The sequence below is a fragment of the Calonectris borealis genome, chromosome 28 (assembly GCF_964195595.1).
Source record: "Calonectris borealis chromosome 28, bCalBor7.hap1.2, whole genome shotgun sequence".
Taxonomy (NCBI): Eukaryota; Metazoa; Chordata; class Aves; order Procellariiformes; family Procellariidae; genus Calonectris; species Calonectris borealis.
This window is the reverse complement of record NC_134339.1, coordinates 1143042-1259368: the sequence shown is the minus strand read 5'-3', so window position 1 is coordinate 1259368 and position 116327 is coordinate 1143042. Positions and strand designations below refer to the sequence as shown.

The 116327-nt window shown below is 63.6% G+C and overlaps 7 protein-coding genes across 18 annotated transcripts; 4 read left to right on the top strand and 3 right to left on the bottom strand.

Annotated features, from left to right (window-relative positions):
* The first annotated feature begins 3820 nt into the window (after positions 1-3820).
* LOC142093709 (GRAM domain-containing protein 2A-like) lies at positions 3821-7162 on the top strand. 2 transcript variants are annotated; one of them, XM_075175110.1, is made up of 11 exons: positions 3824-4116; positions 4259-4343; positions 4561-4734; positions 4817-4915; positions 5054-5125; positions 5242-5301; positions 5602-5665; positions 5975-6046; positions 6226-6307; positions 6560-6667; positions 6744-7162. In XM_075175110.1, exons 1-11 carry the CDS (start codon positions 4007-4009, stop codon positions 6757-6759), a joined length of 942 nt encoding a protein of 313 aa, XP_075031211.1. In that variant the 5' UTR covers positions 3824-4006; the 3' UTR covers positions 6760-7162. The 2 variants fall into 2 exon arrangements, with proteins under 2 accessions (XP_075031210.1, XP_075031211.1); XM_075175109.1 differs by lacking the exon at positions 6226-6307 and having other exon boundaries at positions 3821-4116.
* A 165-nt stretch (positions 7163-7327) lies between these two features.
* On the bottom strand, positions 7328-8680 carry TEKTIP1 (tektin bundle interacting protein 1). Its single transcript, XM_075175113.1, has 4 exons — positions 8607-8680; positions 8021-8253; positions 7652-7777; positions 7328-7566 (listed from the first exon to the last, which is right to left on the bottom strand). The coding sequence occupies exons 1-4, from the start codon at positions 8678-8680 to the stop codon at positions 7424-7426; spliced, it is 576 nt and encodes a 191-aa protein (XP_075031214.1). The 3' UTR covers positions 7328-7423.
* A 416-nt stretch (positions 8681-9096) lies between these two features.
* FZR1 (fizzy and cell division cycle 20 related 1) lies at positions 9097-22568 on the bottom strand. The gene is made up of 13 exons (XM_075175107.1): positions 20494-22568; positions 19264-19389; positions 18958-19021; positions 18412-18539; positions 17865-17947; positions 17265-17448; positions 16990-17055; positions 16414-16516; positions 15568-15752; positions 14457-14690; positions 14272-14376; positions 13334-13426; positions 9097-12438 (listed from the first exon to the last, which is right to left on the bottom strand). Exons 1-13 carry the CDS (start codon positions 20560-20562, stop codon positions 12397-12399), a joined length of 1482 nt encoding a protein of 493 aa, XP_075031208.1. The 5' UTR covers positions 20563-22568; the 3' UTR covers positions 9097-12396.
* Positions 22569-30508: 7940 nt separating this feature from the next.
* Positions 30509-34580, top strand: LOC142093682 (uncharacterized). Its single transcript, XM_075175076.1, has 3 exons — positions 30509-30834; positions 31806-32019; positions 33191-34580. Exons 1-3 carry the CDS (start codon positions 30509-30511, stop codon positions 34307-34309), a joined length of 1659 nt encoding a protein of 552 aa, XP_075031177.1. The 3' UTR covers positions 34310-34580.
* Positions 34581-35732: 1152 nt separating this feature from the next.
* Positions 35733-38891, top strand: DOHH (deoxyhypusine hydroxylase). The gene is made up of 5 exons (XM_075175847.1): positions 35733-35822; positions 36154-36501; positions 36851-36927; positions 37146-37383; positions 38409-38891. Exons 2-5 carry the CDS (start codon positions 36228-36230, stop codon positions 38723-38725), a joined length of 906 nt encoding a protein of 301 aa, XP_075031948.1. The 5' UTR covers positions 35733-35822; positions 36154-36227; the 3' UTR covers positions 38726-38891.
* A 2762-nt stretch (positions 38892-41653) lies between these two features.
* SMIM44 (small integral membrane protein 44) lies at positions 41654-42945 on the top strand. Its single transcript, XM_075175074.1, has 2 exons — positions 41654-41879; positions 42018-42945. The coding sequence occupies exons 1-2, from the start codon at positions 41654-41656 to the stop codon at positions 42239-42241; spliced, it is 450 nt and encodes a 149-aa protein (XP_075031175.1). The 3' UTR covers positions 42242-42945.
* A 5377-nt stretch (positions 42946-48322) lies between these two features.
* On the bottom strand, positions 48323-95192 carry NFIC (nuclear factor I C). Of its 11 annotated transcripts, none has more exons than XM_075175251.1 (11): positions 94904-95192; positions 74020-74551; positions 62221-62292; positions 61615-61713; positions 61337-61460; positions 61046-61170; positions 58840-58968; positions 58540-58724; positions 56484-56643; positions 54749-54834; positions 48323-52553 (listed from the first exon to the last, which is right to left on the bottom strand). In XM_075175251.1, exons 1-11 carry the CDS (start codon positions 94904-94906, stop codon positions 52536-52538), a joined length of 1533 nt encoding a protein of 510 aa, XP_075031352.1. In that variant the 5' UTR covers positions 94907-95192; the 3' UTR covers positions 48323-52535. The 11 variants fall into 11 exon arrangements, with proteins under 11 accessions (XP_075031352.1, XP_075031354.1, XP_075031350.1 ...); XM_075175253.1 differs by having other exon boundaries at positions 61615-61689; positions 94904-95189; XM_075175249.1 differs by lacking the exon at positions 94904-95192 and adding an exon at positions 92304-93108.
* Positions 95193-116327: the final 21135 nt, after the last annotated feature.

Genomic DNA, 116327 nt, shown 5'->3' with positions numbered 1-116327 from the left:
GGCTTCGGCCGGGCCCTCCCCGCCCCAGCTGAAGTGAAACGGGGAGCCCGGGGTAAAGGCCAGGCTGCGGGTGGGTCAACAGCCGGCGGTCACGCAACGATGCATCGCCTGCCTCGGGCTCCCCGCGCACCCTCGCTGCCGTCCCAGGGCAGCGCGGGCTTTGCCGGTGCCTGCTCCCGAGGGGCCCGGCCCCACGGCGGCCTGCAGGCGGGAGGGGGCCGGGGCTGATGCCGCAGCTGCCTGGGCTGCGGGTTATCGCCCGCCTGCCGTAAAACCTTTGCTGGAGGGGAATGAGGAGCGAGGCGCCTTCTCCCTGCCCCGCCGGGAGCAGGAGGGGTCCGCACCCGGGTGACTGCTGCGTGGCCGTGAGTCACCCCCTGTCACCCGGGGATGAGGGGGCCGTGGGGCCGGGACACCGCAGCCAGGCGCGTGCTGCTGTCTGGCGGGGCCTTCCTTGGCCCCTTGGGTGGACCAGAGCTGAGAGACAAGGCCACCCCACCTCAGCAGGGTGGGGGGGGCAATGGCGGCTGCAGGGGGGCTGGGTGCAGCCCTGGGAGAGCTCTGCTTGCCCCGGGGGCCCTGGCCGGGGGACAGCGGCGGCACCCCGGGGCACAGCCAGCCCCGTGGAGTGGCTCCGCCTTGGCTCTGCCTCATGGGGGGGGGGTCCCGGTGCCACCCCGCAGCCCCCTCGCCCTGCTGGGCCCCCGCCCTGCGTGACCGCCTGGCTCCCTGCTGGGGTCAGGCCGCGGGGACCGAGGGCGCGGGTGAGCCCACGCGTGCGCACACGTGTGGCGTGGCTGCACACGCAGCGCCGGGCAGGCGTGCGCTGCAGCTGTGCGAGCGCTGCGGCAGGCGTGCGGGCACCGCACGTGTGTGGGGTGCGTGCACGTGGGCGGGGTGTGCGCTTGCACACGCGTGTGCGTGATGTGTGCGCGTCGGCTGGGCCTCCGCGTGCCGGGCACGTGGGCGTGGGGTGCGCAGGCGCGGGGCTGTGAGGGGCGGGGCCGGTGGGGCGGGGGCGGGGCCTGCGGGAGCGCGGGGCGGGGCCAGGGCTGCCACGGAGCCCCCGCGGTGAGTGGGGGGGGGGGCGTGGGTGTCTGCGTGTGAGTGGGCAACGGGGGTGTAAGTGTGTGTGAGGTGTGTGTGCAAGACTGCGTCCATGCGTGTGCACACCAGGGTGCGTGTGTGTGTCTGGGGGGGGGGGGTGAGTGGTTTGTGTGTTGCGTGTGCATGTGCTGAGTGGGTGTGACGGGTGCGTGGGCAACTGCAGTTGGTGACACAGCGTGTGCGCCCAGAGTGCAGGGGAGCTGGGTCCTGGGGGGTCGCAGCTGGGTCCTGGGGGGGTCGGAGCTGGGTCCTGGGGGGATGGAGATGGGTCCTGGGGGGTCGGAGCTGGGTCCTGGGGGGGTCGGAGCTGGGTCCTGGGGGACTGAGCTGGGTCCTGGGGAGACAGAGCTGGGTCCTGGGGGGATGGAGATGGGTCCTGGGGGGACTGAGCTGGGTCCTGGGGGGTCGGAGCTGGGTCCTGGGGGGGGCGGAGCTGGGTCCTGGGGGGATGGAGATGGGTCCTGGGGGGACTGAGCTGGGTCCTGGGGGGGTCGGAGCTGGGTCCTGGGGGGGTCAGAGCTGGGTCCTGGGGGGATGGAGATGGGTCCTGGGGGACTGAGCTGGGTCCTGGGGAGACAGAGCTGGGTCCTGGGGGGATGGAGATGGGTCCTGGGGGGACTGAGCTGGGTCCTGGGGAGACAGAGCTGGGTCCTGGGGGGACGGAGCTGGGTCCTGGGGGGCTGCAGCACCCCACGCTGCGCTGTCGGCCCGGGCTGCACACGGGGTTTATGGCTGTTCCCTGCAGCCAGCTGGGGCTGTGGGAAAGGCTTTATCAGCCCTGGACCAGAGAGCAAGGTCTGAGCCGGGGCGGGGGCCGGGGCTGAGACTGGGTGGCCTTGGCACATGCCCCAGCGCCCTGCGGAGAGGGCGAGGGCCTCTCCCCAACCGGCTGCTCGGACCCTCGGCTCTGCTCAGCCCGGTCTCGCCCCCTCCCCACTTTTCCCAGCGCTCTGCCCGTGCCCGGGGCTTGGCCTCTGGGGGCCACTTTCTGCCCTGCAGCAGAGACCCCCGGGGGGGCCGGTGGCCAAACCTGCCCCACAGGACTGCCTGGGGAGGGGACGGGGCACAAGGGAGCCTCTGCTCGTGGGGCTGGAGGTGGGGAGTGGGCACCGGGTGGGCGGTGCTGCAGGGTGCCCGTAGGATTGCGGGGTGTGCTGCTCCGGCTGCCGGCTCTGCCTGGGAGGGAGATGCATTTGCAGATTGTTTTGGGGGCAGCGGAACCCCCACCCCCTCACCTCCCCGAGGGCTGTGGTCAGAGAGGGGCTTGCACAGCAGCCGCTTTCACCCACTGGGTGCTCGTTTGGGTGCTGCACGGCCCCAGCTCGGCAGCGCAGGCAGGAGACACTGGACAGGCAGCTCTGCCCTCGGCAGCCACACCTCGGGGTGTTTTTAACCCCCTCCCTGGCCGGGGCCCTGCACCGCACCGCCCCAGAGGATGCAAAGGGCCGTGGCCAGGGAACCCCGGGGTGGGCAGGTCTGCAGCTGCGGGATGAGGATGCTTAGTGCCCCCTTCCACCCCTCAGGCTGCCCCGTGGGGCTCCCGCTGCCGGGGGACACGTGGGCTGGAGCCAGCGTCACCCCACGGACACTCAGCACACCTGAGGGGCTCCCCGTGCAGAAGCCCCCCGGCCCGCGGGCCCGGCAAGGTGGGCAGGCGGGCGTGGTGGCGGGACGGCTTCCCGCATCCCGCCGGGAGCCGGGGCGTGCGGCGCTCCCCCGGCCCTGCCGCGGCGGCGGCGGTGATGCCCCTTCGCCCCCTTGCAAGCCCCCCAGGTGCCCTGCGCTCGGCGGCGCGGGCTCCCACCCAGCCAGCCCTGGGCTGGTATTTGCCCCGACGCCTCCCTGCAAACCTGCTGCTGCCGGTCCCGGCCCCGCCTGCCGGCCCTTCCTCGCCAGTGGGAGGAGGAGGAGGAGGCAATGCGGGCTGGGGACGGCTGTGGAAGGACGTGAGTGGGAGCAGGACACGAGCGGGGCGGCAGGCTGGACGGGACGGGACGGGACGGGACGGGACAGGACGGGACAGGACGGGAGGGCTCGGCTGTGCCCACCACCAGGTACCGCGTGGGCTGGTCAGGAGCTGCCCCGGCGAGGGGGCTCTGCTGCCCGCCTGTGGATCCGGCAGCGGAGCCGTCTTCCCGTCCCCTCCAGAGCCAGCCCGGCCGCCCACCCTCGCTCCGAGCACCGGGAGGGACCCAGGGGCCGTCGCCCCCCGGCCCCCGCCCGCGAGCAGGGAGCGGAGCTGCCCGGCCGCTCCGGGGGGACCAGGCCGGGCACAGGCCGTCCCTCCGGCCGGGGCAGGGTGCAGCTGGCGGGACGGGGCCCGGGTGGCTCCTGGCGCTGGGTTTGGGGCCCGTGCGCTGGGCAGGGCGCGGGGACTGGGGTGCGGCTTTTCCCGGGGCCGGCTGGCGTGATGGTAATTGCGCCGCTCCCTCCGGGGCCGTGGGGCAGCAGGCAGGGACTAACCCCTGCCCACGGGCTGCCGGGCTCTCCCCGCGGCCGGGCAGGGCTGTGCTGCTGGGGAAACTGAGTCACGGGGGCAGGCAGGGGTCTGGCAGGGCCGCGGTGCCTCCAGCCCTCAGCCTCTCCCTGGGGATGGGGGGTTGTGCACCCCACGTGAGCCCCGAGAGCCCATGGGGGGAATGGGGGGGCTGCTGAGCAGCCAGACGAGGGGAGCCCCGTGCACCGGCAGCCAGCGGCGTGCCACCACGGGGCAGGAGAAGCGCTCGTGTGACCAAGTGGGCTTTGCTCTCCTGGTACCGTCAGGGACTGAGCCCTGTCCCCATGTCCCCCCCGGGGGAGGGACTGGCTGGTGACACCCCTGGGCTGCAGGAACAGGCAGCGTGGGGACCGTCCCCCCTAACCTGCCCCCTCTCCCCCAGCTGCGTGTTCGACACCCTTCATGCCGGGGAAGCTGAGGAGGAGCGGAAGGGGGGTGCTGGAGAAGCGGTGGCAGAGCCTGGAGGAGAGGGGCAGCGAGGGCGCCCGACTGGGGCACCCCGTGCTCGCCAGGTGAGCCTCACCTCCCACCAGTCCCGCGCGGCCGTGCCCCCCGGGTGCTCTTGCCGGTGTGAGAGGGCACGATGCCCACGCATGTGCACAGCCGGGTCTGCGGCAGCCCCGCGGCTCACCCCTGCCTGCTGCTTCCCGCCAGATCCCAAACCTGTGACCCTTCCTTCGGCAATGAGACAGAGCAGGCTGTGGCGGCCGCGGGCGGGCAGGGACACCCGTCCCCGTCGGTGAGTCTCGGAGCACCGGGGCCCAGGAGGGGGGACCCCAGCCCCAGCGCCGCGGTCCCAGCGGGATGCTCTCTGCGGGGCGGGTGCTGAGGGAGGGCCCGTCCTGGTTTCGTGGCAGAAGTGACAACGGAGCGGGGGGCTGCGGGGTGCCCGTGGTGCCAGGGCTCTGCCCGGAGCACCACGCTGTGCCGGCCCCATGCCCCGGCCTCCCCCGCAGCTGAGCAAGCGTGCCACCAGCTACCGTAAAGCCTTCGGGGAGCTTGCCGAGCGGGAAGAGCTGCTGGCCTGTTTCTCCTGCGCCTGGCAGAGAGAGGTGCCCTACCACGGCCGCCTCTACATCTCCTCCCGCCACCTCTGCTTCCACTCCAGCCTCCTGCTCAAGGACATCAAGGTGGGCTGGGGGCGGGGGCGGGGCCAGTGGGCACGGGCAGCAGACAGGGACACGGTGACACTGCCTGTCCCCCCCGGCGCAGGTGGTGGTCCCTGTCGCCTCCATCTCAGCCCTCAAGAAGACCAACACGGCGCTCCTGGTGCCCAACGCGCTCAGCATCCGCACGGCCGAGGGGGAGAAGGTGAGAGTGCGGAGGGGGAAGGTGCTGGGGGGCAGCTCAGCCCAGGGCTATTTGGGGTGTCCTGGACGCCGCGGCCGGGGGGCTCTGGGCTGTGGCCCAGGGATCAGCTCTGGTGCAAATCCTCCCGCTCCCCGGCAGTTCCTCTTCGTGTCACTGCACCAGCGGGAGGCCACGTACCAGCTCCTGAAGTCGGTCTGCAAACACCTGCAGGTATGCGCGGTGCCGGACCGGGCGCCGGGCACGGGGGGGGCTCTGTCCCCCCTGTTGCAGGGCCGTGGGCGTGGCCGGCACCTCCCCAGCATCCCCCTTCATCTCTCCTTGTCCAGGACAATGGCTGGAGCCCTCTGGCCTCTCTGAGCAACGAAGAAATCCTTAGGAAGCCTCTGGTAAGGCTTGGAAATGGTTGGCAGGAGGATTTCGGCAGAGGGACCCCGGCCCCCTGGACCGGGATGGGGACAGATGCAGTGGCCGCAGCCTACACTGCGTGGGTGCCTGCCCCCCGGGAAGGCTTTCGGGGGGAAACTTGGAGTTGAAAAGCCCCAGCCCGGGGCAGCTCAGACCCCAGGACCCTCTGGGCTCCCTCCTCGGGGCTGGCATGAGTCCCATCGGGTCCCACCCGTGTCCCCATGGCCGTGGGGCAGGTGCCTTGGGGACATGCACCACGACCGGGGCTTGTCCTCTTTCAGACCTCGAGCCAGTCTGACCTGGAGCAGAGCACCCCGGAGCCCGAGAGCCTCCAGGAGCCGCTGGGTGAGTGACTGCCCTGCAGCCCGCGCCCCCCTCGCACGCTCGGAGCCCTGCTTGTGCAAGCGTGCGTGTCCTCACCCGCGTTTCTGCCCCACTGATGGCTCCTGGGCTCTGCTCCCCCTCCCCAGCCACGCATGGTCCGGGAGGGACCACGCAGCCCTTGGCCACCTAAACAGCATCTCCCGCAGCACTGGGGAGGGCATGATCAGCTCCTTGTGGCCCAGTGTGCCCCGCTGGGTCCCCAGGAACCCCCCAGTCCCCTCCTGGGGGAGGTCCTGGGGCACTCATCCAATGTCTCCCGGTTGCACGCAGATGGGCCAAGCCCGACACCAAGGCAAGTGGAGGAGGAGGATGAAGAGGCAGCGGTGCTGGCTCTGAGCAGCGGTGAGTGGGTGCCCTTGGCAAAGCCACGCGGCCTCTGGGGTGGGTCAGGGGGCCCTGGGGAGGCGGATGCTGCTGGGGCTTGACCCCAGGGCTGGCCCCCGGCACTGAGCAGAGCCGACCATGGGGGCCGGGCTGGGGTTCTCAGCAGCCCCAGCACTGACACTGCCTCATCCTGGCAGGGGGACCCCACACTGCGCTACGGGCCCGGACCACTGTGCAGCTGAGCCCCCTCAACACCATCATCCTCATCTACCTGCTGCTGTGAGTTCCCAGGACCCGCTCATGCACCTCTGGGCTTCGGAACATCCCCCGGGTCCCCGCTGCACCCCAGCACACGCAGGCTCTCCAGCATGGCACTGGCAGCCCGGGGTTCCCCCACTCCCCCTTGGGCACCCACACTGGCCCGGCCACCGCGTCCCCAGGGCGAGCGCAGAGGAGCCTGGCCACAGTGCTGTTCCTGCCCCGTCCCCCCCGGGCTGTGACCCCCGTGCCTGACGCTGGCCTGTCCCCCAGGATGGTGGCCCTGCTGCTGTCCTCGGGGTACATTGGTCTGCGCATCGTGGAGCTGGAGCAGCAGCTGGCGTCCGTGGGGGCTTGGCCCGACCTCAACCTGTTGCACCAGTGAGTGATGGGGGCTGGGGGCCCCTCTGTCCCCAGCGCAGCAGGGACCCCCCCCACCCTGCCTCCCCCTCCCCAGGTACAAGAAGACATGAGGCCAGCAAGGACCCAGCTGTCACGGGGGCACCAGCCTCAGCCCCAGCCGGGGCCACAGGCTCCGGGGCTGCTCCGAGCCCTTCCTCTGCCGCTCGGGGAGCAGCTGGGGGCTCCATCACCAAGTGCCTTCCAGACCCCCCAATATACTGGGGAGCACACCCAGGCTGTGGGGCTCCATCTCGCTCCCCCCACGTCTCCCCACCCTGAGCAGCAGCAGGAGGAACCCGGGCAGCTCCCAGGGGGCAAAGAGAAGCGCACAAGGGCTGGCTGGGGTCAGGCACCCACCCCCCACCCGTCCCCAGCCCTCCCTGCCAAGGGGGGTGGCAGGCAGAGAGGGGCCCGGTGCCGGGCAAGGCAGGGACAAAGGGATGGACTATTTTATGAATAAAGACGTGACACCTCTCTGGGGGTGCTCTGGGGGGGGCCCACGTTGCCCCTTCCCCAAGGACATGCAGTGGCCTTATTCCTTGGGACAAGTGAAGGGAGGCTGTGAGCTCCCTGACCCCAGGCAGGATTTGGGGGGCTGTGGTGGACAGCACATAGCAGCACCCTGCCAGGCCAGATGCCACAGGACAAGCACCAACCCGTTCCCCCACTCTGCCACCCCCCATCCCCTCTCTGCTCCCCAGGAACGGGCCAGGACGGCAGCAGGACCAGTGGCTTTTACTGGCGGGTGGAGGGCTGGTGGTGGAGGAGGCTCCAGGTGCTGATGTCCCGGGTGGTGAGGGGGGGGCGGCAGAAGGAGAGCGCAGGGACATACCCTGAGCCACCCCCCAGCGCCCTGGGGCTCTGGCTGCGGGTGACAACTGGGAAGCAAAGGGGAAGGGGGTGAGAGGGGGCGCAGCCGGGGGCCCCAGGGCCCTGCAGCCAGCCAGGCCCCCCAGCTCTTACCATACTCCTTCCCCAGGATGGGTCTCTCCTGCCAGAGGAAGGGTCCCCAGCGGGTGCAGGATCCCAGGTATGCGGCAGGGACGATGGGGTCCCACCAGGCCACCTCCCGCAGGCGCTGGGCGTAAGCTGGGGGTGGGGAGCAGAGCTGGGGAGGGGCACAGCAGGACCTGCACCCTGCAGCAGGGTCCTCCCAGCCCAAAGCCCTTAAGCTCAACCCCATCCTGGTCTGGCTGAGGGGCCCTGGGGCTTCCCAAGGTGGGGAACCGAGGCACTGACAGCTCCTTGCCCCACTATTTTCTCCTCCCAGTTCCCTGTGCCATCCCTCCCCCAACCTCCCCCACCCCAGCCCCCCCCAGCCCAGCTCTGTACCTGGGGGCAGGGGATCCTGCCCGCCCTGGACAGTGTGGGCCCGCTGCCAGCGGCGGTGGGCGATGCCAGAAGCAAGGGTGTGCCAGGGGTCCTCCGCCTCCTCGTCCACGCCGCTCAGCCCCGTGGACCAGCTCTGCCCCACAGCATCCCAGCCCATGGGGGTGGTCTTCCAGCGCACGGCCTGCTTCAGCAGGGGGGCCTGGCGCGGCCCCCACAGCGTTACATACTGGTCGCTGGGGGTGGAGGGAGATGTCAGGGCTTCGTGCCCCCACCGGCAGAGCCCCAGGGCTCAAGCAGGGCAGGAGACACGGTTGTGGGGGGTGCAGGGCCACGCACCACTTGCGGGATGTCCTTAAAGGCAGCGGGGGGCTGGAGGGGGGGCTGGGGACCCTCCCAGCTGGTGGGACTGAGCCAGCGAGGTCAGCAGAAGAGCTGCCACATCCCCCCACAGCCAGATCCCCGCTGGCAGCCCTCCCTCCTCCACCCCAGGGAAACTGAGGCACAGCCAGGCTGGAGAGGCCGTGGCACAGGGCCCCGGCTCACGGGGAAGGGGCAGGGGTTTTTCCTCCCCAGGGGAGGGTCCCACCTGTACAGGGGCAGCGGGACCTCGGTCTCAAGGGTGCTCTGCAGGACCCAGGGTCTGTGCTCCCCCAGCTCCATGCCCGGCGCTGCCCACGGCCTCGCCGCAGCTGCCCCGGAACGAACAAGTGCCGGAATCGGCACCCGGCAACGGCTCCACACCAAGTTGGGGGGAGGCCGTGGGGGGCTGCACCAGGGCAGGGGCACCTTTGATCCCTCCCTGCCCTGCAGAGGGGAACAGGGGCAGGGCAGGGAGGGCTGGGGCTGCGCCTCCCTGCTTCTCCAGCAGCAGGAAGCAAACACGAGCGGGCAGGCGGGAGCAATAAACCGCAGGCAAGACCTGCGCTGAGAAACTGCTGCCTCCAGAGCCAGGGGCAGCTGCTGCGGGGACCCCGGGGCCTTTGAACCCGGGGGGGCAGCTCCAGAGTGCCCGGGGACTTGCTGCACCCCTCACCTCACCGTAGAAAAGCGAAGCGGAGCCACCAAGCCCAAGAGACTTAAATTCACAACTTGTTTAATGCCAGTTAGATTGCTTTACATGGAAAAGTTACAACACTCTCTCTTTTTTTTTTCCCCCCACCATACGATGCCTTATATATAACAATGCCACAAGGTCGCCGACTCTATCACACAAACTCTGGGAGGACCCTTTGCTCAACGCGCCTGCACAGTTCAGTGCTCACAGGTCACAGACCGAAAACACAAGCTTGCGTTAGCTTTGCTCTTCCCCCCGTTTAACGCGCCGCAGCACGCTCCAGCCAGCCGACAGCGTCGCACCGCTCGCCTACAGGAGCCGAGGCACACGCGCACACCCAACACACACTCTCGCAGTGGAAGACCTGCGGAGAGCACTTCTGGGAACTCCACTCCTGCCTCGGCAGCTGCAAGCAGGGTGGGGGAAGGAGTTTGTGCCATGCTTTAACAGCTAAGTCAATCTGAACAGCTCGTTCTCGCCGTGCTCGTTAGCCAACGCGCTCAGCTGCAGACCAGCCATGGCTTGGAAATCACTAGCCCTCCTTGCCAAGCACGATGAGAGAAGTCATGATGAGCCAACCTGCTCCCAAGGCAGCCCCAAAGGAAGAAAAGTGAGAGATGTGGTTTGTGAAAGTCCCCAGCAAGAGAGGAGCACGATGCGGGGACAGAGCGACGCGGGGCTGTCCCCCCCGCAGCATCCCAGAGAGCACCGAGCTGGGACGCAGCACGAGCTGCGCGTGCCCAGACGGCGCTGCCCACCGCCCCAGCAGCTCCTGGGACTCCTCTGGGGAAAGCACCCATGTCGCAGGGCGAGAGGCAAACCCGCCCTTCCATCCGCCATCCCTGCAGGAGCCCGGGGCAGCGGGGACCCCAGCAGCGCCACGCTCGCCCCATGCACCCCGTGCTCCGGCTGGGCTGCCCGGCTCCCTCCTCCTGCTCCAGAATGGGCACAAACCAGTGTGAAACCACTCCACGGCCGAGACCTCGTGTGTGCCCCCACCCCACCCATCTGTTTTTTCCTGGAGGAGAAAGCAGCGTCTCCTGGGGGTCTCCATGTCGGCATTTACGCAGGAGACAATCCACAACAGACAGGAAAATCCGCAGCAGCAGCTACCAACCACCTCCACCCCTGGTGTGAACACCCCCCGCCCCGGGCTCTGCTGCCCGACACGGTGGTATCACGCAGGACAGACCCCCGTGACAGACCACGTCTTGCTGCCAGTGGCCTTTCACTTCAAACCTGCTTGCCAACTTAATGATCTGACTTAATTTTAACAACTCCTCGGTGCTTTGTGGTGGTCCTTCCACATGATGAAATTTAACAGTGAATGTAAAAGCAACAAGAAAGGGGCTGGGAGGCCATCGGATGATTTTTAAACCAAGTCCTGTGCTCCTGCAGCAAGAGCTACAATAAAGTAGTTGTGTTGAAACCACGTTTCAGAAATTACGTGGAAATTCCATTTCAGAGGCAAGTGAGGCCGTAAGACAACAATGCGGCTGCCAGTTCGGGCTTTGGAGACTCCGTGCTGCCAGCCTGCTGAGGAGCAGCGAGCTCCCGGCACACGCGCTCCTCACGAGTGCCTCGACGTACCTGCGACACGCAGAGGTAGCGCCAAGAGCCTGATCCAGGCTCTGGTGTAACAGCACACGTGGTCACGGCTGCAGTGAACAGAACGGCACCTCGCTGCCCTTGGCCGTCCCAGCCCTCCTACACCTCAGAAGCTCACCCTAAGGATACCGGTGGCACTGGGGAGAGACAATCATATTCCTACTGCCAGCCCTACAGCCTGGTTTCAGGGAAAGGGGGCGGGAGGAGGAGAAAAAAGAGAGAAAAGTATTGCCTATGCAGTCTACAGAGAACAGGTCAAGGTCTATATACACAGCCAGGAAAATCCAAACGAGAACAGGAAACAGCACTCGCATCCCAGTGCGCTGGAGAGGGCACGAGGCAGGCAGGAGCCGGGTGCAGGGCAGGGAGAGCATTGGCACATGTACAAAGTAAGACAGGAACAGGCTGCTGCAAGCATAACAGCTTCTCTTTAAATTAAAAGCAACACATACACACACGTGCTTTGCATCACATCCCACGGCACTCATCACACAGGCTCCGAACACACAAGCAGGCACTCTCTTCCCATACAACTTAAAAAAAAAAACCAACAAAAAAATCAACAACAGGTCCCTGGCTTTGACTTGGAGATAAAAAAAGCAACGCTTCTTCCTTGCTTTAGAAAGAGAACCCCCCCTTGCCCAGACATGGTGTTTCCCCCCTTCCAGCCAGAAGAGGCCATGCTCTCTCCAAAAAAACAGATCCACATGAGTTGTTTTGTTTCTCAGACACATCTCAACTGCTTTTGTCCTCAGGAAGACTCCAGAGCAACCAGCCTGCCACAAATGGCACTGTGGGAAGCGCCACATGCGTGGTGGTTGTTGGTTGGGTTTTCTTTGCTTTCTTTCTTTTTTTTTTTTTTTTTTTTTTAAAGCCATTGTTTTTCCTTTCTGTTAACTAAAAGGATCAGCCCAGAACATGCAATAGCAATTTCAGAACTTTCTGAATGTGCTCCCTCTGAGGTGGAGCCTCTTCAAGTCTCCTCCAAAGTTTAGAGCCCAAAAATGTATTTGTTTGAAGGCAGCTGTCAAGCTTGCCAAAAATCAAGCTATCTTACAGGAGAGATTGTATCAAGTACTACAGTACCTATTTGGAAAAAAAAAAGAAAAAAAAGGAAAATAAGCAGTTCTCCAGTTTCTTCATGTAATGGGGATGCCAGGCTATAAACAATGCCCTTAGGTAATCAGAGAGGCTAACGCCCAGCCTGGAGTTTAGCCCCCTTGCACCCGTTGTACTGAACAAGTCTGGCTGGCTCCTACCTCCAGAGACGTCCGTCCGAGGACAGGGGACCCAGAGCAGCATGTTAAACCCGTTCCCGCAGAGGCAAGGACACTCTCATCTCTCCCAAGAGGGGACAACACAGCAGCTGGGATGGCCTTGGTCCGGTCTCAGTGGTCCATGTCAAACGTGTTTTCTCCAGTATACAACACGGGGGTTGGAGGATGCTGGTTTAACATTTCTCTTGTACCCGTTTCCCTTTATGAAGGATGAATCCGTAAACCTTTGGCAGTTCCCTCCCCTCCCCAACCCCCGCCCAAATACTGCCCAGCGTGGTTCACAAGCACGTATTTAATTAGCATCTCTTGGGTCCGTCCTCCAGTCCCACTGGCACTCCCTCCCCTTCTGGCTGATCGTTTGGGGTTCCATGCACACCAAGGTAGTGGTTTTATCCTGGTATGTCAGGCTGTAGTCTCCTGGGTCCAGTATATGGGGTTTATCGTATCCTGGTGAAGAGGTTGAGAACAGATACAGACTCCTGACAAGAAAAGACAAAGCAGGTGCTAAGTACTCCCCAGTTGTGCTGCAGCGTTACTCCATGCGCTTTTGTTGGGTTTTTTCTTGTTGCTGTTGGTTTTTTTGGTTTTGGGTTTGTTTTTTTTTTTGTTTTTTTTTTTTAAACAAAGCAACTGCTAATCTGGTGAGGTATCTCCAGCTCAGGGCATGATCTGAGCTCACCGTTCAAAGTCCAATACCATAAATATTCCCATGGTTTTTTTCCAACTGATAACAAGGAGCATGGCAGGCAAGCGTGCCATTCCCACAGCTTGCAGGAAGCTGTACCCCGAGCCGTCAGAAACCAGGGGGACACCCCGCAGCGAGCAACGCTAGCTCCCCGCAGCTCATTCCTCAAGATCTCTCTGCCGTTCCCCACCGCCTCTGCCAGACATCCAGAGAAGCTCCCGGAGCATCTGGCACAACCCGCTTCCAGCGATGGCGCGCTGCCAGCGGCAGCGCCCACAGCCCCATTTCCATCCAAGCCACCATTTCAAGCAGTTTCGTAAGGGGCTGGGGGATAACCCCCTCTGAGGACCGGGTCAGTTCACAGCAGCACGCCAGCAGGGAAGATGTGGGCTCAGGGTGAGCTCCCTGAAACGCTGCTGTGTTCAGAGCCCTGTAACAGCCAGGAGAAGGATGTTCTGTCACACTGCCTTGGGCTCGCAGAGGCAACCTTTTATTTCATCCAATGACTACAAATCCCTTTATATCTCAGCAAAGTTTAGCCCTTCACCGCATCCAGCCCTCGATCTGCAGGATATGGTGAAGAGATCAGAGGCAAGGCAGCAGAACAGAGCAAACTTGGACTGAATTCACCCCAAAGGCTGAGCCTCCTGCAGGACACAGCTGCAGCCATCCACACAATGCACCCTTACCTTTGTCGAGCGAGTTTTACTGAAGACGTTCCAGAAGCGCAAGGTTTCATCTCCAGCTCCTGTAACTATGGCCTCCCCATCAGGGGACATTGCCTAAGGCCAAGAGAGCGCAACCTTTAGCATCTGTTACATTTTTGAGGTTGAAAACAAATCTTCATTGGAATGCACGAGAGAGATTTAACTCTCCTTCCTACTTGGCTGGCAGTGAGAAACCAAACAACTACCTCTGCTTTCATGCGCCTTATTCAGTCTCAGCAGGTGCCAACTGGAGCACTTGCATCTTACTTTTGCAGCTATGGAAGACATGGGTGGAATTATCATAAAAAGGATTCCTGTGTTAAGAAATCCAAGCCATTTGTAATTGAGGCTATTCCTCCCCGGATTATAAATATGTGTTAAGGCAGGAAGTGTGATATGACTGGCATTTGCCAACTCTATTAGTCACTTACATTGGAATCTACCTCACAAAACAGTACAGCATATTTATCATCTCTGTTATGAATCTGCCGAAAGCCCTACGTAACCGTAACAAAGCAGGTACGAGATCAATGGGGATTAACTGCACCGAGTATTTTAATGACAAATTAGGAGGTCTGAAAGCATCAAATTCTTCCCCTGCTGGCAGTCACCAGTGAAAAAGTGTACAAGTCTTAAGGGAACAAGAAGAGATGCTTGTGCTTCCTCAGAAGAGTTTTGGCAGGCTTTGCTATTCATTAATAAAGCCTCACATTTCCATAGCAGCAAATCAAAGTATCCCTTGCAGGCAAGGAAACCAGATACAGAGCGTTTTTCATTGCTTGTAGGGCAGCATTCATATCTCCACCTAGACTACAGGCAGCTTACAGTGCCACTGGCACTGCGGCTTTGGGTCTCATCTCAGCACATGCGCAGCCAGAGAAGCAGCTACAGAAGTTTTCAGAGACATGGCCATCGCTTACCAGATATAAGACTCGGTACGAGTGCCCTGTTAGCTTTGCTACTTGAGTTAACGAGGGGTACTTCCAGACGAGGATCTGGTTCTGCGAGTATCCGTGGGTACTCACCTGAAAGGGGAGAGAGAAATAGGCATCGCGCTTCCTAACACAAGCCAGCTCAGCAGCCAGAGTGCCAGGGAGGAACTTACCAGCTCATTGGCATGTTTTGACCAGGCCAGGTTGCACACTTGCGACCCAGTGTCAATGCACTGCAAAGGCTGCCCGGTGAGCGTGTTCCAGAAGCGTATGCAGCGGTCAGCTGTCCCACCGCCGGAGGCGAGGAGTCCGTGCTGGTGGGGAGACCAGGCGATAGCTTTTACTGCTGCAAGATGCTCTGTGTATTGTTGGACAGGACTCAGGCTGGAGTGATTCCAGACAAGAAGCTGGCAGAAAGGAGAGACGTGATCAAACTTGCGCTGCAGTCATGTGTCCCCAACACCCACAAGCCACAGTGTTGCGCTGGGACTGATGAGGGTAGTTAGGCAACCAGATGATTTCACACAGCTCTGCCCAAGCGCATGCAGCTCCACTCTGCACTCGCAGCTCTGAAGGCAGTCCCACCCTGCCACCACACTCAACTGAGGCCGAAGGAAGCTAAGAGTCCTTAAGTTAAGCTTATGAAGCCAAAGACAGCGTCACTGAACGTGACCTCAAACCCTTCTTTTGTTTTTATGGCTGTATTATTCCAGAACGCATTTAGAAACATGTTCAAGTTCATTAGAAGTTATTCTGAGCAGGAGGAACTCGGTACAACCATGCTGTCACACAGACACTGGGCAAATTCACTACCTAGCAACCCGCTCCAAAGGGCTCTGAACACTGCTTCTCCATAACAGATGCTTCTTCCATATGGCGCTCAGTGAACTACAAGCCTGCGTTATAGGTATTAGAACTTATATAGTTCTAAACTCAGTTTCCTTCTGCATACATAAACATTATTGCAACAAACTTGACTATACGCTACCTAAACAAAGTCAGGAAGTACAGCTTAGCAGTAGCTTTGTTGAACTCAAACCCCTGAGTCAAGCTATAGATTTAATTAGCCAAATACAGAAGCAAAATTAAATTTGCCTTTTTGATTTTATTAGAGAGGGGAGACTGAGTAGAAGCTTAGCATGATTTATGTTTGGACACCGTCCAACAACCGAAACAAAAGCCCTTTTCAGAGAGGCTGAATATCCTTGAAGAAAGGGGGTCTGACATTTCTTGGTGCAGGTCTGGAGACATTGAGCTTCACATGACTCCTTGGAAGTACTATACCTTATTATCATTCCCTCCAGAGGCCAGGAGCTGGTGGTCCGTAGACCATTTGAGCCCACAGACCTCCTGCCTGTGGCCCTGGAGCCGCCGCTCGGACTGTAGGGGTGGGGTGCGGATGTCCCGCTGAAGGATCATCCTGTCTCGACTCCCAGAAGACAGCTGGTCTGCATTCCATGCCAAGGCACCTGTAACGCAGGCAGAGCATACGAGTATGTTGTGGGAGTCCTGCAGGAACAGGTAGGGAGAACACAGCCACCACAGTTGCCAAGGTTTAAAAAAAAATAAAAAATCAGTGCTTAAGGACCTCCCTTACATCCACTGTCTGGAGTCCTAGAATAGTGTACAAAGAAAGACTGACCGGCACAAACTTACTGAAGGTATCACTAATCCCATTTCACAGTGCAGTAAACAACAGAAATAGAACTCAGAAGGTGCCTTGACTTCCCAAATCTCACTCCAGCATTCAGATTCAAAACGCCTCTGAGCAAAAAAAATAAAAAAACCCTCCCCACAGAATAAGGGAACTGGAAATCTCAGTGTAAAGCAGCCTGCCTGCAGGGCTGAAACCGGAAGCCAGTGGCAGTGAAAAAAGATGTTGTAACCAAACCTAAAATGCCTCAGACACAGAGGAAACACCTGCTGCAATATTCAAACCCCACCACACCCAAGATCAGAACACCACAATTACTAGATGATAATATTTTGAAGACTGCTCAAGACATAGCAGGGGATAAATATCAATTCTGGTACTTCTTGAGTTCTGCTATTTCAAGCAGATCCTTCGCTTACAAGGAAAAGGTTCAATCATGAAGAAACATGTGAAACCTCTGCCTCCCACCTCCTTACCGACTCTGGCTGTGTGCCCCTCTAGCATGGAGAGCTTTTTTCCTGCAGCTGCATCCCAGATCTGTACAAAGCCCTTGTGAGTGCCAACGGCTACCAAGTTCCCCTAGACAAACATACAACCATGATCAGTAAAGCCAGTAAGTAAAGACAGACATAAAACAAAAGCTAGATGCTGAGGAAAAGATTTGAGATAAATCCCACAAGATGGAGGGCATCCAGAGTTCTTCCATCTTACATCTTTTCCCTATTGAGAGGGCCAAGCAGCCTGGCTGGAATATATTTTTTGTAACATTTTATTGTCCAGAGCTGGAGAAGCGAACTCTTTCTCCCTCCCACACCTCTTAGCAAATGCCTCGAGAACCTCAAGATACAAGAGGTTGCTCTCTATCCCCTCTTATTTAGCAGAGAAAAATAGTGCAGACAGGAAAACACATTTGATTTGTGATGCCTACAGGGAGTTTGGGGAAATACAGGTTTTAACAAGAAGTTAAACCTGTGAGGAAGAGCTGTATGGCTATAATGATAGTGTCTAATTACAAGCATTTCAGCTGTCATTGTTGACAATGTTACACTGACCCGTTCTGACCAGCCCACAGATGTTACGGAATCTCCTTCCACAGAGAGATCACACAGTCGGGTTACCTTCAAAGTAGGACAGAATGGAATAAGAAACACTTGTTATTGTCATGCTACACTACTAGCTGTCTCACAAACCAGTACCTAGTTTGGGACAGCGCATTACAAGTGCTGAATCCCTCACACAGCACGTTCCATAGCTCTGAAAGATGCTATGGCTGGAAAAGACCTACAGCAACAGGCACTTCATTCTCCAGACACTGATGATCATGTACCTGGCTAGTGCAAGCACTCCATAGGTAAACACAAGTCCCAAGGCCAACGCTGAGGACGTTAAGAGAGGACCAGTCCACCAGGTTCAGGTAGAAGTCATCCTGCAGCTCTGGGGCATCCAGCACTTTGAAAGGAATCTTTGAGATTTTCCGAGTTGGTTTTCGAGGTGATCTTAGCAGCTTCTGACTGTTTACAAAAACAGATATAAAAACAGCTACAGGATCCTACACATCACAGCAGATGGTAGACACAGATGTAGCCGCTCTTTAAAGCATACCTGCATTTCTATAGAAATGCACAAAGAGGCCGCAAAATTCTTTCCAGCAGGTAAGACTGGAAGGCATTAGGTTCCACTTCTATAAAGGAGCTAGGGAGCAAAAGGGTAAACTGACTACTGAAAGTTGGCCAAGACATATTAAGTATCCAGGCAGGTTGGGCACCTGCAGAAATTCTTAGAACTTGACTGTCCCTACTTATCTCCCCAGATTTCCAAAACCAATTCACACAGCAATTTTGGGTGCCTTAGAAAGAAGCCCTAGAGAACCTCACTGAATCCCCTGTCCCAACCCTTCCCTTCTCAGTCTGTGGAGAATCACTATTACCTCTTGTTGCTGACAGGAGACAGGGAATACGGTGAGACCTCGTTGCCATCATCTGGACTGGAGCGTTTTGTGCTGAGCGAATACTGCATAAAGAAAACACATCTAGTAAGAACCCCAGCATGCCCAAGACCTAGGGGATCACTCGCAACACGCACTGATGCCTGACGCCTAGCTAACTCCAACACCCACAGCCAGATTTTCCAGACTTTTCAGTTCCTCCCTCTCCCAGGTGCTCCAGAACCATACAAAAAACCTCAAGTCCAAAAGCTTGATTTGGTCATTTACCACACTGTCCAAAAAAGCTTGGTTCCAACTCAGCTTCCCTGCCAGTACAGAAATAGGAAGTACGGAGCCTGCTGCACATACTTATGTTCTCTTTACAGGCTACCAAATTTTGTTATCAACTTATAGTTGGCTTGACTAAGATAAGCCTATCTTAGTCAAGCCACAACACTAACTTGCACTAGCAGCTCGGCAGACTGCGTGCTTTGTTCCGTGTTGCACGTGTGCAACCTCCATTGGTTTTAATGCAAAGTAACCAACTTACAGTGAAGAGAGACTTCTTCTCCGGGGTGGACGGCTGCAGCCTCCTGTCTTCCGTCTGTGGGTCTTGCACCTTCTCAATCCCTGCTCCTAAGAGTTCGTTCTTCAGCAAGGCAGAGTAAGCAAGGCCATCTGTGAACCCAAACGAGCGCTTAGGCAGAGAACTCGGAAGCAGCAAACAGCTCTGCAGGGAGTGGCAGGATCACGTCTGCCTGACCTGTACGTTCATGGGGCCTCTTAACAAGCCTGGGGCCCCAGTTTGGAATCAAGATTAGCAGCAAGCTCCCCCTCCTTCCACTCCACGCCATGGAAAGTGCTTCCATGGCACAATAAATCAAGGGATACAAATAGCCTCTCGCTTCCCAGACACTCGTCAGAAGCCTATTGAGGTGACCTGGTATTCACTCTCGTGATGTGGGCATTCCCTAAAACACCAGCATGAGTTTTTGCATAAGCACGAAAGTGCCAGTGTTTCCTTGATTTCCAAACTCGCCAACAGTTTGAAATAAAAGCTATAGGCATGGCACAAGTGCTAGAAAGGTGGTCTCACCTTTGCCATTGTCTGACGTAGCATCCTTTGCTTTTCTGTTTTGACTTGGTGATTTTTCATTTTCCTGAAAGGGAGAAACATGCTATCACCATACAGAAACCTCATGACGTATGGTAAAGTAACAGACGAAGAAGTCTGCTGGACCACAGGGGCAGCCTGTTTGAAGACATGCATTCAAAGGAACTCTTTGGGGGCAGCAGAAGACCATGGTGCAGAAGATAAGCAGAGCAATCATGCCAGCCAGAACAAAATGCAGCATTTCCACAGTTCCAAGACTAAGCCGTAGGAGAGAGGAGCGAAACTTACATTTATTCTGTGGAAGTTGATGCTCCAGTTGGCTCCAGCTCTTGAGGGAATGAATCTGTCACCATGCTTACTAGGAGAAGACATCGGAGAATTGGAAGGCGTCAGGGTTCTTCTCATCTCTGCTACCTAAATTAAAGAATAAGAGACACACACAAGAACAAGTGTTGATCACAGCAGGGGTCTGAAAAACATCAATGAGGTCTTGTCAAAGCTGAATATGCCTAAGTAGAAGAGCCAAGCATTAGTTTATCCCCTTAACAGAACTAGTAAGCATGTCAGAGTCCAACTGTCAAAAGAAGCAATTAAACAGCCTCTTTCTCACTGCTCCTTCTCAAGCTGACATTGTCAAAGCAAACACGTGGAAAGCTGGAGTGGGGCAGACTGCTTGCAGGGTGAGCAGCAGATTCCTCAACTATAGTCACATTCTTTTTCACAGAATAATTTATGTTGGAAAGGACCCCAGCTCAGAACAGGGGTAATTTCAAAGTTACATTGAAGGTCACAGCCTCATCCGGTTGAGTTTTTAGCATCTCCAAGGACAATGAGCCCACAAGCTCCCTGTTGCAGTGTTTGGACACCCTCGCCGTGAACGTTTTTTCCTAATATGTAACTGGAATTCCACCTGTTGCAGCTTGCGTTCGTTGCCTTTAACCCTTCCACTGTGTACCTCTGAAGAGAGTCTGACTCCATTTTCTCCATAACCACCCACCAGGTAGTTGAAAGCAACAATTTCATCCCTCCTAAGCCTCATCTTCTCCAGGGTGAGCAACACAGGTCTCAGCATCTTCCTGCTCCAGCCCCGTGGCCATGTTGGTGGCCTCCGCTGGGCTTGCTCTATCTCGTCAAGCCCTACAGTTGGTTTGTTTGTTTGTTAGCCCCCAACTTTTTACTTTCCACATGTACTTATTGAGATTTTTTTACGTTCCACATGTACTTACTCAGATTATTTAGTAAAAAGGCATTACTGAGCTACGTAAAAATATCACAACTTCTTTTTGCAACCTAAACTGATTTCATATATTCACAAGCTTTGTTGAAGTCAAGTTATTTGGTTATTCCTAGAACAGCTCAGGAACTCACACTTCCTCACAGCCCAACAAAAGACTGAGGTTTGCTTCAAAGAAGTCCCATATCTTTCAAAAGCTCAAGTGAAAACAATCAAGACAAGCAAGACAGACAACAACTTAATAGTCAGACTAAGACCATTTAGCATAGCCCATTTGTACTTACACAAGGCATTGTGTTTTCATTCTGTATGTTGATTTGGCGTAGGAGACGTCTCTCATAATCCTGGTCCATAGTGGAAAGCAGAGGGGCTGGGGAGTTCAGCAGGCTCAGGAATTTATGTTCATGAAGTCCAATTAGTAATTAGTCTGCTGCAACAGACAGGGGAAGAAAAACACCAAAATATTACACCCCTTCATATAGAAGCAGCCTCTTCAGAATCTCCTAAGCCTGTTCTTTAAACTTGAGACCGCTTTTCCTTCCCAGAGCATTGGTATTAAACTTGTGTGATACAGCACAGGGCTGCTAAGGAAAGCGTTTTTCTGTGTTATTACCCTTGGATGCTGATTCACATGAGCAGGCAACCAGCATTCTGCGTCTGACAGAACCTCAGCAGGCAACCACCACAACTGGAGAAGAGACTGGGATACCTGAATCCAGCCGGTTCACGTGAACTGCAGCAGCACAGTTTAGCAAGCCTTCAGCACTCAGGCATGGAAAGACCAGGCACCTGCGGCCCATCCCACCACAGCCAGATCCATACCTCAGGCCAGAGGCACGACAGCAGCACACACCACTACGCTAAAGCTAGCTGGGATACTTTTAGCCATGTTGGAAGTATTGCGGACTTTTAGTACCACACACTGCAGGAACACAGGCAGCTATGGACTAGGTAGCCCCCCTGGGTTAACATTAAATGTCTATATGTCCCACATATTCCTCTTGGCTAGCATAAAGCTAGCTCACTTATGGCTATACAGTCTATAAGCAATGTTAAGCATCTTTCAAGCATATGTTTTAGGATAGGGCTGCTTCATAGCCTAGATTTGGCTGGCTAAATTACAACATGCATCAATAAAAAAAAAATTAGCTAACACATCTGCGAGGATATGTAGTCACAGCCCTTCTCCGAGCTCCGAAGGGCACAGACCAGCATCGTTAGTGCCCAACCTCCCCAACTCACACCTCATGCTTTGTCCACAGCTCATGTTGACACAAAAATGCCAACACCAGAAGAGACATGCCACGTTGGTCTTTCAACCCAAGATAAACATCTCCAAAGGGAAAGGTGGAATCTAACACACACGCCACACAAAAAAAATCCCCACAATACACAGACATCTGGAAGTTGTGTAGAAATGTAAAGGGGTTTTCATTTGCTGTTATTGTATAAACATTTACAGCATCTGGCCAGAGTCACGGCTACACAAATGGAGTTGCCTCAAGATACAAACTTGTGGCAAAGTCCGGGAGGCAACTGCACACAAATGGCTGTGCTGGGAGAAAGCTGTCCAGGGACAAGCTACACACTGCCACGCTCAGGGCCTGCCACGAACTGCCTTCAGCTTCCTCCGCCAGCGGGTAAGGTTTGCTGTGAAAAGGTTTACCTCCAAGAACAGAAAACCTACTCAGGGTTTACCATTAAAAATTGGAGGCAAGCTACCGAGCTAAGACATGCTGTAATCCAGCGAGATGTGATTAAGTATTGCAATGTTCTATGAAATTAGCTTGAAAGCGAGATAAAGCACACAAACGCTGGACTACAGTCATCTATTAGCTAGCAGAGCTACTTTCCTTTTATCTAAGCCGTTCGTTAGTACTGAAACTTGGACTTCTTACAAATGCTGACATGCAGAGGCCTTTTCTTCCTTGCCATTAAGCATGCCAACACTTTTACAGGAGCATCCCAAATAGATAGTGCCAAGCTGTTTCTGAGTACACCTGCTTACCTCTGCCACCTCCTCCCCCAAGATTTTTTCTTTTTTAATTTAATACATTTCTCCCATATGTTCTTTCAGAGGCAAAACTGGAGAAAGCTACCAAATTTAACAGTAATCAGCTTCCACCAAATGAAGCGAAGAGTCAGAGATGGCATTATTGTGAGTGAGAAGTTAGAAAAGTCTGTGGGGTTATTAACGAAGGAGGTTAAAAAAGTTAGTGCATCCCATGTCAAACATTCTCCCTCATTTTGTAGTTTGCTTACCACTATCCTTACCTACCCATGATCTTCCAAATCTACCTTAGAGGTTAACAGGACCTCTCAAACCAAGCATTTCAACGAAGTGCTCCCCCCGCCCTTTTTTTTTTAAAAAACACCATGAATAAGAGACATCAGCTTGCAGAACCCACACGAGGAGCGTGATCAGCTGGGGAACACCACACATTTGAAGCATCCTCCCAAAATGGCTCAGCACAGTATTCATGAGAGATCTAGATCCAGTTACATAGCAATGTGACATTTTTAATTCTGGATATGAAACACATTTGCTTTTAGAGCTTTTCATTTGAGTTCCTGTCTGTACAAATTTCGACAACAACTTCTAATCAGAAATACAGCATACACAGGGTGAACAACAGAAGAGGCTGCATAGGCAGAACGTGGCAATAATACTAATAAGCCCCAAACAACCTTTTTCAAGCTTCAGATGCTACAAAATAAAGCATCAACATAACATTAATTGTATTTGAATTACCAAGACATCTTCTACCCCCCCTTGGCCCTGTCTAAATTTGGAAATATATTCAGTTTTTACATTTAAAAGTTCTCCTGCCTTTAGTATTCTCAGAGTCTCTCACTTTCATCAGCACCTCTCATGTTTAACAATTACCCATCCAACTACCTTCCAGTTTTAAGAAGGGCACAAACGATTTCTGGAACAAAAAAGGATCAGGGATTGTTCAGCTCTTGCTCTGCTCAGGTAGGCCATGTCTTGAATTGACAAAGCCAACACAGCCTATGTTTGTTACTCCAACTTCAATACTTGCTGAAAAATCCACATAGGTACAGGCTGCCTCTCAAACGACAGAGAAACAATTTTACAAAATAACTGCATTCATTTCCCTGCCAACCCTGGCATTCTGCATGCTGGCTTATTAAAAACAGATCCATACTGAGAAAAAAAACCATTTAACTATTTGAATACGTTAAGGTTGGGTCAATAAAAAGAACAAAACGCACTTGTTCAGCACCATTACTTTGCCTAGAAGTATTGTTCTGAAAGTAACGTGAACTGTGACAAAATCCATCCAATTCAAAGACAGGACATAAGGTGCATGAAGAAAATAAAGTCAGTCAGAATACAAATTCTTCCTGAGGAATCAAAAAACTCCACCAAACCCCACCTTTCTCCTCCAAGCATAAACTACATAATTAATAACAAAATAGTATCCAAAAAGAATATGTAGCACACGTAGCTCCTCCAGATCTTTTATTTCTTCAACTAAAAGAGAACTTACAGTCCACATACTCCCAGTCCTTATGGCAAAGCCTTTCTTACTTGCTTCAGAGGAAATGGAAAACCCACCCACTTCCCACAGAGTTAGCAAGAGCCTACCCCAAACCAGAGATGCTACCTTCTCTTCAGGCCTGTATTTAATGGTACAGGTTTTGAGGTAAAAACCTGTTATTATTCAGGTGCTGAATATTTACAAGCTCTCAGGAAGAACCCCATAATTCACCAAAGGGAAAAGGATGGAGTAAACAAGTACTTAGTCCTCTAAGTCATGAGCAGCAGGATTTGAAATCAAACCCAGATGTCCTGCTTCCCCAAAGCCAAAGTTTTCATCTTCCAATGATTTATCTAAAACCCATTACTAGGCAACACTTGCAAATCAACAAGTTAAAGATCTCAGCTGGCAGAAATGGAAGTCCATCTATCCCTGCACTTCCTTTGTGCCAACTCCGGCCCTTGCCCGACCACGCCAAACGCCAGTTTGGCTCAACGAGATGACAAAAAACTAACTGGGCCCCAAAGGGCAGATGTTTTCTGCTGGTTTAGTAAGCAGCACCTCCACCTCAGCCTGGAGTATTGTAAGAGTATTTCCAGTTACGGACTCTTCTATTTCCCAGACTTTTGATCAAGCTGTAAGAAAAAAAAAAAAGCTAAACCATAGTATTTTTGCTATGTAACAGTCAAGCCTATCACAAATGCATCCAGAATGCTAAAGCCAGCTTCACAGCACTAAAGCAGACATCGACAGGGTGCTTGGCCAGCCTGAAGCAGAGCTCGTCCACATTTAACCCAGAGGAACACGGTTTACATGTTATGCCAAACAACCAATCCTTTTAAGTAACTAGTTTCCTTTGAAAAACAGCAGTAGTGCAAAAACCTAGAGCCTTGTGTAAGTTTTACCAATATTTACCTTTTTAAAGCTGTAAGTACGCAACTTCCTGGCCTGTATCAGGAATAGTGTGGCCAGCAGGAGCAGGGAGGTGATCGTGCCCCTGTACTGGGCACTGGTGAGGCCGCACCTCGAATACTGTGTTCAGTTTTGGGCCCCTCACGACAAGAAGGACATGGAGGTGCTGGAGCGTGTCCAGAGGAGGGCAACGAAGCTGAATACAAGGGCCTGGAGCACAAGTCTGATGGGGAGCGGCTGAGGGAACTGGGGGTGTTCAGCCTGGAGAAGAGGAGGCTGAGGGGAGACCTCATCGCTCTACAACTACCTGAAAGGAGGTTGTAGCGAGGTGGGAGTTGGTCTCTTCTGCCAAGTAACAGCGATAGGACGAGAGGAAATGGCCTCAAGTTGCGCCAAGGGAGGTTTAGATTGGACATTAGGAGAAATTTCTTTACTGTAAGAGTGGTCAGGCCTTGGAACAGGCTGCCCAGGGACGTGGTTGAGTCACCATCCCTGGAAGTATTTAAAAGACGTGTAGATGAGGTGCTTAGGGACATGGTGTAGTGGGCATGGTGGTGTTGGGTTGATGGTTGGACTCGATGATCTTAGAGGTCATTTCCAACCTTAATGATTCTATGATTCTTATCTAGCGATTTACTAAGGTGTTAGTGTGAAAAGTATTTATAAAATTAACCATTTACAAAAGTAACCCCTATACAATGGAAGCAGGTAAAGCTTTATTTCAAAACAAAATACAAACTTTGTTGCCTCGCACTTGTCAAAGAAGATTGTTCATAACTAGGTATTGCACAGAGACCACACTACCAGCAATGACAAAATTACTTCAGTGTTACGGTGACAGACAAGATCTTCACCCTTAAGCCTCACTCTTGAAGGCTGCAGAGAGATTCAACGCTCCACCAGTAAACCGAGACCTTGTATTATTGCAAGAACCATCACATTGCATCAGTGTATTTCAGAGCGTAATAGGTAGGTGACTACTCTTCACTGAAGGTCCTGCAAAAATCCATGTTATTTCTGCCTTTCCAAAGCATCCTGTAAACACGCACCTCCTGCCCAGGGAGCTTGCAAACCCCTTTATATGCTCGCTGCCATCAGCTCCGGAATGCCCCTATTCCAAAACCACCAACTTTTAGGCGACCAGCAAGAGGCGCAAACCGAATTCAAGTTTGATTTGAAAGGCCAAGTGGCTCAAAGGCATAGCCAAGACATTGTTTTCATCTCCTGCCTGCACTCAGCCTCCCAGTTCATAACAGTAGCATAGAAGCTCAAGATGCTGCGATTCCATACTAAGCTTAGGAGACAAATGGTATCTGTGCCTCCTTTCACCTCCGGTGCCAGAAAATATCACCCCCTCCCCACAGGCAAGGGCCCAACCTGTAATTCAGATTGGAGGTGACAAATGTTTGACTTTCTGCAACTCGCTGCACCTCCACCTGCGCTCACACACAAGCTACAAGACTTCCCACAGCCCTCCAAGTCAGCTTCTGAAGCTAATTTAAGGCTTTGCGTCTACCTTTCCAAACCAACGTACAGTCCTACCAAGACGACAGAGGAACTCTGACCAGCAAACCACAGGGCAACGGCGCGAGTTTAGGACACTCAGGTCGCAGAGTGCTGTGGGAAGCCTGTGTGAGCCAAGGATGAAGTACTCACGATAAAGAGCTCTGTACGTGGCACGGACTTTCACATGCCAGCAGAAACTCAGAGTTTGTTACACCTTCAGGAAACAGCAAAATCTCTGTCTTTGGAAGAGCCTTTACTAAAAATAGATACCCCCCTCCACTAATAAATCCTCTCAGTACACCATTACAAGCCCAAAAGTTTTTCACCAGGATTTTCATACACAAAATAGTTGTTCTTAGATGCAAGCCCTCACCCGACGAGCACACTCCAGGAAGTCTACGAAGAACATTGCTATTGCTGCCTCTTTTACGTGGATGATGCTCAAATATTACCATTGTTTTCAGCATAGATGTTTTTCCTAAATCCCCCTTCTCCCCACAATGGGAAGAAAAGAAGGGAAGCCGACAGAGTCAAGTATGCCACGCTGTACTCAAAAGACAAGTACATTTTCAACTCAAGACTCAAATACGAGTGTGACGATCATTACAGAGATCAGGCTGTCAGAGTCACCAGCCCCCTCCGCTGTTGTACCCACGCAGCAGCCAAGCCCCGAGCTGAGGGGTTTCCAAGTTTGCTTCAGCCAGCTTTTAATAAGCTAGGAGAATTGTAGGTTTGTTACTTTATCTTCATAGGTGACGTTTTCATTCAATACACATCTCACTGCAGTGTACAGTAGTCTGTTAGCAGCGCAGGGTTATCTAAGTAGACGTGACAATCATGTACTCGGCAGGGGATTTCTCAGAAAATCATCACCATTAAAACCCTTTTTATTGCCTGCAGCTAATGATTATTTCATCTTTTCACCGTGCTGCTCCATAAATAAGAGGGCCACTCCTGCTCCCAGGGAATCCAAAATAAAGTACAAAGTCTTCAGCAGTGCAGGAAGCCATACGCTGGGAAACACACAGAGCGTGAAAACGTAACGCATGCTCAATGAGGGGTCACCTCTGTGTCATCTCTTACCCGTGGGTCAAAAGGCAATCTCTGCATCTAATTAACAGAAAGTCTCATAAGAGGTTCATCTACTATGAAAGCAAAACATGTAAGAAGCAGCAGAAAAAACACTCTCCTGTTTTAGAGATGCAATAATTAGCAAAGGTACCTGAGTTCAACAGCATTTGAACACCTCTTCCTTTCTGGCTGTTAAAAGGCTTGATTAAAGCTCTGAAGGCTGAGGTAAAGATCAGGTTCAGCTCTGGCAGATCATGCTTGAGAAATACCAAGTGCTGAACAAGTTCTGCTACTCCCATTTGCTCCGCTGCTCCTGCGGATGGAATGAAACAGGTTCCTGCTGGCTGTGCCTTTGCGCTCGGGCAGAGCGGGCACGAAACACTATCCCTCGCTGCAGGTGCTAGAGGATAATACACACGCTGGGGAAGGAATTGGGTACAATTTCCTCAGGTTACTACTGCTTGACAAAGAGGGGATACGCATTAAGCTCGCCAAGTTCTGCTTTGAGATTTCACCTCAGTCCATGACGTAACCTGTGCCAAACTGACACGCCTGGATGCTGCTACCCTTCCCTTCCCTTCCCTCAGGAGGGAGCGATCAAAAAAGGACACAGCTTTCTCCGTGCTACCTGGCCACCGAACCTCCCCTCAGACCCAAGAGCTGAGCTACTGGCAGTCGCTGGCCTCCGCAGAGGCAGCTGGCCGAGGAAGCAGAGGGGACTGTTTCCATCGTCACCTGATGGCAGTTCTCCCCACATAAACACACATTTCGGACAAGTCACTGGACAGACAGGAGAAATGGAGGTTCTGCTTTCAGCTGTTCATCAACCAGCATGTGATGGCACTCATTTGGCGATTACCTAGATGATATTTACTCATGTATTTAGTCTGCATACCGCGAAGTGTTTAATAAGAAGGAAGTGGGGATGGATGAAGTATTTGGACCTTAGGGATTTGGGGTCTTTATAAGGGTGGAGTTAGGCATTCTAGACTCAAAGAGGATTTACTTAGGAGTAGAGGGAAGCACAAGAAAAAGGCTACCGTATGCATTTTGTAACATTTTACAGAACCTTCAGGGCTTTTCTTTTTTAGTAGTTTATATGCTCTGTCTGAGCATGGCAATTTTTCCTAAAGTTGCTAACTTTAATAACATTCAGTTTCCCTTCAAAAAAATACAGAAAATTCACAGAATACAGTTGTCCGATCATCTTACATCTCAAAACGGAGTACAAACAGCGAAAAGCACCAGCTCTAGATAAAAGGTCTGCTGTATCGGAAGCCTTATCAGAAGTCAGTGCACTAAAAGCCAAGATTAAAAATTCACCAGCAGCCTTGTCCACGGGGTTTTACTGAAAAAGCCAGGTGATTCAAAAGTCTGCTTCATCCTAACATTTAAGCTACTGAAGGTGCAATAGTGCCCCTGGTCAACCCACAAAAGAAAGTCATAGAATTTAGAAAAAACAGCAGCTTCAGTCAACAGAAAATTCTGCTTCTGTATTAAAAATAATAATAACAATAAAATAAAAATCAGTCTTTAATATGAGATGTTGTTGCCAGCAGGGAATTGCTCTGTGGAGAACCTTCGCACAAAATTCTACGTTAGCATCATTAAACACGCTAACTCAGTAAGAATCAGCACTTTACAAGAAAACGAGCACAGTGCCTTCAAGAGAGCTACAAATCAAGGGAAAAAATCATCCACGCAATAATGCCTGGGACACCTTCGACAGATAACTCCAACACGACCTAACAGACCTCACTGCGCTTTAATGACTCCTCCAGCAGAAGGCCTCCCCTCTCACCACGCATGGAGGATGCTCAGTGCGGACTTTCAAGACTTCAGGCCTGTAACTTCCTGAACGTGTGTACTACTTTCATCTGCAAAACGTCAACAACACATTAAAAAACCCTAACGAAAGACACAGTGATATTTAGCTCCCTCAGAACCCCAAAAGCCATTGGATGGATATTGGCACATCACCAACTTATGTTGCGCATAAACAAGTGACTTCCAAAACTTCTGTTTCTGTCGCCACTTGGTAGTTCTCTTTAGTACTAGAGTCCACGCCACAAAAATCTCAGCTACCGTTCATGTTATCAATTTGATCAAGAAACCAAGAACTGGTGAAGACACAGCAGCAGAACCAGCCTCTGGCTCTCATCGCGCCTTTCCAAAGCAGGTCAGGGTACGCTGACTGAACAAAGGGTCCATGGCAAGAGCTTGCCGCCGCTTTGGGTAGACACAGGCTACACAACCCCCCGGGGCTCCGGGAGCACGATGTCCGTTAACAAACGCGTCCGATGCAAGAGAGCGTTAAGGCATATCGGCTCCTCAGGGCCGCTGCAGCAGTAACGGCGGCACCAGCCCGCCTGAGCCCCCGCGCAGCCCTCTCTAAGGGTGTCCTAGCAGAGAGGCCAGCGCAGCGCGATGGCTCCGAGTCATCGGCAGGGGTTAGGTCCCATCCTGTCAGGTCTGACAAAGCACTATAAAAAAGCAGGGGAAAGGCACTCCCGAGGAGCGCGCCCATTCCGCGCAGCGAAGCGCCGGCACTGCTCGCTAACCACCTTCAGCTCCGGACACGGGGCAGGCGCAAAGGCCGGGAGGCCGCTGCCCCCCGCCCGCCGCCCCTCGGGCCCGAGCTCGGGCCAGGACCCCCCGGCAGCGCCCGCGGAGGGAGGGCACCCCCAGCTGGGCTCCGCGCCGGGAGGCGGCTGCCCCAGCCCCACAGCCGGGCCCGCCCCGCCCGGCCTCTCCGCGAGCCCAGCCCCGCCGCCCGGCCCGGCCCGGCGGGGGCCCATAGGCCCGCACCCCCGGTGGAAGAGGCAGAGGCCGGCCGCAGCCTGCCCCGCGCCGCCGTGACACCGGCCCAGCGCCGCGGCCGCGGCCCCGCCGCCCGCCCTACCTGCCTGCCAGCCTGCCCGCCCGGCCCGGCCCGGCCCGGCCCCGCTCCGCCTCCTCCTGTCAGTCTCCGCCGGCCCCAGCGCTCCCCAATATGGCGGCCGCCCCCGCGGCGCTGCCTCCGCCCGCTCGTCCCGCCCCCGCGCGCGGCACGACGGGAGCGCGCCCCGCCCTCCCGTTCGAATCAATACAGGAAGCGGCGGCGCGCGGCGCCATGGCAACGGCCGCGGCCCGCCCGGCCCCGCCCCCTCGGGCCATGGCAACGACCCCGGGGAGCGGGGGGGGCACAGCCTGACGTCATCTCTCAGCACACTGACGTCACGGCGGTGAGGGGCTTCCTGAGGTGGGGGAACGAGCCCTCCTCGCCTCGCCCCCGCAGGCCCCAGGCGAGGGCCTGGGTGCGGACATGGCGGCCGCCCTCCCCGGAGCCCTGCCTCCGCACCTCACGGCTCCCTCCCGGTGCGGCCGGCCCCGCGCAGCCCCCGGCTCGGTGGCCGGGCGCCGGGAGCTGCCGGGGCGCAGCCGAGCGGCCGGGGTAGCCCAACAGGCAGCGCAGGGCTGGGGTTGGCGGGAGGCGGCGGTTCGGAGAGCGGGCCCCGGCGAGGCGCAGGGCCGCGGCGCCCGGCTGCCTCCCGCCCCGCGCGCAGCAGCCGCAGCGGCTGGTGAGAAACCTCACAACCGCTCTCACTCAGCCCTTCCCGGCGGGAGCTGGCACCCGAGCTCGGCCGACGGGTGAGGGGAGTGAGCGCAGCGGCCTGAGGAGCCGCTCCCGGCCCCGGGCCGGTGCCAGCCGGGAGGACTCGGTCCCAGAGCCATTCCCAACAGGAGAGCCAGCCTGAGCTGCAAACCTTTCCCGCTGCGCGGGCCCTTTCCCTTCTGCCGGGCTGGCTCTGGCGGGGCTCGGTGTTTGTTGCGGGTCAAAGGAGGCGGAGGATTCCACCTCCACCAAGCGCCTCTGTCAGTAACGCCCCAGTGCTCTCGGAACCCAAGGCCAGCGTCCACCGACAGCCTGCCCCGCGCCAACGACCCATCTTGGTTGTGCTGCGGTGATGCAACGAGCTGCAGGCACGCGATTCCCCTGTTATTAATGCAGCTCGGTCTCCCGTGATTAATTGAGTATCTCTTTGAAGCTCCCTTGTACCTTATTACAACAACAGCAAGAAGCAGCTAATAATTGGCAACCTAAGGAGGACCTGAATCTGTCCTTTTAAAAACCCTGGAGTCAGGCCGTGAGGCACCGCAGCAGCCTCCCTGGAGGGGGACCCCCATTCCCCGTTGTCCCACGGGACCTCGGGATGTGGAACATCCCCCACCAGGGCACATCCCGAAAACCCAGCCGGCTTTGGGGAACTCGGGCACGGCTCCCGGGGCTCAGGGGACTGGCACTGCTTGTTCGCTGTTGGGGTTTTTTCGTTTCGTTTTCCTGGTGCAAGTTCCTCCCCAAAGCGGAGCCCAGCGTGCCTTTTCCAGCCCGAGCGCCGATCAGGCGGGACGCTGCCCGGCTCCATGCCGGCTGGCGGTGCAGCCCGCCGCAGCACCGGGCGGGGGAGACCCGCGGCCTCAACCCGGGCGAGGGGGGCGCGCCGGGCGGGCCGCGGCCGTGCCGCGGTGATGGCCGCGGCTGGAGCGGCGGTGCCGCCCCGTCCCGTCCCGTCCCGTCCCGCCCCCGGTGCCGCCGTGACCCCGCGGCCGATCACTTCCAGGGCGGCCCCGGCTCCCGATTTGAAAATGCAGGAGCGGCTGCTGGTGCTGCTGTGCGCGCTGGCGCGGCGGCGGGCGGGCGGGCGGCGGGCCATGGCCGGGGCCGGGGCCGGGGCCGGGGCCGGGGCCGGGGCCGGGGCCGGGGCCTGGGACGGGCCGCAGCGGCGCGCCTGGCTCCGGCACTACTACAGCCAGCGGCAGAAGCGCCTCATGACGGTGACCGGGGCGGGGACGCGGGGGGGGACACGGGGGGCGCCGAGGATGGGGCGCGATCGGGGGGGGACGGCACGGGAACGCGGGGGGGGACGTAAAGGAGGGGACGTGGGGACACGACACGCGGGGACGGGGAGGATGGGGGTCACGAGGGACGCGGGGGGACACACACAAGGGTGGGGGACATGTGGGACACGAAACACAGGGACAGGAAGGATGTGAGACACGAAGGACACGGGGGGGACACAGGTCGTGGGGACACAAAAAATGGGGAAGAGGGGGGATGTGCGGGACACAAAGTACAGGGGTGGGAAGGATGGGGGGCAGCGGGGGGGACACAGAGGTCACATGGGGGACACAGGTCGCAGGGACACAAAGGGTGGCAGACATGGGGGACATGTGGGACACAAAACACAGGGACGGGAAGAATGTGGGACACAGAGGACACGAGGGGGACACAGAGGTCACAAAGGACGGGGAAGGTGGGGGATATGTGGGACACGAAGAGAGGGACAAAAAGGATGGGGGGGATGCAAAGGACAGGGGGCTTTTAGGACATGGGCACAAAGGATGGGGGACATGAAGGAGGGGGGTGACATCAAAGGTGGGGGACACGAAGGATGGGGGATACGAAGGGCATGGGGACACATGGCAGCGAGGACAAGCTGTTGGGGGACCCGCTTCCCTGGGCAGTTGCTGAGGAAAGTGAAAAAAGCCTCTTTTCAGCTTAAAGACGCCTTTTAGAATTTAATAACAGAAAAACATTTCCCGTGGCGGGGCCAGGAGCGTGGGTGCTCGCTCCCCCTTCCAAATCATGACCGAGCCCGCAGTTCACTCAGTTGCAGGAAAGCAATTAATACTCGTTAAAAAATAAAACCACAGAATAAGCGGCTGCCCCGAAAGGGGACTTTTCCAGAAGGCTCCTCATCTGCGGCACCTGGGCATCTTGTCCAGGGTCACAACTATTGTTTGCAGTGGGGTTTCCCAGGAATAGGAAAATTTGACCCAGTGGTAGTGCCGGTGGGGACCGCCGGCCGCGCGGCACTGGGCGTCCTCCTTGCCTTGAGCAGGTCACTTGAGCCGGATGGTCTCGGAGTGGGGTCCCAGCGAAGCGCTGGGTGGGGGCCAGGGAAGTGCCGTCTCATGCCCATCTTGTCTCCCCACCATGCTGCAGCTCCTGATCGCTCGCCGGAGGAGAACCAGCTGCTACTTCTACCCCCGCGCCTGGCCCAGCGTCAGGAGCGCGGACTGGTGGGAGCGGGTGGTCCTGAAGGAGTTTGGGCCCCAGGACTGGCTGGAGAAGTTTCGGATGTCCAAGGAGACCTTCTTCTATGTCTGCAACCAGCTGCGGCCCGGGCTGGCTCCGCACAGCGCCCACTTCCACCCCACCCTGCCTCTGGAGAAGAGGGTGGCCGTGGCCCTGTGGCACTTGGCCACCAACGTGGAGTACCAGACTCTCAGCCCGCTTTTCGGCGTGGGGCCCTCCACGGTGCAGACGTGTGTCCGGGAGGTCAGCTATGCCGTCGTCTTGCTGCTGAAGCCCCTCTACCTCCGGCTGCCCAACGAGAAGGAGCTGGAGAACATGGTGCGCATCTTCCGCACCCGCTGGGGCTTCCCGCACTGCATCGGCGCCCTGGACAGCCTTCACATCCCCATCCACCCGCCCCTGCGCCTCAGCGCCGACTACTGCAACGGCCAGGGCTGGCACTCCATCCTGACGCAGGCCACCGTGGACGGGCTGGGCCAGTTCTGGGACGTCTCCACCGCCTTCCCCGGCAGCATGGAGAACAGCGCAGTCCTGGAGAGCTCCAGCCTGTGGGTGCTGGCCAAGGAGGGCCGGCTGTGCCCCAACCCTCCCAAGCACTTCATGGGGAAGGCGCAGAAGTACGTGCTGCTGGGCGATGCCACCTACCCCTTGCAAGACTGGATCCTCAAGCCCTACCAGGAGGATGAGAACCTCACCCAGCGGCAGCTGCAGTTCAACTACCGCCTGAAGCGGGCGCACAGCGTGATTGAGAACGCCTTCCTGCGCCTGAAGGCGCGCTGGCAGATCCTCCTGAAGTGCGATGACTGCAGCCTGGAGCTGCTGCCCACCCTCGTCCTCGCCTGCTGCATCCTGCACAACGTCTGCGAAGCCCATGACAACCCCTTCAATGAGGAGTGGCTGGAAGGCACCGAGCCGACCGAGCTGCCCAAGCCCTGCCAGCCTGCGCCCGCCGCCATGGAGGATGGCCGGGCCGAGCAAGTGCGCGAGCTGATGTGCCAGTACTTCGAGAGCTGCGGGGAGGGCTGACGGGGCCAGGGGGGAGAAGCAGCCCTGCGCATCCTTGCTCGTGGACTTCCCACGGACTCCGGCAAACGTTGGTCCAGTGGTACCGGGCTGTTCGGCAAAGGACTGCACCCTCTCGCCTCTGCCGAAGGCTGCCGGCGGAGTGAGGAAGGCTGCCGGCTGCACTGGCCGCTCCCGGGGTGGGGAGGGGGGCGGCTGCGTCACGCTTGTGCTGGTTTTGCCACAGTGGTTTCAGGCAGTGGAATGTATTTTGTGCCCTTGCTCTCTTCCAGGATTTGAGCGGTCTGGTGGTGTGTTGTGTGCTGCGTGACTAAAGCGGGGATCGGGGCTGGGCGAGGGAGAGGGCTGCCTGGGTCTCCCTTTCCTGGGAGCATGTCTCTGTTCCGATGCCCCTCCGTCAGGCCGAAACCAGCAGGAGGCTTGAAATAAGAAGGCAAAACCCCTTTGAAGGTACGAAACTTGCTGCGTAAACACACTTGGGAGGGGAAGGGAAGGAAGAGGCAGAGCAGTGACTTGCCGGGGGCTGGCACCAGCCCGGAATGAAATCGCATCCGCAAACTCCCGCTTTGCTGCGGCTCAGCACCGCGTGCTGCCCTCGGGGGGAGCCGGCTGAGCCGCCGCAGCCTGGCGCCCCTCCTCTCCAGAGGGCTTTGCCGTCAGGGTCCGTGGCTTGGCCCCCCAAGGGCCCTCCCCGTCCCGCCGGCCAGCTCTTTCTGCCGGCGCCTCTCATCTCTGCTCCCAGCCCGGAGCAGAAACGGGCAGCTCTGCCCCCCGTACGTCTGAGAAAGGGAGCGGCTGTGGTTTATTCCTCCGCTGCCCTCCCGCCGCAGGCTGCAGCCCGGTGGCTCCCCGCCCCTGCCGTGCCAGGGCAGGGCCGGCTGCCGCAGCGCAAAGGCACCTCCATCAGCACTTTGCTGGAAGGCGGTGGGCGGGCGGGAGAGCACAGACACGTCCCGCCGTGCCGCCCTTCCCACGGGGCCGGGATGCGCTGCCCACGGGGCTCGGCGGGGCCGGGGTGTCCCAGCTGGAGCGCTGGAGGCGGCTGGCAGAGCCCCGGCGGGGCTGGACGCGGCGCCCGCACCGTCGGTGCAGGAGAGGAGTCGGGCTGGTGCCCGCGAAGGCACCCGGCGCTTGGGGCAACCTCCAGCGGGGACCGCGATCCCGGCCCTCGGGCAGCAAAGCCCCCCGCGGAGGGGGCTCCCGCCCACGGCTGAGCGGCGCCTCCAGCACCCCCGGCCTCCCGCCCCGCTCACGGCTGGGGCGGCCCCGGGGCGAGGGGGCCGCACTGGGGCGGGGGGGGCACGGGGCAGCGCCCTGGGCCTGCGCTCCGCCGCCACCGCGCATGCGCCGCCAGTGACCCCGTTCCCCCGGCCGCTCCCACTCGGCGGGAGCAGGGGGGGAAAGGCAGCGCCCCACGCGTGGGCGGGCTCGGGGCGGCCCCGCCCTCCCCTACCCGGAAGTGCGGTAGTGGGAGCCGCCGGCGCGGTCACGTGAGGGGGCAGCATGGCGGCGTGCGGTGAGTGCGGGCTCCGGCAGAACGGGGCCGGGCTGGCGCGGTCGCGGCGGGGGGTCCGTGTCGGTCCTGGGGATCCGGTCAAGCCGGGGCCGGGCACTTCCCGTGGGATCAGGCCCGGCCCCGGGGTCCGGTTCTGCCCGGTCCACCGGCACGGGGCCGGGGCTCGCCTGCTGCGCCGGGGCATCCCCTTCGCCCCCGCGGCAGCTGCCGGGCCGGGCCGCGACCCTCTGTGCCCTCCCCGCCCCAGGGTGAGGGACCGGCTGGCGGTTGAGGGCGCCCCTGGCCCCGGGGGCTGCGCCCAGGGCCCCCTGACCCCCTTCCCCGTGCGCAGGAGTGTGACCGGAGCGAGCCCTGCCAGAGGCCTGCGTGCGACCGGATCCTGCCCTCCCCGCCTCCCCCGGCGCCATGGTGACAGAGGAGGAGGTGGAGGCCATCGGCCGGACGCTGGTGGACGCGGCCCAGGCCCTGCCGGCCCGGTTCCGGGCCCTCTTCACCCTGCGCAACCTGGGCGGGCGCGCGGCCGTGGACTGGATCAGCCGGGCCTTCGGGGATGGCTCCGCGCTGCTGAAGCACGAGCTGGCCTACTGCCTGGGGCAGATGCAGGACGAAGCGGCCATCCCTGTGCTCATCCGGGTGCTGGAGGACACCGGCCAGGAGCCCATGGTCAGGCACGAGGCGGGTACGATGGCAGCTCCTGCGGATGTGGGTGTGGGGGACTTGCGGGTGCTTCTCCCCGTGCCGAACAGCTTGTGATGGCCTGATCCAGCTTGGGTGTCATGGCTTGGAAAACCCTGAGGCGTGTAACCGCCTCACCACATCCCCTGGCCAGCCCTGGCTGGACTGGTTGGCCGAGCCTTCCCCTTCCTGCTGGCCAGGCCTGCGTGTTCGTTTGCCTGGCTGTCTCATTCAGGGGCAGTCGGTCAGGCCTGCGTCCCCCGCTTCAGAGCGGGGAGAGGCTTTGCTGGAGGACACAGCAGGGTCCTCCTCATGAAGACACCTTGATAACGACCTGACACTCCTTCCTTCAGGTGAAGCCCTGGGTGCTATCGGGAATCCCGCTGTGCTGGGTATCCTGAAACGCTATTCAGAGGATCCCGTGGTTGAGGTGAGGCTCTCGGGGGGGTCGTTTCCCCTGGGCTGCAGTGCTGCTGGTCCAGGGGGGTGAGTCAGGTCTCTCCTGGGCAGCCCCTGGCCATGGACAGGGACGCCGTGAGCAGCATCCTGCTGTGTGCTGGCGCCCAGCCGCTGTCGGGAAGCCCTGGGCACCCTCCCAGCGCCGTACGGTGCCATCCCGCAGCCAGGATTGTGTCCTCGTCCCCGCAGGTGGCAGAGACATGTCAGCTGGCAGTGAGGAGGCTGGAGTGGCTGCAGGAGAACAAGCAGGAGCCGGGCGCCAGCCCCTACCTCTCGGTGGATCCTGCTCCGCCTGCCGAGGAGACGGACGTCGCCAAACTTCGCGAAACCCTCCTGGATGAGTCACGGACGCTGTTCGACCGCTACAGGGCCATGTTTGCCCTGCGAAACCTGGGGGGCCAGGCTGCCGTGCTGGCGCTGGCAGACGGTAAGGGCCAGCGCGAGGCTGCCTGCAGTCTCCTCGCTGTAAGTCCGCACAGGTTAATCTGGGATTAGCCCTTCCCAAATCCAGGGCTGCCAGAGCAGCGGCGCTCCTTCTAGCTCTTCACGCGTTTGTTTCTAGAGCTGCTGTCCCCTTGCTTGCTTGCAAGAGCCACATCGCGAAGCGCTCAGTGCTCTCCAGTGTTTCACAGTCCCCTCACCATCCTCCAGGCCCCCTTTCTCCCCCCGTGGGTCCGGGTGGGAGAGGGCGCAGTCTGTAACGTTGACTTGGGACCAACCAGTCCGACCTGGTGGGACCTGGCCCCAGGGTGTCGGGGTCCTGCCCTCCCATCCTGGAAAGTCAGAGGCTGCCAGCCTCTTCCTGGGCTGGGAATAGCCTCTTCCTTTGGGAATAGCTCTGGAGAGGGGGGTGAATGTCTCCTGAGTGGAGAAGGGGCAGACCACAGCCCAGGAACCGTTTGGAGCCACGCCCGCAGCCCAAGGGACATGGACGAGGCTCTCCAGCCATCTGAGAGGAGCCGAGGACACGTCTGCACTGTGAGGAGAGGCACGTGGGGATCTGTGAGCTCCTGCTACGGCTGTTCAGTCCCGCAGCACAGGAGGGCTTGAGGCTGTGCGGCCGGTCCGCCCTGGGCACATCGCGCCGGTGGGGCAGGGCCCGTGGGCAGCGCAGGCTCCCTGCGGCGGGCGAGGGTGCCGGCAGCTCTGCCGGGAGGGCGGGTGCCACCGTCACGAGGAGCGTCCCTACGCTGCCAGGGCATGGCTGCGGGCGTGCGGTGCCAGGGCTGCCCCGGCTGTGCAGGGCCAGGGAGCAGGGTGGGACAGCCCTTCCCGTAGGTGTTTTGTCCCCTTCCCCAAAAGCCCCCACGGGTCTGGGGTGGCGACGGCCAGCTCTAACCCCCAGGCCAGCCTGCCCTACGGCTTCCCCCGGCTTCTGGGTGGGGGGCTCCAGCCAAGCATCCCAGTGCACTTTGGGGGCAGTGGCGGCTCACTCTCGCCTCCTCCCCACAGGACTGCGCTCCGGCAGCGCCCTCTTCCGCCACGAGATCGGCTACGTGCTGGGCCAGATGCAGGATGAGGCCTGTGTCCCGCAGCTGACGGCCGCGCTGCGCAGCCGCACCGAGAGCCCCATGGTGCGCCACGAGTGCGCCGAGGCCCTGGGCTCCATCGCCCGCCCCTCCTGCCTGGAGACCCTGCGCGCCTTTGCCCGCGACGAGGAGCGGGTGGTGCGGGAGAGCTGTGAGGTGGCGCTGGACATGTACGAGTACGAGAACGGCGCCCAGTTCCAGTACGCCGACGGGCTCTGTAAGCTGCAGGCCTCTGCCTGAGCCCCGGCTGGGGGGGCAGGGGCTGGGCACGCTGCCTCCCACCCCGCCCCCGGCTGCGCTTTCATGGCCGCCTCTGTCGACACGGATCCGCGCCTTGCTGCGGCGGAGGTGGAGGAGGAACTGGATTTGCTCTCTGGCACAATTACAGCCGCCTTCTCCCTCCAAATCCAGGCTGAGCTGCTACTTGCCCCCCCTCCCCCCGCCACCCCTCGTTTCCTGGATCTGCCCCTTTTTCCCTGCCAGGATCAGCACCGCCTGCCCGCAGCCTGGCTCGGGGCTTGGACCGGGTGGGCTCTGCTCTGCACGTCGGAGCCTGTCGCGGCTGCGCGGGGCCTGGGGCTGCGCTGGGCTTGTGCTGCCGTGGCGGCTCGGTGTGAAACAGCTCCGCTTTCCCTGCCTGAGCTCATGCTGGGGAGCCAGGGCTGGCTGTGGGCGCTCGCTCTCATCGGTTGTAGTGCTGCGATGCCTCGAAACTGCCCTTGGTGCTGGTGCCGAGCCGGGTCCCTCCTCGCCTCTGCGGTGGAGGAGCTGCTGTGGGTTTGGCCTCTCCTGTTGGGGCAGGCCAGGGCTGGGCTTGCGGCAGCCTTTGCCCTGGGATGGGGGTTGTTCTTCCAAAGTTTGGAAGATTTGGCTGCGCTTTTTCTTTCTGCAGGGAACGGCGCTGCCATTAGGGCTTACAGGGTGAGGCAGAGCCTGCCCGGACTTCCTCCCGCGTTTAACCAGACCTGGGAGGGCTGAGGCTGGTGTCTGCTGCCATCACCCAGCACCCAAACCCCCCGGGCAGCCCAGTGTGGGCATGGGGGGACTGGCAGGGAATAAAGCACTGGCTGGGGGAGCTCCCGCGTGAGTCGAGCTGTGATTTAGCCCTTGCCCGGATGCGGGGTGCAGCCAGCGCCACAGGGTCGGGCCCCAGCGGGGAGCCCCAGGGCTGCCATAAAAGAATCACAGAACAGGATCATTTAGGTTGGAAAAGACCTTTAAGATCATCAAGTCCTGCCGTAATGGGAGGAGAGAGCATGGCGTGCGGTCCCTGATGGCATGGGGTAAAATCGCCCTCCCCGCAACCCTGGCAGGCCCGGGGAGGAGGGCAGACGTTGCCCACGGGGTGCCCCAGGAGCCCCCACGGTGCTGCCCAGCGGAGGGGCCGGTGGGGTCCCGCTGTGCCGCGGGGACTGGCACCCTGCTGACGGGCCTTCTCCCCTTGACCGAAGTCGCGCTGTGAGTCGCTCCCAGGCGCAATCCTCTTAGTCCCTAAAGCCGCTGCTGCGGCTGGCTCGTCGTCCCGGGGCTCTGGTGCTTGGGGACATAGCTGGAGCGGGGAGCCCCAGCCGCGGCCCGGTCTGGCCCAGTTCAGGACCCCATGGAAGCGGGTTTTACTGGAGACGTGACCAATTTTGGTTGCCTGTACACGCTTACGGGAAGTCGGACCTGTGTGCCCAAGTGCTGTGGATGGGGTCGCTTGCATGTGATGTGGAGGATGAGGGCCACCAAATTCCTTGGCTTTGGAGACAAAGACCTGATGATTTCACACCGTTTCGGAGCCAGCAGCTGTTAGGGGGTTTCTTGCCCCCCTTCCCTCATCCTCTGTAGCCCCTGGGGCAGGACCCAGCCGGCACCGCCAACCTTTGGGGTGTCTCTGCGCTCATCTCCGTCCCCCGTGGGTGATGGGGCAGGGCAGTGGGACGTGCCATTTCCCTTGCCACGTTATCGGTGTAAGGTGGCTACCAGCTCCGCACCGGGACCTTATCGGCGCGCGGGCCTCGGCACGCTGCCAGCGTGTTTGTCCCCACTTACCACGCCGGCTGCTCCAACCCTTGCTCCGTTCTCCGGCGTTTCCACAGGTGACTCACTCGGACCACGCAGAGTTGTTTCCAAATCTCTCTGTGCCAGCGTTTGCCTCCACTCCCCCAAACGCCTTTTAAGCCCAAATTGGAATGAAACTGGCATTTTTGCGGCCAGGATCTGGCCAGGGGCGACCTGGGTGCAGCAGAGCCGGGATGCGTGCCGGGGTGGAGGAGGGCCTGGGCGTTGAGCCCTGACTTGGCGCCGAGCCCCGCGGGCACCTTCATCCCTCCCTGGCCAACCCACCCTGGGGAGGGTTCAGGTTTTTTTTCAAGGCTGCTGCTGGTCCGGGCCAAACCCTGCACCCTCCTGGTGCAGAGGGCATTGCTTTCGGGTGATGCCCGGACGCTGTGCCCCTCTGCGGGCTGCTCCTCACTGGAGGAGCGACGCTGGGCACCGGGGTGCCACATGTGGTGGCCAACGCGAAGCTCCGGGAAGGTGACAGCCCCTCGCCGTGGGCTGCTGTGCTGCGGCTGGGCTCTGCGCAGCAAAGGGGGCTCCACGGGAGCCCCCCCCCCGGCACGGGGCTGCGGCACCCGTCCCCTCTGCCCATCACCTCCCGGCTCGGAGGGCACCGTGTCCTCCGGGGCAGGGCACTGCTGGCGGGATTTCACACCATCTGCTCGGGGATCCGGGGAGGGATTTAACCAAGCTCGGGGGAGGCGGGGGGAGGCCTCGGGGCGTCCCTCCCCATCCCTGCTTTTGGGGGTTCTCCAGCTGCAGACGATTCCCCACTCCCGGGGGGACAGAGGTGCCTGCGGTGCTGCCAGAGGGGCAGATTCTGGGGACCCTGAGCCATGTCGGAGCCCGCTGGTCGTCCCCCAGGCTGAGCCCGCCAGGGCTGTGCCCGGATTAGCAGGCGCTAAACTCCTCTCCACGGATGCTGCGTCCTTCGGCGGCAGCGGGCGAGAGGCTCCCCATCGCACGGAGGGCGAGCGGCACTGCCACCGGGCATGGGGACCCCGCTGTCCCCATGAGCCGCAGGCACCGAGGGGCCTCGCAGACCCTGATGCCACTTCTCCTCTGCGGCCCCCCACGTGGCAGAGTCTTCGGTGGCTCGGGGCTGGGGCGCGGGGGGAGCTGGCAATGGCCTTGGCGGGGGGCACCCGGGGGGCATGGGGGCCGCGGCACTTGCTGCAGTCTCCCCCTGAGGAGGACGGGGTGCTGTACGTGGACTACAAGCCCCCTGCCCTGGACAGCATCCGCCTGCCCCGCTACGTCCTTTACCTGATGATGGCGGCCACCCTGGTGCTTCTGGTGGCATACGCCATCGTGGGGCACCTCATCAAGGACCTGGTGCACGACTTCGCCGGTGAGTGCTGCCCAGAGCGGGGCTGAGCTTTGGGGCTCCTTATGGGGCTGGGCAGGGGGCAAGGGGGGGGTCCCCCAAACCCAGAGCCTTTGCCGTGGTGGGGATGTGCCGCTGACGGCTCCATCTCTGCCCCCGCAGACTGGGCGTTCGGGCCCAAGCCGGAGGAGGAGAAGGCGGTGATGGCCAAGGGGACCGTGCCGGAGGTGGAGTGGCTGGAGGAGGACGGGGTGCTGGCAGAGGGGAAGCTGGAGGGCGAAGGCGCCGGCGCCCTGCCCGGCATGGAGATCCCGCTGGGGCTGCTCGCCGCTGCCCCGCGCAGCTCCGTCTCCTTCGCCGACTCCCACAAGAAGAGTTTTTTCTAGGGCCAGGGGACGCCCCCGCCACCACCGGGACCCCGCGGCCGTGCCCGGCCGTCGGGTCACAGCACGGCCCTGTTCCCAGACCCGGGCACACGGGTGACACTGCCCGGCGCTGGCACGCGGCTTCACCGTCCTTGGCACAGCCCCACACGCTTCTCTCGGGGCTGCTATCGCTGCCCCCCAATAAAGCAGCCTGCCCCGGCCCTGCTCGCTCGCCCCTTAGCCAGGTGTGGGCGCGGGGAGGTGGCAGGGCTGGGACACCCCGACCTTCGCCTGGGGACAGCAGCATCCTTCGGCAGAGCCGCGCCGGCCCCGGGCACGAGCGCGTGGGGAGGGACAGACGTGCAGGCGGACACGCGTGGACATACGTGTGGGTATGTAAAGGTGGGTGCTCGGGGGTGCAAACCCCTGGCATGGGGGCACGCCCCAGGCATGGGCACAGACACGCGTGGGCGCAGGGGCACGGACATGGGTGCGCACACACGTGCACATGGAAACACGGACGCATGCGCCTACAGGGAGGCCCACGTCAGCACAACCATGCGCAGATGCATGGGGAGGGACGGACGGACGGACGCACAGCTGTATCCTGAGGCTGGATTTGCCCCCACCAGCCCCCTCGGTGCCCTGACACTGCCAGGCCGTGCCCCCTCCTGATGGGGCAGAGCTCAGTGGCACCCAAAGCCAGTCTTGGGGGGCAAAGCACCCACAAGCCCCACTTGGGCTCTGGGTGGGGACACTGGGATGGGGGGCACATTGTACAGACCCCCATCCCCCGCCTTAAAGCCAGGCTGGGGCTGGACCACCACTCCCCCCATCCTTCCAGTGGGGACCCTGTCCCCATGTCCCCAGGCTCCTTCTTCACCCCTCAGGGAATCGTCATGGGTGGGGTGGCCCTGCCAAAGCCCACGGTCCGTCCTCAGGGTGCTGCCTGCCACCCCGTGCCTCAGTTTCCCCTGTGCCTCGGCAGGTGAGGGCTGCGAGGCGGAGCCCAACAGCTCGCCCTGCCAAGGTCTCACCGATAACACCGTTAATATTTAGCTCCTCACGGTACCCGGGCACTCCCTGGGCACGTGACGGGGCCCTGCCAGCACCAGCCATTGGGGGGTGGCCTGGCACTGGCCACCTCGCCCCGTGCTGCCCCATCCCCACGATGTGGCAGGGCGGGGGCCGTGTCTGTGGGGGTGGGACACCGGCCCAGATCTGCCCCAGCCCTGCCAGCGGGGACGGGGGTGCGGTGCCCCATGGGCAGAGGGGAGAGACTGGGATGGGGCAGCAGGCAGGGTGGGCACTCCTCCGCACATCTGCCCATCTGTCTGTCCCTCCACCCACCCACCCACCCCTCTGTCCTTCCATCCATCCGCCCACCCGCCCACCCTCTCACCCACCCCTCTGTCCTTCCATCCATCCGCCCACACGCCCACCCTCTCACCCACCCGTCTGTCCTTCCATCCACCCGCCCACCCCCTCGCCCACCCCCTCACCCACCCCTCTGTCCTTCCATCCATCCATCCATCCATCCATCCATCCATCCATCCATCCATCCATCCATCCACCCGCCCACCCCCTCACCCACCCCCTCACCCACCCGTCTGTCCTTCCATCCATCCATCCATCCATCCACCCGCCCACCCCCTCGCCCACACCCTCACCCACCCCTCTGTCCTTCCATCCATCTGCCCACCCAGCCACCCACCCACCCGTCTGTCCTTCCATCCATCCATCCACCCATCCATCTGTCCCTCCAAACACCCACCACCCATCCATCTGTCCGTCCCTCCCTCCCTCCCCCCACCCACCCGTCCGTCTGTCCCTTCAGCCATCCAACCACCCGCCCGTCCATCTGTCCTTCCGTCCACTCACCCACCCTGGGGGTGGACCCCAGCCCTGGGCACGACCCTGCTGCCGTGGTCCCGAGGTGGTGGCTGCTGGGTGCTGCAGGGTGCTGGTGACTGAGCCGGGGGAGCGGTGCCACCTCCCGAGGGTTACAGGAGCTGCGCTGCCATGGCACTCGGTGGCACTTTTGTCCTCTCGAGCCCCATAAAAGCCGCCCCTTGGCCCCGGGTGCAGAGAGCGGCGCCTGCGCTCGGCCCCGCCAGCAGCGTGGGAGAGGAGCCCACCTCGGGGCGCAGGATCCGGCCGTGCCCCAGCCCTCTGCCAGCCCCCACCCGAAAATGCCGAGGGCCTCGCAGCTCCTCCCGCTCCTGGTCCTGCTCGTCCTCGCCGCCACCGCCCAGGGACAGGCCGGTAGGTGCCCCTGCGGCCCCCCCGTCCCCCTGCGCCCCGGGGTGCCCTGGTGGGGTGGCCGTGCCCTCCCCATTGGATCAGCTCCTGGGAGACCTTCCCAGTAGGACCCGTCTGTCCCAGTGCCCAGCAGCAACCATTTTGGGGGCAAAGCAGAAAGATTTGGGGGCACCTGTCTGCTGTCCCCAGTGCTCCCCACCATGCCGGGCACCCCCGCGCTCTCCCGGGGCGGCTTGGCTGTGTCGGGTGTGGCTTCCTCAGCACCAAGGGATGGTGGGGAGGGGGTGGCGATGAGCGCCCGCCGATGTCCCCTGGTGTCCCCAGCATCCCCCGGTGCCAGGCTCGGCACAACCGGGACCCTGTGCCATGGGATGCGGGGGCCCCGTCCCCTGCAGGATGGGGTTCCCCTGAAGCCGGTCCCATCCCCATCCCTGCTCCCATCCCTGTCCCCGTCCCCTGCCGTGCAGGCACCGGCCCCAGGGAGCTGCAGCCCTGGCTCATCGGCCTCACGGCCGTCGTCGTCTTCCTCTTCATCGTCTTCGTGCTCCTGCTGGTCAACCGGCTCTGGCAGATCAGGATGCGCAGGTGGGCCGGCGCGGCAGGGACGCATCCTGCACCCGCCTTGGCGCGGGGTGCCGGCCCAGGAGGGCCACAGGGTCCGGCCGTGCCCAAGGCTGGGAGCAGGGTGCTGCGGGGTGGGGACGGGGCCGTCCCCGGGCGCCGCTCAGCCCCTCTCTCCCCTCGCAGGAAGCAGGGCGGCCTCCAGGACACCCGGGGCACTGACAGGTACCAGACGCGGCCGCTGCGGGTACCCCCTGACCGGGCCTCGGTTCCCCCCTGGGGACGGCCACGTGCTGGCGGTGCCGCGCGTGGCCCGGCGTGCCCTTGCCATGGCCGAAGGCGACGGTGACGCCCCAGGGGAGCGGGCCGGGGTGCCCGTCGCGGGCGGCCATGCCTCGCTGACGCCTCCCTCCCGGCAGGCTGGAGCACGCCGGCTGCGCCAACCCGGCGGCCGAGAAGGACAGCGACGAGGAGAGCGACGGCGAGGAGCGGAGCAAGGCCACGTCCCTCTGAGGCGGTGGCCGTCCCCTGCCCACCCGGTGCCCGGCCCTGGGGACCCCCCGTCGGGCACCACGCCCTCAGCCCCGTCCGCGGGGCGCGGATCCGCGCCGGGTTTTACGGGGCGGCCGCAGGGCGGGAGGTGCCGCGGCGGCCCCGGCGGCCACCAAGACCCGGCGTGGATTCCGCGCCCGCCGGAGTGGATCGGGGAGGGCGGTGGCCGGGGACAGGAGCAGGCCCCGTCCGCACCCCTCAGCCCCGGGCCGGCGGGGGGTCCCGCCCGCGGGGGGGCGGTGGGTGCCCCCGGCTGCACCCCAGTAAAGGTCCCCAGTCTGCCCTGGCGTCAAGCGTCTGGTGTCACCGTGCCGGGGATGGGGCTGTCCCGTGGCCGCCATGGGGCTCCGCACCTCCAGGATGGGGCCCGAGGGTGCTGAGTGCGGGGCACCCCTGGGTGCCACCGGGGCAGAGGACAATGGCGGGTTCCTGGCATGTGACGAGCTGCCAGGCCTCAGTGACCTCGGCATGGCTGAGAGCCGGTGTCCAGCCACGCCGCTGCCCCCCGCCACCCCCGGACCCGGGCGTCCTGCCACAGGTCCCGGGGTGCTCGGGGACCGACGGGTGTCATGGGGGACTGGGGACCCGGGGGGGCTTCCGGCCTCGGCACCCCCGGCTGCCCTGAGCAGCTCTTCGGGACTGGGACAATGGAGACTGCAGGGGTGATGCACGCCTTCGGCCAATGATGTCATACGGGTGAGGACAATGATGTCACGTGCACGAGGTGGTGATGTCACGTGGACAAGGTCTTGATGCAGAGGAGGTGGCAGCAGCGCCGCGTCCCCATGTGAGCCCATGGCTGCACCCACCCATGTCCCCTCTGTGCCTGCCCCCGCCCACCGCCCTGCCACCCCACGGCCCCCGAGCGGGGCTGCGGGACCACCCTGGGGTGCTGCTGCTCCCGGCTCTGCCACCCTCCTCATCAGGGCCAAGAGCACCCACGGGTGGGGGTCCCCACTCCAGTACACCCCAGTACACCCCAGTGCCTCCCCCAGCTGGGACACCCGGTTCCTCCCCAGGGCGGGTGCTGTGCCTCAGTTTCCCCTGGAGGCAGCGAAGGAAGGGCGGAGGCGGGCTGGAGTTGAAGCATAGCTTGTTTAATTTTTATACATTTTTTTTTTTGTCTTTTTTTTTTCCTTTTCTTTTTTTTATCTTTTTTTTTGTGTGTCAGTTTTTTGTTTTTTGTTTTTTTCTTCTTTTTTGTCTCTTTTTCTCTTTTTTGCATAGGGGAGGGGGGGAAAAAAAAAACCAACCAAAAAAAAAAAAAACCAACCAAAAAAAAACCCCCAAAACAAAACAAAAGAAACAAAACAAAAAAAAAGAAAACAAAAAAAAACCCCCAAAATCCATAGTCACGGTCAGTAACTGGTATGTAGGCAGGAGCGGCGGCTATCGGTAATGGCTGCGTACAATGGTATAATCAAATATTGTGAAGCACCAGGGAGGCGAGCGGGGGGCTCGGGGGGGGGGGATCATGCAGGGGTCTGGGATTGGGGGGGGGGGCACAGCCGGGGGGGTCCCGGCCCCGGCTCGCGGCCCTGGTGCGCTCGGCGGGTGTGTAACGGCTGCGGCAAGCGAGAAGCGAGAATCCGGCTAACTATAAAATATAACTGCGAGGGACGGGGGCACCCACCCAGCGCCCCGCGGGGCGGGGAGGGGGGACCCCCCGAAAAGGCGGGCGAGGGCAGCCGGCGGCGCGGAGGCACTGCGGCGGGATTTTTGGTATGGGTGTGAGTCGTGGTCCTGCCGGCTGCCGCCTCGACGCCTTTTTGGGGCGGTTTCTCTCCTTTTGCCGCTCTTTGCCCGGGGGTGGGTTCCCCCCCCCCCCAGTCTCCACCTCTGCTCCCGCCTGCCCGCGGGCATCGCGCGGGGCACCCATGGGTGCTGCTGCGTGGGGGCACCCACGGGTGCTGCCCGCCCCAGCTGGTGGCGGGAGCCCGGGGGACAGAAAGCAGCAATTCCAAACTCATAGTACAAAAAAAAAAAAAAGAAACAAAACAACAACAAACAAGACATATATATATATATAGGGGTTTATATATATATATATATTCCTTTGCGCTTTAAAGTACCTTAACTGTGTGTCGGCCCGCAGGGACCCACGCCCACCTCCGGCCCCTGCAGCCCCATATATATATATGTGGAGAGAGAGATATATATATATGTACAGGTTATTTTTTTTTTATTTATAGGTCACAAGGACTATTTTTAATTAATTTTTTAAGCCGACGAGCCCGACTAAAAACCCTCTAGGAGAGACTGTAGTGCATGAAACCCCCGCGGGAGCCCCGGGCGCGGTGATTGTCGAGCGGACCCCCCCCACGTCCCCACCCTGCCGGGGGCCCCCCCCCCGGAGCATCCCCAGTGATGGGGTGTCCCCCCCGCCCCCCGGCTTTGCGCCCACCCCGGCTTTGGCCACCGAGCCCAGAGGCCGCGGGGGGATAAAAAATAAGGGAGAACGATTAAAAAAAAATAAAAATAATAAAAATTAGTGGTCGTCCCCCCTGTCCCCGCGCAGCCGGTGCCCCCAGGGAGGGGTCCGGGGGGGAGTTTGCATATTCCCTTTGGGCAGAGCCGCGGGGGCACGCGGCCCCGGGGTGGTGGGTGTCGGGGGGAGCAGTGCAAAGACCCCCGGGGGCGGTGGGGGCTCCCCGGACCCCCAAGGGAGAGCCCCCGGCCCGACCCCCCCCTGCTGCCGCCCTCCAGGCTGGGGGGGCGTCGAGTTGATTATTTTTTGCCTTTTTTTTAACATGTTTTAAGGTGCTTTTCTTGCCGAGGGCGGGTTTTGGGGGGCTGCGGCCGCAGCCCGGCCAGACGTGCTGCGGGCCCGGGGGGTAAAGGCAGCAAAAGGGGGGGGTGGGGGGTGGGGGGACACCCCAGACGGTGCCCCCGTGGGGCCGGGGGCTTCATCGGGGCGGGGGGGCCCAGGCCCGAGGGGCGCCAGCGCCCCTCGCCTCCCCCCAGGCCCCGCGCTCGCCAGGGGGGCTGGGGGGGCTGCCCCGGGTGCCCCCCGCTCCCTCCCTCCCTCCGCTGGCTGTCACTCCGCTCACCGCTGAGAAATGCTGTTTTTAATAACTTTTTTTTCCTTTGAGCTGATCCTTTTCTAGCCTTAAAACCCTTTTTTTTTCTTTTTTTTTTTTTTTCAATTTTCTCTCTTTTTTTTTTTTTAATTCTATTTTTTTAATTTATTTTCCCCCGACTGGACGCTAACCTCCCACTCCCCGCGTTGCATTGTCCTTGCAGAAATCAATACTGCACCTTGCATAAAGAAGAGTCTCCCAAGGATGTTCCCCCGCCCCGTGGGACCCCCAACAAACGGCACCGGTGGGCGAGACCCCGGCGGGACATGCCCCCTCCCCGCCCCCCATCCCCCGCTAATACTTTTGGACACCAAAAAAAAAAAAAATTAAAAATTTTTAAAAACTGTTGACGACGACGTTTCTTCATTACAAAGCAGCAGCGACGCGCGGTGCCACCCGCCCATCGGTGTCACGACCCGCGCCAGTCCTCAGCCTCAGGGCGCTGGGGAGGGGGGTGTCTCTCTCTCTCCGGCTGGCGGGACGCTTGGGTTTTAAGGCAAATTCTGGATTTTTTGGGGGTGTCGGGACCCCACTCGGCAGCTGGCACAGCAGGGAACAGGCAAAGTGACGGTGAGAGGGGGCCTCCTGCCGGGACTTTGCCCGTTCCCCGCTGTGCCAGCCGGACCCCCGGAGATGAAGCCGATGGGGATGGAGATGGGGAGGGGGCTGCGACCCCCCTGACACCAGCCCTGGGGGGGGGCACAGCTACATTCACACGGTTTCATTCCTGTCATGAGAGCAGCTGGGCTCAGCCCTCCCGGCCCTGCGCCCCACTGAAAACCAATTAAAAAGGCGGGGGCGTCCCCCACGGCGGGGGGGTGGGATGCTGTGGCCCCCCCGGAAGGGCTCAGCCATGGGGGTCGCCATCCCTGGTTCTCCCCGCGGAGACCCCGACCGCATCCTCGTCCATCCTGCCGCACCCGGACGCCTGCGTTCCCCGAGCGTTATGGGGGGCGGGGTCTGACCCGGGGGGGGCCCTGCCGCCTCCCGCCTCGCTGCCTTTGGTTGCTGGAAGCAGAAAACCAAAATAAAAACCCTCAAAAGGGAAGGAAAAAAAAAAAAAAGAGAGGCAAAGCAAAGGGGTGGCCGGACCCCCCCCGGCCCCCCCCCCGGCCGGACCCCCCTTCGCCGGCGCAGCTGAGCGGCTATTGCATATTCCGGTGTGTTGGCGCAGAGGATGCATCGGTATTACCAACTGGAAGACGTTTCCGAGGGGGAAAATTGGTTAAAAAAATAATAATAATAGAGAGAAAAGGGACTTTTCCGGCCGAGAAGAAGCCATGCAGGAGGCGAAGGGGGGGGCGGCCGCCCCCGGCCCCCCCGGCCCCCCGGGAGCCCCGGGCATGCAGCGACTCCCTCGCACTGATATCGGGTCCGGTAATACTTAGTCTTCGAAGGCAAGGCACATCATGTGGTATAAAATTTCGTGCAAATTAGGAAAACATGGATTTTTTTTTTTTTCTTGTGGTTTTTTTTTTGTTTTACGGCTTTTTTTTTCTTTTATACAGAATTTTTTTTGTTTTTTTTTTTCCTCTTTTTTTTTTTTTCTCTTTTGCTGAAGGGGGAAGGTAGAGCCGGTTAATACAGTCTGCCATGCACAGCATCAGCCATCCGCGGCTGGGTTGAGCCAGGTCACCAGATCCTGTTAAAGCACCATGCAGTTTATTTGTCTTTTTTTTTTTTTTGTCTTTTTCTTTTTTTTCATGTGTTTCTTTTCTCAGATCTTTAAAAAAAAAAACAAAACAGGTTTCCCTCTCCGCCAAGCGCTTTTTTTGTTGTGTTTTTTTTCTTTCCTTTTTTTTTTGTGGGTTTTCTCCTTTTCTTGTCCTTTTTGATTATTTTTTCGTCTCCCGGGATTTCCTGCGTCAGCCCTTTCCCCGGTGCTGCGCCGCGGGCGGGCAGGATCCGGCCTCGCTGTGCCGTCCCGGGGGGGTGGGAAGCGGGGCGGTGGGATGGGGGATGCGATGCCGGTGGTCCACGGGGCAGCTCTGGGTGCCAGGGGAGGGGGCCGGGCGGGTGGCGGCGGTGGCCTCGGTGACGTCCCCTGCTCCTGGACATCCCACGGTGGCTTCTCTCCATCATCACCCGTGGGGTGTCCCCTGGGGCGCGGGCTCCCTGGGGTCCCTTTGGGGACAGGCCCGGGACCGGTCTCTTCTGCGGCCGTCACCGTCTCGCTGGAGACGCCCGGTGCCTTCGTCATCTTCCTCCTCCTCCTCGCCTCGGCCGCTGTGGGTCCCTCTGCTCTAAGGCACTGCCACGTCCCCGCGTCCCCTTCCCGGCCACGCCGCCGTCGCATGGGACAGGGACGGCCGGGCGCTTCTTCCAGCGCTGCCCCCGGCTGGGGGCTCCTCCGGGGGTCCCGGGACCCCTCCCCGCCGCAGTTCAGGCACTTGACGCGGGGCCGGGGGCTCCGTGGGGCTGGCTCTGCCCTCGCCCTCGCTCGGGCTCCTTTTCTCCATCCTTTTGTATTAAAAAAAAAAAAAAAACCCCAAAAAACCCCAAACCAGCCATCCCGGCAAGCCAGTGCCGGGGGCTCCGTCTCCTCCTCCTCCTCTTCCTCCTCCTCCTCCTTCTCCTCCTTTTTTGTGATTTTTTTTTTCTTTTCTTCTTTTTCTTTTTTTTTTTTGACAATTCCCTCTTAAAAGTGCATTTCCTACAAAATGTGCAACACAAGCGCACCCTCTCCTCGCCATCCACCTGGTACCTGTCCACAGGAATGCATAGCTCAGACACACGGACGCACGCCCCCGCCACGGCCCCGCAGACCCCCCCGGCGCGGGGACACGCAGGGGGACACAGGGACACACGTGGGGACACATGGGGCCGGGGCCGGTGCACGCCGGGGGGCGAGGAAGGCGTTGCAGAGAGATGGCGACCGGTGCCCTGGCCTGACGGTGGCAGCCCGGGTCCTGCTGGGATCGTGGTGGGAGCGTCCCCATGCCGTGTCCCCGCGGGAATCGGGGTGCCACCGCCTCCGCGACCGTCTCCAGCCGTGCCCATGCACCCCCTGTGGCCTCAAGCCCTCTCCTCCTGTGACACCCGCTCGTGCCAAGCCGAGCAGGCCACCACGCCACTGTGTCACCGTGCCACCGCGTCACCACATCACCGTGTCACCGCAGCACCACGTCACCGTGTCACCACGGCACCACGTCACCGTGTCACCGCGGCACGGCATCGCCCATCCCCGAGGTGCTTTCACGGCACGGAGCATCACATCGCCCCGACAGCGAGCGCGGCCGCATCCGTTGAGAACCGGCGGCAGGAGGCGTCCCCCCACCCCGCCATGCCCCACCCTGGCCCCGGGGCCCCCCGAGAGTCTGCGTGGGGCTGGGGGGGCGGCGGGGGGGGGGTTTGATCTTTTCTACTCACATAGAGGCAAGAATGAGAGAGTCAAGAGCCGTTTGCATATCCGACCCTCCGGCGAGCGGCCGGCAGGGCTCTGGCGCCGCAGCCCCGCTGCCGCTCCGGGAGGCATCGCTGGCACGAGTTGTGTCAGGTCTTGGCGCGGCGCCGGCCGACAGGGCAAATAATAGTGTTTTTTTTTCTTTTTTTTCTGTTTCTTTGTTTTCTGGCGCATCGCCGGGGGAGGGGGAAGGTCCTCCTGGGATGGGTTGTTGTTTTGTTTGTATTTTTTTTTTTCCTTTTTAAAAAAGTTTGACCCTTTTCCTTCTTCCTTTCCCTCGCTCTTTCCTTCGGGTGTGGGTTTTGCTTGTCGTCGTCGTCGTCGTCGTCGTCGTCATCGTGAGTCCGCGCTCTCCGTCGTCACCGCAAGGCTGGGCCTGGTGCTCGGGGACGGGGATGTTCCTCTGGGGGTGCCTAAAGCAGAGGAGAAGGGAGGCGAAGGGGCGGCACGGCGGCGGTTATCCCAGGTACCAGGACTGCCGGGAGAGAAGAGAGAGGCTGGCGTTAGAGCTCTGTGCCGCGGAGCCACTCCATCCCCTCGGCGCGTCCCCCCCCACCCCGAGACAGCTGTCCCCACACTGTCACCCTGCTCAGCTCGCCCTGCTGCCCCGCGCAGGGCCGGCGTCCCAATTCCTGCACTGAGTTTGTCAGTCCTCTGCACCGGGGCCACCCGCGTCCCCCTTGCTGGCCGGTCCCTCTGCACCTCCACGGCAAAGGCGACGCTCCCTAGGGAACAGTCCCGCTTGGGGACGGGTGGGGGGCTGGCAGGGCTGGGGACCCCGCGGGGTGGCCCCCTGCCACCCTCCCATTGTCTCCCGCCCCCCAGCCCCAAGTTCAAGTTTGTCCCTGATTACCTCATGTCTGGTTTCCGTTGGCAACGAGACAGCTCGGGCCGCCGCTTCCCTTAACCCTTCCCAGCCCCGCCACACATGACCCGAGAGGAGCAGGTCTCAGCTACCCCTCCCGGGGACGCAGGACACCACTTTGTTTCCCCCGTGCCTCAGTTTCCCCATGTAGAGCACCCTTGAGCCCTGGGGAGGCTCCTGGAGCGTGACCGGACACACGCGCACAGGGACAAGGACCCTGGGGTCCTGGGGCTGCAAGGGGCCGTGACCCCTGGGGTGCCAGGGGAGTACAGGGCACCCTGCTCCCCTGAGCCTCTCCCAGCGCTGCCCCACGTCTTCTCTTTAGGGACCCAAAGGCCTCGGGGTGCCCACCCCACTGTGCTCTGCCCACGTGTAGGATTGGGGAAACTGAGGCAGGGCAGGGGGCTGTGGGCAGAGCCAGGCCCCCTGTGTTTGCCCCCTGCTACGGCATAGCACCCTTGGGTGTGCCAGCTCATGGTCCCCAAGTGCTCGCACCCTGGCACAGCACAGCACCCTTGGGTGCCCCATGGCACAGCTCATGGTCCCCGAGTGCTTGCACCCCGGTAAAGCACAGCACCTCTGCGTGCCCCACGGCACGGCTCAGCGCCCTCAGTACTCGCCCCCAGCGGATGCAGCACCCCGGGGTGCCCCTGGCACGGCGCCATCCACACACCCACCCTGCTGCCCCGGCACTGGCGTCACCCACCGCACAGGGCTGCAGCCTCCCAAAGCTGCCCCTGCTGGGACCGCTGAGGCCGGCCAACTCGTACCACAAGTGAGGCAAGGTGCTGGCACTCCCGCCCTGGCCCCGCGGCACTGCTCGCGGCACTGGCACCGGCTCACAAACTGTCAGTTGAAAAATACCCAGGACTAACGAAAAGCCCCTGGAAAGGCGCACGCCACATCCCGCTGCGGCTGGAGCGGCCGGCGGGCACAGTCGGGCGAGAGCAGGGTGCCCATGCCCACCTGGAGAGGGGCCCCGATGCCCCTCGTCCGGGGATGCTGTAGGCACCGGGGCAGGCTGGCTGTGCCGCGATGCCAGGCGGGACACAGCCAGAGCCTGGTGAGAGGAGGGCAAGGTGTCAGGCGTGGGCACGGCAGTGACCTCCCTCTGCCCTGGGGGACCCTTGGTGGCCCTGAGCCACCAGCAGCGCCCAAGGCCCCGGCATAGGGTGCCGGTGGCCATGCCCATGGTGGGGATGCCATGGCGGCCATACCCATTAGTGGCAATGCCCACAGCGGCGATGTCGAGGCAGTGACGCTCACAGCAGCAATGCCCACAGTAGCAATGCCAGGGCAGCGATGCCATGGCGGTGATGCCCATGGTGGCAGTGCCCATGGCAGCAATGCCCACAGCAGCGACGCCCACAGTAGCGATGCCCACGGCAGTTATGCCCACAGTGGCGATGCCCACGGTGGCAATGCCCACGGTAGCGATGTCACTGCAGCCATGCCACGGCAGTCATGCCGTGGTGGGGATTCCCATGTCAGCAATGCCATGGCAGTGATGCCCATGACGGCGATGCCTGCAACGGCCATGCCCATGGTGGCAATGCTTATGGCAGTGATGCCACAGTGGTGATGCCCATCATGGCAACAGCCACGGCAGCAATGCCCATGGTGGCAATACCACGGCAGCGATGCCATGGTGGGGATGCCCATGTCGGCAAGGCCATGGCAGCGATACCCACGACGGCGATGCCCGCAACGGCCATGCCCACGGCGGCGATGCCCACGGCGATGCCACGGCGGCGGTGCCCGGGGCGAGGGCAGGAGAGTCCCCCCAGCAGCATCCCCGCTCTCACCTGTGCCTGATAGATACTCCCAGGATCCCTTGGTCCTAATCCCACGAAGGAACGGTTCGCAGGGGGCGTGCCTGGTGCAGAGTAGGCTGGGGAACAAACGAGAGCTCGTTAACGGGGCTGCCGGTGGCACTGCCATCGTCCCCCCCGGGGGCCAAGCCCGGCCCGTTCCCTGGCGCTGCTGGGACGGGCGTCCTGGGCACCCGGAGCTGGCGGCCGAGCGACGTCCCTGGCAGCGCCCCGGCAGCAGGCGAGCGGAGGCCGGGGATGCTGCGCCCGGGGCGGTGCTGCCCGTCCTGTGCCCTGCTGGAGGGGCGGCTTCAGGGCAATGGCAGGCTGGGGGGGGCGAGATGCCCCCGGGGTGCAGGCGCAGTCGGGTGCTCCCCTGCCGTGCCGGCGCTGCGGCTTCCTGAGCAGAGCTGCTGTGGGCAAGTGTGATGGGAGCCACCAGAGCCACGTCCCCGCGCTGCCACCTCCACCCCAACGCTGGGGGTCCAGCAGTGGGACCCTCGGCCCCGCTGAGCTCCCGGAGGCAGGGTGCTGCCGGGGGGCACGGGGGGCTCAGAGCCAGCTGGCCTCTGCGCCCCTTGGGGACAGGCAGTGTTCCCCGCGCGCATCCTTCCCCGAGCCCGGGGGGAACTGGCACTGCCCAGTCCCTCCCCGTGGCCATGGCCCCGTCACCAGCCGGGCCACGCCACCCCCAGCTCTCCCCTCCAGATCGGCCAGGCTTTGATTTCTTCATGCCACATAACCTTGACACCCGCCGGCCGGCTGGCGGCACCCAGCAGTGGCCTGTCCCCCGAGAACGGTGCCCCCGGGCAGGGCTCGACCCTGTGGGGACGTGGCAGCCTCTCGGGGTACCAGGAGCTGTCCCATGGGTACAGCGGGACAGAGCCAGGGACAACCCCCTCGCGGAGCGTGGCGATGGCACAGCGTCCCACCACTGCCGCACGTGCCCTGATGCCAACCCGGGGGTGACACCAGCATCTGCCCTCTGCGGCCCCGGGTCCAGCGCCCCAAAATCCTCCTGGCCAAGGCGCTAATGCCCCCCGAGGTGGAGCGGAGGGGGATGAGCTTGTCAGCCACCGCTGCTAACGAAGGCGCCCCAGGCGCCTCCCGCCAAGGGCTCCAGGGGGCCTGCACGCAGTCCTTGCACCCACGTCGTTCACAGCCCCCGACCAGATCGGGGTCCCCAGCGCCGGGGACCTCTGTGGCAGCGAGAGGACGGCAGCCCCATGCGGCGCAGCCAGGCACGCTGCCCCCAGCCCCAGCGCCACACGCATGCCGGCTGGTCCCCGTGTCACCAGCAGCACTGCTGCTGCTGACCAGTGGGGAAACTGAGGCACGGAGAGGCGACAGCCTCCCCCACAAGCCCTGCCTGCGCCGGGGGGGTTTGGGCAGGACATTGGCTTGGGGGAGCCCCGCCACGGCTCCGCTCCTGCTCCCCCGGCCGTCTCAGAGGGACGTGGGTCTCGGGCCGGTCCCTCGGACCGGCACGGGACCCCCCGGCTTGGGGGACACAACAGCCGCCTGCCCAAACCCTGCCCGCTCCGACCTGCCTGAGACCCAGCAAACTCATTGCGTGCCGGCTGCCGCCCTCTCCCCGGCTGCGGCTGCGGGGAGGCCACCTCCGCCAACATCCCCCCAGCAGCACCGAGACGGGGGGGACCTTGGGGGGGCTGCGAGAGGAGGGGGCCGGCCGGGCCGGGGAGAGGGGTGGGCGCCGCGGGGTGCTTACTGGGTGATGTCGGTGAGGTCGTCCCTCCCTCGGTAGTTGTCGTGGTGGATTTGGTGTCAGGAGAGACGGCCAAGCGGGGCATGCCGGGGGGAGGTGGCGGCGCCAGCATCTGCGTGGGCAGGTAGTGGCTGGGCACTTTCACTTGACCACTTCCATTTAACTGGGGACACAACACAGACAGAAAAACAAACAGCACAAGCCATTAGGAAGCACGAGCAGCACCGGCAAAGCCGGCCGGTGAGCCCCCGGTGCCGCCTGGCATGGGCACGGAGCATCCCTCACCACTGACACGAGTTTGTTGGGTCTCAGAGCAGCCCTGAACGGTCGGCGCCGGCGACAGGGAAATCACGGCGGTGCAGGGGGTTCGGGGTGGGCTGGGGGGGGCCATGCCCCGTGGCGGCGCATGCCAGAGCGGGGAGCTGTGCCCCCCTCTCCGCGGCGGCGGGAGGCCTTTGAAGCGCTCACCTGCGGGGAAGGGGCACCCCACGGCGGTGGCACAGCACCGACCTTCAAAGGCTCCTGTACCCGCTCCCCGCGCCCAACCCGGCGGGGAGCTGCTCCGAATCCGGCCTCCGCCAGCCCGGCACTGAGCCACTGTGGGGGGAAGAGTGGCTGTGCCCCCCACCCTGGCATCAGGCTTCGCCAGTGAGGGGCAGCAGGAGGGTGCTGGGCAGAGCTCAGAGGGGCTCCCGGAGACCCTCCGCATCCAGGGGGCAGAGCGGGGGCACAGGAGCGCACGGGAATGGGAATGCGGCCACCCCTGGCCCCTGGCTTCAGGCATGAAGGGAGACCGGGTGGGTGGGTGCGTGGGGTGCTGGGTGCGTGGGGTGCTGGGTGTGCGGGGTGCTTGGGTGTGCGGGGTGTGGGGTGTGCGGGGTGTGGGGTGCACGGGCTGCTGGGTGCACGGGGTGCTGGGTGTGTGGGGTGCTGGGTGTGCGGGGTGCTGGGTGTGCTGGGTGCTGGGTGTGCGGGGTGCTGGGTGTGTGGGGTGCTGGGTGTGCTGGGTGCTGGGTGTGCGGGGTGCTGGGTGTGTGGGGTGCTGGGTGTGCGGTGTGCTGGGTGTGCTGGGTGCTGGGTGTGTGGGGTGCTGGGTGTGTGGGGTGTGGGGTGCACGGGCTGCTGGGTGCATGGGGTGCTGGGTGCATGGGGTGCTGGGTGCGTGGGGTGCGGGGTGTGCGGGGTGCTGGGTGCATGGGGTTGCTGGGTGTGTGGAGTGCTGGGTGCGTGGGGTGCGGGGTGTGCGGGGTGCTGGGTGCATGGGTTTGCTGGGTGGGGGGTGCATGGGGTGCTGGGTGTGCTGTGCATGCAGGGTGCTGGGTGTGTGGGGTGCATGGGTTGCTGGGTGCATGGGTTGCTGGGTGCGTGGGGTGCTGGGTGTGCGGGGTGCTGGGTGTGCAGGTTGCTGGGTGCGTGGGGTACTGGGTGTGTGGGGTGCGGGGTGCTGGGGCGAGGCAAGGCACACAGCAGCACGGCGTGGCCCTGCCACCCCCGTGGGGATGCTGGGGGACACGGCGCAGTGGCGAGGCTGACGGGTCACCAGCCGGCTGCGCGGGCGGACGGGGCACGCAGAGCCCGTCGCTCTCCCAGGCACGCCGGCGGACGGTGGCTCTTCGGCGACGGTCACACATCCCCTGCCAGACGCCCTGCTCCCACCAGACACCCCCAGCCCCAGCTGACGGCTCAGCCCCGGCACCCACTGCCCTGCCTCCCCTATGAGGCGGCGCCCCGCGCTGAGCCGGGGGACGGCACCTCCATCGCCGGAGAAACAAGGTGCCAACACCGACCAGGCGCAGCGGCGCTCCCGAACCAACGCAAGGCACCGGCCGGAGCCGCTCAGCCCCAACCACAGTGGAAGGAACACCCGACTGGGCTGGGTGCTGGCACCCAGGTGCCACCGGAGCACCCCGATCCCCCACACGCGGCGGCGGCGGTGGCGGTGACGGCGGTGGCGGCAGACGATCCAGGGGACGCCCCTGCGGCAGCGGGGCCGGCAGCAGCCCCCAGCGCCCCACGGCGAGGTCGGTGATGGGATGCAGGGATGGGGCCGGATCCTTACCGGTCCGGGCTGCTGGTTGGACGGGTCACAGGCCAGCGAGACGAGATCTTTCAGCGGGTCCTGCGGGTTGAGATGAGGCGGGTACCGAATGGCCGTGTGGGGGAAGTAGGTGGAGGCCGTCTGGGGGAGGATGGAGGTGGTGGGGAAATGCAGCGCAGACGACGGGTGTGGGCTTCGAGCGATACCTGTGGGAGAGGGCGAAAGGGGGGGGAGGTGTCACTGCGAGCCAGCTGCTGCTCCAGCCCCCCCGCCCGTTCGCCTGCTCGCTCCGTGCCTCGGTTTCCCCGCCGGGACACTCACCGCTGTGCACCGCGATGACGGGACGGTGGTGCTGCGTGAAGCTGCTCAGCCGGGGCGAGGAGTCCTGGGGCGACGGGCTGTTGAAGGGGGACTTGTCCATCTCCGTCTTCTTCACGGTGGGGGAGATGCCTGGGGAAAGCGGGGCGCAGCGTCACACCTCGGCACCCGCTGCGGGACCCCAAAGTCCCGGGGCTGCTGCCAGCCCGGCCCGGGGTTGGGGCGCTTGTTCCTGGGGTGAGGGGCACCCTGGGGACAGGCTGGGCGTGGGGAGGGGGCGTGGGTGCGCGTGCACGTGTCTGTGCGTGTGCAGGAGGGTGTGCACGTGTGTGGGCGTCTCTAGGGCTGCACCGCGGGCGTGCACACGCACACGTGTGTGTGCGCCAGCGCAGGGGTGTGCGTGAGCGTGCGCACAGCTGTGCGCGTGCATGTACACGTGCATGCGTGTGTACCAGCACGACCGTGTGCACCGTGCGAGTGCGGGTACATGCACACGTGTGTGCAGGCGTGTGTTCATGCCGGGGCATCAGCCGGAGCGTGCGTGCGTGCCTGTGTGCCCAGCTGTGCGTGCAAGCGCACGTATGTGTGCATGCAGGTGCACACAACTCTGCGTGCGTGCGTGCGCTCACCCAGGGTGCAGACGTGGGTGCCCCCACGGGTGTCCCCATGACCCTGCAGCCCCCACTGGGCACCCACCTCCCCTGGTGCCCTGGGGCTGGGGGGTCACATCCTGCCAGCACAAGGGGCTCCCGGGGAGGCAGAAAGGTGCCGGTCCCGGGGGTGACCCCTCCTGCAGCCCCGGCCCCCAGGACCCCCCCGCAGCGCTGAATGCCCGGGTCCCTGAGGGCCACCCCGGGGCACAGGGCCGAGCGGGAGGGGGCGGCGGGTGCGTTAATCCCCCGCCACCGTGACTTTAGCTCTGGCCATTTGGCCCAGGCCCGGTAATGGGTTTAGCCCCTTCTCAGCCGAGGGTTAGGAGGATTTCCCAGAACATCCCGTACGGGATTGCCATAACGCCCCGCCGCCCCGGCTGAGCCCCCCCGCCCCACGCCCCCGCCGCGGATCAGGCCGCCGGCGGGGAACGGGGACGCCCCTGCACGGCTCCCTCCCGCCACGCACTCCAGTGCAATGCTTCGGGGGGGTGACATCTCCCCCCAGGACCCTCCTGCCCTCCCACTTGCCCCCGTGGCACCGGCCCCATGGGGCCTGACGTGGGGCAGGATGGGGCACAGTCCCTGGCACATAAGGGGCACCGTCCTGGGGCAGGACTCGCTCTCCCCAAGCCTCCTTCCTTGCCTCCAGCCCCCCCGGCCGGGCACCCCCCAGGCTCTGGCAGGGCTGGGGGGCCAGGATGGATCCTGCCCCGCCGTTGGGGACGTGGGGAGGCAGGGTAAGAGCCAAGGGGGGAGAAGACGAGCGGCTCCTTCGCCTGCAGCACCGCGAAGGCGCCCTGGGGCGTGGGAGCCGCTGTGCCAGCCCCGCAGTATCGCTTTAATTAGCCCAGCCCCCCCCTTTTCTTAATGAACAGCTAATTGGGGCTGTCTAGACAGGAAAGGGAAAAAAACCGCCAAGCAAGAAAGAAAGCTGTCCGTAGCGCCAGCGGCCGCCGTGGGGCTGGGAGAGGCCGGCGTGGGGCTGGGGCGCTGGGCTGGCCCTATAGCGAGCACCTATAGAGAGAGCCTCTGCCTAAATGGGGGGGGCCTGTAGCAACACCGTGGCACCTACAGAGAGCCTCTGCCTAAATGGGGGGGACCATAGCAACACCCGGACACCTATGGGGAGCCTGTGCCTAAATCAGGGGGCCCTATAGCAACACCATGGCACTATAGAGAGCTTGTTTTTAAAGGGGGGGTCCTATAGCAACACCACGGCACCTACAGAGAGCCTGTATCCAAGCAGAGGGGTCCTATAGCAACACCACAGCAGCTATAGAGAGCCTGTGACTTAATGGGGGGCTCTATAGCAACACCACAGCCCCCAGAGAGAAGCAGTGACTTGCTGGGGGGCCCTATAGCAACACCACAGCGCCTATAGCCAGTTTGTGCTTTGGCCTGAGGGCCCTATAGCAGCACCACGGCACGTACAGAGTGCCCGGGCTTTCACGGGGGAGGTCTGACAGTGGCGCCTGTAGAGAACGGGTGAGCTGGCTGGGGGGCCCTATAGGAGCAGGAGGGCACCTATAGAGAGGCCCCTATAGGGAGGCACCTACCCCCTTCCATGTCTTCTGTCCAGTTGCGGCTGCTGCTGGTGGGGGAGTTGGAGGAGGTGTAGTACTCGCCGCCCGGGCTGGTGTCGATGTCGTCCTCCATGGACCCCGACTTGTGCCGTTTGCTCCTGGGGGGGCAGGGAAGGGATCAGCGCCAGCCCGCGGCAGGATCCGGCCTGCCCCCGTCTCCCCCGCGGCGAGGCGGCCAGCGGCCCACGGCTGTGCTGGGGCTGGCCCCGGCATCGCCCCGGCATCGCCCCGGCATCGCCCCGGCACGGCCCCGGCGGCACCTACCCGCTGGAGGAGGTGCTGGGCAGCGTCCTCCTCATGCCGGTGCTGGAGGGGTTCAGGTCGTAGGCCAGGTGGCCCTGCAGCTCCCCCAGGGAGAAGTTTGGCCCCGTGCCCGTCACCACCGGCGCTGCGGGGAGAGAGGGGGATCAGGGGGGGCCCGGCATTGCCCCCCGCCCGGCAGGGAGGGGAGCCCCAGCCTGCGGCTGGGATGGGGGAGCTGTCGGGACGCTGCCGTGCCCGGGCAAGCTGGTGGGGGGTGGTGGCATCATGGTGGCACTCACTTCGGGACACCTGGATGAGCTCGGTGACGCTGAACACCCCCGAGGTGACGAAGCTTTCCTGGAAGTCTGTCGAATCTGCACGGGAGAGAAGAGGGAGCGCTGAGGGGGGGACAGGACCAGCCCTCCTGCCCTGCTCTGTCTTGTGGCAATGCTCGAGGGCACCCCGACATCCCCAAATCCCTCATAACACCCCCCGCCCCCCTCCTCAGCCGGCTTCGCTCCACTTCCCTCCCCCAGCAAGGGGCCACCCCGACCAGTCCCCTCTGCCGAGGACTCCTCCGTGCCTCAGTTTCCCTGCGGCTGAGAACGCGGGCAGGGCTGGGGGCTGCACCGCCACCGTGCAACCCCCACGGCAGCTGCTGTCCCCAGGGGACATGGCCCCGGGGGGGCTCTGCCGGCCATGGGACGAGGCTGAGGCCATGCCCACCTCGTTGCAGGTGCCAGGCAGTGGCTGGCTGGGGCCGGGGACCACCAGACCAGCTGGCGGGAGCTGCTGGTGCGGAGGGCATGACCGCCTGTTGCGGGGGTTGCCTCCACCGCGGGGACCCTGGGGACGGGCTCGGGTGTCCCTTGACCCCTTGCCCGAGCCCTGCCCGCCCCGCTCACCCAGCGTGATGGGTTTGCTGTCCTCCTGGTCTGAGCCGATGCCCGTCCGGGGGCTGCTGCTCTGCTCTGCATCTGCAAGAGGAAAAAACCACCGGGGTGAGCCACCCCACGCCGGTACAAGCCGGGGACAGCTGCTGGCTAACCGCCCCGGCAGCCTCCCTTGCCGCTCTGCTGCGGGGGGGAAACTGAGGCACAGTCCGGCCAGCGGCTCCCACCCCACGGGAGGACCACGACTGAGCTCGCACGTCCCCAGCCACCGGGGAAGAGCCGCCAAGCATCCCTCCCTGCGCCCGTGACAGGAACGGGGACACCCCTGCGCTGGCACGCAGGATATGGGCACTGCTCCCTGCAGAGGGAAACCCACGGCGCTCGACCCGCCCCGAGGCAGGGTGACGGCCGCTGGCCCTGCTTCTGCCTCTCTGCCTCCTCTCCTCCCTCCAGCCACTGCCGTAACCCATCCCTGCCCCACCGGGCAGTGTCACCGCAGCTGGGCATCGCCCTCGCCACCCCGTGGCACCTCCTCCTGCCTCTCCCACGCCCCCCGGAGGGCAGCAGGGCCCTGGGGCAGCACCCACTCCCACCCCTGAAGCCCCCGCCATCCCCGCTCCATCTTAGCTAAAAATAACCCGTTCAGACGCTGAGCTCAGCGGCACCGGCACACCCCGGCACGGCACGGCACGGCACGGCGTGACCGGCGCAACCTCTGGCCCCCTGCACCCCACCGGGGCCTGAGCCACGCTCGCAGCACCCTTGCTCCCCGCCACAGGCTCGGCCACGCGCCCCTCACCCGGCTGCTCCCACAGCCCATCCAAAACTTTCGCCATGTATTTCCCCCCACTCCTCGTCCTTCCTCCTGCTCCTCCATCCTCCTCCTCCTCCCACCCCTTGGCCTTCGGCGTTTCTCTTTCGCAGCTTTGGCTGATGCCGGGAAAGGGCTGCGACAATCCAAACACCGCCATCAAAACAGAACGGCCGCTGCTGCCAGCCCGCCTGCCGTGGCTTGGGTTTTTTTCCCTTTCTTTCCTTTTTTTCTCCCCCTTTTTCTCCCCCCCGCCCCATGCTCCCCCCCCCCCCAGTCCCTTGTGCATGCGCGGCTCCTGGGGCGGTTATTTTTGGCCGACCAGGCCGAGCCATGCGGGCAGTGGGACCGTGCCGCCCCCCACCCCGACACCCCTGCGCGCCGCCCGCGCCACCCCCGGGGCCGCTTGACGTCGACACCGAACGCAGCCATTTTGTCTCCCTCCCCACTTGCTGGCGTTCCTCCCCACCCTTTCCCCGCGCCGGCCTGGCAGCCCTTCCATGCCGGCAGCCCCATGGCATCCCGCCCCAGCGCCGCATCCCGCCACCAGCCAGCCCCGTGCCCGCGCGCTTGCCCGTGCGCTTGCCCGCACACTTGGCTTCCTCCAGGCAGCCATTTTAGGGAGCAGAAATTCCCCCGGCGACGGGCGTGGGGGTTTTTTCCCCCCCTTCTCTCCATTTTTCTTTTTTTTCCCTTTTTTTCCCCCATTTCGAACGCTGCCGCGTGCCCAAGCGTGCGGGAGCGGGTTGCGGGAGTGAGCGGGGCACGAGCGAGCCGGGGAAGGGGGTGAGCAGCGGCAGGGACCCCCCGCGCGCCCGCGGGCACCGCGCGGCCGGACACGGCCCCTCCTCGCCTCTTAAAACAACAAATCTCACAGCGGCTCTGGAAGTGGTTAGCGATGGAGCCCGGCCAAGGCACGGGGCGGTGTCTCGCGGTTACAGCCCCGAGGCCGGCCCGGCTCCCCGCGCCCCCCCCGCCGTCTATTCGGGGCTCCCCGGCCCCCCGCTCGCCCCCGGGATGGCACCCGCCTGCCCGCTCCCGGGGGTGCTCGGCTGCTAGGAAGCCCCCCGGGCCGTGCCCTCACCCGGGGGCCTCCGAGGTGCCCGGCGCGGCCCACGGCTCGGCCCGCGGGACCTCCCACAACTGCTCGCCCTGGATACCCTGCACAGGCCCTGCTCGCCCCGAGATGCCCCGCACGGAGCTTTGCTCCCCCCCAGCTGCTCCACGTGGACCTTTGCCCCCCCGGACGCCTGGCACAGCCCTTTGCTCCCCCCAAAGCCACCCCAGCCTGGCCCCTGTTCCCCCCAGGGCACCCGGCAGGGCCGCTCGTTCACCCTGCGTACCCCCCCACCCCCCTGGGTGCCCCCCACACCCTCCCACCAGCATCACCCTGACCCAGCACCGCCGACGCCACCCCACCCACCCCCTGTTCCCGGGGGGCACCCCGGGGGCCTCCCCCCAACCCGGGCGCCCCAGCCCCAGCCATGGCACCCCAAGGAGCACTGGGGACCTTCCCGAGCTCCGAGGCTTGGCGGCAGGACTGTCCCCTCCCAGCACCCTCGTGTCCCCGCTGATGGAGACATGTGGGCGCGAGGACAGGGGCCGTGGGCTCGGCGACCCCCCAGCCTCCGGCGCTCCCCGCGGCTGGGCCGGGCGAGCTCGCCAGCAGATTTCTGGCTGCCTCCTCCGGCGCGGCGCAGCCGGGCCAAACTCTGCTCTCACCGCCATGTGACGGCTGCCTGCGGCCGGCCGGCGCGCGCTAAAATGGCGAAGGGATCACTGGGCTCCGGCTGCGGCCTCGCTCCCCCCAAGGGACGTTTTGGGGGGAACACCAAATCCAGCACCCAGCAAGAGGCTCGGATGCACTGGGAGGGCGAAAGAAGCCTGGGGAGGCCCCCGCGCCCCCCCGGCCTCGCTGACGGGGGCCATCCTGCACCCTCCGCACCCCCTGGGGCCAGGATAGGGGATGGAGGTGGGGGGGCCCTGCTGCCACATTGCGGGGAGCCCAGGGGGTGGGGTTCAGTGCTGGGGTCCCCCCCGGCACGCAGGGGGAGAGCGCTCGATGCCCTAACAGGTCGATCCAATCGCTTTTAAAAATAGCAAAGTGTGTGCCGGGGGGGGGGGCAAGGGCTGCCCAGGCTCCCCGGCCGCGCTGGCAGCCTGGACCGATGCCACCCATTGAATTATGGATCCCTGGCACCCCGGCCCCTCCGGCTGGCAGGGTGCCGCCGGCCCCACAGCGACTCCCTGCCCGTGGCCTCGGCGCGTGGGAACGACCCCTGGGCAGCAGGGCCAGCCCTGGGGGGGTCCCTGCAGGCTGGGTGCCCCCCAGGGCTGGCGCAGCTGCGGGAGAGCCCTGGCTCTGTGCCTGAGCACTGATGGTAACAAGGCACGGTGTTACCGGCAGCGGCGCAGGGCGCAGGCGCAGAGGCTGGAGGATGCTTGGGGCTGGTGGAGCCGCTGGCGCCGCGTGTGCGGCCCAGGCCCCCCGGCGAGGGCAGCAGCTTTCCTTCTCCCCACCCAGCTCTGCTGGAGACAGGGCAGGAGATGGGAGAGGGCTCAGCACCACTGTCTGCAGGCTCCTGCCCCGTGCCTCAGTTTCCCCGGGGCTGGCTCGGGTCTAAGTCCCCTGGGGAATTGCCCCCCTGCCTCTCCCTCAATGGCAGCGCAGCCCCAGCACCTACCCAGGAGCAACGCACAGCTCCTCCGGTGCCTCCGGCTGGCCCTCCCCCACAGTGTGCATCACTAGGGCCCAGAGTGAACAGCCTGGTGAGGATGGGGGACACCTGGAGACCCGAGGGAACCTGAGTGCTGTGGGGCAGCGGCCCCAGTGCAAGGGCTAGGGGTGGGCGAGGCTGCGGGGGGGTGTGTGATTTGGGGGCCCCTCCCTGCCAGCCCCCCAGCATCCCCCACCCCACAGTGGCCCCACTGGTCTGAGCAGCTCTGCCTGTCCCGCTGCCCGTCCCGCTGCCGGGCGGGCTGGGGTGGCCCTTACATAAAACCCGGAACAGACCCGCTTGTGTAACCTCCTTTATATAATACCCCAAGAAACGCCGTGTGTGCCGGGTAAATCCCGGCTCAGCCGGGCCAGCCAGCACGCCGGGGGCACCGGACCCCTCCGCCATGCCCTTATAATGCCCCGCTCCCCCTTCAGCCCCCCCCGCCATGCCTGGAGGGCTGCGGTGCTATGGGGGGGTGAGATGAGTTTGCTGGGTCTCAGCTCGCTCTCTGCCAGCTGGCGAACGCCATGGGGGCGGCAGCTTCTCCTCCCCGAGCCGAGCAAAACCCCGGGGAGGTCCTGGCCGGAGGCATCCCCCGAGGCGGCGGGGGGGACGGACGCGCCCCGCTGCCACGTTCGCCGGCTGCAGCCAGCTGGCCCGGGCGGGAGGCTGGGGAGGCGCGAGCACGTTGGCCGGCGCCTGCGAGCGAGCGCCGGCGCGCTGGGAGCGAGCGGGTTTGTCCTCGGCCGACCCCGGCCGGCGCGGGGAGACGGCAGCGGCCGGGGGGAACCCCCCCACGCGGGCGGCGTGGCCGCCCCCTCGCTCGGCCCTGCCAGGCCTGGGCCGCATCCAGGGCTGCCGGCGCCCGCGGAGGCGAGCGGGGACAGATGGCAGCGGACAAAGGGACGGGCGAGAGTGGGACGGACAAAGGGACGGCTGAGCCCCCTGCTCCCCCGGGACACCCCCCGCTGGGTGCTGGCACCCAGCCCGTGGGCCCTGGGCTGGGGGGGCTGGGGGGCAACCGGGGGTGCAGCTGCTGGGAAGGGGTGGGAGAGAGGAGAGAGGGATGGGAGAGAGAAAGGAGAGAAAGGAAGGGAGGAAGGGAGGGAGACAGAAAGAAAAAAGGAAGAAAGAAATGAAAGTGGAGGGAAGGGAAAGGGAAAGGGAAAGGGAAAGGGAAAGGAAGAAAGAAGAAAAAGGAAAAGGAAAAGGAAAAGGAAAAAGAACAAAAGAAAGAAGAAAATATAAATAAGGGAAGAGGGAAAGAGCTGACAGGGAGGAGGGAAAGAGGGAAGGGAAAGCCGAAGGAAGGCAGGAGGGAAAGCAGGAGGGCAGAAGGGGAGGAGGAAGGAGAAGGGAGATGGGGGGGGCAGGGGGACACCCCAGCTCTGCAGATGCAGCCAGATGGTCCCAGGCCTGGCCCCTGGACAGACCCACTGCCCTGCTGGACCCACTGCCCCTGCCTGCCCTGCCTGCCCTGCCTGCCCGGCCAAGGGGCCTGGCCCTGGGCAGCTGCTGGGGGCTGCCAGCATCTCGCTGCCCCACCAACCCCAGCCCCACAGCAGGGCACAGCCCCACGGCACAGCCCCACGGCACAGCCCCACGGCACGGCACGGTCCTACAGCATTACACGGCCCCACAGCAGGGCACAGCCCCACGGCACAGCCCCCGGGCACAGCCCCACGGCACAGCCCCACGGCACGGCATGGTCCTACAGCATTACACGGCCCCACAGCAGGGCACAGCCCCCCGGCACAGCCCCACGGCACAGCCCCACGGCACGGCACGGTCCTACAGCATTACACGGCCCCACAGCAGGGCACAGCCCCCCGGCACAGCCCCCCGGCACAGCCCCCCGGCACGGCACGGTCCTACAGCATTACACGGCCCCACAGCAGGGCACAGCCCCACGGCACAGCCCCCGGGCACAGCCCCACGGCACAGCCCCACGGCACGGCATGGTCCTACAGCATTACACAGCCCCACAGCAGGGCACAGCCCCACGGCACAGCCCCCCCGGCACAGCCCCACGGCACAGCCCCACGGCACAGCACGGTCCTACAGCATTACACGGCCCCACAGCAGGGCACAGCCCCCTGGCACAGCCCCCCGGCACAGCCCCACGGCACAGCCCCACGGCACAGCCCCCTGGCACAGCCCCACGGCACAGCCCCACGGCACGGCACGGTCCTACAGCGTTACACGGCCCCACAGCAGGGCACAGCCCCACGGCACAGCCCCACGGCACACCCCACGGCACACCGCAGCCCCTGGCTGTGGCACAGCCAGCCCCCCCCAGAGTCCCACGGAGCCCCCCTGTAGCCCCCCCGTCTCACCCCCACACTGACCGCAGGCATCGCTCCCAGTGCATTGTGGGAATCTCCCACCCCGGGGCCGAGGTCTGAGGCCACACAGGGCTGGGGGGGGCAGGTTCAAGCCCTCCCCAGGGCTGGCCGAGACCCCAGTGCGGGCGCCGGCGTGGCAGGGGACCCCAGGCCCCAGCTGTCGGTGCCAGCCCAGCTCGGGGGTGCAGCGGCACGCCGGGGGCCTTGGTGGCGTCTGTTCCCCTGCTCCATGCCCACGGCCGCCGGTGGGAGGGAGCGCCGCGGGCATCTGCCGCCCCAGCTGTCCCTTGCCAGCGCGGCACGGAGTCGGGCGCCCGGCCAGGATGGCAACTGCGGCCCCGGGGAGGGCACGGTGCTTGCCAGCGCGGGGGGACGGCGGGTGGCGAAGGCGGGGGACGGCAGGTGCTCGCGAGACGGAGCTCGCTCATCTTTTATTCATCAGGCACCAAACGGCCTGGGGAACCGCTCCGGCCCCTTGCCCCCCACCCTGGCACCACAGAACACGGCACCCTGTGCCAGGTCCCTGGCAGGCACCGCTCTCCCCAGCCGAGGCCGCAGAGCTGAGCATGGGACAACTTGTTTCACTGGTGACGCGGGGCTGGGGCTGCCCCCTGCCAGCTGGGCACTGCGGGGAAGCCGGCTGGCTCCGGCATGCCGCCGGCTCGGCGCACTGCGGGAGAGCCGGGGAAGCCCTGACCTCCCCAAGGTCGCCGGCACATCGATCCAGAGAGCTCCGGCATGCCGAAACCGTCCTGGCTGTTGCTGCCACCGGGCTCACGGCAGGGCCGGGCACGGGGACAGCGGGTCCCCCAGGCGATAATGCCGCAGGGGACGGGGATGGCTGGGGTCACCGCGCCCTGGTGAGCCCCTTTCCACCCCGCCTCTGCGTCAACGCCGCTCTCGGGGGCAGGAACCCAGCCCCCATCGATTCTCCGATGTCTCATACCCTTGTGCCCTTTCCCGGGGGGGGAGGTCTCTCCTCCCGGACCCGCTGGGCTCTGCCTATCTCGCTCCCCTCAGCCCCGGCCCCCCTGGCTGCGTGGCTGCGAGCGGAGAGGTACCTGGAGCGGGAGGAGGGTTTGCACGTGTTCATCTGTGTGCTGGGGGGTTCTCCGGCCCGCCTGCCCGCCGGTGCCCAGCTCTGCGAACGGCAGAGCCCAAATATTGTGCACCCCATCAATCTCCTCGCGACCCTGCCGATAAATATTTGCACGGGGGCTGGCGGAGCGGCGCTGCCCGGGGAAACGCCTGCTCCGCCATCTGGAGGGACCGCGCAGACATTTGGCACGGCCGGCCTGGCACGGCCGGCAGGCGCGCTTGGGACGAGAGCCCTGGCACGGGCTCCCCGGCAGATTGGTGCCATCTGCCTCGCGCCGCAGCCAGCGGCGAGGCTGGTGAGGGGAGATAAGGGGCTGCTAGGCGGCGGGAGACGCAGATGCTGGCACGGCGTGGAGGTCCCTGCCTCCCCCCGGGTGCTGTCCGCTGCCGGCGGCACGGCCGGCTGCACACGGCAGCGTGCCGGGGGTGCCGGGAGCAGGATGCCACCCTGGGGCCTGCCGCCTGCTTGCCCTGGGCACCCATCTGCTCCCACCCCGCACAGCCCTGGGAGGGGCACAGCCGGGCTCAGCCGCCAGGCACTGCCAGGGGAAGCTCACTGCAGGGCCCCCCCACTCCGCCCTGCTGAGCGCGTCGGCTGCAGGGTCCCTGGCAGCCCCAGAGCACCCCGAAGGGTGCGAGGGGCCCGCTCCGACCCCGTCCTGTCCCGCCCGCTCCTGAAGCCCAGCTGGGATGCGGGTGCAGGGATGGGGGGTACCAGGATGGGGATGCAGGGATGGGGGCACCAGGAGGGAGGGTCCAGGGATGGGGATCCAGGGATGGGGGGTGGCAGGACGGGGGTCCAGGGACAGGGCCATGGGGATGGGGGTCCAGGGATGGGGGGTGCCGGGATGGGGGTGCAGAGATAGGGGGTGCTGGGCTGGGGGTGCTGGGCTGGGGGTCCAGGGATGCGGGATGCAGGGCTGGGTGCATAGGGATGGGGATGCAGGGATGGAGGCACAAGGGTGAGGGTGCAGGGAGGGGGGCCCACGGAGGTGGGGAGCACTGAGGTGAGGGTGCAGGGAGGGGGGCACCGGCCCCCCCAGACTGGCTGCTGCCGTCAGGAGCTGCTGGGAGGAATCTCTCTGTAATGCTTCGAAGGTCCTGGCACCATCGACTGGGGAGATTGATTACCATTTTACTGCAATGCTTTTGACTTTCACCAGCGACCTCCGAGCTCCCCCCCAGCCCCCCCTGCTGCACACCCAGCTCTGGGCTGCAGCGCCATCCCCTCCCCCACTGCGGTGTGCACAGCCCAGCCCTGCACCCAGCCCTGCTCACATCCAGCACCCATCCTGCACCCAGCCCTGCTCCCAGTCCACCAACCCGCCCTGCCCCCAGCCCTGCACCCATCCTGCACCCAGTCCTGCACCCAGCCCTGCGCTCATCCTGCTCCCATCCTGCACCCAGCCGGCAGCCCGCCCTGCCCACAGGGGTACCACGGGCGCGGGGCAGGGTGCGCTGGGGGCCGGTGCTGCGCTGCTGAGCGCTGGGGAGCAGATCTAGGCGTCTGGCGCTCCCCTGCCCCCCCCGGGGCCAGCGGGGCTGGGACAGGGCCTCCCCCCAGCCCAGCATCGCTCATGCCTCAGTTTCCCCATCTGCACCCAGGGGCAGGAAAGCCGGGCAGGTTCTTCCAGGCAGAGGGATGGGGGGCAGGAAGGAGCCGAGAGGCAGAGCTGGCCCTTGGCATCGGTCGGGGGGGGGCGGGAGCTCAGCCCCCCCCCAGGCTGCCCCCAACCCCGGGTGGGGAGAGGAGGGCCGGGGGGCTCCTCCACCGCCTCCCCTCCCCGGTGTTGCCAGAGCAGCGGCTGAGAAATTGTGCTGACACCAGCAAAACAGGCCGGGCGTAGGCGGGGGAGCCGAGAGCCCACGTGCTCCGGCCTGATCATGGGGGGCCGCGGGGGCTGCGGGGAGCCAGAGCTGCCCGGCCAGGGGGGCCCCGCGTGGGCGAGATCCCCCCCAGCCTCCTCCCGCTCACCCCTCGGCCCCGTCAGGGCTGGGGATGCTGGGGGGGTCTGGCTGCAGGGTGAGATGTGCAAAGGGGGGAGCGAGCGGGAGCGACCGCAGCGAGCAGGCAGGAGGGCGCAGGCAGCCGGGCCGGGAGGAGGCCAGCGAGGTGTGGGGACGCCCAGCACACCCCGTCACCCGGCCTGGCCATACAAGCCAGGGTCCCATCGGTGCCGTGCCTGCCCCAGCGTCCCTCCTTGCCTCAGTTTCCCCACCGAGGCGGCAGGCCAGATAACCCCCCGCTAGCTGCAGACCCACAGAAAGCCCCCACTGCGGGCACTGCCCAGCACCCGCCCCGCCGCAGCACCCAGCACCCTGCAGCACCCCGGGGGGTCCCACCCCTGGCGCAGCTGGTGCCGCTGGCCCGTCCCGGTCCCCCTTAACCGGGGCACAGAGCGACCTTAACAGGGAAAGTGAGAGGCTGCCAGGCCTTATCAGAGAGTATTTACAGCCGCTGTGTTCCCAATTAGACAGTCAGGTGACTGCGGCTGCTGGGGACCCAGACACCGGGGTCAAGGTCGCCGGAGGGGGGGTGGGGGTGGCAGAGGGGCAGCCACCTCCCCAGGGACACCCGCCGGCTGCGCTGGGGCCAGGGAACCCGCCGCTACGGGCACCCCAGTGCGGCACGCCAAGCAGTACAGGGGACCCCATCGTGGTTGCCATGGGGGTCCTGGTCTCCGCCGTCCGCACGGCCACCGTAGGGCTCCCAGTCCAGTGTGGGGATGCTCCCAGTCCAGCCCAGTACAAGGTACCCCCAGCGTGACACTACACCTTCAGCCAAGCCAGTGCAGGGTGCCCCCAGTCCAGCCCAGTATGCCACACCCCCATCCCAGCCAGTATGGGGTGCCTCCAGCACAGCACGCAGCACCCCAGTTAAGCCCAGTACCCCACCCCAGTTCAGCCCAGCGTAGCCATGTCTCAGCCCAGTACATGACACACCCCTACCCTGCCCAGCAGCCGCTGCCCCATCCTGCACAGGGCACCCACGCCCCCACCCCAGCCAGCACCTGGGGCCCCCCCCGTCCCCGGGACAGCACCCACCGTTCCCAGTGCACCACTGGGAAAGGGCAGTGCAGGCCCTGTTGGGCCCCATCCTGCTTCCGAGCGGGGAAGCCACGTGCATGGGCACGAGTGTGCGGCGCCGGCACCACGCGTGCGCACACGCCGAAAGACGCGGCTGGGCAGGCAGGTCCTGGCTGCACACGCGTGTGCAACTGCACACGTGCACCCGCCCCACCCCCGCTGATCACCCATGCCCCCCACCTGCCCGGGGGCCCACCCGGGCCCTGGGGCAGGATCTGGCCCCGGCTATTCCCTGGCAGAGGCTGGGCCCTGCTTTTCCCCAAAGCCTCGAGGGCTTGGCGGTCCCCCCCGGTGCCCTGCCCGGGACGCGGCTCCCTGGGGAGCTCATGCGACCGTGCTCGGCTTCCCCAGTGACACCCAGCGTATCCCACCGCCGGCCGGGCAGGGACAGAGCTGTCCCCGGCTGCCCATGCCCACCACGATTCACGGCGCCGGCACCCCCTTTGTAGGGATGGCAGCATGGCGGTGCCCTCCCTGGTGTCACTCTCTGTCCCTGGGCCCCAGCCAGGGCCGGGCAAGGAGGCACCACCCCCCCGCTCCCCCCGCCGCGGCGTCGATGGGGACGGGCTGACGGGGCCGGGGGGCACGGCTGGGGGGCGCGGGGGGTTGCTGCCAGGAGGGGACCGATGTCCTGGTCCCTGCGCGCCTGGGCAGCCTGCCCTGGCCGTGGGGGGGCCGCGAGCCCCTTGACCACCCCTCGGGGCTGCACGTCACAGACCCCCCCGGCTCTGCATCACCCCTGTGAAACGGAGCCCTGCCCTCGCCCACGGGGATCACGCAGCATCTCCCTGGGCTCCTCACCCGCCCGGGGGTGCTGGGGGATGTCGGGGTCCATGGGGGACCCCAGCTGTCAGGGGGGTGTCTGTGCCAGCACGTCACCAGCCGGGATGGCAAAACTGCCCCGATAAAATAAGATCTGAGCCGAGCTACTACGAGCTTCCCCTTCCTGACACGCGGGGAGGTGGCGTAGGGAGGGATCTAATCCTCTGAGCCTGGAAACCGCTGTCTGCCCTGCCCACTGCGCCTCAGTTTCCCCCTTTTGATCGTCCAGGCTTTTAGAGTGGGTCTGACCCTCCCTCCCTGCCCAGTTCTCCCAGCGGGTCCGTGGGACCCCCGGGCAGGTGAAGGGCGGGGGAGCAGCATCCCCTCATCCCCTCAGTGCACAGCAGGAGCTGCTGGGATTTGCCCCCGCTGGCATTATCGTTGCCCCCTCCCCAGCCGGCCTCGGCCCCTCCTGTCCCCACCTCGGCCACCCACCGGGGGAGGGACCAGGACCACAGCCCATGGCAAACTGGCACTGCTGGACCGCTCCCAGCTCCAGCCTTCGGGGGACGCGCTGGAACAGGCTGTCCCCTCCCTGCCCGCTCCTCTCCGGGCTGCTGGCACAGGCAGCCATGCCAGGCAGGTGTGGGATGCGGGGTTAACCCCCCCAAGCCCCCCTCTGGGGATGCCCAGAGCCAGGCGCATCCTCAGGGACCACTGGCCTCCTCCCCTCCCTGGCACAGGGCAGCCAGGATCCGTCCCGGCTGGGGGAGAGGGGCTGCGTGGGCAGGGTGGGGGGCACCCACTCGGGCAGCAGTTTGGAGGCAGGGGAGCACTGGGCTCCTCTTCGCAAGGTCTGCAATGGGAAACGTGTCCCCGAGCGGCGTCCCCGAGCCGGAGCTGGGGACGGGATGGACACTGGGGGGGCGGGAAAGCTGGAACAACCCCCCCCGGGGAGCCGGCTCTGGTGGGTCGGACGAGCACCCACCTCTCTCGCGGACGAAGTAAGCCAGGTAGAGGTCGAGCTCCTTGACGGAGACGCTGATGTGGTGGGGCTGGACGCAGAGGATGGGGTTGGTGCACTGGCCCGACTTGACCAGGCGCTCGCCGTCGGTGCTCTCCAGCGGGATCCCTTTGAAGAGGATGACCATGACCAGGTCCAGCCGCCACACCTTGTCCGCCTGCCGCAGGCAGTCGATGCGGCGCATCTTCCCCTTCTGGTCGGGGTTGGAGAGGACGCAGCACGAGGGCTTCTTGCCCGTGATGGAGAGCACGAAGTCCTCGCGGCACTCGGGCCGGATGTCCTTGCGCAGCTTGGCCAGGAGGCGCGAGGCCCATTTCTGCTTCACCTCCGGCTTCTCGCTCAGCAGCTCGTCCTTCACCGCCCTCTCCTCATCCTTCGTCATCCTCTTCTCATGCTTCTTGAAGTACTTGCGCTTGCGGGCCTGCAAGTTGAACCAGGTGTAGGCGAAGGCCCGGACGTGGGGGAGCAGCGCCTCGATGAAGGGGTGGAACTCATCCTGCGGGAGCAGAGGGACAGGCGGTCACTCCCGGCCGAGCCCGCGCCCAGACCCATCCCGGGACAGCTGGGAGCCCGCGGGGACCTGCCGGGGACATCCCTGCCAGGCTGCACCCCAGCACAACCAGGAGGAAGAGCTGCGGCAGAGGCGCGTGTGCCTGCCAGGGACGGGGAACCCCTCCCCACGCAGCGGGATCCCCCCCGTCCCGGCAGCCCCCCATAAATCCCAGGGGCTGCAGCACTCCCAGGCCAATAACCTGGGGGTGGCTGGGGCACAGCGGAGCCGGCGGTGCCGTGGAGGGGCACTTGCGCAAGGCGTGCTGCCTTGGCGGCACCCGGACCCTCTCCCCTTGCCACCCACGCGTGCTGGGATCTGCTCCCGACAGGCGCAGAAACCCCGCCCGACATCGCGCCCGCCGGAGCCGCCGTGCCGGTGTCAGGCACTGCCAGACCGCAGCACCCCAGGGACGGGTCCCCCACACCCCCAGCATCCCGGGTGCTCCCACACGGGCTGCGGGTGCCTTGAACCTCTCCGTTCCCTCCGGACCAGCGGGAAACTCCCCCAGTTTGCCCCAGTTGCGGCCAGCCCGGCAGCTGGCGCCCGGCCCAGTGCACAAGGCGTGCTCTGACTGCCTTTTTCCATTTGGCGAGCGCTGCTGGATGAGTTCGGCCCCAAAAGAAAACAAGGAAAACGCATCCCCCTCCTCGGCCCTCCTTCCCGCATCCCACTATTTTTTTTTTTTCCCCGTTCGGAAAATCAGTGCTTCCCGGCGGGGGGATGGAGAGGTGTCAGGAGCCCTCCCGGCAGGGATCGGCACGGCTTGGAAAACGGCAGGGAGAGGGCCAAGCATCCCCGTGCGTGGCCAGGGCAGCAGCAAGATGGTCCCCAAGGGCAGGATTTGGCCCTCGGGGTCCCTCCCGACAGGTGCTGATGGGGAGGAGGAAGGAGCCCAGCTCAAGTCCTGCCGGAGGCTGCCAGGGCCGGGTGGGGGGTGGCTGGTGGGAGCCGCCGCCATCGTGCCGTGGCCCCAGTTCACAGGGTCGTGCCCGGGTTTGGGTTACCCTCCCAGCGGGGAGGGTGCCAAGGGCAGGCGCTGCTCCGGGGAGGGATCCAGGAGGCGGCCGCGGGCAGGAGCTGGGGGAGGACGGAGCCCCGGCAGTGGGATGGGGGGAGCCGCTCCGAGACGGCGGCTGGCCCCGCTCATCCCAGGGCAGCGATGCCGTTCCCCAGCTGAAGCAGCCCTGTCCCAGTGTGACCCTGCTTGGAGGGAACAGTGGCCCCTGAAGCAGGGTCCCGGCAGGGACCGGTCCCATATGGATCCCGCTAACTCCCACTCGGCCCCAAGTCCAGCACAGACCCCATTAACCCCAAACCGGCCCCTACAAAACCCCAAACCTGCTCCCCAACACCAACCCTGCTAACAGCCAGCGCAGGTCCCCCGGCGCAGCCCCTGGTGTCCCCTGGACCAGCGTCCCCTGCACAGACCTTGCTGTCACCCGGCACAGACCCCCCCGCACAGACCCTACCGTCCCCTGCACCCGGCACAGACCCCAATAACCGTCAGCACCAACCACCAGCGCAGCCCCACTACCACCCCAAAAGCCCCCCCCCCGCACAGACCCCGTTATTTGCCAGCCCAGACCCATCACCCCGGCACAGACCCCGCCGTCCCGGGAGCCGGCAGCCCCTGCTCCCACCCCAGCTTCGCCAGAGCTGTGACCCCACGAGTGTCCCCCCCCCATACCCCACAAAGGACACGGGACCCACCCTTGCTGGGGAACCCATCCCACCCGTGGGGACCCAACCCTGCCGGGGGACCCATCCTGACCCTGGGGACCCATCCCTGCCCGGGGGACTCATCGTGCCAGCGGAACCCGTCCCTGCCTGGCGGCCCCGTCCCCGCCGGCTGTTCCCGGGGCGGCTGCAGCCCCGCACGGCCGCAGGGTCTGGTTCCCTCCCCAGCAGCAGCCGCTAATTCAGTGCAGCTGGGCAAGGGCTGGGCATGTGTCTTAAATCAGGGAAGAAGGTCAAAGAAAAGTAAGACAGGAGCCGAAAAAAGCAGCAGCGAGTTCCAAAAACAATACTTGGCCGGGGCGGTGGGCGGCTGATCTTCCTTGGTGGCCGGTTATTCAGACGAGCCGTACAAATTGCTGCCATCCCCTGGCCCCGCCACCCTCCCCAGGCAGCCGGCGGCAGGGCTGGCCGCAGGGCCGGGGGGGGACCATGCCATTGTCCCCGTCCCTGCCCTCCCGCCGGGCAGTGCCACCCCAGGCACCGCTGCACGGACGTCGGGCAAGAACCAGGTTATCCCTGTTGGGGGAGGCAGCACCCTTGGGTGCTGCTCGCCCTCGCTGAGAGGGCCAGGAGATGCTCAGTGCCCTGCCACAGGGCGGCAAGTGCGAGCCCCAGATTTTGTGGGGCTCTGAGCAGGCGCCGGCTTTGCCCTCACCAGGGTGCCGAGGATGTTCAGACCCCACTCGGACCCACGTCTGGGACCCCCTAAAAACCCGCTGTGTGCAGAAGCCCCTACGGCCCTGGGTGCCCCCGAAGCCATCGTGGGGCCCCACCCCCGGATTACGGCGGGACGGGAGCTGCACCGAAAGCCGATCAGCCCCTCGCCAACTTTCCCTCCCGCCCGGCTTATCCTGCACCGAGATGCCGCGCGGAGTTAAGCCGCTTTAGCGGGGCCAAGCAAGGGCGGCCGGGGGGAACACCAGGACAGCCGGTCGGACGGGTGGGACGGCTGCAGCTGGGTGCCGAGGGGACAAGCCAGAAGACTTGGGGACTGTCCCCGTGCCCTGCATCCCCGCCATGCCGCTGGCACCGCGCAGCCCCTCAGCTGGGCACACCACCCCGGCTGACACCGGCCAGCTTCACGCCCAGCTCCGCTTCGGAAAGCAAAGGCAGGGATGCGCTTTCCGTCTGTCCCCGTGCCCGATCCCCGCTGGCCGCCCCACCCCAGCCGGCAGCAGGGAGCGCCGGCACAGGGCTGGTTAAGTGTTTCTCCTGCTGTTTTTCCTTTGCGGGGCTGGGAAGCAGAGACGTGCTGCAATACCCCAGACGAGGCTGCTCCCGGGGCATTTCCGGATGGGAATCTGGCAGCAGAGCCTGTGCTTGGGCCTCATCCAGCCCGGGCTTGTAAAGCCCCGCGACCCGGGGAGGAGCACGCCTGCGTCGGGGTGCTGCCGGCCCCGGCACGGGGCCCCCCTCACATCCCCTTTCCAGGGACTGGTGGAGCGCTCACTTTCCACGCCACATGCTGCGAGGGGAAACTGAGGCACAGGTCAAGCCCAGCTCTGTCCTGCTGTCAGTCCTGTCGTGGAGCGGGAAGGGGAAGGAGTGATGCTCTGCGTGGAGCCGGGCACGCCGAGCCAGGATTAACTCCTCCGGCAGCCCGGGTTTTAGCAGCGCCAGGGAGCTGGGGGTTGCACAGCCGAGGCGCTGCCTCTCCCCGTGCTCCTGCCCGTCCTCACCGGCTCAGCCGGTGCTGGGGCTCTGCACCCCGGCTGCTCGGCCGCGGCGGGTGCCCTCCACCCTGGGGACGGTGGGGGATGCTCTGTGCCACACAGGGACACAGCGCCAGGCATGGGCACCGTGGCCGGGCACCGTGGCACAGGCTGGCCGGGCCTCTGAGCATCCTCCGCTCCAGCGCCTCGTCCAAACAGGTCGGGCTCGGCGAAACGGCCTGAATTTTCCAATGAAAAAACATTTCCTCAGGAAATTCCCGAACAGTTTTCATGGTGCGGGGGGGGAGGAAGAGGACGGGGCGGGAGAGGTCAGTCACCTCGGCGGTGGGTTTTGCACCCCCACAGCATGGCCCCGGCCCCGGTGCCGGGGAGGAGCGGGATGCCATCCCCACCGCGGGCAGGGAGCGATGCGGGGCGACCTCACCGCATCCCGGCCCTGCAGGGACCACACAGGGTTTATTTTATGAAAGGATGCTCAGCCTCCCCGCCAGCCAGCCACACACCTCCAAACTGCTGCCGGCTCCCACGGCCGCCGCTCCTGCCAGGTCCCACTCCCCGCGGCCGCGCGAGCCCGGGCAGGGGCTGGCAAGTTCGGCGCTGGGCGCTGTGCCCCCACGGGAAGCCTTGGTGTGGCGGCGGGGCGGGGGGGGAGATGCAGCTGGAGAGATTCCGGTAATCCTGAAAATCCCGAAATCCCAGTACCCGAAAGGGCCACGGCGGGGACTCGCTCCTCGCCCCAGCCTCGGTTTCCCCTCGCCGGAGCCCGCGGGCGCCATCGGCACGGATGAAACGCTCTCGTGCGGCCCCAGCAAAGCCGCCGGTAGCCGCTTCTTAACTGTTCGCCGAAGCGGCTCTCAGTAATAAGTTAACCTGGTAATGAGACCTGTTGCTGAGACAGATGCAAATGATTGGGAAGTGCTCATTAGAGGGGATGGAAGGAGGCACTTAGGCCCTGAAAAGCGCCCAGCCCTTCCCGGGGCCAGCCCTGCACCCTATTAGAGCCCATTTTACAATAATTGCTCCAGAGGAGGAAATCTATTTGGATTCATCATAAAGTATTTATTAACAAGAGCTTATTCATAATTTTTGCTGCTCGCCGGCATGGCGCGGCCAGGCTTCCCGGCCTGCTCAGCAAGTCCTAACGAGGCTTCCCCGCTGCTGGTGAGCGGCACTGCTGTGCCGGGAGCGGGGAAACCGAGGCACGCCGGGCGCAGGGCAGCGGGAGGGAGCGCGGCAGCAGCTGAAGCTCCGGGGAAAGCAGCCGGGGACGGTACGAGCTGTGCTGGCCTCGCCCGTGCACACCCGACCCCGCGCCGGAGCTGCCCCTGGGGCAGAACAGGCTGTGGCGGCCACGCTCCCCCCGCGCGCCCGGCAGCGGCAGCTGAGCCGGGGTGGGGACGACCCAGCCCGGTGCTTGCAAAACCCCTCTCGCAGCCCGCGCCGGAGCACGGAGCCCTGGTGCCTGGGGCAGCCCGTCCGGCACCGCCGGCGCGGGCGGAGGTGAAGGCAGGACACGGTGCAACCTCCCCCCAGCTCCTCTCCCCGGACCCTGGGGCTTTTTCTTCCCCCAGAGCCGGCAGCATCCTCCAGCCAACATGCGTGCACCGCTCAAGGCTGCGTACGGGCTGGGCCGTGCCCACAGCACGCTCTGGATGCGGCCCCCCTGTTGGGAGGGTCAGCCAGGGTGGATGCAAGGCCAGAAAGGGGCTCCCACGCTTCGCTTACTGCCTTAATGCTCAGCCCCGCTCAGGATCAGACCGGGAGGCGGCGGATGGGCTACTAAAGCACCTGGTGCTCACCCCGTGCCTGGGACCACGGTGGCCCCGGACCCCTCGCCGAGCTGCCCCGGACTCCCTGCACTCCCAAAAACGCCCCCCCGGGTCCTCTGAGCCATCCCAGAGCAGGCAGGTCCCTGCTGCCCCGCAGGCACCGCGAGCACCCCGCGCCGGGCCGGTGCACGCCTGCCTGCGCCTACGTGCCGGGGCGGGAGGCGATGCCGGCGCTCGCCCTCGCAGGTGGTGCGGCTGCAAGCGGGGGCGCGGGGAGCGCACCGAGGCCGCTGCCGCAGGTCACGGGAGGCCGCGGCAGGCAGCAAACCTGCCAGTTGCTTTGGAAAACAGCAGGAAGAAAAGCAGCTCTCTTTGCAGCCCCGGGCTCAGGTGCCAGCGCTGCCTGGGCCCGCGCCAGCCGGCACAGCCCTCCCCGGGGAGGCAGCACCGCCGGCAGACGGCGGCCGGGGGCGGCCCAGGTGGGCTGAAGCCGGGAGGGGGGCTTCTCTGGCGGCACGGTACGAGCCCCAACCCTGCGCCCATCACCCCGCTTCTGGTCGGCCCGCATGCAGCCTCATCGCCAGCAACAATGGGCGTCGCTGGTCCCCAGCTTTGCTAAATACACCCCAAACGGGGAGCGGTGTGCCCAGGGCGCGGGGAAGGGGTAAGGATGCCCCGGGGATGGTACCTAGCGGTGGCACAGCCAGCACCGGCGGGCGGAGGAGCTGGGAGGGCGCTGGGGAGGGAGACCTGGCGGTGGGAGCGCCCGGGGCCACTTGCTGCCTTCCTGCAGACGTGCTCGGGTCCCCCAGGTGCCTCAGTTTCCCCAGGTGCCGTCTCTGCCCATCCCTCTTGGGGTGCGGGAGCCGACAGCTCAGCCACTTCCCTGGGATGACCCCACCTGCCCCCCGGGTGCGGCGCTGCCTTTCCAAAGATGGGGAAACTGAGGCACAGCACCTGCCAAGCCAGCCTGCAGCAGAGGCAGGATGCGACGGCGGCTGCTGGGGTCCAGGAGAAGCCCTGTGCATAGCACAGGGGGAGCATGGAGGGTACCCAGCCCCTGGCCAAGGAGACATCCCCCTGCCCCGGGAAGCATCCCGTGGCCGGCAGCGCCGGGGCCACGTGGCTTCCCAGCCGAAACCCCCCTGGGGCTCCAAGGAAGGGAAATGTTTTATGGAACTGGAAAAAAAAAAAGCTTTGCCAACAGGCCCCGGCGCTGCCAGCTCCTCCGCCCGGCCCTGCGTCAGCGCGGGGCCCGGGGGTGGCCTGCTCCCCCCAGCCCCGCTCCCGGCACCCGGCGGGGACTGCGGCTGTGGGGGTGGCCGGGCTGGAGCGGTGCCCAAGACCCAGCGCTTCGCCCACCCCGGACCCCGGGGTCCCAGCCTGGGAGCTGCTGGGATGTGACGCAGGGACAGCGGCAGCTTGCACCCCCAGGAGTGCAGAGGGAAACTGAGGCAGGAGAGGCGCCCCGGGGCTGGCAGCACCGTGTTCACCCCGGGGAGGGCAGGCAGCAGGCAGCCCTGGCTCAGCATCTCCCCCCAGCACCGAGGAAGCCGGGACCAGGCAGGGTCCCCCCAGCCCCCCCGCGCCGAGCCTGGGGCCCTGAGCCCGGCTTTAGCCCCTGACGCAGGAGGTTTTATTTCCCTCCCAACATATTTTTAGCCCTGCCTGCTCCGTCCTGGCCTTTCCGAGGCGGATTAATTCCATCCCCCCCCGCATCATGCACCATTAAAGGTCTGCGGGTGCAGAGAGGGGTCCCCAACTCCCTCCCGGGGGTGCCCACCGGGGCAGGGACAGCACCGGGGGTGTCTCTGCACCCTGTGATGGGGAGCACCACGATGGGCTCGCGGTGCTCACCCTGCTGCAAATCCAATCTGCGGCGGGTTGGAGCAAGTCACTGGTTAAAAATAGCCCCGGCCTTTCACCGAGGAGCCGGCGACCTTGCGGGAGGATCGGCTGCCCCCGGGGCCCTGGCGGTGAAGAGTTCACGGCCCCCCCGCAGCCACATCGCCTTTGCCGCGCCACAGACGTGGCAGCGGTTCAGCCTCCGCTCCGGCATCTTACGGGCTCCCCCGGGGGGCTGGGGACACCCTGCCAGGACCCTCCACCTAGGGATGGGGAAACTGAGGCACAGGACGGCGACAGGCTCTCCCGGAGAGCACGGGGAGACGAGGGAATCCCCGAAGGGTCAGCACTGCCCCGAGCATGGCCGGATCCTGCACCCCGAGAGCTGAAGGACAGGACTGCTTTAACGGGGGGGTTTCATCCGCGTTCGGCAGCTCAGCAGAGCCTTCCCGGGGAGATTCAAAGGCTGCACCCGGCCGGGTCCTATTTCGGGAGGGTTTTGGACGCCTCCCAAGTGGCAGGAGCGGGGGCCGGCCCGGACAAAGGGACTCTGTTCGGGACGTTGGGCTCCAGCGGTGCCCAGCGCGGAGGCTGGTGGCTGCGGCTGGTCCCCTTGCCCCGTGACGAGTCAGCACCCCGGGCTGGGGCAGGGGGCGAGCGCCCCTCTCCCGTGCTGGGTGCTGTTCCCCACCTGGAGGTAAACTGAGGCACGGGGTGGGACTGTCCTTGCCTCGCGGGCTGCCGCTGTAACCGCTAAGTGACACTGCCATACCGCGGAGATGGCGGTGCCAACCTGCCTCGTGACGTGGAGTCCACCAGCCACCCGCCCTGGGCTACTTGCCCGGGCTGGCCCCGAGCCATCCCCCGGGGGAGTCCAAGGTCCCCGAGCGGGGCCCGGTGCTCCAGGAGCCAAGAGCCCAGCCACCGGCTCCGCAGCAGAGCAGAAGGAAACCCCACGTCAGGCCGGATCCTGCCAGTTCAATGCCATGATGGGGTGCACCGGGGTGCCAGTGGGGAGCAGCGCTGCCGGCAGTGCTGGCCCTGGGACCGGGGGGCCTCCCGTGTCACCTCAGTCCCCCCCACTGCCCACCCCAGGTCCTGGGGGGCTTCGGAAAGCCCCCAGGTTTGCGGGCCACGGTGCCGTTACCAGCCCACGCACGCTCGCACGCTCCCCGCCGCACGTAGAGCCACAAGCGCCCACGTGCGCACCCATGGGTGCCAGGCGCAGAAACCCCGGGGATGGGGACCGGCTGAGCGGGCAGGGCCCTCACCACGGCGATGCCGGCCGGCTCCTGTCCCCAGCCCACACGGGACTCAGCGAGGCCGCGGCTCGGCCCCGGCGCTGCTGCCGGCGACTCCCCTCTCCAACCAATTCACCACCGCAAGGCGAGGAGGCTGGCGAGCGCGTCCCGGTTCCCTCCGGCGGTACCTCAGGATGCGATGCAGTCATCGCTAATGCATCTGGACTCATTTACGGGGATGAGAAAATGTTTCCAGGTTTCCCACAAAGTCCCATTAAGATCCCAGTCCCACTCTATTTTTAGTGCCCTCATCAACAACGCCTTCCCCAGCCACCCCAGGGCCCCGCGGGGGTGGTGGGGGCACCCCGGGCACGCGCTCGCCTTTGGGGGGAGCTGAGCTGCACCAGGACCGGGCGGCTGGAGGGGGCGAACCCCGGCCCCCCGTTCCCCAACCCAGCAGCTTTGCACCCAAGGGTGGTGGGGATGCCCCAGCCCGGCTTTCGCTTAAGAGCAGCTGGGGAAGGAAACTGGGGGGGAAACAACAGCAAAAGCCGCCCCCGGTGGCTGCGTCGGCCACGGAGCCCCAGGCTGCAGGACCCCGCTCGCCGCTGAGGATGGAGAGGCACGGTGGTGCCGGGCGATGCTCCGTGGGGCTGGGCACGCCGGCAGCAGCGCATCCCTGCAGGTGCAGGGTCACATCCTGCAGCACCAGTTTGTCACCTGGCGATGGCCAGTGGCTGGCCCAGCCAACACCCCCCCCCCCGCCAGCAACCCCCGGAGCCCCGGCAGCACCTCCCCCCCCGAGGCAGTGGGTGCCCACGGGGCTCCCGGTGGAGCCGGTGAGGGCGCGCACAGATCCTGCCCTCGGCCCTGCACCCTCCCGGGCTATCTATAGCCATGACCTCAGTGGGAGCCGGGGCAGGCGCCTGGCCGCGCATCCTCCCTTCTTGGCAGGGCTGCCGCCACAGCCCCCACCCGCCGAAGAGCCGCCGCCAAGCCAAGGCTTTTATCCCATACGCTCGCTAATCCGATGGGATTCGGTGTCAGGGGCTGCCCACGGGCAGCTCGCAAAGGCTGTTTCCAGGGGGGGCTCAGCCAGGCGATGGAGAACGGCAGCCGGCAAGGACAGACGGCAGCGCTGGGTGTCACCGCGCTCGGTGACAGGGTCTGACCCCGGGGGCTGGACGAGGGGGCACGTGGGTGACCCAGCTCCGAGGAGCTCGAGCGGGGGACGTCCCCGCGCGGGCAGGGGTGACCTGAGGACACCCCGCAGCTGCACCCCCCAGGCGTCGGGGTCGCAGCCTCCTGCAGAGCCGGGGGGGGCGTGGGGAGGGACCTGCTCGCTCTCCGCCGGCTGCCCTGGGGGAAGCGGGGAAGGGGTGGCCCAGAGGAGGGGAATTTCCCCGGCTTTTTTCTCCAACAAACTCCTCGGCTTGTGCAATTAGAGAAATTTGTTTAACAAACTCCCGGGGGAGCGGAGCGGGAAGGTGGGGTGGCGCGCGGCCAGGGGCGCTGCTCGCACAGGCCCGCTGCCTCCCCACCCGCGCCTTTGATCAGCGGCGCGCTTCGCCGGGGGAGAGGAGCGGTTCCCTGCAGCCAGACGGCGGCCGGAGCCGTGCTGGGCCACGGGAAGCGCCTCGGCCCCTGCGGACGTGCTGCCCGCGGCAGCCCCCCGCCCTGGCCACGCGTCCCCTCAACCGGCGCGTCGCAGCCCCCGCCGCTCGCTCACCCCCATCCCACCGCCCTCACGCTCGCTGGGGCGGGCACGGCCCCGGCACCCCGCCGCACCGTCATGCGCGGCCCCCAACCTCCCGGGCCGCACGTGCGCACCCATGCGTGCACCCTGGCGCGCCCATGCACGCGGCATCGGCTGGCGGGCAGGCGCAGGCTCCGGGCGCGCGCTCGCGCACGCTCGCGCTCGCTCTCTTTCTCATGCGATGCCATTTCCATCAAAAACCCTTTACTCTGCACTTTTCGCCAGCGCCGCTTCATTGGTATTCACGCCGCGCCGCTCGCCTGTCCTGGCGCACAGGTTACTAAAGGAGATTTTGCAGCGCAGCGCGTCGGGGGTCACATTACAGCCCGCGCCGTCTCGCTTTCCCGAATCGCCGGGCAGGAGCCAGGGGATGGCGGGAGGGGGGTGCAGGATCCGGCACATCACAGCTCCTGCCAGGCAACCGTGGGACGAAGCAGCCCCGTCGCCCCTTGCGCCGGGGCGCGGTGGGCTGGCGGGCGGGCGGCGGGGAGCTTTGCAGCAAACGGACGGGTGGCTCCCCGGGGAGAGCGGCAGGTCCCCGGCTGCCCGCCCTGCCTGGCGCGAGGCGGGAGCAGCCGACACAGCAGGGCCTGAGCAGAGAGCGGGGCGCACGCTTGGCGCTGCCATCACCCTCGCCGCTGGTGCCCAGATGAATCCTGGGTGGCATCCACCATGTCCCTCGCAGGACTGTGCCCCCCGGATGGCATCCTTGGGCGAGGAGGGAGCGGCGGCGCCTCTCGTTTCGGGGCTGGTTCGGGGAAAGGGGAAACGTCTGGGTGGAAAATCAACATTTCTCTCTCTGGGTTTTTTTTTTTTTTTTTTTCCTTTGAAAGCAAAAATATTTCTTGGTTTTTCGTGATCAGAAACATGTTGGGGGTTTTTTTTGGACAACAGCCGGTCAAATACCGTTTCCCCGCGAAGGGAATGCAGGGGCCCTTTGCAAGGAGAGCAAAAGCCTTCTTAAAAAACAAGATAAAAACCCCCGTTTTTTAAAAAATCCACCTGGCCACGGACTCGAACCAACTCCCAGGGAAGAGGGGTCAGCAGGAGAGCCGGATCCTGGCATTCCCGTGCCAGGCAGCGCTGCCTAAGGGTGCTGCGGCCCCTCCTGGAGCGGCGGCGGTGGCCGGGAGGGCGATGCCCACGACGGGCAGCCCAAAGCCCGGACCTGGGGATTTTGCCCAAAATGCTGATTAGAGCTGGCTGCTGGCCGGGGAAGGGAGGATTAATGCGCTTTTAAAGCGGCGGCGAATTAACCGAGAAATCAATCCTTGGCAGGGGCTGGCCTGCGGGTCCCCCGGCGCGTGAGCGCTGCCGCACCTGGGCCGCGGGATCCTTTCCCAGCTCCTCTCCAGGACTTGGGAAGCGCCGGGCCTTGGCGGTCGGCGCAGGGCGTTGGGTCCCGGCCAAGCTGGCACAGCGCGGCGCGGCCGCGGGGGATGCCTGCCCAGGGCCGATGTGACGGATGGCGAGCCCAGCCGCCAGCCCGGGTGCGAGCCAGGCCCCGGGATGCCCGCCGGGACCCTGTGCATCCCCACCCCGCGTCCCCTCCCCAAGGGTGACGCTGTCTCAGGGTGCCCAGCTGGCCAGGGCAGGGAGGGAGGCTGAGCTCAGGCTCTTGCCAGTGCCGATTCGGTGCACCCAAAGCCTTGAAAGGTGCTTTGGTACCCAAAGGTACCACGAGGGTTTGGCACTAGGCACCTCTGGCCCCTGCCCGAAGCTGTGCCCCTCTCGGGCTCAGCCCCACCAGCAGCCCCCAGCCGTGCCGTGGGGACGTCACCGGTGATGCCACGTGGTGCCAGCCCGACCCGGCAGGGCTGAGCACCCATCGATGCCCTGGCCGCTCCCCATCGCCTTCGCCGCCCTGCCCCGACCTGCCCGGCACACCCTGAGGTGCCGCGGGAGAAATCCCCGCCCCGCGGGTCCCCGAGGAGCAGATCAGGCCCCTGCCACCCCGAGGCCCTGCCTGCACCCCCCAGCTCGGGTGCAGGGACTGGGGGGGGGGATGGGAACCCCCCCAGCCCCCTCCCGCAAGCACTCAGCCCCCTCGGCGGTGCTCAGCGCTGGCACCGCCATCCTTGCGCAGGAAGAGCCACAGCTCGGCCGGGGGCGGCAGGCAGCGAGCCAGCCTCGCAGGGAGATATTTTGCCTCCCCCCCCCTCCCGGCCCTCCTTCTTCCCCTCCAGCAAGGGACCCTGGGGACGCTCCCCATCGCCGCCACCGTCCCCATCCCTGCCATCCAGGGCTCGGCTTGTCCCTAGGACAGGTGCAGCCATGCCGGGAGTGACGGGGGGGTGACGGGCACCCGTCGGGCTGCGGGGAAGTGTCTGGGGGCCAGGCACAGGGAAGGCTGGCGCAGGCAGCGCTGGGCAAGGAAAGCTGGCAAGCAGGCAGGGCAAGCTGTCCCTGTCCCCGGGGCCATCCTCGGCCAGCCCCGGGGAGCCGCCATCACCCCCACAGGCAGGGGACACTGTCCCCCCCTTTCCCTTTGGTGCCAAACCCAGCTCCAGGCCCTCCCCACCGCGGGCAGCCCTGGGCCGGGAGGAATCCCTCGCCGCCACCGTGGCAGTTTTCCCCCGAGCCCCCCGCGCTGGGGCTGCCCGGAGCTCCCAGGGGAGCCGCCTTTCACGCGCTTCGCCGCGCCTCGCCAAGGGGAGCGCGGGCGGCTCGGCTGGCCCTCGGCACCGCTCCTCTGCCCGCCGAGCCTCGCCGCGCCGGCACTGCCCCGTCCACGCCCCGCCGCACCGGCCACGCCGCAGCCGCCCCTGCAAGAGGGAAAAAACGGCCGGGTCAAATCAGACTCCGGCTCCCAGCATCCGTCCCCGGCCCGCCCGGGCTCGGAGGAATAAAAAAGCACCAAAGAGAGCTATTCCCCGCTCGCTCCAAGATAGCTGGGCAGCGAGCTGGGCCCCGGCAGCTGGGCTTTGTTCAGCGAGCTGCAAAAGCGCGCACACGCTTGCAGCGCTGGGCAGGCGGCGGGTTGACTCCCTGCCCCGGTACGGAGGGAACCGCAGGCAGGGAGGGAAGCGCAGGCAGGGAGGGAAGCGCAGGCAGGGAGGGAAGCGCAGGCAGGGGCAGAGCTGCCCGGGAAGGTGAAGTATTGGTGGGCGCCTCGGCGCGCTGGAGGAGGGCGGCTGATTTATTGCGCGAGGCCCCAGCCAAGTTCAAGGTGATGCGGTGGAGAGTGGCGCAGCGCGAGCGCCGGCCACCCGGCCGCTCGGCTCTCACCCGACGGCGTCTCTCGTGCGGCAGGCCTTATCCTGCCCGCCACCCCGCGCGCCCGTCCCAGCCCCCCGCTCTGCCTTCATGAACCGCACTTAAAACAGGATCTATTTTTCCCAGGCGAGGATTTAAGATCAGATCGGGCAGAAGCAGCGGGGTCCTCGGCAGCGCTGCCGGCGCGAGCGGCAGGCAAGGGCTAGCCGGGGCAGGCGGGCACGGCGCAGTGGGTGCCTCGCGGGGAAAGCGAGGATCTCCCGAAGGTTGCATTTAAAGAACGGCCTCATTGTTTTTCCCAAACAATACTCAGCAGATGGGAGAATTGAAAGTGTGTTGCAACCTTCCCTCTCTCCCCCCGCCGTGCCCGGCTTGCTGCTCCCATCCTTTGGCAGCCGATCTGAGCTCCCGGCTGGAAACCAGTTCGCCGGAGCTACTGGTGGAGGGGGTGAGCACCGGCGCTCCCCTCTCTTGCTGAAAAGCCGCGGCGCTTTCGGGAAGGAGGTTTGCCAAAGGATGCCCCGGTGAGATGTGCCCGGCAGGCAGCTCCCCGCTACGGCCACGTGCCCGAGCCAGTGGTGGCAGCCGGGCGATGCGCAGAGCCGACCGGTGCTGGCTGGGGAGAGGTGAGATCCCCCTCGGCACCCGGGAGACGCGTCTGCGACCGGGCCACGTGGCCACAATGCCTCTTACAGCCCGGCTCCATCCCCCGGGCACCGCAGCGTGCCCATTTGCCCGGGTGCTGACGGCGTTCACCGGTACAGAGGTTTGTGCCAGGCCAGCTTGGCCGGGCTGCTCCCTGATGCCCCCGGGACCGGGTGCCGCCGGCTACGGCACGCGCAGGGGTTCGCGCCTGGCCGCCGGCTCTCGGTTGGGCAGCGCGGGCACATTGCCTCTGCACCAAAACGAGTCTGCAAGGACGCATCCGAGCAAAGCGGTGGGAGCTGGGTGTCCTGCCAGGGTCCGGCCGGAGACCCAGCGGACCTGTGGGGAGAGGGGAGAGGGTCTCTGGCCGGACCCCGGCTCCCACTGCTCCAGCTGCCTTTGAGGCCAGCTCCCATCTCACCTCGCTCCCAGCCTGCGGGTACCAGGGTGGGGGGCTCAGGGGCAACTGCCAGGTGCCAGAGACGAGCCAGAGGTTTGCAGGCGCATCACCGGTCATAAAATTTGCACATCTCCCCCTGGGAGCATCCCAAATCCAACCCCCCCCAACCCCGTTGCAGATCCAGGAGCCGGGGATAACTGTTACGGCTCTGGAAACACCGCCGGCTCCTCGGCCGCGGCTCCCAAGGGACACACGTGCGGGGCCAGCGGCGGGTGCTTAGCGTCAGGGTTATTTCAGAGTCCTGGCAGCCGGAGCCCCCCCCCGCTTCCCCGTGGGCAGGGTGAGGCCTCGTGCGTGGCGTCGGGGCCGGTGCCGCTTCCCTGCTAATCCGGGCAGCTCCCTCTTGACTTCCCGGCCTGTCCCTGAGGGGGGACAGAGGTGAGCCGGGGGAGCAGGAGGAAGTCCCCCAGCGGGGCCAGAGAGCTGAGGAGGGCACAAAGTCACCCTCCTTGCCTGATGGGAGACTCGGCCAAGGCCCTGGCCGGGAGCGTGTCGCGGATGATGCCTTTGCCAGGGCTATTTTGGTGCCGCTGGGCTGCCAAGCCCCAGCTTGGACCAGCTCCGGCCGGGAAGGGCGGCTGCCCCAGCGGTAGCCGGGGCCCGAGTGGCCGTGCCGGGCTCGGGGGGCCGGCGGTGGCGGTAGCGGCGGGGAGATGCGCGAAGGAAGAGGCAGGGCGGCTCCCGCGCACGTTCCAATGTATCCACATCACCATCCGCGGCTCCCGAGCCCGGGCGAGCCTCCCCGCCGCGCGGGTGGGATGGGAATGGCTGGGCTGGCGGCGGGGGGAGCGGTGGGGGCCGGATCCGGTAGGTGCAGACGACGTCTGATCCCATCTGAGCCGGGCCGGATTGGAGCTGAGGCTACGCCAGGGCAAGGGGGGGAAACCGGAGCCTTCCCCGCGCGAAGGCGGCGGGGCGGAGGCTGGGATCCGCGGAGGAAAAACCAGCTCCCCCCCATCGGCTGGGCGAAGCGCTGGGAACAGCATGGGTTTGTGAGCAGAACGGCTCCTGCCAGCCCCGGCCCGGCCAGCCAGCGACCGCACGGCTTCCCACATCAGACCAGCGCTGTTAGCTGGCAACAACAGGCTCTGCCAACCCAGCGTCGGCTGGAGACTGGGATGGTAGGGAGGTGGTGGGATCCCCGGGAAGGATGGAGTTGGGGTGGGAGAGGAGGGAAAGAAAAGAAAGGAAAGGAAAAGAAAGGAAAGGAAAAGAAAGGAAAGGAAAAGAAAGGAAAGGAAAAGAAAGGAAAGGAAAAGAAAGGAAAGGAAAAGAAAGGAAAGGAAAAGAAAGGAAAGGAAAAGAAAGGAAAGGAAAAGAAAGGAAAGGAAAAGAAAGGAAAGGAAAAGAAAGGAAAGGAAAAGAAAGGAAAGGAAAAGAAAGGAAAGGAAAAGAAAGGAAAAGAAAAGAAAGGAAAAGAAAAGAAAGGAAAAGAAAAGAAAGGAAAAGAAAGGAAAGGAAAAGAAAGGAAAAGAAAAGAAAGGAAAAGAAAGAAAGGAAAAGAAAAAAAGGAAAAGAAAAAAGGAAAAGAAAAAAAGGAAAAGAAAAAAAGGAAAAGAAAAAAAGGAAAAGAAAAAAAGGAAAAGAAAAAAAGGAAAAGAAAAAAGGAAAAGAAAAAAAGGAAAAGAAAAAAGGAAAAGAAAAAAAGGAAAAGAAAAAAAGGAAAAGAAAAAAAGGAAAAGAAAAAAAGGAAAAGAAAAAAGGAAAAAAAAGGAAAAGAAAAAAAGGAAAAGAAAAAAGAAAACAGTAAAATAGAAAGAAAGAAAAATAGAGAAACGAGAAGAAAAAGAAAAGAATAAGAAAATAGAGGAGAAAAAAGAATAAGAGAAGAGGAAAGAAAAAAAGACAGATTGAGGTGTGACCCTTGCCAAGTCGACCACGGCGGGGAGCACCATCCCCAGGGTCATCTGAGCAGCCCCACGCTGCCCACCCGTGCCCGTGCCTGTGCCCCGGTCGGTGCCCATGCCCGTGCCCGCGCCGCCGCCAGCCTCACACGCTGCACCGCACCCAGGGAGAGCCAGAGACGAGGCCGGACCCCGCGATGCCCTCCAGCACAATGCAGGTGCCGCGGTGCTGCCGAGGGGACCCCCGAACCCCCACGGCGCAGCTGAGTCCAAGCCTCTGAGGTGGGGCCGGATCCTGCCCGCAGCTCCAGCCCAAGGGACGAGGCCTGGCAGCAGAATCCCATCCCCGGCGCGGGGTCCGGCAGCAGCACCCTCCCCCACCGGAGCAGAGCCCTCGCAGGGTGCGGCACGAGGCCGGATTTGGAGCGGGCAGTGGCTGCCAGCAGGGAAGAGGTTACGAGCCGGGGCGGGGGGAGAAGCTGCCTGCTCAATAATTAAATAAATATCAGCGATCAATAAGGACAGAGCAAAGGCAGAGCCGCAGCGGTCGTGGTGCAGGCAAGGGGGGGGTCCCCGAAGTCTCCCCCCCCGCAGCCGGTAAGGCTGCGGGGGGGGAAGACTTCGGGGACGCCCCCCTTGCCCGCACCGTGGGCCCTGGCACAGCCACCCCGCCGCGCGCCACCGGGCCACGTCGGCGTGGCCTGGAGTGACACCAGCGTCCCCACGCACATGGCTCAGGGCTGCCCCTCGACACCCCTACGCGCAGACGGGGGCCGGCATCGCCCCTCACTCCGCAGATTGAGGGGGTGGCCCCCACATCGTGCCACGCACAACCCCCACTGCCCTCTTGCCCGCCAGCACGGCATGGCGCAGCCGGTTGCAAATTGTCCCAAACTTGGCGGATTTTGAAGAAAAAGCCTACGCCCCCCCCCCCCCACCTCCTTGCACCCCACCATGTGCAGCCTGGCTGGGGGTGGGGGGGGGAAGAAGGAAAAAGTTTCACGCTACGCAAGAGGCGGCGCGGCCAAGGCCGAACCCGCAGCGCCAAGGCCCCCCCCAGCCTCCCCGAACCCAACCAGGGACCCCCCATACCCCACCACGTCCCTCCGCAGCCCCAAAGCCGGTGGCTTCCCCACACCACCCACCTCTGGGCACGGCGACAAAAAAATAAAACCCAAACCACAACGCAACCTTCCCCCCCCCACGCCCCAAGTGAAAGCGGAGGCAGAAAACCCCCAAAAAGCACCAGAAACACCCAAAAAAACCCTAAAAAAGGCGAGGGGGGGGGGAAGCAAGAGGGAAACGCGGCTCCTCCAAGCAGCCCCGCACCGGCCCCAACCCGCCCTTTCCCTGTTATGATTATTTTTATCGGGGGGGGTGGGTGGGTTTGCTTTTCCTTTTTTTTTTTTCTTTTTTTTTTTTTTTTTTTCCATTGCAACTGTAAAAGTCTGTTGCGGCGAAAGGAGGGAAAATTGGGGGGGACGCGGAAGGGGGGGGGGGGCCGGTTACCTGGGTCAGGCAGAGAGGAGACGAATACATCCCGAGCCGCGCTGGGAAAGTGGCTAATTGCAGGGCTGAGACTCGAGGCGTAAAAGTTACTGAGTCATTTCGGAGGCTGGAGCAGTCCGGGCGTTTTTTCTCTCTCTCTCCTCCGGAGCGGCTCTGCGGGGCCCGGGGGGGGGCGGCCGGGCAGGGGGGGGCGGCCCCGCGGGAGGGGGGGCCGAAGAGGAAATAAAAAGGGTCCAACTTCCACCCCCCCCAAAAAAAAAAAAAAGAAAAAAAAAAAAAGAAAAAGCAAAAGCAAAATTTCCCCCCCCTGGAAAATAAAGCGCTTTTTTTGTTGTTGTTGTTTTGGGGGTTTGGGGGGGGGGGGCGCGTTTTAAAGAGGCAAAAGGCTCATCTTCGCCCCGGGGGGGGGTCGGGGGGGTCCGCACCCAGCCTGCAGGCAGGGGCGGCGGGCAGCGGGGAAGTTAGAGGGGAAGCGGCTCCATCCGAGACACGGGCAGCGGAGAGAGGGAGGAAAGAAAGAATGAGAAAATGAAAAAAAAAAAAAAAAAGAAGAAAAAAAAAAAAGGAGCGAGGAATGAAGTGACGTTATGAAAAAAGCCCATCCCAAAATATTACATCCCATTTAAAGATGTAGGAACCCCCTTTGGCTCGCAGGGCCGAGGCGCTGCGGGGCAGGGGCGAACGGGGGAGGGACGGGCCGCCCCCCCCACCCCCACCCCCACCCCCCCGTGGGGCGGTGAGTCCCCCCGTGCCCCGGCGGCCCTGCCCGGGCCGGGCAGCGCCGGGCGAGCTCGCCCGTTTTTTGTTGTTTTGGGTTTTTTAAATTTTTTTTTTTTTTTTTTTTAATAAACGGAGCCAATACGGCGAGGGGAGAGGAAAAAAAAAACCTGCAGATTCATGTGCAACTTCTGGGCAGCGGCCCCGGGAGACGCTGCCCCGGCGCGGGGAGGGGGGATGCCCACACCCCGCCGCGGGCAGGGGGATGCCCCGCACCCCGCTCCCCAGCCCCGGTGCCGGGGGGGGCCGCCCCGGAGCCCCGCGCTCCCTCCCGCCGCATCCCCGCTCATCCCGCGGAGAGACGCTTATTTCTCCCCCCCGTTCCCCCTCGCCTTATTTAACGACCGGCGGCATCTCGACGCTCGTCCCCGGTGCCGCGGGGGGGGGAAGCGCCACGGGCAGCCCCGCGCCCCCCCCGCCCCGAGCGCACAAAGAGAGAAAGAAAGAGAAAAAGCGGAGCCCTGCGCCCGGCAAACTCCAAACCGCAAAGTTCTCACTACAGAAACACCACCGCCACCAACCAATTCTGCAGGCTTTAATAAAACCTAATTAGAGAGCGAGCGAGGGCGAGAGCCACGTACAGAAAAACAAAGGGAATCCCCGGCTCCTAATTGTGAAAGTGAGTTTCAGCCCTGCAGGATGGCGGGCGGCAGCCTCCCGAGGTTGGCGATTTATTTAGCCCCGCTCTCACCTCCCTTCAGACACGCAAATATGGTTTCTTTTTTTTTTGGTGGTTTTTTTTTTTGTGTTTTTTTTTTTTTTTAATTGCCTCCTGCAGTGACCTGAAATGCAGGCAGGGACCGCTGCCCGGCGGAGGCGGGCGGGCGCTGCGGGGCCGCTCCCGGCTGCGGGGCCGCGGCTCCAGCCCTGCGGCTCCAGCCCGGCCTCGCTCTCCCCGAAGAAGAAAAAGGCTTTTTTTTTTTCCCCCCGCTCTGCCGGGGCAGACACCCTGCCAGACCCCCCCCCGCACAACCGATCTTCACTCTCAACTTTTGCCGGCCCCGGAGGACGATCTCTGCCCGGGGGGGTTGGGGTTTATACCCCCCCCCCGGTTCTCCTGCATTAAAAGCAACCCCGGCGGCATCCCCGCTCCCGCGGGATGCAGCGGCGGCACCAGCCCGGCTCCGCACAAACTTCGCCGGCCGCCCCCCGTCCATGCTCCCCCCTCCCTCCGCGGCCGCTGCCCCCCCGGGGCGCTCGGGGGAGGGGGGGGGAGCCGCGGCGCTGCGCTTCCCCCCGTGGCCTGGCAGGAGGCGAAGCAGGAAAAGCCCAGCACGGCGGGCACGGGGGGATGTTTTTATTCTTAATCGAGGATGGTGATTTTTATTCACCCCCCCCCGCCCCCCAGGTGCGGGCCGGGCGGCCCCGCGCAGCGCGGCGCGGACTTGAGCGCGACCCTCCCGGGCGTCACTTCCAAGTTCAAGTCGGTGCGGCTGGCAGCCTCCCCGCCCCTTTTTTTAGCGGCCATTTTCAGCTCCATCCAACCCTCCGCGGGCTGCGGAGGCTCCCCCCGCGCCGCGACCTCCCCGCCGGGCGGCTCCCGCCTCCGCCCCCCCCCCCCCCTTATACCGCGGGGAGGGGTGGGCAGGGGGAGGAGAGACGGCGGCAACTTCCCTCCGCCACCCCGGCACCCCCTCCCCTCCCGCCCCCCCCCCCCGCCCCGGGCACCGTATTAAACTCCGCTGCCGGCAGCACCCCGGCCCCGCCGCCCCCTCCCCGGCAGCCAACTTTTGCTCGTGGGTGCACACGCAAACACACGCACACGGGTGGGGGGGGGAAGAGGAGGAAAGTAGAAGAGAAAATGAAAGTGTCATGGGACCTACCATAGCCAAGTGCAATTAACGGGCTTCCAAGTTGCTGCGAAAAGCAAAGCAAAGAGGGTGGGCTTTTTTGGTATTTTGTTCTAAAACGTGTGTTTTCCACCGAGCCGAAGGAGGAGGAAAAAACCGTTGCCCCCAAAAATAATAAAAAAATTAAAACCCCCAAGAAGAAGAAGCAGCAGCCCCCCCAAGGCCACGGCAACGGCAAAGTGCCCTCCGCGGGCGGTCACCCTCTCTCCGGCTCCCTCTCGCTCCTGGGGGCCATGCTCCGGCCTCAGCGCCTCGGGGGCCGGGCTGGGCCGGGCTCCGCGCCGCGGGGCATGGGCCGGGCCGGCAGCCGCCGGCGGCGAGTTCCGGGGCGGCTGCGGGAGGCGGCGGCGGGGCCGGCGGGCGGTGCGGGGCGGCGGGAGCGCGGTGCCCGCGCCCAGCCCGGCCTCATGCGCCGCGGGGGTGGCGGGGCTGGGGGGTACGGGGGGGGCCGATGGTTATTTTTGGAAGGCAAGGAAAAAAAAAGAAAATATCTATTTTTTTAAAAAATAATTAAAAAAAAAAAACCAAAAGCCGGGGAGAGGGCCGGCGGAGGGCCGGGCTGCGCCTATGGAAAAGCAAAGCTGGCATCCCCCCCGCCCCCCCCCAGCGAAGCCCAACTCCGGCCGGGCACGGCTCCTCCTCGCAGCCCGCAGCGCCCCGGCCCCATCGCCGCCGCCGCCTCCTCCCGCCGCGCCGCCTCCGCCTCCTCCCCTCGCCCGGGGCACCGGCGGCGCTGCGGAGGGGACGCTCCGGTGCGGGGGCGGGGAGGGAGGAGGAGGAGGAGGAGGAGGTGGAGGAGGAGGAGGAGGAGGAAGGCTCCGGCCCCGCTCGCCCGGCAGCGCGACGGCGGCCCCCGGCTGGTGCTGGTAGGTGGCGGGGGCTGCGGCGCGGCCCCCCCGGGGCCGGCTGGCTGCGGAGGGAGGCGCGGGGCCGCCCCCCCGGCCCTGCCCGGCGCGGGGGGGAGGAGGGAGGGAGGGATGGGGGGGGCGCGGCCCCGGTGCGGAGCTACCGCAGAGCGGGGAGGAGCCGCGGGCAGCGCCGGGCCCGGCCGCCCGCCCCTGCACCGGGCGCCACGGCGTGCAGCCGGCCCCCGCCCCCGGGCATCCCTCGGTCACCCTCGGCCCCGCTCTGCAAAGAGCCGCTGCTCACCCCATCCCCGGCCCACGGACACCCCCCCCACGTTACGCACACCTCCATCCCCGCGGACACCCCCACCCCTGCTCTACGGACATTCCCCCGTCACCCCCATCCCCGCCCCGCGGACACCCCCATCCGCGTCCCCTGGTCCCCCCCCCGCTCGCCCCCCCCGAGTCCGGACCCCCCACAGAGCATCCTCCATCCCCGCCCCCCCACCCCCTCCAGGGTGCCCCATCCCTGGCCCCCCATTCCCCTTGTGCCCCCTCAGCACCCTCACCCCCCCATCCTCCTCGTGCCACCCCCAGCACCCCCTTCTCCCCCCAGGATCCCCCCTGTCTGCCCCCCCCCGGGTCTCTCTTAAAGCCACAGGCCGCTTTGCAGCCGGTGCAGCGGCTCCGGCACCGGGGCGGGGGGGGCTGGGGGTTTGCCCCCCCCCGGTCCCGCTCGGAAAGTTGGCAGCGACCCGGGAGCCGGGTTGGGTCCGGGAGAGGGGAAGGGCGCTTTGGGGAGAGCGTTTCCCTTCGCTTCTATCGACCCCTTTTGTATCTGGACCTGTATTTTTAACCCTTGTTATCAAGTAATCCTTTAATCTTTTAATCCTTTCAAATAACCATATTTTTCTATAGGAAAGCAACAAAAATTAGATTTTTTTTTTCAGTTTATTAAGGGGCAAAGCATGCACTGTACGGCTGGATTTTTAGGCACGCTCCGTAGTCTTGAACAAACAGGAACATAATCTCCGTCTGTCTTGTGCTCAAATGATTTCAGCGTGATAAATAATATGCTAAATAATTTATTACATATTTTAAAAATAAAATTAAAGCAAGCTACACTGACATTCCCCTAGTTTTTATTTCATAATTTTCTCCCTCTTTTTTTTTTTTTTTTTTGGGGGGGACTCGGTGAGCCCTGATCATTTTTACAAGGGATCAGCTCGATTTTAACAGGGATTTTGTATACACTAGAGGTTTATTTTATCCATCCCCGTATCCCCTTTGCCTGCTAAACCCACCGTGCGCATACCAAGATGCTGGACGTTACACGGCATAATTTGTGCATTCACAGGGTATATTTTACTGCCGTTCAAGTTGTTTGTCAGACACCGAAGTACGGCGATTGGCCTTATGGAAATAAGATCTAATTTTGTTCCAGCTTTCTATCAAAAAAAAAAAAAAGATTTCTTTATATTTACAAGCTCTAGAACTTTTCCTTTTTTTTTAATCACCATCTGCTCCCCCCAAAAAAAGCCACTTCCCTGTTTTAAAGCCGAAAAAAAGGCTCCTGGCTGAAATGAGCAGTTCACTCGCCTCGTCCCAGCTCCATAAGCCTTGAGGAATGTAAACTCGGCGGTAACTTTGCTCGCAGAATACAGTTTTCATTTTCTGCCCGACACTGGGCGAGATACGGCGCAAAAATAAACCCGGGGGAGAATTTGCCAATTTTTAACCGCTTCCAAGGCTGCTGTCGGTGCCCGCCTGGCAGCTCCCCTCCCTCCTGCCAGCGCTTTATTTTGCTGCGGCGATTCCTCGGCTCCCCCGGCTCCTTGCGTTTTGGGGAGGACACGGATGTTCGGCTTCAATCCCGATGCCGTGGGAGATTGCCCGGCGATGCCAGGCTGGCAGTGCCAGGCTGCCGAGCCTAGCGCCGGGCCGGCGAGGAGGAAAAAGGGGACGGGTGGGACGATGGGGGGGTTGGAGAAAAAGCAGGGCTGGGTTTTTATTTTCACTTCTGCGAGGGCCTGGGATGCGGGACGGTGGGGAAGGGGGTTCTGCCTTAATTATTTATTTTTGTAATGCTGTTAAAGTACTTCCTGGATGATTCAAAGCCGGGGCTGAAGAGCTCGGCCTCGTCTCTGAGACACCCCCATGGGTTTCCAGTGGCCCACGCGCACATGTTCTGTCCCCCTGAATTAATCCCATTTCTCCTATCTCAACGAGGGGCCTGGGGACTGATCCTGCACAACCGTAATAGCGATGACCCAGGGTTGAAATAATCTCGGCACAGCGAGTGGCACCTGTAGGTCCCTGCTGCCGTCGGGGCCGGAGGCAAAGCCAAAGGCACCTCGGCCGGCCACGGCCCTGATCCTGGCAACCCTGCTGCAGGTGGGGGTTTACTCAGCCCCAGGGGCGCAGGCAGGCTGGGGCGCAGGCAGGCTGTGGGGCGCAGGCAGGCTGGGGTGCAGGCAGGCTGAGGGGTGCAGGCAGGCTGTGGGGCGCAGGCAGGCTGGGGTGCAGGCAGGCTGAGGGGTGCAGGCAGGCTGGGGTGCAGGCAGGCTGGGGTGCAGGCAGGCTGAGGGGTGCAGGCAGGCTGGGGTGCAGGCAGGCTGAGGGGTGCAGGCAGGCTGTGGGGCGCAGGCAGGCTGGGGCGCAGACAGGCTGAGGGGTGCAGGCAGGCTGGGGCGCAGGCAGGCTGTGGGGCGCAGGCAGGCTGGGGCGCAGGCAGGCTGGGGTGCAGGCAGGCTGAGGGGTGCAGGCAGGCTGGGGGTGCAGGCAGGCTGGGGTGCAGGCAGGCTGAGGGGTGCAGGCAGGCTGGGGTGCAGGCAGGCCTGGGGTGCAGGCAGGCTGAGGGGTGCAGGCAGGCTGGGGTGCAGGCAGGCCTGGGGTGCAGGCAGGCTGAGGGGTGCAGGCAGGCTGGGGTGCAGGCAGGCTGGGGTGCAGGCAGGCTGTGGGGTGCAGGCAGGCTGGGGTGCAGGCAGGCTGGGGTGCAGGCAGGCTGTGCTGGCCACAGGGCTGGGGAGCAGCCGCCGGACCCCGCTGCCAACCCATCCCCGCTCGTCCCAGCCAGCCCCAGTTCCCTGCAGCCAGCCCCAGCCTCAACCCCAATTCCTAGTGTAAACCCCAAGCAGAAGAACACTAAAAATACAATAATCCTTTTTTTTTTGTTTCCAGGCTGCCTGTAAAGAGCATTCTGAGGAGCGGGGGGGGCGAAATCCAAACCCAATTTAATTTTCCCGTGCAGGTCATCCCTGCTGCCTCGAATAAAAAAAAACGGGGGGGTGGGGGTGGCAATTTGGGGTCTGGTTCTGTTTCTCCTGATGGGTTTTCGCAAGGGTTGAACCCTGGGGGTTGAAGCTGAGTTACTCCTATTTTGGCGCGGAGACGGAGAGGCTGGATCAGGCCCTTTGTTTCATTCCTTGGGTTTATATCCCAGCCCGTTTGCAGCCCCACCACCCGTCTATAAAATCAGTGCTGGGAACAAGTGGAAATTTGCCCCCCCATCCCCCCAGTGAAATTCGCTGCTGGAAGAAGCCGGTGAAATCCCACGCTGGCGGCTCAGGCTGTTCCCCGCCGCCCCGTGCCCCCCGCCCGGCCAGCTGCCCGTGGGCAAGAGCCCCTGCCCGGTACCAGCCCCAGCAGCGCCGGCGGCCACCCCCCGAGCCCCCGGCGCGGCCCCGGCGGCCGAGACAGCCGCGCTTGCCCCCTCCCAAAGCTGGGTTTTATTTCTAAAGGGCATTTCATGGTTGATTTGTGCTGCTAAGACGCCTCGATGCCAACTTTTGGGCTCAGCCAAGGGGGTGCAGATACCCGTGGAGCAGCGCAGGGCTGGGTAACCCCCCCATCGCCACGGGAAAATATCCCCCAGCCTCATTAGCCTTTTTCTTGGGCTCATTTCTAGCGTTTTTTGCAGGGTTTTTTCAAAGGTCCCATTCTGCTGGGCGCAGCACTTGGGACTGCCGGCACCGCCGAGCCGCGTCCCTCGCCAGAAAGAGGGAGAGAAAGGGAAATAACCCACATTGGGACAGTTTTGTTGCTGCCTTTCTTTGCTTTTAAAGTAACTTTTAAGGAGAATATTCTGGTTTTGACCAGAATTTATTTACTTTATTCCTGCATATGGCTCTTGGCCTGGGTCCCAAACAGGCAGAGGTCTGGCCCGGCTCAATTCAAAGCCAAAACGTGCAATGAAAAAAGATTTTTTTTTTTTTTTCTTTTCTCTTTCTTTATAAAGCAGGTTTTTAACTGGTGAAATTGTTGCTGACGGGGGGGGATTTCAGTTTAAAAATTGCTAGCAGATTTCAGTGAATTTTTCTGCAGGAATTTCAAGGTTTTTTAGGATTTTTCCTGTGGCTCTTTTTTTGGTTGTTTTGGCTGCAGGTTAGATGTAAAAAAAAAAATATAAATCCCCAATTTTTTTCCCCCCTCTGTATTTTTTCCATCAGCTCAAACATCACCTCTTCCCCCCCGGATTTGTTGGAAACCAGCCCTCGAAGAGCCGCGGCCGGTGAGAAACCCCCTTTTGCAACCCTTTCCCCGGCTCCTGCGCTGCTCTGCGCTGGGAAGCCCGACCTCACCGGGGCCAATCTCCCCCGAACTGACCCTAAAACTTGGTTTTTTACATCCAAAGGGAAGGGGGTTTGCCTTTTCCCCGGGTGCGCCAGCCTCGCTGCTGCCAAACGGCTTCAAATCCACCGGCGGGGCCGCGGTGCCGCTGCTTCCCGACCCGGGGCTCAGGCAGGGCAAAGCCCCGTCGGGGTTTTGGCAGACACGTGTGGATGGAGGCGCCGGGAACTTTTGCAAATGCCGAAATTTCACTCGTTAAAAAAGAAAAAACCAACAACCAAACCCCAAATGCAACCAGGAAACGTTTCCTCACTTGATTTTTTTTTTTTTTTTTTTCTGCAAAAAGAAATAAATCAAGGGCGGCCACTCTCCTAGGGCTGGTTTGTCATGTCGGTGTTGGGGAATTTGGGGAAATTTCTGGAGTGGGAGGTACGGGGAGAAATACGGCCCCGTCTCTTTGTTCGGCGCGAGTGCATCCAGATTTGCTTTTCTTTCCCCTCCCTGCAGACGGACCTGGCAGACGGGGGCTCCTGCCATCGTCCCCGTGCTGCTCGGCGGGGCCGCCAAACCGCCGCGGACGCCCCTTGGCCCCGGCAGCAGGGGAAAGCCCGGCGTTGGGCGCGGGAGCATCTCGGTGCCGTGACCCCGATGGCTCCCCCGGCGCGGCAGCGTGGCTCTGCACCGGCACGCCGCGGGCAGGTGCTGCCGTCACGCTGCACCCAGCAGCACCCCGATGCCGGGGGGCCCCCGAAATGCCTGTGTGCCAACGGGAGCAGCACCCAAGGGTGGGGGGAGGACAAAAATCACCCCAAATACGGCTTTGCTGGGGGGGAGGGCGGAGGAGCAGGGAAACCTCGCACCGGCTTTGGGGAGTAGAAAGTGAAAGTGGCTGGTGGTGGGTGCGGTAAGCACGGCGGGGCGCTGCGCCCCGGTACCCAGCTGGCACCCCCGTCCCCTGGGGGTTCAGTCCCTGGGGGTTCAGTCCCTGACTGGGAGCTGCCGGGGCCTGGGGAGGACAAAAGCGGCCGGCGGGAGGGGGAGGAATCCTGGGGGAATTTTAATCAGTTGCCAAACAGAAGCGCGGGGAGGTAACGAGCGACCTGCTCCCACCGCCGGCTCCAGCGCCTCCGCCTCGCCGCCCGCCGCAGCGGGGAGGCCGTGCCCGGCCCCGAGCCCCTGTGCTCTCGGTGCACGTAATCTCGGGGACCGGGGCTCCGGAGCAACACCGGAGCCAAACGCCCCGGCAGCAGCGATGGAAAATTGCCATCGCCCAGTTGCTCCAGTTTGACACGGGGGCCAGGCGTGGGGGTTCGCCCTCCCGGCACAGCCCTTGCGCCCGCCGCAGTGGGAGCCCAGCGCCGGCCCCGGCCCCTCCGGCAGCCCTTTGGACGAGGCGTTTGCCGCAGTAGGAAATGGTTTCTCCGAGGGTTTTGTTTGCCAGAGGAGAAAACTGGGCTGGAATTTGCAAGAAGAAAGTTTGAAGGGAACGGCAAAGAATTATATTAGTTTTCCAGAACGAGCTTCCAGTTGTGCCGGCGCACAGAGACGCGTCCCGAAGCAATGCAAACCGGAGGCATATGCAAAAGTAATATCGGGCGAAGGGTCCTTTCTCCGGGAAAAGTTTAGCAACTCACATAATCAATTGCCAGCCTACGTCTATAGCTAAACCAATTACTGCAGACAAATTGGCGTGAATATTCGCCTCGCAAAGCTCTCCGGCCGCACAAAGGGCTCGCTTTCCCCCTTCCCCTGCCACGATTTTACGAGAGAGGAAAATTACTCGGATGCTGAGCGTACTGTAAGTAATAAGGGCTTTGAAAATAGGCTCCTAATTAAAAATGATACCACTGCTCGTTTGTTTTTAAGCACACATTAAACTCTTTTTTTTTTTTCTTCCCTGCTGCATTCAAATGTTGGGGTTGCTGGCTTGGGTTTTTTTGTGAAAACTGGCTTTCCGTGCCGTGATTCTGGTTTGATTTGACTCCCCCCGCCCCCCTCCAGGGTCTGCTTCGAATTAGCGAAAGCCAAATCCAAGAAGCTGGAAAGGGATATTATAGAATTTTCCATGTCCTTATTATTTTTTTTATTAGCGGGACCGGGCAGCTCGGCCGAGCGGCGAGGAAAAAATGGCTTTTGTGGTTGCGGCAGTTGTGTGAGCCGCTGGCGCTGGGGCCGTGCTCGCCGGGTGCGGAGGCGGCAGCACCCGCCTGCCGCTGTGCCCGCCGGCCCCGGGGCTCGGCGGGGGGCACGTTGCCCAAAGCGTTCGGCACAGGGCATCAAGCTGCACCGGCAGATGGGAGAGCACCGGCCTGGCCGGCTGCGGTGTTTTGCCGGGGTCATCCTCCCTGCAGCATCCCGGGGTGGTGAGCAGGGGGCTGGGGCGGTGGCAGGGGACACCCGGTGCCGGCGCAGCACCCGCGCCGTGGTGTCTAAGCCTGCAGGCCGGCCGGCGTCCCCGGCACCAGCCAGCCCAGGCACATGGGGCAGGCGCCGATGGATGCTGTGCTACCTGCCAGAGGCTCTCCGGGGGACGCGGTGGCACCCGGGGGACACGTGGGTGCTGCCTGCCCGGGCGGGCTGCCGTCACGCCTGGTCCCCCGAGGCGCGGGCATCGCCCTGGAGGAAGCACCATCGCGCTGCATTTCGGCAGCGCCCCAGCAGGCGGTGGGTGCTGTTCGGCCACGTGGCGTTGGCGAGCGGTGCCGGGGGCCTGGCACCTCTCTGCGGGGCAGAGGGGGCAGGCGGGTGGGGGCCGTGGATAGCCCTGGGAAGGGGGCGCGGGGCGGGGACGATGTTTCACGGTCCTGGTCTAGACTTGGCTCGTAAACCCGAAATTATTGCAGGAAGAGGGGCTGGGGGCGGCGTGTTCCCAGGCTGCGGAGGGAGGAGCCCATCCCCTTTAACACCTTGCCCAGGCGAAGGCACCCCTGCCTCAGTTTCCCCAATCCGTGCCATGCCAGGGAGGGGGGATTTGGCGGGCGGTTCCCTCCCTGTTTCGCACCCGGGGGGCTCGGAGCAGGGCCTGGAGAGTTAACGCCAGCGACGCCAGCCCTCGGCCGCCGGCACATGCTCTGCCCGGCCCTGAAACCCAGCCAGCTCCCAGCTCCGGCAACAACAGCCGCTATTGTGCACCGGCAGCCCCGCGCGAGCACCCAGCTGCTGCCGCAGGGTGGGAGGGTGCAACCGGCGGGTGACAAGTGGACTTTGTATCCCTGCTTTGGGCTGCTGGTTGTTGCTTTTTTTTTTTTTATAGGAAGCAGGGAAAACAGGGCGTTGGGCTCCCGGCATTTCTCCCAACCCGCTTTGCAGCAAGCAAGGGGAAAAAATATTTTTTTAAGGCAATTGCTTGGGGTTTTTTTGCTTTTTTTGCCTTTTTTGGCCTTTTTTTTTTGCCTTTTTCCCCCTTTTTTTCTCCTTTTTTCTCTTCTTTTCCCTCTTTTTTGCTTTTTCCCCCTTTTTTTTCCTTTTTTTAGTTTCTTGCGTCTCTTCCTACGGTGGCCGCAGATGCACCTCCTCGGAGGGTCTGTGTTTACCCAAGTGGCACCGTGTTTGTCACCGGGCCTGGCTTGCTCCGGTGTGTAAATATGTGGTGGGAGCCACGTGACCGTGCCAGCAAACATCCTTCTGCCGGCTGTCAGCGCTGGGGCCGTTTCTTCTCCCTCCCCGGCAGCTCCCGGCTCCCTCCTACGGGAGCGGGGCCGAAGCCTCCCGGCTGCTGCTCCCCGAGCGCTGCTTTGGGGTTGAGCCCAAACCTCCAGTGTTTTGGGGTTAAGAAGGGGCTCTGTGGTCCCTGCCCCAGGCAGAATCTGTCCCTGCTGTCCCATTCCCGTGGAGCCACGGGAGAATCGCTACCTCCCCCCCATGTTACGAGTGGGGAAACTGAGGCATGGCTCCGTGCTGGCTTTTAGCTATCGACGGCAGCGGGAGCGGATCAAACCCAAAGGCGGGGATTTTCCTGCTGGATCCTGAATCTTTTTAAACCAATGTTTTGTGCCTTTTGGGGTGAGGGCTGTCGCCGTGGCAGAGGCATGGGGTCTTGCACCCCGCTCCCAGCCCAGCGCTTTGCCCACGGGACGTGGGGTGCTGCAGGGGCAAGCACCAGTCCAGGAGCACCACTGAGGCTGAGCATCGGCGGGGCGGTGGGGAAGGCACCCAGCCCCGCCGTACAGGCAGGGAAACCGTGGCATGGAACTGAGAGGAGACCCGCAGCCGCTCACCAAAATGCCCGCGCTGGCACCCCCCACCTGCCCGGGCACCCTGGCTGTACGCCCGGAGCGGGAAGGAGGGGCAAGGCAGCGTCACGGGCCGGGAAGCTGAGCCAAATCTCAGCCCACTGATAATGTTTAACGTTGCTTTTTGTATTCCCCTTCCTCCGGCCTGGCAGGACTTCGGTGTGTGCAGAGCCAACGGCTCCCGCAGCCGCAGCCTCCTCGCCATGGGGCCATCCTGCACCCGCCTGTCCCCTCCATCCCCACCCGGCTCTGAGGCCCAGACCTGCCCGGGGGGTTTGGAAGCAAAAGAGCCTCCAAATAAAGGGTGTTTTGGAGGGACGGAGGCACCCTGAATTCAGGGTTTCTTTGGCCAGGAGCAGGCCCCTGCGGGTGCTTCGCGGCGGCGGGCACCGTGCGAAGCTGCGTCCTGCATCCCAGCCCTCGGCGCGGGCTCATCCCCCGCTGTGGTCGCAGAAGAGCCCCGGGTGCACCGGATCCGTCTGCTACCTCCCCTCGGCCCCCGGCTGCCGCTTCCTGTGCGAAGGGCACAAACGCACAGGGAAATCCAACCGACTGCGAAAAGGGGGGCCGGGGCGGCGATTCCCCACCCCGATTCCCTGTCGGCACGAACGGAAGCTGTCGGAGGAGTCCCCGGGCACCCCCGCGCTGCACCCGTGTCCGACCCTGCGATGGGAGCGCGGCTTCGGGGAGCGCGGTGCAATGCCTGGGTCCCAAATTGTCCCGTAAATGTGGGGTGCGGGTCACATCCCCAGAGCCGTGGGGAGGACCCCGCCAGCTCCAGCCTCCTGCACGGAGCATCCCTGGCCACGGGGCTGGGTCCCTCCAGCCCGGTGCACCCCAGACCTGCCGACACGGGTGCTGGGGTGCTGGGCTGTGCCGGCTGCCAGGTCTCACCCTGCTCCTGCCCCATCTTTCCACCGGCGGTGGAAAGTGCCGCGGCGGCACTGGCGTGGGGCTGCTGGGGAGCCCCGCACCGCCTGCCCCGTAGCACCATAAACCCAGCTCCAGCCTCTGAACTGGGAAGTCTGTCTCGAAACCAGTCCAACTAGAATAACTGGGAAGGCAACTGTTGTTTCTTTTCAGGAAAAAAGAGATCTCGAAAAAGAACTGAAACTGTTTTCATTTGGACAAAAATATTCCTAGACATTTTTCCACGTTTTGCCAGCGTGCAAGAGCATTTGCTTTTCATTTTTCAATGGAAACCCAGAGAAATGTAATTGAAAATGATGTTTTCCCTGAGAAAAAAAAAAAAAAGGCAATTACCGCTGAAAATCCATTTTGGTAAAAACAAAGCGACGCGGTGAAAGAAAACGCTTCCAAAGCCGGGCCCGGCCTGTGCTGACATGGTTCCCTCCGAGCTCTCGTCCTGCCCAAGCCGTGCCGGGGCACACGGTGCTGCACCTCGGGGCTGGCCGGCGGGGGCCGGCGGCGCTTGCTGCCTCGGGACCGGCAGTGGCCGGCGTGACGCACGGCCCCGGCCCCTCGCCCGCCGCCGGGAGCCGGGGACCGGCCTGGCAGCGGGCGTGGGGCACAGCGAGGCATCCCCGCCGCGTCCCCACCGCGTCCCCGCCGCCTGCCTGCATTTTGGAGAGGGGTGTGAAGCAAACATGAGACGGCCTCAAACACTCGGTCCCATGGTGCTTTTTGGAATAGTGATAATTAAATTCAGACTTTTTTCCTTTCAAAATGCCCTGGAAAAATCCAATCACTTTGCAAATCAAAATAAGCATTTCCAATTAATCCTCTAACTCGAACCACATGGCTTTTAGGGAACGCGGTTGCACTCTGCTGAGACGCTATTTTTAAACTGGTGACGGCTCCGGCGATGTTCTGAGCGTGCTGCAGGCAGGCGCGGCGCGGCGCGGCCGAGGCAGCCGGGAGCTGCCAGGCACAGGCGCTGCCGGAGCGGGGCTTGGGGGCACGTCGTCCCCGTCCCCGCAGGTGTGAAGCCGCTGCCCCGCCGCCAGTGACAACTCTTGCCGATGGCCCCGGTGGCTGCAGGGACACGGGCTGAGGCTTCCTTCAGCTTTCCACCTCCAACGTGGTGGCGGTGACCCCCCCGCTCGTCCCCACAGCCAAGGGGTCCCAGCGCCAGCACCCCCAAACACCTCTGGGGACAAGGGACGGGGTGGGCAGGAGCGGCGTGAGAGCAGGGCCGGTGTCACAGGGGGAGGACGAGCACATTAAACCCTGCCCCAAAACGTCCTCCTGGGTTCACCGAGAGATCCTGTAGCGGGTGAAACTCCCCGGCCCTGCTCGCGAGGCCGGCAGCGCCTGGCACCGCTCCCAGTCGTGCCAGTGGGAGGAACTGGTGGCACTGCTGGGCCACCCGCCCCCCTCCACCACCTCCCTTCTCCCTGGGGACAAGAGCCTCGAGGTGCCCCGTGGCGGGCGAGGGCACCCGGCCGAGCCATGGGGCCAGCTCCGGCCTCCTGGTCCTCGTCCCCACCTCCCCCGGCGGTGGCATTTCCAGGGCCCCTCTGCGGCGGTGCCAAGGCGGTGCTGAGCGGTGCCAGCTGCCACCCGCCGAGCCCGGGGGGTTATTTTTAGCCCTGGCTGGGGATTTGGGTGCTAAGCAGCCGGCACCTCGCAAGCTGATTTGAGCGCTAAGCTGAAAAGCTGGGGACGTGGCCAAGGCAGGCGCGGATCCGGCCCTGTCCCCCACCTGCCCCCGGCGCTGGCAGGAGCGGTACTCGAGGGGGAGCGTGAGATGCTGTGGGGTGGCATCCCCCCTCCCGCTGCCTGTACCCCTCACCCCCCCGCGCCCAGGGATGCCGGGGGGCAGTGCCTGCCAGGGGGGGCGTGGGGGTGCTGGCCCCCCTCCAGGCCACGGGGGCTGGCGCTGGGAGAAGCCGCCGTCGGCAAGGCAAGGCGGGAGCGGGAGCCGCGCGCCCCAGCCAAAGTCAACTCAGCCATCGCCGTTCCCAGGCTCCGTGCGCTGACGGGCGCCCCAGTGCCCGGGGCCTGTGCAAGTGGGGTGCTACCCCCCCCCGATCCTCCTCTTCCTCACACGTGTGCTCCTGCACTGGTTTTTCCTCCTGGACTGTTTTGGGAGCGGCCAGGAGCCCGTGGCATCCCCTTTCCCCAGGGGCTGGAGCCCCGGCGCGGCCGAGGCCGGGTTTGGCACTGTTTCAGGCACCGAGCCAACACCTGGAGCTGGGGGACATGGGGGTGCTTGGCGCCCGGTTCACCCCACTGTGGGGGCTGGAGCACCCACATCACTGCTGGAGGGAGAAATGAGGGTGCTGAGCTCCTCTGGGAGCTGTGGCAAGGGAGGGGCGGCGGAGCCAGACACTGGAGCACCAAGAGTGCCCGGCCTCAGCCCAAGGTGCCCCAAACTTTGTGCTGTGCCCCCAGAGCCAGCTCCTCCTGACCACTGGCCTCGTCACCTTCATCTCCTCCTGCCCATGCCTTGTCCCCCCATCTCGGCCAGCCGCTGTCCCCCATGCTGTCCCCACTGGGGTCCCCGATGGCCAGGCTGCTCATCGGGAAGGAGCCGCTCCCCTGGGGACACGCGGCATGGTGACAAGCTGGGGGTGGCACGTCAGGCACGGCGGGTGAGTGGCAGCAGGGACGACCTCGGTCCGTACCCCCGTCACCCCCCACTGACTACAGGGTGGTGCCCGCCACTCGCAAACGCCCCGCGGCCGCCCTGCCATGCCAGCTGGCTGCCAGCCCTGCCTGGCACCCGCTCCCTGCCCGCTCCTGCCTGCACACGCCGCCGGCAGGGCCCTCGCCCAAGCCCCAGCGCGCTCAGCACCCGCCTTGCGCCCTGCGCCAAAGAGCCCAGCCTGACCCTTCTCCCTGCCGCAACTTTGCCGACGATGGCGCAGACGCCAAGTCTGGCCCCGCATGGAAACGCTTTGCTCTTACACCGATGACTGATTTATCGCCCATGGCTGGGCTCATGGCACCCAACACCCCGCCGCGCCGGGGACGGGCAGCGCGGAGTCAGCCGGGCTGGTGGGTTTTTGGCAGACGGGTGCGGAGGCGGCTTTCGGCGCTGTACCTGTGCCAAGCAGGCGGCTCCAAAACACTGTGGGTGCCGGCGGTGCATGGCTGGACCCCATGGGTGCCTGTGGCTCCCGGGGGAGCTGATGGGGGGTGATAGCGGGGTACCAGCCCCGGCACCGCCCCGGCCCTGGGGGAGAAGGGCCGTTCCCCGGGGCTGCCAGGGGCAGAGTTAAGGGTATTTTGCGGGGAGGAGGGAGGCTGCCATGCTCGGCTCCCGGCCCCGCAGCGTAGGCTTTCCAAGCCGCTCGCCGTTCATTTCTGAGCTTATTAAGAGCTGGGCTTTGTCAATAAGGCACCATGTAAAGCACATTGTTGTCTCTTAGCAACCTTAACTGGTTTAAGAAGAATTTTGTTTGGTTTTTTTTCGGAATATAGAAGAAACGCACCAGGAAATGGCTGCGCCAGCCGGGTTCATCCGGGAGCACCAGCTCTCCCGCGCGAGTCGTCGGCGCAGCACAATGGCTTGGCCCCGGCTCCCCGGCGCCCGGCCCCAGCTCCCGGCGAGCCGGCCCTGCTCCCACTTACAAAATGGGAACGCGGGGAGCACTGGGAGGCTGCTGAGGAGGGGGGGGTGCAGATCCGGGGATGGGCGACGCTGGCGATGGGGAGGTCACCAAGCCATGCCGGGCTGGCCGGGATGGGCTGGCCCCGTCTGGGCAGGGTGCAGGGAGGTGGGGAGGGTGTGGAGGGACCATGTCCCCACCACGAGGACAGGAGGGAGCCTTGGCCATGCCCCACCGCTCTCAGCTCGGAGCCCTCCCCATGTCCCCAGCCCTGTCCCCAGCACAGGAGCTGGTTGGGGTGCCGTGGCCAAGGGCACCGGGCAGGCGGTGGCAGAGTGGATGGGACCCCAAGTCCCCCACTCCTGCCCAAGTGGGACCAGGATGGATGGGGACAGGACTCCACATCCCTGCCCGGGCTATACTGGGGTAACTGAGCCCCAGCTTCACCCTCCCTATGGTGCCGGAGCCGGTTAATGGCAAACGGCACCGGCGAGCATTAACCGAAGCGGGCAGGGGGTGGGGGTATAAACAAGCGCAGAAGGTGAATCTGCAACCGCAGGAAGTCAGTTATTAATTCGAGTGAGACATTTTGCCCCTTGATTTCCTGTAATCGTGCCTTTATGTAACGGCGGGGGAAGGGCGGGCGATGCCGTGGGGAGGGGGCAGCTGGTGGGAGGGGGGTGCGGGGTCTAGCATCCCCCACCCTGCGCCCCTTCAGCTGCTCCCTGAGCCCCTCCATGTCAGCCCCGAGGGAGAAGGGTGTCAGGGTGGGAGCCCGCTGGCTCAGCGTGCCACCGCCGAGCCAGGGGGACGTGGGGGACCCTGAGCACGTCCTGTGCCTTCCCCACGGGAACTGGGCCCCCCCCCCCATTGCCAGCCTGGGCCCCGGCGGGCTGTCGTCCCTTTGGGGACACGGCTGGGGCCTCGTGTCCTCATATCACCTCCTGGGTCGAGGGCAGGGGCTGGCAGAGCCGACCACCCCCTGCGTGGTGCCGGCGTGCAAAGGTGGGTGTGTTTGTGCATGGATGCGCCTGCACACGTGGATGTAAGTGCACATGTGTCCATGGGGGCACATGCACATGCCTGGACGTGTGAACTCACACATGTGCACGCATGTCAGTGTGCATGCACACATATTTGCATATGTGTGCACACATGCGCATTCCATATCCCCGGGCACGTGCCACGGGGCACCACCATGCACACGCAGAGGGGCACAGGTGCACACGCAGGCCTGTGGCAGGGGAACACGCGGAGTGCCGGGGCCCACGGCAGCCCTTCACGCCGGCTGGCGGGCAGCCGGGACCGTGGCGGGCCGGGAGAGGGCCGGGGGATGCACCACTCCCCTGCCTTCAATTGGCTGAGCAGTAAATAAATAAAAGGGAATTAAATAAATAGAGGCGAGTCGGTTTATATAATCGCTGGTACAGTTTGTCCTGAACCTCTGCACGGATTAGAGAGCTGGCACCGGCCGTGGGTCATTAGCAGCTGGGCTGAGCCCCCCCAGCACGGCCGCCCCGGCCCCGGCCCCCCGGCCAGCGGCCCCCAGCCTTGCCCCCTATTTACCTACCCGGGTACTTTTTAACAAACAACCTTGGGAAGGGCTGTGCACGTGTGTGTATGTGCGTGTAAGTGCCTACACGGGTGTGCGTGCATGTGCACACGCGTGTGGCTCGCTGCAAATGTGCACGAGTATGTGTGCGCGCGGGCGGGCACACACAGGTGTGTGCAGGTGCCTGCCTGTGCCCGGGCGTGCCTGAGCATGTCGGTGCGTGTGTGCATGGGATTGTGAGTGTGTGTGCGTGCATTTGTGGGTGCCTGCACGCATTGCATGGGCGTGCATACGTGCACATGCATACATATCTGTGTGCATGTTTGCAAGCGCGTGCATGCCTCCATGTGTGCACACACGTGCTTGCGGGTGTTCACGCATGGGGGGATGTGTGCATGGGAGAGTGCACGTGTGTGTGCGTGCATGTGTACTTGCACATGTGTGTGTGGTGTACATGTGCATGCGCACAAGTGTGTGTGTCCCTCGCACAAGCGTGTGTGTGTGTATTGGGGTGTGAGGGGCCACCCCCCCAACGCCGTGGCACCCAAGGGAGGAGGTGACAGTGTGCCCGGACATGCTGGGTGCCAGCAGACCAGGGTCCCCATGTCCCCCCGCACCCCGCCCTCGCCTCCCGATGGCCCCAAACGCCCCCACACCCCCGCCCTCGGGCGCACAGTCGCCCCCAAACCTTGCCCCCCCCCCGCTCCATGGCCCCCCCAACCTCCGCAACCCGCCCCGGGGGGGCCAGGGCAGAGCATCCCACGGCAGGGCCGGCCGCATGGCCCGCGGCCCACGGCACCGCCCGGGCAGCGGGGACGGCCACCGGGTTGTCCCCGGGCTCTGCCCCGGCTGTCCCCGCCGGCGGCCCCCGGGGTGCCCCGGAGCCCCGTGGGACGCAGCTCCGCTGCCGCCCGGTGCCGGGGCTGAGCGTGGCCGTGGCCGTGTGCGCTCTTCTGCTGCCATCTAGTGCTAGCCCACGGGCGAGCCCCGGCCCCGGCCCGCGGGGACCGCAGGGAGCCTATCGCCCGTGGCCTCCGGCCACCGCGGGGCGGGCAGTGCCCCGGCTCTGGGTGCCGTGGGGAAGCCACCAGCGAACTGGGGTAGCCCCGGGCACCTTGGTCCTCTCTTTGGGGAGGTGCTGGTGGGCTGCGACTCCCCTGCTCTGGACCCCGAGGCGGTGGGGGGGCCCTTGGCTCCGGGGGGGGCCCGGAGCAGCAGCATCCTGGGAAGTGGGGGAGAAAAAGCCTTTTCTTGTATAAACCCGATGGAACCATGCCACCAGGGAAGGGTTCGATGGCATTGGGCGCTGCGATGCTGTCTGGGTGCCCCTTCACTGCCTCCCCCCCAGCCACCCCCATCTCCCCGGGCACAGGCTGTGGCGGGGGGTGCAGGATCCCGGTTTTACCCACCAGCGACCATCCCAGCGCACTTCGTCGCTGGAAGGGATGGTGCCACAGAGGGACTGACATGCCACCAGGGACCGGTGCCGCAGGTGGCTGAACCAGCCCCGGGCAGTGCCAGGCATCTCGCTGCCACTGTAGCGGTGAAGGACCGGTCTGCAAACCACCGCCGCAGCAGTTTCCAATGGAGCTTTTTTATGCACGACGCTGGCGAGCAGGTTTCCTTCCTTTCTCCCGAGGCAGCCGAGCTTCCTCGAGATGGATGGCCTCACCCTGCGCTCGATACCTGCTGACTCAGGGACTTGTGCGCTAGCATTGACTGATCGGCCCGTCGCATCCCTGCCGGGGCTCGGCAGTAAATCGGCTGTGCCGAAGCCAGCCGAGCCCGTGAAACACTCGTGTGCAGATGCTCGCTCCAGCCCCGCGAAGAGGGGGGTGATCGATGGGGTGTCAGCAGAGATTCGGGCTCCTTGGTGCTTTGCTCGGGGACGTCTCGGCAGGAGACGCTGCAGAGGTATTTTTAGCCACGTAATTCATAGCTACCTCCAGCCTGATTAATTTTTTTCTCCATTGGTCAATCTATCATGCGCCCTTCACCGGCTGATGGATGCGCGCTGGGAGCTGGGCGTGCTGGGAGGGGCTGATGCAAAGCCTGGGTGCCGAGTGCGTCCTTCTGCATCAGCTCCAACCTTTGCTCCTGTTTTATGTGGGGTAACGCAAAATGCGACAAGCCGGGGCGCAGCATGGCAGGGAGACAACCTGCCCGCCTCAGGGGGCTCGCAACTGCCTGGTGGCACCCAGCCAGGCAGGATGGGTGCAGTGGTGAGCAGCCGTGGAGCAGAATTGGTGCGGGGATTGTGTGTTCGCTGTGGACCGGCTCCTGGGATGCTCCAACCTTTGCCAGGGCACTTCCCTAGCCAGAGATCCCCAAATGGGAGCTAGGGAGAGGCTGCAGCATCCCACATCTTTCATCCCTGGCGAAAGCATCCCCGCCTAGCCCTGATTCAGCAAAACAGTGTTTTGTCCAAGTGCTGCTGCTCGCAGGATGAGGACAGACAGTCCCGGGGGCTGCCAGCATCTCCCAGGGGTGCAGGCACAGAAGGTGGATTCCCAAAATATTTCGGGGGGTTAAAAGCAGGCGGCTGATGTGCTTGTTGCCTCGGTGGGAAACGTGGGCTGAGGGAGCTGGAAGGACCAGTCTTATTTGGGATTTAGGGTCCCATCTGCGTTTGCTCACCTCCCCGCGCACCCACCGCCCCCGCAACCCTCCCAAACCCTGCGAGCGCTGCGGCGAGCGGCACCACCCGCCTGTGCGAGAGCTGGCACACGCGGGTGCACCACGGGGCACCCAGCAGCGCAGCCGCCCCGACACCCCCCCAGAGCCCCTGGGCTCCCGCCAGCCCCTCTTCCGGCCCGCCAAGCGTCGCCCGCCGCCCCCGTGTCCTGGCGCGACCCGGCGCCCCCACGCCGGTGGCCGTGGCCGGAGGCAGCGCGGGGCTGTGGGGCTGCGGGGGCCGCCTCAAAGGCCCAATTTTCTCGCTCTGAAGCCCTGGCTCTGTTCGCGGCGGCAGGCAGGGCCACGGGGCCGCCGGGGCAGCGTGGGTGCTCCCGAGCGAAGGGGCACCGCGTTCCCACCACGGCACAGGGGGCTGCCGGGGGGGCCGAAAAACCGGTGCCCTCCACCTACAGCCCTTTGATACCGGCCCAGCTTCTTGCCCTGGAAACCGCAGCCGCCCACAGCAGGGCCACGCAGGGCAGGATCTGGCCTCCCGCTCTGCCCCTGCCCTCTGTGCCCAAGCCCCGGTGGAGCTGGCACGACAGCGGGTGCTATCCCTGCATGGGGACGGGGACACCCGAGTGTCCCCGGGGGCTGTCCCTGCCTGAGCGCCCTGTGCTGCTCACGGCCAGGGCTTTTGGGCTTCCCTCGCAAGCCTGAGCTGCCGCAGTGGCAATGGCTGGTGCTTCCCGGCAGGAATCCGCTCAGCCCATCTGCTTCCCAGAAATCCCCCGTGCCAGCCCGGGAGAGCTGTACGGTCCCTTGCAGAGGGAGACGGGTGCTTGGGAGCTGCTGCAAACGCCGGGGTGGAAACCTTGGCTGCTCCCCGGGACCCACAGCCCCTGGCTCAACCTCTTGCTGCGAAGCTGTGGGGGGATTCCTCTCCTTCCCAAAACCAGCCTGGAGCTGTGCCCAAACCAACCGTAAGTCCAGCTTAAGGTGATCCCCAGCCCCTGCCTTGAGCCAGGGCGGGTGCTGGGGGACGGACAGACACCCAGGTCCTCTTGCGGGCACCATCCCAAGGACTGGGTCTGCCAGAGGTTGGGTGAGGCTCACACGCCGGCAGAGACCTTCCCGGCCCAGTAGGGAGATGCTGTTCCCTGCCGGCAGCAAGGTTTTCTCCAAAAAACATTCACGGGAGCAAAGCACCTGGGATGAGCCGGGGCAAGGACAACCCAGCACGGCCCCAGGCCCGGCCGGGACCCGGGGAAGGCCAAGATCAGCAGGAAGAAGCAGAAAGCCAAACCCCCGATGCAGGGAAACCACCCGACCAAACGAGCATCAGCGAGCGATTTGCGCCCCAACCCTCTTCCCCCTCGGTCCCAGCCAGGGCTGCGGCATAACCCCCGCGTCCTCGGCCCAAAGTCCCGCTTCTGCCCCGCGATTGGCCTCCCCCCTCCAAAATATCAAGCGGCCGAGACCCGACCCTGACTCCCCAACCCGGCCGCCCCCACTCACCATCCACCACGTCTTTGCCCTCACATCGTAGCACAGCTGCCACTTCACCGAGCCCTCGGCTGCTGGTGCCGCCGCCGCGCCCGCCGCCTCCATCCCCACCCGGCTACTCCAGGAGGTCCCCGCCGTGACGCCCCGCTCCCGGTGCCATCGCAGACCCTTTGTCTCCAAAAAGCGCCCAGAGCACCCCCCAAGGCCGGAGGGCGCTTGGGGAAAAGCAGCTGGATGGAGGCGAGGAATAATCCCAGTCCGGGAGCTTCCTCCGGGGGAGGCGGGTCGGCTGCTCTCGGTTGGGCTCGTGGGTGGTCACTGCCCTGCAAAGGCTGTGCCAGCGGCCGGCCGGGCACGCCTGCGGGGCAGCACCCACGGCGGGGGCACGGAGGGACCCCGGGGAGCGGGAAGGTAAAGGGATGTGTGGGATGTCCAAGGCTTTGGGGGTTGCTTTGGCTTTGTCTTCCCAGGGAAGGGACAGGTACCACCTACAACCCGCAAACCCCCGCGCCAGGGACCCTCGAAACCAGACAGACGCACAGACACGTCCCTGACGGACTCCCACGCCACCCCCTCCAGCGCGGCCCCCCGACACACGTGCACCCAGCACAGCGTGCTCAGCCCCCCCGGCCCCCCGCCCGCCCCCCTCTGGCTCTCACATCTAGAAATTCAGGGATGAGGGGGGGGGTGGGAGACTCATCTGAGGGACCCGGGGGGGCTGGGCACCGGCAGGGCTGCGGGGGCTGATCTCTGCTCACTGTGCGGTGGCAGGACCCGGTCACGGGGGGAAAAGCAATTGCGGGTCCCAGCCGGGGAGCCCCGGCCCTGTTCCCCTGGCTTGGTCCCAGCATGACCCGGCCCCGAGGATGTTGGAGGCTCCTGCGGGGTGACGTCCTTTGGGCCCCACTGGTGCCACGTGCGCCGCAGGGATCCCCAAAGGATCCCGGCTGGGGTCATGCCTGCCCCCTTCCCCTGAGCCTGTCCCTCGCTCCCCACCCAGGGATGGGTTTTCCTGGACTTTGCACCCTGCCACAGGGAACCCCGACCTCCAGCGAGCGCTCGGGGCTGTCAGTTGTCCATGTCACCACCAATTAAGGTGGATTTAGAATCCATCCTCTCAGTAATTACAATTTGGGTCAGGGTTTGGGGGTCGCGGGCTGATCACCTCCTCTGTGTGTGGTTGAACCGCTGGTTATGGCTTTGTTATCCTCAGCTGCAGCTGGGTCCTTCCCGGCGCTGCCAACTGGGACAAACCCCAGTCCCTGTTGGGTGCCCTGCCTTCCCCCTTGCCCCCTGCCCGCCCTCCTGCCTGCTGCCCGCTGGTTTTCCAACCCTGCCTAACTGCCCAGCCAATGCGCCGGCAGAGCCCGGCTCCTCCAGGCTGCTCTCCACGGCTCTGCCAGGAGCTGCCCGGGGCATCCCCGGAGCCCGGCGACCCATCGGTGATGCTGGTAGCAGGCAGGTGAGAGCCAGGTTTTGCTGGGAGGATCGAGGAGGTTTGGGCTTTTTTTGGCTTTGAAGGCCCAGGAGTCACGGGAGAAGCTGGTTTTGTGCTGACTG

What these genes read in the sequence shown, in the direction of transcription:
- LOC142093709 (XM_075175109.1), top strand. Translation starts at nt 4,007, where the DNA reads ATGCCGGGGAAGCTGAGGAGGAGCGGAAGGGGGGTGCTGGAGAAGCGG. An exon ending in AAATCCTTAGGAAGCCTCTG is followed by an intron (nt 5,302 to 5,601) that starts GTAAGGCTTGGA and finishes GTCCTCTTTCAG; the next exon opens with ACCTCGAGCCAGTCTGACCT. An exon ending in GAGCCTCCAGGAGCCGCTGG is followed by an intron (nt 5,666 to 5,974) that starts GTGAGTGACTGC and finishes GGTTGCACGCAG; the next exon opens with ATGGGCCAAGCCCGACACCA.
- NFIC (XM_075175249.1), bottom strand. Translation starts at nt 92,333, where the DNA reads ATGTATTCGTCTCCTCTCTGCCTGACCCAG. An exon ending in CTCCTCTCTGCCTGACCCAG is followed by an intron (nt 74,552 to 92,303) that starts GTAACCGGCCCC and finishes CTGCTCCCGCAG; the next exon opens with GATGAGTTCCACCCCTTCAT. An exon ending in CAGCAAACCCATCACGCTGG is followed by an intron (nt 61,714 to 62,220) that starts GTGAGCGGGGCG and finishes TCCCCCCCTCAG; the next exon opens with CGCTCCCTCTTCTCTCCCGT.
- SMIM44 (XM_075175074.1), top strand. Translation starts at nt 41,654, where the DNA reads ATGGCCTTGGCGGGGGGCACCCGGGGGGCATGGGGGCCGCGGCACTTG. An exon ending in CCTGGTGCACGACTTCGCCG is followed by an intron (nt 41,880 to 42,017) that starts GTGAGTGCTGCC and finishes CTGCCCCCGCAG; the next exon opens with ACTGGGCGTTCGGGCCCAAG.
- FZR1 (XM_075175107.1), bottom strand. Translation starts at nt 20,562, where the DNA reads ATGGACCAGGATTATGAGAGACGTCTCCTACGCCAAATCAACATACAG. An exon ending in AGAAGAAGTCTCTCTTCACT is followed by an intron (nt 17,948 to 18,411) that starts GTAAGTTGGTTA and finishes TTCTTTATGCAG; the next exon opens with TATTCGCTCAGCACAAAACG. An exon ending in GGAGTGCTTGCACTAGCCAG is followed by an intron (nt 17,056 to 17,264) that starts GTACATGATCAT and finishes CCTACTTTGAAG; the next exon opens with GTAACCCGACTGTGTGATCT.
- TEKTIP1 (XM_075175113.1), bottom strand. Translation starts at nt 8,680, where the DNA reads ATGGAGCTGGGGGAGCACAGACCCTGGGTCCTGCAGAGCACCCTTGAG. An exon ending in GCAGGATCCCCTGCCCCCAG is followed by an intron (nt 7,778 to 8,020) that starts GTACAGAGCTGG and finishes CCCCACCCCCAG; the next exon opens with CTTACGCCCAGCGCCTGCGG. An exon ending in CATCCTGGGGAAGGAGTATG is followed by an intron (nt 7,567 to 7,651) that starts GTAAGAGCTGGG and finishes TTTGCTTCCCAG; the next exon opens with TTGTCACCCGCAGCCAGAGC.
- LOC142093682 (XM_075175076.1), top strand. Translation starts at nt 30,509, where the DNA reads ATGGCGGCCGCCCTCCCCGGAGCCCTGCCTCCGCACCTCACGGCTCCC. An exon ending in CACCCGAGCTCGGCCGACGG is followed by an intron (nt 30,835 to 31,805) that starts GTGAGGGGAGTG and finishes GATCACTTCCAG; the next exon opens with GGCGGCCCCGGCTCCCGATT. An exon ending in GGCAGAAGCGCCTCATGACG is followed by an intron (nt 32,020 to 33,190) that starts GTGACCGGGGCG and finishes ACCATGCTGCAG; the next exon opens with CTCCTGATCGCTCGCCGGAG.
- DOHH (XM_075175847.1), top strand. Translation starts at nt 36,228, where the DNA reads ATGGTGACAGAGGAGGAGGTGGAGGCCATCGGCCGGACGCTGGTGGAC. An exon ending in CATGGTCAGGCACGAGGCGG is followed by an intron (nt 36,502 to 36,850) that starts GTACGATGGCAG and finishes TCCTTCCTTCAG; the next exon opens with GTGAAGCCCTGGGTGCTATC. An exon ending in CAGAGGATCCCGTGGTTGAG is followed by an intron (nt 36,928 to 37,145) that starts GTGAGGCTCTCG and finishes TCGTCCCCGCAG; the next exon opens with GTGGCAGAGACATGTCAGCT.